Below are 138,388 nucleotides of genomic sequence, written 5' to 3' on the forward strand. Positions count from 1 at the left end.
ACAACTCGGTTTGAAAGGTAAGTCATAGATATACAGACAAGTACCCGGGATTGGAATCATCCGGTTTTTCGTGCCGAATCATTGTTACCGGAAGTAGCAATATCTTCGAATTTATAACACAGAAGACTACTTCTACTCTTGTGAGTACTTCCTAAAACATTAATACTTAGTTGCCGTGCGCTATAAGTCTGGTTCCCTGGATAATGGTGGCTACGCATCGAGGGACACACCTACAAACCAGGCCCTACCGCTAATTAACCACCCCCTTTCGTGAGGAAGGCTTACCATCGACTAAAGAAACACTCTCACATATTGACATTTTAAAGAAACGTATTGTGAATGGCGTATTTCACTATCCCGCCTTTTTCGAAGGGGGTAACAATGATCTGGCAAACACGTTTGTATTGAAGTTATTGGCTCACGTGAGATGATTCCAATCCTGGGTACTTGTCTATATCTATGGGTAAGTGAACGAAATAGTGGTTGTCTTGTGCGCTAAGAAACACAGTTATGTACGGCGGCTTATTTAAATAATACTTCTAGGTCCAGATGTTGACTTAAAACTACAAAAAATCCCATGTGTTACACATGGGATTGATTTAAGTAAGTGTTCCCATGTGTTACACATGGGATTGTTTTAAGTAAACCATACCATGTGTAATACATGGGATTGATTTAAGTCAAATGCTTTACACTTAAAAGACACCTTATATATTAGATAGTTACTATAATTATATGGGAGCATTTTAAGTCAAATACAAGATTTATATTTTCTGAATTATATATCAATATTTCTAATTAGGAGTGTGTGATAATGAAAAAAACCACAAATACTGTCATAGAGTACTTTCATAATCATGGTTTTGTGTAATTTTAAGGATAGTGTCTCTTGGAAAATTCATTAGCTTTATCATTTGTTACAGCCATTGGCTAGCTACAACACGGTGAATATTTAAAACTGGAATTTCTCAACACTTGTCTATGGGTGATAAGGCTGGTTGTCATAGAGCCAGTCACATATCATACAGTAGTAACAGTACAGTAATACTGTGTATTAGAGGTTATGTATATAGCAAGAAAATATTCCAGCCTCATAATACTTTTAGTTAGGTGGAATCAAGCCCAAAATATCTTTAGAGCAGCCCTGTATGCTTCAGAAAAGTTGTTACACAATTTTAACAAAAAATCATTCTACTAACTGACTGAGTGATGCCTTCAAACAAGCATAATTCAATGCTACAGGCTTGATTTTTCACCGCTACATGTCATTTTAGCTGGACTGGTGCCTTTTGGCATTCTGCAGTGCGTATAATGCACACATCATGAACTTACCTTTGTCCTCCTTCCTGTCTCATTTCTTCTTGTTAGCAGTTATAGGTATCAATAAGTGGAAGCACACAAAGTGGCTTCCCAGTGAATTGTCCACATTTTCTGTATTGACTATATTTTCCGTATTGACTGGCAGAGGTGCCTCTCACACTACTCTTTACATTGTATGGTATGTAACGTGCTGAGCATAGCTGAACACCACCCATCCATTAATCAATTTTGAGTGGTTGGGGGCATGCACTTTAACAAGCATGTTTTCCATAGTAGGGCAGTAATTGTGGTTACAAAAAACACATATTACTAATCTGCAGCCTTGGGCAGGGTTTGTGGTTACCATAAACACATAACTTAGTTGCATGCCAATAACATTGGCCTCTCTCATTATATCCCTTGTCACTGCCCGCATCAGTATTTGTGACCCAGTCTGGGAAAACCAGGCTTATCGCCTATTTTAAAGTATCGAGAAACGACGGTTTTAAGTATTTAGTGTGTTGTAGCTCACCAATGGTTGAAGCTATGTGCACCAAATTTTCACGCGTTTTACACCAATTCCTTACCTTCCAGAGCATCCACTGTGTAAGTAGCCAACAACTAAGTTTCCTGCCATTTTAGATAGTTTTTAAACCGAGATAGTTTTTAAACCGAGGTTGACTGTATCAGGCGAGCTACAAATTGGATGGGAGGCGGGGGCCCTGGAAGGCGGGAAAGATGGTGTTCAAAAATTGAAAAGGAAGGCCAAGGGATGAATTAGGCCAAGTTTGGGGCCATTGAGGTCTCAAAACTGGCTAAAATGAAGGGAAATTTACAGCAGAGGTACTTATTCAATACCACAGAGCTGTATAGCCACATACAGTCATCCCCAGGCTGACCAGAGCTCTATTAAGGTCCCACACCACACGTACAGATCGCCACTGGGCTTGGGAAAAGCAGCCAGCAAAACCAGACCACTCAAGTTTAGCTGATTTTGATTGTGGAATTAGATAGTTTATTCATGTAGCTTTGTGTCCTGGGTGAATAATCGAATCTGCTGACATGGGCGATAAGACCGACTGGGTTACATTTAGGTTGCAACACCAAATTTTAATTACAGATCACATCATAGATCCTTTACACCCCGGGATAGGAATCTCCGCATACTTGTTGTACTTTGTTATCAGACCATCCGCACTATTAATTAATTTTTGACTTTGCGGAGAAAAGGTGAACTACTGTTCTACTGTGAATCTTGTGTTGTTATCTACAGAAATCTTGGGCGTAAAAACGATTGTGGAGGTAAATAATAACAATAAAATTCACCCAAGTGACTTTGGCTACCCGTAAGTCGGTCTCGAATTGTTAATTTTATAAATGTCAAATTCAGTCCATAAGTATAACTTGGGTCAAGCAATTGAACCAACAAATTCATTGGTTCATTTCTCCTTTGACAGTGTGTGCTCGAATCCTACCGCTTGAATGATGTGGCAAACTTTGGCTAGCTCTACCCACCTGAAATATTGTCCCCTAAGCTTGCAATTTGTTGTGTACTTACCAGTCGTTCGTTAATCAAACTGAAGTAAGCTCATCATCCCTACCGTTCACTGAACAGAGAAATAATATGTCAAAGTCGAATTACTAATGCGTTAATTCACAGATGTCTTTGTAAAAAGGTGTTCATGGAGGTGCGGAAGGTGTTGAAAACAGCAGATTCCAATCTTGGATGTGTAAAGGATCTATGAACATGTGAATGCTTTATTTCATTATAGTGGAAGACAGAAAAGACCATGCTGTTAAGTAAACATTAGCTGTTCATATAAACATAGTATTAATAGAGCAGTTTCAAAACCATGGTAACCAAAAATTACGCAATGGACCACACCCAAATCGCCATGTTTTTGTACCAGATTGCTAGGTGTTGCAAGTTGAATTCCTCGCTAAATCCATGCCAAGACTTATTAATACGTGAGTAAAATAGATGCCAGTGATAGAATAAAATGTGCAGGTGAGTTATTAGGCATTAAAAGATACGTACTGCCTCCCAACAGGGCAGTTTCGAAGGAAAGAGAAATGCGTAAAAATGGATTTGGCCAAATTACGACCTATTCACCGCCCAAAGGTGGTTAAAACTAGGGAAAACTTACAGTATACGTCTTTACCCAGCACCACAGCAGCGTACAGCCACATCCAGCTATCCCAGGATTAGCCAGAGCTCCTGAAAGGCACGAGACCGGTAATGGCGTACTACCAAACTGTGATAAAACGCCAGAAAAAGAAGACTCTTAGTGGTGAATTTTGCTACAGTTAAGTTTTATTGTCGAAATCAACCATCAGTTAAACTTTAGCGGTCTTATTTTGCTGTCTGCTTTTTCACACGAAGTGCGAATCCCAGCACATGAGCGATTCTTGCTAACTTGGGGATAGCTCGATGTGGCTGTACGATGTTGTGGTGCTGGATAAAGACCTATACTGCAGGTTTCCCCTAGTTTTAACCACCTTTGGGCGGTGAATAGGTCGCAATTTGGCCAAATCCATCTTTACGCATTTCTCCTTCCTACGAAACTGCCCTGTTGGGAGGCAGTACGGATCTTTTAATGCGTAATAACTCACCTACATACTTTATTCTATCACTGGCATCTCTTTTCCTTACATATTAATAATCTTGGCATGAATTTAGCGAGGAATTCAATTTGCAACATGAAACAGTCTGGTACAAAAACATGGCGATTTGGGTGTGTCCATTGCGTAATTTTTGGTTACCATGGTTTTGAAACTGCCCTATACATTTCTTCCCTACACATAGTAAATCTATAGCATCTAGGACTAATTAATCAGTAATGCATAGCTTGCTAGTGTAATATCCAGCACCAATACTTACATATATTGTCTTGTTCTAAGCTGTGCTCATTGCCACTAACCGGCTTGCCACCACCAATGAATAAGACCGCAAAATACGCTAGAGACAGCATGGACATCATAACTAATACCGCTACAGCATTTTCCACCAATGGGTCTTCTTGGCTAAGTGGGATAATCACCAAATAAGCCAATAACACTGTCACTACACGCCACATTCTCTCCTGGTCAAGCCAACACAAGGTAACACATTTTCGCACGTGATACCTTTACCCTCGCATGTCACGCTATGCGCATGCGCAGAATTTATAAGGTAGGCGGGGGTAACTTCGTGACGGGGGTAACTTCGTGAATTTCGACTGTGATCGGCTGAAACTCTTTAATGGTTTGATCAAACGATTTGATATTTTCTGTGTATATACGCTAGGATATGGTGATTACTTTGAGTCCAAGTATGACACTCTAGCTTCTGTAGTTTTTATGAAATCGTCGTTCAATTGATGATGTGTAACAAAATTTTTGCTAAAAAACTTTCCGGGTACTACAAAACTTGCTCTTAACCACTTAGAGGACCATGTACATTGTTCTATTCGACTCTTTTAACTTGGAGAAGTAGGTAAAGTGTCTAGTGTAACTCTTTTCTGGCAACAATCCATGTTTCAGCCATGGCTATAGGCAGTGAAACAGGAGAATTCGTAAATTCACGAAGTTACCCCATTGCGTGTTTTTTGACACTATCGGCTATTTCCTGCCATATCTCTCTAACCGATTACTCAAATCTATTGTAACTTGGCAAACTTAGACTACATAAACACATGTTGATTGTAGCCAAGTTTCGTATTTATTGGTTTTGTATATCTAAAGTTATAAACAAAAACGCAAACTTTTCACGAAGTTACCCCCATTTACCTTAATTACAAATATATTTAGTTAAATTACAGTTCTGTATTTGACTTAAAAATCGTCCCAGGTATACACTCTCTTACCTTTACTACTAGGGATCGTTTTGTGTCAAACGCGTTTGACTTAAATCCGTCCCATGTATTACACGTGGTAAGGTTTATTTAAAACAATCCCATGTGTTACACGTGGTCACGCTGACTTAAATCAGTCCCAGTGTAACACGTGGGATTTTCTCCCTTTTTAAGTCATTGTCTGTACGACCATACTTCTATATTGCTATAATGGGTAGTACGTTTCGAAGGCAAAAGCGACGAGTTATTACAGCTAGCAGGAACGCTATAAATGCGAGGTGGAGGAAAACAAAGTGTTGCACAAGCGAAGCTCCGGGTAAGACTCTTCCGTTGCGTATCATACAGTCATACTAGAATTTCTTTTAAGTTTCCGAGCTCTTCTTTCGCTTCGATCTTTAGCTGATTCACAATAAAATACGCAGAAACATACACACCATGAAAAGAAAGTCAGTACTAGGATATGGACCCCGTAATGGTTGGCGTGATGGAATAAAGTTGCGCCATTCATCATACTATAAAATCGCTCGCCGTTTGTGATGTGCTACAACCGTGCAGAACAGCCCATTTTCTTAGTGCTTATTTCGGTAGCGAAACTAAATAACTTGGAAATCACAGGATTTGAAATTTAATTTATTGAGTGGGCGTAGACTTGACCGCCACCTTAAAGGCTTTTTTCAGATCGGGTACATTTTAAAGGTGATGTTTGTTGAGTGTTACTATAGGTTTTGATAAAAACTTGGGTGATTTCTATCATGAACAGCTGGTGGTACATGTTAAGGTATATACACTGTTAAAACAGGGGAGTAACAGTAACTATGGGGAGTAATATATTTTACTCTGAAAGGGGAGTTCAGATTACTAGGAGAGTAACAGTAACCCACTAAGGGTAAAGAGAACTCCAAGTGAGTGAAGGCACCAAACTGAAGAGTTCCCATTACCAGCTAGCTAGTAGCTAAGGTGAACTCATTGAGCCAGTATACCTACTCAGGGGCGGATCTAGGATTTATAAAAGGGGGGGGCTAACTCAAGGTACTAATCTCTTGGGTAGAGGTGTGCGAAGAACTAGGGGGGTCTGGGGGCATGCCCCCCAGGAAATTTTTGAAAAATAAATGCTAAAACACTGCAATTTGGAGACATTTCCACATAAAATTCATAATATTTTCTGCCTGTAGATATTTTTATATACTACCTTTAGATTATAGGTATGGCTCTCTGAAGCATTTGCTAATGGAAAAGTTTGGGTAGGTACAGACAACCAAGTACATGATGCACCCCTCTCACAATTGCACAACACTGAATAGATACGTACATGTTAGAATAATAATGTTGAAGATTTTGAAATTTGAACAATACAAGATTGAATCTGAGAGCATATTCAATGGAATTGTGAACCTGAATTAAGCATTGCCATACATATTAACTACACAAGTAGATGTATGAAGCCATTTAAACAGATCAATAATATTCACTTCATTGTATGTATAGGTGCAGGAAGATTTGGAAAAATTTCATAACAGAACCAACTACATGCTTCCAGTGAATGTTCTATTAGAGTAGTTAGCTGACTGCTCTATTAGAGTATCTCGATCTTGTAAACCTCCAATGCTGATCCGGATCAAACTTTAGCGTAAATCCACTGATAATACCTTGGAAAGACGTTTATAAGGTGGTTTTATGAGTATTTGTATTATTAGTGATCATATAATTATGTTAAGACAAAATTTCATTATAATACTCAGCATATTGATCAACTAATGCCTAAGGCTTCAGCCCCCAAATCCCCCCCCCCTGGATCCACCCCTGCTACTCAGTGAGCCTATACAACTGAATGAGCCACATGCAAGTTATAGCTTTCTCACTATGATATTTTCTCCATTAATTAGCCAGTTTAATTCTAGCCACTCAATGTAAAAAGGAAAGTAATTATTTAGGCTTCCTTTTCAATGGCAGCCATTTACTCATGTTTTATTTTTGCAGACATATCAAAACATATGTATGGGATTTGTCAAATCAAGCATTTTCAGGTGGTCAACATTGAAAGTTTTCAAACACTGGGTTAAATTTTTAAAAATTAAGAATTCTGCATTAAATAAATCTAATATCTGTTTAACATCTTTTTTGAAACCTCAACTTGGTAAAACAGGCTGATAATAAAATCTCATCATCCTTGTCATTTGTTGTCCAATACAAAATACATGTATTTTACACTACACACAAAAACACTAATTTACAACCTTTAACTCACAAAATTTCTACAGCACACCATACAATAAAAGAAAGCCCTTGAATTTCTCTATCCAATTCCGACCGTACAAAAGGGAAAATGTCGCCATAGCGACAGTTATTTACTGCTAATGATGACATAATACGCGCTCCATACATTAACCTATTGGAAAATTTAATTATCTCGGCGGGAAAATCCCAATTTACAAGTTGTTATCCTCAACGAAATTCGCTAAATTTGGTATCATTCTACGCAGCGAAGGATACTTAATAAGACTCCGACCGTACAAATTGTTAAACAGATTAGTTTATAGAAATATGTTTAAAAACACGTGTTTTTACGGGCATTCTGAACACGTACATTTCGCAGTACAAGGCTCCTTTTTAGCTTCCCCTTCGTTACTACACAAAGAACTTACACATGAATCGAATCGCCTTTCATCAAGGAATCTGATAAACCAAACTTCGTGTCTGTCAACCAAAGTACGCGGAAGTTATGGCGCCTTGTTTAGAGGACGGTGTAATTTTATACGAAACAGGCGTAACCCATTCGGAAATCCGGAGTATCTTACACAAGTTTTGATATGACTAACCAAGACATAGTGAAGGAAACAGACAGTACGAAAGCAGGAGGACGAATTGTTACTCAAGAATCAAGAATATTTTGAAATACGTATGTATAATTATTAAATACCATTTCTCACTACAAGCGCATTATTTAGAATGAAGAGTATTACCATAGAAACGGCTTCTTTAACATCAGAGCCGTGTTGAGTAGTTGAAAGCGGTTTGTTTCTCTGAGGAATTGTAGTGCTTAAAAAGTGATACTAAAGTGTTTACTTGTTCGTGAATAATTACTGGACGTTCACTATCTCGTTCATTGTTTCTTCAGGCACGTTTGAGCTCATATCTGAGTCGTCTCATGTGACACGCCGGGTTTATTAAACTGGCTCCAATGGAAGTCACCACTGCTCGTGAGGGTTTAGGTGCCTTATCGTGACACGGCAGAAATAGTTCAAGACTCGGGGAAAGAGAATAAAATTCGGCGGACTCAGCCGGTCGTATCACTGCTAGTCTCGCGGCGCCCGACCCTAAAAAGAGGGTCTGGTGAAACTGTGTACAAAAAGTTTGGCGCTGCTTGAATGTTGGAAGCTCCAATCAGATCGCTCCATTTCAAATTGATTATGTAATGCGTACATTTCAAAAGATTCGCGGCTTACGGTTAATTACATCCGGTGACTTTGCCGCTTAAAATCGTTGAGAAAACGGCCATACAATTCTGTTGGGTTGTTATAATGTTGAATAAATAAAGTAGCACCATTAGTTTGGTAATGCCATAGATATACAGACAAGTACCCGGGATTGGAATCACCTCACGTGAGCCCATTAACTTCAATACAAACGCGTTCGCCGGATCATTGTTACCCCTTCGAAAAAGGCGGGATAGTGAAATACGCCATTTACAATACGTTTCTGTAAAATTTCAATATGTGAGAGTGTTTATTTAGTTGTTGGAAAGCTTTCCTCGCGAAAGGGGGTGGTTAATTAGCGGTAGGGCCTGGTTTGTAGGTGTGTCTCTCAATGCGGCTAGTCGATGCGTAGCCACCATTATCGAGGGAACCAGACTTACAGCGCACAGAAACTAATTATTAATGTTTTAAGTAGTCACAAGAGTAGAACTGGTCTTCTGTGTGATAGATATTGCTACTTCCGGTAACAATGATCCGGCACGAAAAACCGGATGATTCCAATCCCGGGTACTTGTCTGTATATCTATGGTAATGCTGTTAGCAGATCTGGTAGAATGGATGTTGTGACGTAAACAGTACACTTACGTAACACTTAAACGTCATCCAATAAACATTCCAGAGCTCAAATTTTTTGTACACCGTTTCACCAGACCCTCTTTTTAGGGTCGGGCGCCGCGAGACTATATCACTGCCGGACTAGCAAGTACTCAGCCCATCCAAGCTCACCGCTAGCTACTAGTATTCAGTGTGTAAGAAGTTGAAGACTTGAGAGAGGAGAGGAAAGCCACCTAGCTTAAACATGGCGTACATATCATGTCCGTCTGCTTTCAGCCTTTACGCTAGAAGCCGGGCACAATGACATTGCCTGGTAAGGTCAGTAGCCTGTATCATTGTCAGTGTCTTTACATAATTACATGCAGATTCACTGGAATTAACTAGTAAGATGCATATGTATCGTCTGCAGTTAACAAGAATCTCTTTATGATACAATGTACATTGTGTGTCTTCGACTTCATCAACTTTCCAAGTTAATCTTGACCTGTAAGGAGATAATGTTTATAGTTACGTAAGCACATATTTACTTTTTTAGCACGGATACCTCAATGTCACTGAGAACATAGAATTTAAACAACATCCAGTAAGTGTGTTAACATACAGTGACTGTACATCAATTTGTAAACATATATTATAGGTGCCACAAGAAATCAGTGAACAAATAGACAAACAAAATGATGAACTCCATGCAGGTAGCAAATAAGTGCTGTTTTACGTGATAGCAACTGTGCTTATTTTAGTTTACACTACCAATGCTGCTGGTCTAGTAGAATTGTTTTTACAACTTTGTTGGCAACTGCGTGTGACATACCTTCAGCTATACAAGTAACAAGTATGTGATTGTCGAATATTTCTTTACTATACTGCTATTTACTACAGCTGATAACATGTCATGTGGCAGGTAGTGACTCCAGTGAAATGTCAGTGAAGCGTCGTTTGCTGATGATGAAGCCTTGCTACTGATCTCTTTTTTCAGTGACTTTCCAATATTATAAAGCTGGATATTGTAAACATTTTGTTACAGTTTTGCTATATGTCTTTAACATCATTTGAGATTTTATACGGAGTTATTTGCAGAATTTCATGGAGTAAAGGAAACACCTTGCATGCTTATGTGAACTCTCCTAGAGTAACTAAAACTCCCTATATACAATAGATTTTTCAAAGGGTTCCTGTTACTCCTTTGCAGGGTGTTAGTTACTCTCCACAAAAATATAGGGGTGTTAAATCCTCCCTACACTGGGAACTCCCCTAGGGGAGTAATGGTTACTTCTTATTTTTAACAGTGCAAGTATATACACAGGTCGAAGTTTTTCTTTGCAGTGTACATGTCTTGCTGTCAAGCATTATTGCCATCGCCCAACCTTATTAATATTATTTTTTTTTGTCATTATGATTATTATTATTATGTAAAACAGGACCTGAATCAAGAACCATGATCAACTATGTTAGGATAACATAATTATGGTACAATAGCTATATGAAATACTATATGGTCCTTATTTGGTTATTGAAGCATAATAAATGTCTAATTACATCATTTGGTGGACAGTAATAAATGCTGTGAAGGTATTTATAGTTTCACCAAAAGACTAGTACAGTATTTCTTCTACTATACAGTTATATAGTCACTGCTGGTGTATACAAGGTAAGTCAGGTGTCATAGTGCAACTGTTCATTCTGCTCAAGTATATGTATACATAAGTTTGAAAACGGAAGTTTGATGCTTGTACTTTGCTCAACCTTATCTATTGAAACAGGAAAAGAACCATAATCTCAAATAAAAACTATGTAAGGTACAATGGCTATTATGAAATAGTATATTATGCATGGTTCTTATTTTGTTTATGAAGTAAGAAAAGTATAGCTACTTACATTAGAAGGTATCACTGTATATATAGTTTCACCAAGTTAGCTAAGGAATGTGAACTGGAATAATGTGAACAGTGTATAACTACACCATGATACAATTGGTAAATAGGTATCAATCATGCAGGTGTCACAGCTATAGCTGTATACAGTACACAAAGTCTATTATGGTTGTGTCACTTGTGTGCGTCATCAAAAACACTAATACCACCTAATGAATAGTATAGATATTTTAACTTGGGAGGTCTCTCAACTATCCAAACAGTGCTCGAGCATGCATGCATGCAATAAGCTTGGAAGTCGTGTACAGTCTAGACGTAGAAGTGTTTGTTGATCCTTATGACGAATGTAGATTGGTGATGCCATTTAATTGACTGCTAAAATGTTAAATTCTTCTAGCCAATGAAACTTAATCTGTAATCATACTATTGTCCAACTATTCTACTGATGTATGCTACAATAAAGCAAAAAGAGTCACAGTATGGAAGTGGTATTTCTTTTTCAAATAATTATCTCAGTAGAGTATGTCATTTCTATATAGCTGTTATCAGCTATATAAACCGAATCATGAGATCTGGATTGACTATAAGTTTATGTGATTAATCCAGCTCATCAAGGAAACCCTATTACACTCTCATAAGTTCCAGCTATTCAATGAGCAGGTGAACCTACAATACCAAAAATTAGTGGGTGCAACACACACTTATCAATAGGTTGATAACGAAGGTCATTGTACAGAGAGATGGTTTTGTATATTTAAAAGATATAATATTGGTTCCTTTTAACTTCATTATATATTCACTTGTGAACCTATGCATCACCATTTAACTTTCTGTGAGATTAAGAATGTTGGTTTTATGGTAAGTGGTATAAGCATTCTATTAGGATTTTGACAACAGCACTTAAGTACTATGTAATTACAATTACCACACAAAATGGTTGGTAAAGTGACAAGAACTGTATTTAAATTGTACTGATGGAATACTAATGTTCTCTACCAGCAGTCCAGTACTTAACTAGCTACCTTACTTACCACCAGCAATCACTGAACTTAAAGTTACTTATTATAGTCATTATGCTAAATAAAAATAGTTGATGGGTTCTTAACTAGTAACGATCAAGATTCAAGACTAGAAGTTTGTGAAGGAGTGCTGGATCAATACAGGAACTAGCAGCTGCAAAGATAATGAAGTTTATGAGAGTCAGTGGAATGCTATCATGTTCATGCATGATATTGTTCTATAGTCCAGACTCCAGTAGTTTACATAGCTATGATCAATACCTACAAAAGAAGATAATGAAATATTAAATAGAAAAGAAATAAAATTTTGTCCTAAATAAATACAATGCATGCATGTATGCACTATATTAAATTTTATGACTGTGTAGGATCTGAGGTAGGATCTTGAGCTGTGCATGATATGTAACTATACACATAGCTAACTAGCTACTTGGTAAGGGATATGATAGAAGTGCATGCTTACAGGATTAAGCAATGAATTTTGTAGAAGTCCCAGAAAAAGCTGATATATATGAGTAAACTTGATTGTGTTTCAAAATGATGTACATGTGGTATAACATTCCTACATGACAGTAAGCATGAATGTACAGAACCAAGCATATATAGTCCAGACGCGTTTATAATAATTATTCAGCTAGGAGGTTACTGATTCAGCCTGATTGTTTAATATGGGCATATATGTATATTATAGCTAACAGCTATAGTGAAGCATGCATGCAGCTATAGATGTTGCATGAATTATTATTATGTGCATGTATGGGATCCATGCAGGTCAGCCTGATGGTGCACATGCAACTACAGATGGCTATAGAGACTCCTATGGTTACCTGTCCACACTCACATGTACGATGATGTACCTACAATAAGTATAGTAAAACTTATAAGGTGCTGTTTATTTATAGCTGCATGTATTTATAAAAAAACCGGGATAGTATAATTCATAGCCGCTGTAGAACTACACATGTGGGTGGTACTATGGGGTTTCTAGTCATATATCTATATTTGGTATCATGGGTAGCTATATATAGTTGCCAACAGAGTCCGCCCATCCAGAATCAGCAAATATTCTGAACTGCAAGATGTTGGCTCTTTTAGTGATTGTTTCATGTGTTGCCTTTTCAGCAGCTCAGCGGCCAAGCACAGCCTGTATCAATGCTTTTAACGCGACCTTCCGAACTGTGTCAACCTGCTCGTTGGCTGTTAACAGGCTAGTGGTGGAAGGAGGCATGGACGAAAATGACAGGATGATGGTGTGTGAAGAAGGCCAGTCCTGCAACCAAATGATAAGGAACGTGATTAATGTCTGTGGTAATATATACGGTACGTTGTTAACGAACTTGAAATTGGAATCGTAGGTAACTAAGGCATTAATTACTGCATGATTGAGTAGGATTGAAACTAGCTTAGTACATCGCAACCGCGTGTAAGATTCCGAATCTCACCATTTTTTTTGCAATGATCGAGGCAATGATTCCAGATCGAGTCCATCCAAAGATTCCAGATTTCAAATTTGGAAATTTGCATAGCTAGCAACACACAGATTAACACTTTTTGCGCATTCAGCTGGCTTCCAGGCTAATTGGATCATTGGCGAGGCCTGTACAAATGTGTTGAGACATGTGCACCGTGCTCACAAGACTAAGCTGATTGCAACACAGGACACGAGATAATATACAGTATAATTTACTAGAAATGTACGGAAATAATCGAACTTATAGAACATACATTTGTTGAGATTCCAGATTCCAAACTCTTGCCCAATTTCCAGATTCCATTGCGGGATTCCAAGTGATTTGTGTCGGACCCCCGATTACAACTAGGTATATTACGCTCCAAATTGATTTCTCACCTTGCTATTATTCCCAAAATTATGCTCACAATTAGCTATACTGCAAATTAGATAGTTCACAATCACTGCATATATTGCATGTTGTATTGCACAATACTCATCATACGTACGTCCAAGTCATTGGTTTACTTTGTGTGTTTCGTTGTTAAATTTGTCACTGTCATCACTCTCACTATATATATATTATGTTCATCAGAATGAAGAATGTCGTTCAAGATATTTATTAATTATTAAGGCTCTTTACAGCACAAGTGCTGAAGGTCTGTAGGACGCCTAGTCCTACAGCCTGTTTAAATTTGTTACATAATTGTGTTTGATGTGATCATAAGCCACTGTTTTGGATATTTGCCGTGTATGTTGGTTATATAGGAACTTATAAATGTTCCTGGGATTTTGTGAATAAGCACACATGAAATTTGCTTTATTTTTGAATGTTTCTATGAAAATGAATTTTCCAGCTATAGGATATCTTTGGTATATCAAATACACATGGACAAAGACCTGTTGAGATAGGCCATGAATATTAACTAAATAGCTTTAGTCAATCAATTGTTGTGATGTGTTATGGTCAAGTAGAAATATTTCAATCTAGAGAAACCATCCATCACAAAGTGGTAAGTGGTGATTGATTGTGCCAAAGGCCAGATTTTAGGTTTGGTTTATATGTTATTTACCACTAGGACAGTGAAAATGTTCTGTAAATAAGTTGATAAAAGCTTGTTAACATATTTGGTAATGCTATAATGGTTGTATGGCATGTTGACTTCTGTGAAACTTAATTGAATGATGTCACTAATGATTTGTGGTTTCTTAGGCATTTCACTGCAATGTGCTATTACTTCACGACACGTACAGTTTTCTAAAGTGTACTAATAAATATGTAGGCTAGGTATTGTGGCTTAGAACAGTTCAGTAGAAATGGGCTCAGGCAGATGCCAAAAAGTGCCCCTAGATTGTGTTGTCCTGGTGATACTGGATGAAAATCAAATAACTTTTTGTATACTGCAACCATTTATAGCAATATGATGTACAGTAATGTTTTGACCCTCCACAAACCATGCTATAATGTTTGTATGATAAACACTAGCAGCTTCAAATCTCCAAACGCATTGGCTAGGCTGTACACTATAAGAGGAAAGCAAGTGTACTTATTGGCAAAGGTGAGTTATCTTCAAAAGTACAGTATGTGGTATTTTTAACATTTCTGTTTGAGTATGTAAGATTCATTTTGACGTTTTTCTCTGTTTCTTCATTATTGCTAGAGCAATAACATTATTGCTAGAGCAATAACATTATTGCAGACTGATAGGTAGTTGTTACTGACTAGTAAACTGATGTTGAGCGTCAGTTGTTGATGATGCCCATTGGAAAATTTAACATTAAATTTTTATCTATACTGAACAAATTTTTGAGGGGAATGGATTTGTAGTTGCTCAGCTGTCCACAAACTTTTACGTTGAAAATCTATATATGTGACCCAGTCTGGGAAAACCGGGATTATCGCCTATTTAAAAGTATCGAGAAATGCAGGTTTTAAGTATTAAGTGTGTTGTAGCTTGCCAATGGTTGAAGCGATCTAGTGCAGGCAAATCCTCCTGGGGGTAACTCTAGTAAGGCTGTACCGTGTCTCAGTGAAGTGAATGCATGGGTTTTGAAGTCCCATCTGTGCTTTGCCCATTTTGTGAAGTATAGACAGCTAACATCAGGTACCCTCAACTTTACAGCTAGGCAGACTGGAACAGTGTGAGTAAAGATTCTAGTTCAACAGTAACTGGACATCACACCATGTAGCTACAATCATGCACTGATTTGCTACCACATTGTATGAGCCAATATGTGCTTAGTTTTTTTTATATTTCACCCTTACTATCACGAAATCATGAACTCTTGATACTACTTTGTCTATAATAGCCTATTTTTAGGTCTGGTATAGCAACTAGTGATATGGAATTTCAGAAGCTTCTAGGACTTTGCTCTATTAAATAGTCCTTGTGAATAGTGGAGCCCAACAATGCTGATGGGTATAGCGATATTGATGACCTATAATAACATCATCTTTTGTGTAAGTTGTCTTGTGAAGCTAAAAACAGCTAAAGGATAGCTCTTTTGTGAGGTAGGCACATAGAAGCTTTTAAAATGATATCTGGCTCTGTACTCTCCGGAGGGGGGTAGCAAATGCCCCACCGCAAAAGCTTCTGCTGGAATACTGTCACTTCCTGTGTTGCTGCTGCATTTATTTATTGTATGAACTACCAACATGGACTATTTTAAAGAACAGTCTTAGAAGTATATAAAGTTTCACTGATACAGCACTGACTATGGAAAACATATGGCTTCTTAATAAGGAGGCTTAATTGCATAACTTTGTTGTTTACTGGAAAATGGACCTGTGAACTTTTATCTTTTACATGAACCTTGTCTGATACCATACATGTGTAACTCGATTAGCTTGTGAAGATTCATGTGTAATGCATACTATCATACCTCCACATAATGAACTTTGTTTGATACCATGTAAGTGTAACTCATTAGCAGCTAGGGTGTAAAATATTGACTGTGGACTATGGACTATGGACTGGACCATGGACTGAATAGCTAATAAAAATGTTCGAGTTAGCATGCTGATGAAAGCTGAAACTTGTGCCAAATCTTACTGTATGGTGCAGCTAAGGGATAGCCAAGTTAGGAACTGGACTGAGTGACAAATCATCTGAACAACGTCTGCTATATTTCAATGCACTAAAATGCAACTGCTAATTGTGTGGATTGGAAATGGCCTGAACGTTACATTTGTTAGCCTGGAGCCCATAAGTCTAGAATCTGGTGTATCTTCACTGGAATCTGCAATTATTTCAGTAAACATATCTAGAAAAACAGGGTTTTTTAAAGGACAAAGTCTTTTAGGAGCTGTAGAGTCTGGCAGGGGTTGCATGTCAACTGTTACAGAGGCCATTTTCTCAAGTAATTTTTCTTTAGTTGCTGCTTTAATTATATTTCCACCAAAAAAATGTCTTTGAATCGAGGGTCCAACATTGTTGCTAGAGGTAGCTGTTCCTTTTCCTCAATGCCAGCAAAACAGGACTTTAGGGCGTGTCCTTTCATAGTGTGTACTCCACTATCATCTTTGTTCTTTTCCTAGTCAAAACACAGATGTAAGGAATAACAATTGAAATACTGGCGAATTTTACAAAGATGGAACGAGTCACTTCCTCAATAGGACTTAGTATATCCACACACTTTTTAACTAAACCAATTGATGTGCTGAAAGTTGTTGAATGCTGCCATTCTCTGCAGAATATGCGGCTAAAGCCATTTTTTGCTCTAATACATGTATAATATTGAATTTCACCGAGTGGCTACCTCCTGTTTTAATTTGTGCTGAGGAGTACCAAGACTCAGTTGAATTCTAGTAAGGTTGTGTGAAGCAATTGATGAATGATGGAAGTGGCCAACAATGCTCTTGCAAACTGCAGTTATATCACTAATAGCCCTCTGTGATAACAAGCCATCTTTTACAACAAGTTGTAATGAATGGGTAAAACAGTCGAAGTGGGGTAAGGATGCATCCTGCATCGCCTTAACCATATTACTTGCATTATCGCTGAAGACGAATTGTACATGATTATGAGAAATATCCCACTTATCCAGTATTGTGCTAATACAGCTAGCAATGTACTCACCAGCATGAGCCATCTCAAGGGATTGAGTGTGTAGAACTGCAGATTGCTTCTCGAATGAATTGTTTATCCAATGGGCTGCTGGGCTATCAGACTCAACAGCGATGTGTCATTGACAGATCAACTCCATATGTCTGTAGTGAAGCTAATACTCCCTTCTTCGCTATTAATGAGCTTGCCAATTTCATCCTTCATCCCACTAAATATCTTGAGAATAACGGTGTCAGTGTAATGCTTACGACTGGGGCAAGTTTATCGTGGTTCTAGTGTGTTGAGAATGCGTCTGAAACCTACGTCTTCTATGACAGATAAAGGGTGGAAATCAATAGCTACCGTTTCGCCAACCTTCCTTGTAATCCTCTGTGCCTTTGGGTCGTTGATGTCCCACAGCTTAGTGTGCACCTCTGTTGCTTCTAGTGAAAGTTGTTGTAACGAGTATTTTCGCGTTTCTTTGGGAGCTGGAGCAACTTTACTTGACTTCTTTTCCAAGTATTCTGTATGTAGCTCCACGTGCTTCGATGAAGGTGATGAACCAGGTTAGTCGGGGTATATCCTTTCATTGAAGAACTGCCCCTCGAGACCTTTGTACCACAATCATTATAAACGGCTAACTTAGTGTCTTCATCCTCGGTGAAATACTCCCAGATAACAAATCTTTTCTTCGCCATGTTGTGTGTGACTTGAAACTAATTAAGATCACGTGTTCATATTGGTATCGGTTAATAATATTACATATGATTCGATACCGTTACCGATAGAGTAAAAACTCACCGATATATGGTATAAGTGATAGCCGATCCGATTATCGGTGCAACACTAATAGTACACAATTATTTCATGCAGTGCTGAGCAGTTTGTTCAGGGTGCCTCGAAATGTTGCCCAGATTCTTTATGTTGTGCTGTATTCCTGTTACCTGGGTGGTTGATGTGATCCATCTGATTTGTTCACTGAAAAATAAATCTGTTGGTCCGGTTGGTATTGTATGGTAGGCACCAAACAAGATGACATTGTAGCTGAACTAATTTTTTCACAGCTGGATGGCTTGTTTAGAATACTTGCTTTGGTTATCCTTGCGTGGAGCACGCGTGCATGAAAAATGAAAGCACATTACATTTACTTTACTATCTAATTTGGATCGCTTGATACGCAGTTGGCTAAACAATAGTTTACATCTTATAATAACTTGTTTAGGAAACTTTGATAATTATCTTCATGTACAGGTTAAAACCAGGCTAGTTAGCTAGCACAACTTTTAAGCCATACATATTGTACTTTGCGTGGGAATATCAAAGCGATGCTGCGTACTGTATTTTCCATGCAGTACTAAATAGCTGCATACTGTAAGTGTACTGTATGAGTCATACAGAACAGTTGTGCAGTTAATTGGGCAAATACAGTAGACTTGGGAAAATGCAGTACAGAATTTATTTAAGGAATGCTACAAAAACAACCCCACATGTGTGACACTGTAAATCATTAAAATCAGCTACCACTTCGTTTTACGGCTAGAAGTAGATTGTATAAACACTTAATGATTGTCTGATCATGAAGCTATTTAAACACGGCCACTAAGACAGCACGATTGATCATGTGTGTGACATTGTAAACTGCTAAAACTAGCCAAACTAATCCTATTAGTTTGCTCTATGACTAGAAACAGATTATACAATCACTTACTGATATCCTGATCACCAAAATTCGCAGATATTTGAGTACTAGAGAAAATCGCTCTGAGCCAAACAACCAGGATGTACGTACATTATACTAGTTAAAGCACCACCTATGCTTGTGTCTACAAAAAAAATACAGCACTCAGGAAGTGTCTTGAGGCAAATACAGCACTCGGCTTCTCCTCGTGCTGTATTAGTTTCTCATCACACCCCTCGCACTGTATTTTCCGTACACATGCACAGTGGTGCTTTAGCTATAACTTACATGAAACTATGTATTCTTTCTTGCCATTATAGTGTATTTTTTAGCATTCTATAGCTAGGAGAAAAGAAATTCTACATAGAGAAATGTATGGTTAAAATATGTAGTATATACGGTAATATACAGTAGCTTTTGATAGAGAATAAGGTCCTCATGGTGTTTGTGATTAATGTTCTGTTCCTGAAAATTTTCTTGAGAGTTGCTAAAATAATAGCTACCTAAACAGTGCACTCTTACAGGTTGTTAGTATCAGTAATTTTGTGAAAAATAATATAAATTTGACTGCTCTATTAGAGTACAAGTGTACTATCAGAATTATTAAAACGTGTACTTTCTGTATGTCACACTTATGATAATTACACTTATGCAAAACTTCAAAGGAAATTTAAGTTAATTTCTACTTTAGCAAACACTTAATGGTCTACACATGTGGGCCTGTACAACTAACTGCTGGTCCAAAAAGCAGTAGTTTTTTACCTATATACAGTAGACTGCAGAAAAAAGTTAACGTTTCGTAATTTTAATTACGCTGTAGTAGCGTAATTACAAAGCGTAATTACGAATTATGTTCTATTGGTAACTATGAGTATATTGTATATATGGCTGGTGAAAAACTACTTTTTTGCATAATTACAGATTACGGTCAAAACGTAATTACAGTACAAACATGGTAATTACTTAGTAATCACACCGTAATTACAATTACGAAACGTTAACTTTATTTTGCAACCTACTGTATATAGTGCATACATTTGTAAAACATGTATTACACATACAGTAATATATGTCACATAGAATAGATGATATGTTTTATAATGTGATAGAAAGGGGACATGCTAATCCCTGTGTGTATGTATGACAGAGCCCTGTAGTTAAACAAGTACACAAAAATTGGAATTTTCAACTAGAGTAGGGACCGTAGCACATCGATAAAAAGTAATGAAACAAGCTGGAGTAGTGCACGATATTAAATCACAGTAAAACAATAAGAAGCATTATATCTCTACTGTGCTCCAAGATATCATAGCAGAAATGTACAGTATAGGAATATACTACTTGTTTTACTCTGATTTAATATCATGCACTACTCCAACTTGTTTCAGTACTTGTGTTATGGTCCCTACTCTAGTTGAAAATTCCTATTTTTTTGCATAATATTGTTGAATAATTATTATGACTGGTGAACCCACGCATACTGCATCTGAAATGGTGCTGTACGCCGTAGCTATAATTAATACTATTGTCTGAAAAGTAGAGTATCCATTGTCAGCAATGTTCAACCCATTACACAGCATTTTAAATCAAGAACTGTTCGAAAATCACCTCTGCAATCCACGCATACTGAAAGAAATGGTGCTGTGTGCCCCAGTTATATCAATTATTGTCTGAAAAGTGAAGTATCAATTATGCTTCATTGTTGGCTATGTTCAACCTGTTACACACCTATGCAAATCAAGAGCTGTTTGAAAGCACCTCTGCAATCACAATAGCCGCTATGAAAATATGGACGATTTCCATTACAAAGGGAAGCCATAACCTGCTACCACCAAATTGCACTTTAACTGTCAGCAAAGATGAATGGAACACAAAGGAGGACACTGGTAAGTCTATGAATAATGCATTGTACATACTGCGGTATGCAAAAAGGTACCTCTTGGGCCAAAGTGACGTTGAACAGTGAAAAAATCAAGCCCATAGCCTTTGCCATTGTAGAGTTACGCTTGTCTGAAGGTATCAGTTTCTCAGTCAGTCAATAGAAAATTCCATAAAATATATTTTTTAAATTCCGTAGCAACTTTTTGAAAGCATTTCTGGTTGATTTGAAGGCTTGTTTGGGCTTAGTTCTGCCTAACCAATATGGTCTCATTGTCTGTCGTCAAGGAAATTTGAGGCTGGTTTTTGGGTGATGTTATTTTGTGGGCCATGCCTACTCCTTTGTGGTCCCTACTATACAGTACTATTGTACTGTATGATTACTTGCACCGTCTATTGTTGAATAACAGTTATCATTTGCTTTATTTTTGTAGATTGATGCTCCTACCTCTACCATTCTGGAATTGACATGTAACTTTGTACCTAATGGAAGCTCCTGCTTAAGCATTTTTAATGACGATGATGATTTTGATGATGTAAGTTGTATATCATGTGCATTTGCATAATATATCAATGTGCAACGTCTCCACATTACAATTGAGACCAGATTTTACAAAACCGATCCAAATTGCACATCAGGCAAAATCAAACTAACACTTCTAGTGGATAGCTACACTATTGTACTAGTAGTTTTGACACTCAGTACCACTCAAATTACTTGAGGCTGGTTTCAACAGACATCTTTTCTTGGTGGTGTGTAGAGTTCGAGTGGCGGTTTTAGGCCTTGTGAAGGACCTGGCTTGGTAAGAACCAGTGGTTTACTGGTGGACAGCCCAATAATGTTGGCCAGACATTTTCTGTGGATTTTGGTACATATCAGCCACTAAGGAGCCAGCACAGCCCTGTAATCTCATCTCTGGACTCCAATCGTGGTCTGCCTCCATCTTGAGGTCTAACCCTTGCTCACCCCCACCCTCCACCCCTTTGTGAGCACTCGTGATACTACTTTGCTCGTCAAACTGCTCAGATTTTCTATCTTATTTGGTGGGAAACTCTACAAGCAGCTACAAGTGTCCTGAAAGGTAATAGATTGATGCATCTTTTGTGTAAATTTCATATGCGTGCTTGCTATCCTTGGAGAGTTATGCTGGCTTGAATTCTTTAAAACCATTTACCTCAAAACTTCTAATGTGCGATTTGGATCATTTTTCCAAAATCCAGTCACAATTATGAGTGTCATGTACAGCACAGAAATACAAATTTTGTGCCAGACTTTATGTTTATTTCACTAATTAAAATCTGCACCAGTACCACAAAAATACTACCATAGGTCAGCGGCGGAGCAAGTAGTTGATATGAGGGGGGGCTGGGCTGACCCAGACTTATTTCTATAGTTTGGTAAGGTGAGACCAAAAAAAAAAAAAAAAAAAAAGGTCACAACTAACTGACAAGAGCTTTCCACCTCACCAGCCACCATTATTAGCTGATAAACTACATAAAAATCCTTACATAGCTCGCTACACACTGACTACTTTATTAGAGTGACTGCTCTATTAGAGTATCTCGATCTTTATCACGGTTTTCAGCCCCACTCCAAGAAAGATAATTTTGGTGTGATATCATTCTGGGGGGTGGGGGGGGGCTAAGCCCCCTAGCCCCCCCCCCCTTTTCCGCCTATGCCATAGGTTACATGTATGGCACTAGGAACAAAAAATGCTTTTTCCCTTGTTGAAAATTTCCTGTTATTTGATAGGTTAACTTTCCATAGACCACCTTCCATACAGTAGATCTAAAACTGGTATCTATACCTTCCTCTCTCTCTCTCTCTCTCTCTCTTTCTCTCTCTTTCCTTTTTTTCTCTCTCTCTCTCTCTCTCACACACACACACACACACATACATACACACATACACACACATGCAGTTTGCATAAATGGTTTAGCCAGACAATAAATCACACTATTGGCGACTGCTTTATTAGAGTACCTTGATCGCATGACACTTATGTTTAATATAATAGCCTATTTGATTTGACTATTGCTAATATTAGTACTCTGATATATAGAGCGCACATTTATTCTGAGTACTTCTAATACAGTGTACATGGAATTTTCTAAAATTTCCATTCATAGATCTATGAAAATGAAAATATAAAACTTAACCATTCTGGTGTAGTAAGCTATGTAGAACTTTCATTTATAAGGTAAACATTGAGTGAGATAAACAGCTCACGGCTGTAGCAGAGTGGTACAGGTATTGTGTGTATAAGTGTGGAGGTTCCTGGTTCAAACCCTGAACATTTTTTGTTAATGTTTTTTGTGCACGTTGTTTTTTACTTCTCAGTGACTGTTCTGCTAGAGTATCTCAATCGTGCTTGTTTCACATGTTTGGCTTTTGCTTTGTATCTCCTTAGCTAACCCTTAAATCATAAAAGGTTTGCACTATGATAGTCAGCCTATATGCATAACAATTTTTAAGTTGTTTCTGTCAGTAGTTTACCCTGCAATCATGAAAAAATATTGCACTTGTAATTTTTGAAAATCACTCTCATAACTTTGAACCAGTTCATTACACACAAATTGGAAGATAAATGTGCTATTATACCCTCCAAATTTGAAAATAATCCAGTAATGTGTGATATTTTTTTGTAAGTTGTGCAAAAAGAAAAATTAATGGAGTTTAACTAGTTAAACTAGGTTAATGTTGCAGTCGAGCATGCGTGAGTGTAACATGATAGTGACTAACCGGAAGCTCCACCATGACTGGTGGGAAGATTGGGCAGGCGCACACATGAGATGGGTTGGCAATAATTGAAGAATAACATTGTGCATGCGTTACAAGAAAAAGGCGCGTGGGGAGGTGTTAGAACACATGGTGCTGCATGGCATTTTGTTCCACCCACACCACTCCCCTATACCAATTTTCTCATTTTAGTATTTTAGAAGACAATAATCACAAAGGGATTGTTGGGTGGGGTTGAATGTAATATATTGCCCAAAAAATAATAACGGGTGTATGGGGAGGTGAAGCACGCACCATGGACAGTCCCAGCAAGGAAGTTTAGTAAATCCCCCATTTTTTCCCTTGTCTTTTCCATCTTGAGGCTAGCTCAGGGTGTGACAGTGCAGGGTTTCTATTAGGAACATTGTGGCATGCGGAAATTCTTGTGGCTTCAGAGAATGTTAGACTCCCCCAAGCATTCCTTCCTCCAAGCCTTTGTAGTAAAACATGCTGTATACATCATGTAAAATTGTTGAAAAGGGGCCTATTGGAGAATTAATAGGAGTATCCATGTAACCCTGCACACCTACCAAAACAACCACCATCTGTTGACAGTGGAAACCCGCTCACAACAGGGTAAGCCCTGCTGACCGAGTTAAACTGACAAGCAACATTAAACAGAAGATAAAGAAATATACAAAGAAAATAAGACCATTTTGAAGGCATATATACAGTGTATCTCAAAGATGGCTGGACCAATTTAGCTCAAATTTGGAATGGAAGATGTCCCAACCAAGGGATGTGTCATGGTTTACACTGTTACTGAGGTACGAATGTGTGAAAATTGCATTTTCTTGGCTCCTATAAAATATGCACTTATCTGTCATGCACCCAAATGCAATGGCTTTCCTTGACCACACAACACATTATCACGTGTCCTGATGTACAGGTGTATGCGTACACACATGTATATATAATGTGTCAGACAATTCATATTGTTTATTGATGTTTAAATTGTCTTGAAGTGAGTGAGATAAGGTTGTTTCGTAATTAGGTGACTAATGAAAATTGTATTACAAGTTACTTGACTGGACAATGTGATTCAGAATGCAATGAAGTACGTATGTGTGTATGTATAACTAATGTGTATAATGTATTGGTATAGCACTGGTGCATTTTATGATTGCTGTGTTAATGGCTTCTATCCAAGTGAAAGACTTGCGAGAACTTATATGTAGGGTTGGGTAATATTTCAATATTATTACCTGTATGCAATATTATGATGCACAATACTGAGTACCATAGCTTTTTTGAAAATACTGCAATACCGTTAAGCAATATTATTTGCATTTTTAGCGCAATTGCTAAGAGAGAAATTGTGTTGTTAGTGCTTTGCAGTGACTACAGGACTTATACAAACATTAGAGAGCTGTACCTAGAAGCACTGAAGGTCTCACAGCAACTTGTGCTGCAATTACAGATCAGAGTTGTACTGTAGGCCCACAATAATGTCCTATTTATGACACATAGTATCTTATAGTGGACATGACAGCACTCGCAATTATCGCATGATCACCTCAGTGTAATAATCGCAAGTAGAAAATACCAGTACCGCCCAACCCTACTCATATGCATACAACTGAGTACAAGGCTTGTACATAAGCACATAATACTGGCACTACATTTTGGTTAGTGTGTTGATAATTTTTATGGCTTCAGATTTACTTTTCATAGTTAATTTGTTAATTTAATAATCATGAGGATAACTGATTTTGATTTGTTTGTTGTATGAATATAATCTTAGCCTCACATCTGAATCACAATCACTATCATAATCATACTGCAATATTTGCTACATTCATCATAATCATGTGTTTTGTACATGTTCTATAGACTGTGGTAGAAACAGGTACCACATATGGGTACTGCTTTGTTTTAGCATTTCAACTTGCATTTGAGCAAGGGTGAGTTAAGTGTAATAGAAAAGTGTGACATTGTCTATATTTATAAAGAATAGGTAGGGAGGGGAATAGATAGGAATTAATACTTTGAGTATATGTAAGGATCATAAGAAGCAATGAAAACAAGGGAAGTCACCAGGCACATTGTAGTGTACATCATTCTGTTATTCTTCGTTTCCTGTCACCACCTAAATATATTCTGTATAATCTTCATGAATGCATGAGGCAAGGGTGAGTTACAAGCCAAAGAAAGCTGTGGTGCATTTGTATGTTATTCGTTGCTTAGTACGTAATATTGCTTTGCAGCTGGAAGAAACTGGGCCATTAAACGCCAGCTGCTCATTGGCTTGTACCGCAGAGTTAACCCAATCAACTTGGCTATTAATATAAGTGACTCACTCAGTGTAGCATTTCAATTACAGTCGAAAAAAGTTTCATTTTCTCCATTGATTTTAGCCTATAAAACAGGGTGTCTTACTAACTTAAAATGACGTAGACGGATAACCTCTATAAGTACATGTGCAGATGGTACAGTAGGCTTTAGCATGCTACAAGCCACACTATTGTAGACGTGCTCTAGAAATATAATGTAGAGTTATATGAATTGTAATCATGTAGTCAGAATGCCCCAGCTCAGTCTCACAGGCCATTATGTGATAACTGTCAGTACAAGGCATAGACACTTAGTAGGGATCTGCAATAGATATTGCTATGGAAATATATCAATATACAGCAAATAAGTATCATGATACGATTCTGTACTTAGAAAATATCGATATATCAAAGTTTTCTAGTAGAAGAGTCAGTGATTGCTCCATTGCTGTAACAGTGATCTAGATACTCAAATAAAATCCAATCTATTTACCTGTGCTATATGCATTATGAGAAGCCATACAAATGCACATGCATAAGTGCTGCTGTTGTGGCTAAAATATTCTCACCCGGGTCTTCTAAAAACAGTAGCTGTTACACTTTTGTTTAAGTATAAAGAATTGCACCACTAAGCAGTAAACAATCTGCTGTGTATACTAGCCATCTTGACAACTCATTAAATGCGCAGTAATCTGGACAACCTTTGTGGGAGAGTCAGTGTATTAAAATATTTGTGGTAGCTAATTGTCAAGGAGGTATTATAGAGTCAGGTATCCAGGTAGAGATGTGCTTTTTTAACAGCAATTCTGTTTTCCATACTAAAAATCATATCAGAACACACTAGCTACACCAGTATTTGTTACATTATTATAGTAAGCTAATACTGTAGTTTATTAGCATTCACTGAATAAAGGAATTTTTATATACAGTGAATGTAGATTCAGTGTCAACTCCTTAAGGTACTGGATATTGTTAGCTAATATGCCAGTCATAACTAGCCATCACCACTTCAGTATCAAGACACACGATAGTGTGTCGTGCGGCCCAAGAAGCCGGCGCGCCACACCGTGAGTATATTAGGCCCCTATTCGGTGATTATTAGTTTCTCATCCACCGCCCGCATCCTTCTTAAGCTACCGCATGATAAGCCATTATTACACTGTGCATGCTCAGAAAAACATGTGATGCCAAACTCTAATAATTTTTTGTTGATGAACGCTACAATGCGCTATATATCGCCAGGAGAACTGTTGTTTTCCTTAGCAAATTGCTGCAGTGCCAGTTGCAATCGTGTTCTATCGACTTCGCTTTCAGTTGACTGTCGAAAAACAGTTGGCGATTACGAAAAGTAGAATCAGCTGGTGAAGGAAATGTTTGTAGTAAGAAGGAAAGACAATTTGAACAAGGTCTGTACATCAGTGTGAAAATAATGGCATAATGGTAATACCCTCCCGCCCACATTATAATAATTAGAAAGGCTGGATGAGAAACTAATAATCACCAAATAGGGGCCTTAACAGGAAGAAAGAAAACGCAATTTTCACACCTATGTAGCTCTGTGATTCCTTATCCGATTGGAACCAAATTTGCTAGAGACGTGCCACCCAGTTAGGGGAGTCTACATACCAAATTTGAAGAAAATCGCTCCAGCCATTTCCGAGATACGATCGAACAAAATTTCGTTTTAATTCCTTCGTTTTTTTCTTCTTCATCTTTATTTCGCACACTTCGCAAAATTCGCCATAAAACACGAATGCGTGCTAGGATTGGGCTGAAATTTGGCGGCTCATTAAGGTGGATCTCCGTACCAACTTTGGTAGGAATCCCATGAACATTCACTGAGTTACGACCGATTATTTGCGTAAAATAAGGTCGAAGGTCTGTCACGCCTACAGGGTAAACCCCTTGGAGGAATCAGTTGAAAAGTGATATGTAGATGGAGCAACCATCGTAGGAGTGCCTTTTTGTGGTTTGAAAGGAATCGGGATAAAGACCATGGAGATATGACACAAAACCCAACCTGTGTCAAAATTACGCGATCGATTTTTATGAATAAAAAAACTATTAGTTTTCGTGTCTACCAGGCAAACCGCTTAGTGCAACGAGCTGAAAATCAGTATGTAGCTGGAATAATCATCATAGAAAATTCTTGCAGTAGTACAAAAGAATCGCATTACAAATCACTGAGTTATGATTCGAAAGGCAACTACGTGCAGCAAATGCGAGATCGAGATACTCTAATAGAACAGTCACCCTAATAAAGCATTCAGCTGCATGTATAATTTACTCAGATATATTACATTGCAAGTTATTCTGTAGGGAATCAGCTACAAACAAGTCACCCTATAGTCAGATCAGCTAGAAGAAGGTACCTAATAGAGAGTTCAGCTACAAAGAAGCCATCATGTAGAGAGTTCAGCTCAAATAAATCACCCTGTAGAGAATTCAGCTACAAACAAATTGCCCTGTAGAGAGATCAGCTAGAAGAAGTTACCTTGTAGAGAGTTCAGTTACAAAGAAACAATCATGCAAAGAGTTTAGCTGCAAACAAATCACCCAGTAGAAGTTCCACTATGAACAGATCACACTGTAGAGAGTCCAGTTAGAAACAAGTCATCCAGTAGAGAGATCAGCTAGAAGAAGTTACCTTGTAGAGAGTTCAGTTACGAAGAAACAATCATGCAAAGAGTTTAGCTGCAAACAAATCACCCAGTAGAAAGTTCCGCTATGAACAGATCACACTGTAGAGAGTTCAGTTAGAAACAAGTCATCCTGTAGATAGTTCAGCTAGAAGAAGTTACATTGTAGAGAGTTCAGTTACAAAGAAACTAGCATGTAGAGAGTTCAGCTGCAAACAAATCGCCCTGTAGAGAATTCAGCTACAAACAAATCAGCCTGTAGAAAGATCAGCTAGAAGAAGTTACCTTGTAGAGAGTTCAGCTACAAACAAATCACCCTGTAGAGAGTTCAGCTAGAAACAAGTCACCCTGTAGAGAGATCAGCTAGAAACAAGTCACCCGTAGAGAGTTCAGCTAGAAGAAGTTACATTGTAGAGAGTTCAGCTACAAAGAAACTACCATGTAGAGAGTTCAGCAGCAAACAAATTGCCCTGTAGAGAATTCAGCTACAGACAAATCACCTTGTAGAAAGATCAGCTAGAAGAAGTTACCTTGTAGAGAGTTTAGCAACAAACAAATCACCCTGTAGAGAGTTCAGCTAGAAGAAGTTACATTGTAGAGAGTTCAGTTACAAAGAGTTCAGCTGCAAACAAATCGCCCTATAGAGAATTCAGCTACAAACAAATCACCCTGTAGAAAGATCAGCTAGAAGAAGTTACCTTGTAGAGAGTTCAGCTACAAACAAATCACCCTGTAGAGAGTTCAGCTAGAAACAAATCACCCTGTAGAGAAATCAGCTAGAAGAGGTCACCTTGTAGAGAGTTCAGCTACAAAGAAACCATCCTGTATATAGTTCAGCTATATTTTAAGTCACCCAGTAGAGAGATCAGCTGCTAAAAAATATCCTGTGGGGAATAATGGGTATGTAATAACTATATGTATATAATTTGTATAATTACTAATAAAATCAAAAATAATTGAAGTATTAAAAATCTTCTATAAGTTCTTTTCTTCTTCCTGTGGTAAATAAAAAAACACATGGGTTAAAAAAAGCCCCAAAGCCAGCCATAGGCCGGCTTTGCAGTATACAAATACAAAAAGAAGTGATATCTAATCAAAAACAGCCAAGCTGTAAAAAAGGTGCGGCCCCCAAAAAGGCCATGGTGAAAAAAGATGTGAAATCCAAGGTGGTGGCCAAGAAATGGCTGTGATGGTAGGTTAATGGTAAAAATTTTAATAACGACAATTCAGGTGAATTTTGTGCCACTTGGTCTTGGCACCAAATTCACCTGAATTGTCGTTATTAAAATTTTTATCATTAACCTACCATCACAGCCATTTCTTGGCCGCCGCCACCTTGGATTTCGCATCTTTTTTCACCATGGCCTTTTTGGGGGCCGCACCTTTTTTACAGCTTGGCTGTTTTTGATTAGATGATTATTCCAGCTACACACCGATTTTCAGCTCACTGCTCTAAGCGGTTTGCCTGGTAGGCGTGAAAACTGATAGTTTTTATTCATAAAATCGATCGCGTAATTGTGACACAGGTTGGGTTTTGTGTCATATCTTGATGGCCTTTAACTGGATTCCTTTCAAACTACAAAAAGGCACTCCTACGATAGTTGCACCATCTACATAGCAATTTTCAGCTCATTCCTTCAAGCGGTTTACCCTGTGGACGTGACAGACCTTCGACCTTATTTACCCAAATAATTGGTCATAACTCTGTGAATGTTCATCGGATTGCGACCAAACGTGGTACTGAGATTTGCCTTAATGAGTCCATTAAGTGTACCAAATGTCAGCCCGATTGGAGCACGCATTCGCATTTTATCGCGGATTGTGCAAAGTGTACGAAAAGAAGAAATAGAAGAAAAAAAAAACAAAGAAAAAAAACCCAAACTTTGGCCGCTCATATCTCGGAAATGGCTTTAGCGATTTTCTTCAAATTTGGAATGTGGACTTCCCTACCTAGCTGGCACTTCTGTAGCAACTTTGGTTTCAATCGGATGAGGAATCACGGAGCTACAAAGGTGTGAAAGTCGCGTTTACTTTCTTCCTGTAAATATACTCACGGTGTGGTGCGCCGGCTTCTTGGGCCGCACGACACACTACCGTGTGTCTTGATTATATTAAGATAACATCTGGAAATAGAAGTTAGCATACACAACGTGGGACATGAAAATTAACTGGTACATAATGTGTTTTGAAAATGTCAGTGTTTGCATCCATGTTTGCGTCCGGCCACTTCCACCTTTTCCAACTACGCAAAACAATTAAGCCCCTATGATGGTTGCAATTGTAAAAAGAAGTAATATCTATGCCAAAACAGCTGAGCTATAAAGTAGGAGCAAAAGGTGCCAAGAAATGGCTGCAATGATGTTAATGTTAATGACAGCCTTGTTGCATGTGTGTTGTACATACGTACATGTTTGTATGCTTGTTCATATGGTTCCATTGAAATTCAGTGTTAGCTGAGTAGATTCCCTGTATAGAAATTTGCAATTACGATTGCAATAATTAATGACTTCACATTTGCTGTGTTGACTGTGTGTGGCTAAACAATATTACTAAATTTCTTCATTTTCATGTTGTCCTTTTTTTATTTATAGAGAAATCAGTTATGACCACTTTCTTCTTTTTACAAGTTCCATTCCTAGTTTATGTGGAGTTTCATCTACTTTCTGTAATGTAAGTTACAGCATCCATTGCAATGTAATACAATGGAACCTCTGTTCTGCACCAGTGGTACTACAAAAGTGTTGAATGTTCATTTAACCCATTAACTTAATTAATTTAAGAGTGCATGGAGCTCATTAAAATTGTTCTAATAGAGTTTTGACTTACAGTTGTTACATTTATACACACTGAATAATCGAAAACTGGTGCTTATTGTAAAAATTTGTGGTTTCAGTAATTGTATTAGGATTTGTGATCGTAGTCTTATTGCTTCACACAGTACCTTAGACATGGGTTTGTATACTCCTATTTTAATTGCAATGTACATATGTAATGTAATAATGTCTTGTTTAGGGCACTGCTCTTCCCTTGTCGTCATGTGATACAGCCTTAGAAGCATTGTATGGTCCAAATGATGACTGTAGTAATATTGTGAGGAGAATACTGACTGGAAATGCTGACAATATCTCAGGACTGTATGAGGGTAATTGCTTTAACCGCTTTCAAGCATTTGCAACTGGATGCAGTGGTGTATTGGGAAACTTTGTAAGCCTCACCCTATTTAACTATGTGTAAACTACATTTTTACACTTGCTGCTGTAAGTTTGCTTCAGTATGTTTTTGTGCTTCACTTTTATAATTCTTTTCATTTTAAATGTTTGATTGGATCGTTCCCTATGACTGAAACTTTTTGGTATATATATAATACAAGGATCAGAGTTAATGCATGAAGGTTGCTTCATTATATGATTAGACTCCCATGATTGAATTTGAGAGATACGTACTATTGCGGTGCATGTTCAAGTGTGTGGTTAACCTACATAGGCATCAGTTTTTTCATCGATGGTTGTTGTGTGCTTAGTTTTCTGTACTTCAATATAGTGTGAGTTTCCTGTTAATTTTGGTGTTGATGTCCTAAAATTCAAGAGGGAGGTGGTGGGGACAAGAGAGATTTTGGGGGTGAACCCGCCTATGATCTGGCATGTATAATAATGTTGCTAGCAGTAACAAAAAAGTCTAAAGAATGAAAAAAATCTAAAGAGCTATATATTCACTCCACACTTGCAGTTTATAAAAATAATTAATGGAAATTCATTGTTGATAATATTATTGTTGCATGCAGCTTAAGTCAACGATAAATTTCAGTCAACAGTTGGCAGTGTATGCACAATTGGCAGTATAATTATGCTACTGTATTTAATACATGTGATGGTGTTTTTGATGCCATTGTGACCGGATCTGCGAAAACCCGACATAATGGCCCAAGCCTAAATTTTCAGTATAAGCCATTGATTTGCAATGGGTAAAATATTTTGCGTCATCGAAAAAGAAACTTCGTAAAATTTTTAAACGCTTTGTTCTTTGTGAAGGTAGGGTCCTATGATACAAACCTGGATATCATCTTATTCGCCTACTCAAGAGGAGTCCAAAAATCGTTGTTTCTTCAATGCAGTAGACTAGAGGATACGTAAGTTATGGGCGTTTGTTTACGTCACGTCGAAACAACCGTACGCGATCGATTTTTCTTCACTAATTTCGTCTCTGTATGCAGTGAAGAACAGTAATAGAAGAAACAACTTACCCAGTAATGGACTCCCATATTCATGGCGAACACAATGGAGCAAGTTGCAACTCTGTACTGCATTGTATTTGTAAGTTACAGTCATTTTTGTAAGCGCATGTAATTTATTTTTCCAATACTTGCTGTACAAATCGATCTTTCTTGTTGTTGCTACTTTGTAGGGCTGTAACTCCAAAAGTTGTTGCCATATGAGGCTGAAACTTGGCCAGAGCATACACTTGGCTAAGTAGATTATAAATATTCAACAATACAGAATTTAAAAAATGCGCCATTATGTCGGGTTTTCGCAGATCCAGGTGATGCAATGTCTATATACTGATCAAGATTTCCTTTTTGGTTTAAATTAGTTGGTGAATTTAGCAACTGGTTTGATGTCATTTGGTCAAGCACAAGATAGCAGCGGACGTAGTTGTTCTGAACGTGTGGGAATAGTGGCAAGCTATTTTGATGATAATGATGATGAGGTATAGATTATGTACATACAACATCATGTCTATGGATGGTATATTGCTGTTCATTAAAGGAGCGTATATACAGCAGCTGTATGATGTATACTGTATTGTTTAGAGTGATATGGTTGCATGTTTATTTGATTAGGAACATTGCCTTTACAATGATTTAGCAGCATTGTTTGGGTACAACCAAGTCAAAGTATGCCTGCAGCCAATCTGAAATACTTCTAATAAGCTACTATAAAATAAAATAGATATTTTAAATAGAATTTCCTACTGACTGATTGACTGGTAATTAAACATTTCTTTAAAGCAAGTGGAGTTCAACAATATGGCACCATGTGCTGTTTGGGCATAATTGTAAATAGAGTTAAATGTATGCACTATTTCGTCTTTCTTTGTGTTGCATTTCCATGAAAGTGTCAATTCATAGATATGGTATAACAATATAGAATTACACTCATCAAATATTACTGTGCGTAGGAGTGATGAAAAAAATGAATGATTTTTTAGCACTGAGATAATTTTATTCTAGATATTGGCTGTTAGACTAATGCAACATTCATCCACTGTAATAGAGAATTGGGAGTTTAATTGAATTGTGGACAATTAATTAAGTATACTATTGTCTCAGGTCAGATGTTTTCTAAGTCAACTTTAAGTAGCTAATTATATATGAATATGCTATAACATTATACAAAGCATAATAATTAACATACGTACTAAAGTGTATGGCCCATTGAATTTGATGACATTATGAATAACTAACTGTGCAGTCATTTCCTGTGTAATTTACACATATGTAATGCTCTATACCATGTACAATTTTATTGAATGCTACAAACACTTTCTCCAAGTATATTAGTTACATGTGACCATCCCTCAACAGTTGCACATTTCTGAGTGGACAATAGCTAATGACTCTTTTGCCTGTGAGCATTTGTTAGACATTGTTACTGTTGGAAAATTAATATGCTCTAAGAAAGCAGTCATGTCAAATGTCTACCCCCTGAATGTTCTATTAGAGTTACTGACTGTTTTGTTAAAAGTACTGCATGACCATTTTCACAAGTAAGGACTTACGGAACTGGATAATTATAACTAGTATTATACTAAAGTGTCCATTGTACTAAAAAAGAATTAGTGGGTATCTAATAAATGATATATATGTTTCTTTTTCTTTTTACAGTTTGAGTGCATTGAGGACTACTTCTACAAACGGTGCTCAGATAAGTGCAGAACGGTAAACTGTCTATTATTGTTTGCACTGAACAATCTTTATTCTTGACATAATAAGCTGTATACCTGCATGTGCACTGTAGTAGTAGTAGTAGTAGTAGTCAGATCACCACAACCACAACATACATACATACATACATACATACATACAGTACATTACTGCATATGCTGACTACCTTTTTATAATACCATGCTCACCTTAAAATTGAAGCACTTCTTGTTTTCTATCTCAATTTTCAGTGTTTACTCATTATAAAAACCTCACCAAAACTTGAGCTGATGCCATATTCTATTACAGGCACTAATGAATGCAACTGAGGAAACTGGATGCTGCTTCAATGCTTTTGTTGCTGCCACAACTGGTTATAGGTGAGCATTAGTGATTATTATATGTGTGTTTATATATTATACCTAAACCAGTGAAGATGTCCGAGATCAAATTGAATATGCAATTCTCACAAGAGAGATATACCCTCTTTGTAATGTGGATTCAGCAGGATTCTGTGAGGGTGTAAGTGTATACGTATATGATCCGTGTGAAAACAGCCATACTGTGGAAAAGGGTGTGGCCTTCAATAACATGGGTAAAAAAAAGTTGTGAATTTAATGGATCAAGGTGATGACCAAGAAATGGCTGTAATGATATTCAGTTAATAAATTTTAATGCAATTATTAAATTTATTAGCATTAATATCATTACAGCCATTTCTTGGGCACCACCTGCACATGTAATCATCCTCTTGCAAGTAAACATTCTATTTAGAATTAATTGTTTACGTAATTTAATCATTCTATTTAATTTTTATTTATAAAAGTAGAAATTAAGCGAGGTGAACAGCCGTGATAGCTGTGGTTCAATGATTGGGGTTAAGGATTTGGGTATTCAGTATTGAGGTTCCTGGTTCTACACATTTTACATGTAATAGTTGTAAAACAGGAATGAGGGCTTTGCCTGATATGTATGTCTGACTGCCCGAGGACAGAGGGCATACATATCAGGCAAAGCCCGAAAGCCCCGTGTTACACCTAATATGTAACATTTATCAGGCTGATAGCTTGTACAGGGCAATCAATCACCCAAACCAGTACGAGTGCAGCCACTGGATGTATTATATATGCATAGCTAAATTTTTTATTATGGGTCAGCAGCTAGTACGTTCTGGTTATATGTTTGGTTGAGATGAACGGACATATCCTAATGATATTGTGGAGAATTTCAGTTAGGCGAGTTTAATGTTGTTATCAGTGCTATTGAATCGTTTATGGAAAAATTATGAAGTTCACTAAAGGCATAGATAGGTAAGCTTGCTTGTAGAGTGGTTACTCTGTGCAGAATGGTAGCTTCATGATGGGGGCATGTCCATATTCAAAAACATGCAGAAACAATTGGTGAATAAGCTATAGCACTGATTCTCACATTAGCCCAACATTTTCAACTCGTAGGATGGCTAGGATAACAAAAATTTCTCCGCCTGAGTGGTTTTCATGGCGAAATCCAAGTTGTGCATCCTAATCATGTGACTATTAATCGATTCCCACAATTGATTTCGTCCTCAATGTCTATAATAATCACTGCCCAGTTGTAGCGCAGGCTACATTTCGTAAGTAGGCCGGCTAGCTGGGCTACATATGAAATGTAGCCCGGGTGGCTCCTTTGATCTGAGGTGTGAAAATGTTATGCGTGCCTTTTAACCACAGTGACTGTTCTAATAGAGTATCTCGACCCCATGATTTATAACTCTGTAGCTATTATGTTACTTCTTTGTTTTTTTTCTAACTGTCAGTAGGCTCTGCTACAATGCCAAATTTCAAGTTTTCCCATTGGCGATTTACCCTGTAGCTGTGACAAAAGTTTGATTTTTTTACACGACTAAGTGTTCATAGCACCATGTACACTATCAGATTCCTTTCAATGTGAATTCACCTTTATGCACTCTATATGTACCAAATTTCAAGGAAATTTATGTATTTGTGTTTTATAACATTTTTGTAAAGTATGTGCTGCATATCAAACAGTAGGGTAGGTAGGGATCGCACCGAAAGTTTCGTGTGTTGTCCAAAATTCCGCCTTTGAAAATCATCCTGGAGACATCTTATGAGAAAATTACCTTTACGGAATAGTACTAGTCTATATACAGTGTAATATGTAGTGCAGCATTAAATATAACGAAACACTTATGGGTGGCCAGATATAGAGTGTTAAAAAATTGCCAAAACTCGAATTTTAGTCTCACTGCCTGTCTACCTGACCACAGTCGCATGGCTAGAGGCCAAATGAAGCAGCACATGGCCACCATTTTATGTCACAATAACAAACTTACCAGTGGGATGTGCCTTTTGGGGTTCCAACGTGTGTAGGCTTTCTACACCTTGTCTTTTATTTTATTTTCAATCTAGCTGCATGTCTTCTTCTTCATCCAATGAAACCATATAGAGGCATTAATTTTCTGTATCAACACTTTCTTTCAGCAGCATTAGATGCCACAGAATTATTTTAGAACTGGATTTCAGAAGCACTTCAGTCCTGGTGCTACTATTCTGGAACTTAACGATTGGGATCCCGTTCGTGATCACGCCCATCAATTAAAGATCTAGGTGGACTAATAGAGATAGAGTATGGAGACCACACCTCTTAACAATCTAGCTATTTACTTAACAGAAAGGCCAACATTTGTTAATACCTTATTTCCTGTCATGTGACCTGACCGCATCCAGTTTTGTCACCCGCATTGGTAATTATTATTGTAATTGGCATTTATAAATAATTATAAATATGGAAATTATTTGTAATTTGTGTACCTCCATGAAGTTAGCATATCTCAGCACACAATATGATTGTTTATAGGAATTTCACAAGTAAAGCCAATCGTTTTGCAGGTTGTTTGACCCTACAGGTGGTTCATTTATCTTCATTGAGGCAGCCAGCTGACTATGTGATGCTTGTTTTTGCAGTGTTTTGATGATTTTTGAAAATATTAAATTTTAGTTGTTAATAGTAATAACCACCCACCCACATTAGTTTGGGGACAGGAAAAAGGAATTAATAAATGCTGGCCTAAACAAGATGACCTCACCCTCATTGGTCTACACCACCCCTTGGTTGACTTGAGATATACTCTAATACAACAGTTACTCTAATACAACTGTCATGTATGATGTTCTATAGAACAGTCACAAGGTACTTGAGCTGTGCTACAACAAAAGCTAAAAAAAACTAATATTTAAAAGCTGTTAATTTAAAAATGAAGTAAGGATCTATATGCAATAAAAGTAGTGAAACAAGAGATGAATGATGGTATTACAGCATAGCTCAGTGGGAAAGTCCCTACTTTGGTACATTAGCTATAACAATTATTTTGTTCAATGCCAAAGTAGGGACTTTCCCATTGAGCTATGCTGTAATACCATCATTCATTTCTTGTTTCGCTACTTTTTATTGCATATAGATCCCTACTTCATTTTTAAATTAACAATTTTTAAAATACCAGTACCCTTTAAGAAGAAAAATCAAAACTGTGGCTGCCAATATCTCACGAATACTTTTAGTGAATTTAATCAAATTTGCTGTGTGGCCTACTTTACCTGGTGGACAGCTAAATGCAAAAATGGTGTGTTTTGAAGAAGGGACAATGGAGATATATGAGGGCATGAAAATTATACTTTCTTTCTATCAATATATACACAATGTGACACAGTGCATGGCTTTTTTGGCCACACGACACACTACTGTGTGTCTTGATATGGAAAAGCAGTCATGCTAAGGATTATGTTCTTTGTGTAGGTGCTTGGCCCACAAGTTACTAGTGATGCCGAGAGATGTGTTACAACTTCCAATAACTTCTTTGCTAATAATGATACCTGTTTAAGCAATTTCCTCACATTGGGTGAACCTTCTTCAGCTAGTGAAATATCAGATACAGCCTTTGATATCTGCACAAGTTGTCGAAGTCGCCTGAGTGGATATGTTAATTATTTACTGCAATGCCGAGTGTATGACGATGATGATGATGATGATGATGATGATGATGATGATGATGTATGTTGATTGTGTAGAATTTAATGCTAATATAGTGGCAGATCTAGGAATTTTCAGAAGGGGTTTCAGGTTCAGGAAATTTTCAATAATTGTGACCCCACTTAGCTATAAATCCAGCTGGGGTTGTTAACTCAGTCTTATAGCTCAGTAGCCTATAGCTACATAGATCTATAGTGAATCATAAAAGTCACTCCAAAACATTGTTTCATAGTTGGTCCAGGCCTTTGCAGAAAGTTTTGAAGCAAAACAGCACTAAATCGATAATTATTTTTAGAACACATCAACACCGTAATGCCATGTTTAGTGATTTCAAAGGTAAAAGTATGAAGTTTGGCCAGTAGAAAAGGTCCCAATGTGATACACTATGCATAACTGTTGGTGATTTTATCACTCACACGAATCGTAAATAAATTAGGGGCGCACACACTTTTCAGAGGGGGTTTCAGTTGAAACCATTGCAACTCCCCTGTATCCGCCACTGTAACAGAAACATTGGCAGTACGTTTATAAATATTACCCTCCTTGATCCATACAGCTTTGTTCAGTGGTGGTTTTATTATTTTTATCACAATCATCACACAGCCAAAATGCCGCACAAGTGTTTAAAATATATATAACAGCTTGTCATTGGTGCCCAGATGTATAGATTTTGTGCAACCTGTTATGTATATATGTGTATGGTGTACACTGTTTGTTCAGTACATTTGTAAGCAAGTATCAAATGTTTTAATAGGATGATGATGATGATGACGACGATGATGATTACATGGACGTACCGAATTTAATTACTGGCACACTATGTAGACTAGATACTACAAACACAAGTTGCTATTCTCGTATTCTGTTTAATCCCCAATATTTCTCTGTGGCTGCAGCATTTGTAAGTGTTAGATTATTGGCATACATGATATGTAACCGGATCTGCAAAAAGGAGTCTTATAGCCTTTCCAATTGCATGTACTTGGCAATTTATAATTTGACTTGTGCATGGTATCAGCCTGAAATTTGGTCACTGTGTACTCCTAACATAGCACTATCCCTGAATGTAATTTTAAGACAAATGGTTAAACACACGGTGAGTTATGACTCATCAAACTTGGAAATTTGAAAAGGCTATAAGGCCCCTTTTTGCAGATCCGGTCACATATTACTGAGATTGTGAAAATAATTGCAGAAATACAATATGTGACCAATAGGCCTGTGTCAATATGCCAACATAATAATTATAAAGCATAACAGGCTGGAGTACTATGCCAGCATACTGCTATCATAATAGGTAGATATTTCACACTATGGAACTTAATTTTATAAAAAATAGATCAATACTCACCAATAGAGCAATCAGTAGAAACTGCAGACTGCAACAGAGCACTTAAAGTGTGTTGTACATATAACTCCTTAGATCGATCCTCTCTAATAAAACAGTCACTTTGTAGTGAAATACTCTAATAGAGTATTCACTGATTAAGATATTCAAAGATAATTACAAGAAATAGGAGCATAATGCAAGTGTAATGGGAATACTGCAGAGCATATAGGTGAAAATTGTGGGATATTCCTGAAAGTATTTTGGGAAAAATTTTGAGCATACTTGACTCAGGCCTACTGACGAAACCAGAATCAACATAACTTAACTCATAACTTGTTTTGTGAATAAGGTAGCTCCTTAAAACTTGGTCAGTGGTCAACCTAAAGTTGTTGCATATAATTATAACACAATAATGTGGTCAAGTTTCAAGTAGATTTATTAAAGGGAAGCTATGAGCTAATATTAAGTTTTTTTTTGTCAAATTAGGTCACACATGTAGTTTTGCAGTATTGTAAAGCAGGAAAGTTTGGCGGAAGGAAAATTTGGTGAATTTCCCACGATAGGATTTTGGCAAGAGAAAGTAGGCAGGTAATACAGATTTGTGTTGGATGAAAGATTTGGCAGATTTTGTTTGGCAAAACACTATACTTCAGTTGCCAAATTCACCAAACTTTACTCCCGCTAAACTTTCCTGCTTCATGCCATGGTAAACCTCGCTATGGGTTAATAATTTGTATTGCACAGCAGCCTATATATTTGGTCATTTTTATTGTTACAGTACATATTTACACCTCTCCTTATGTATACTGTAGCTAATGTTCAATTATTGCATTTATATATGTGCACAGCAGTTAATAGCATATGTAATTATTATTGTTCATAGGACGATGATGGTGAGTGTGAATCTGTGGAGGATGAGGAATGTTCTACTGAATGCCAGCAGGTAAGGCAAAATAACTGAAGTTATGTTTCTGAACCATATCTCACAGTCACAAAGGAGATTATCATTCCTGACTTCACCATATGATGTAGATTATTCTATTGTTTTATTGCTATACAAGCTATTATCATTCCTAAATTTACCATATAATGTTGATTTAGGGATTATTCTATTGGTATACAAGCTGTTAAGGTTTGTGGGTAACCTATATGGTTACAAGAATGCATGGGGTTGGTCTGAAGTCTATGGATAATGGGGTGGTGGGAAAGGTTTATCAGTTATTATGAGTATTAGCAAGATCAGTGGAACAGAACTGCTATTTACGTATCCAAATTTTAGCATTTATTTAACTAATAGGCACTGTATTAATCTATTTTTATACTTGTAGCTCCTTCAAACCAATTTAAATACCCTTGGCTGCTGTCTAGCAGAGTTTGGAAGATCTCTGCTGTAAGTTTATTTGTTGTACCTATTAACCTGTTTTCCATGTGACTAAATTCATATCCTCCACTCTTTTGCATTACCCTGCTTACCTAATTTCTTGGGAGTATTTTCTGCTGAAGCATTCTTTATGCTAAAAGTATATGACAGATAAACTGCCATTACTATTTACCTAGTGTCGAGGGTAACGCATTGCTTATGTAACGAGTTACTACCTTTGTAGTAACTAAGTAATATAACAAAATATGCTATAAAAGCTAGTAATATAACTCAAGTTACTTTACTTACAAATGTAACATGTTACCTAAGTAATGAAGTTACTGTAACAACTCGAATATTAAGTAATTTTATTACTACAAGTAATGAAATTTGCTGATCCACTGAATAATGCCTAACCACAATGAAGTAACAAAGCCCACCTTGAATTAATGAATGAAACTGACCAGGTACTTTCTCTTAAATACAATTATAACCAAGATTTATGCATTGTCCAACAATGTGGTTATGTCATGTGATAAGGTGATAGTTGCACACATGACAGCTTAAGGCTGTGGACACAAAGTAAAATAATAATGTAATCATGAAGGCTGTAGCGGTTTATAGTAGAGATCGCCTATGTTTTTTCCAAAATCCTGATAGAATACTCACCACCTTAGAAATCTCTTCCAACCTATAAGAAGCCTTAGAAGTTAATTTGGAAGAAGTTTAGGTCTACTAGCAAAGATGAAGTCAAAAGACCTGACAAAAGTACTTCTTTAAAGAATGAAATCTGTCATTTTGAGCCATTTTGTTCATCCTCTTTTTTTTCCACAGGACTAGACAAAATGTGAGTACTTTTGGGAATAAAAACTACATAACTTTCCTTCCTATGTCTTTCTTCATGTCTATGCATGACCTATTTTTAAAAGCATATTGCAATGCTAACATCCACTTCAAGCAAACTTGCTTCTTGTAGGTTCACTTTGCCATATCTTAAGAGAAGTGAAACCAATGTGTTAGTATGTGTTAACCCTTAAACCCGCATAATCCAAGAAACTGGATTTGATAAAAATGAATTGAAAACGTACAATACTTTTGCCAATTTACATAGGTGGTTACAAACAGGCATATCTCATGAAGCATTTGTCTATGATCGCTTAGAAAAACAGGTTATGTAAATTGGCAAAGAGTAAGCTATCTATCTGTGTATAAACTTTCAACATACAACAAGAAACTAACCCACTACGACGTGCTGAATCACTTTGTGTCCTTTCGTCTTTGTAACATCATTGTGCTTGTTTGACAATGTCTTAATCACGTGATATCTACATATCAACTGAATCGCCATCACGTGAGGAGCAATGTGATACCAAGAGCAATTAGATATGATGAAGTACGGCCGAGTTATGGCCATTTGTACATTGTTGTGTGAAGAAGGAATACGGAGAGATTGTTCTTTTGTTCTTTCAAAATGAAGCGGGAAGCTCTGGGTTGGATGATTGTGACGGAGTATGGGACCATTTAAACCAAAATTCAGTTAACAGTGAGTAAGTTGGTGTTTATTGGTTTTAGATAGCTTTACTGGTTTCTGTGTTATGGAGTTTAGTTTTACAAGGCATGCATGCGATCCAGTTTACTGGATTATGTATTTTCAGTGCTTGCATTTTACAAAACAGCTGCAAGTTTAAGGGTTGATAAGTATCCAATCTATTCAAATTAACATGTTCAATATACCTATATTTTAACCACAGTATAATTAAATTCATACCAGAGCATTGTGTACCACTGGGTACTTGATTTATTGTGATCACCTAGCTGAAGCCATACTACTGCTGACCACATCATGCTATCAAATGGTATGGTCGTACCGTTTAAGTAGGGATCGTGGTGAATGTTTCGCGCGCCACCCAAAATTCTGCCTTTAAAAATCATCCTACAGACATTTTACGTGGCAAAAATCACTTTTATGGAATAGTATTAGTCCATATAATACATAAAATAGCATTAAATACGACGAAACACTTACAGGTGGCCGTATATAAATTTTTTTAAATCGCCAAAAACTCCAATCTTAGCCTCACTCATTGCCTGACCACAGTCGCAAGCCTAGAGCCCAAATGAAGCAGTGCACGGTCACCATTTTACACCACAACAACAAACTCACCGGTGGGATGTGCCTTTTGGGTTCCGATGAGTGTATGCCCTGTACGCCTTGTATTTCCTTTTATCTTCAATCAGGTTGGTCGTCTTCTTCTTCAAGCATCGAAATCATACCGAGGCGTTAATTTTCCATATCAACACTTTTCTGTAGACACCACAAAATTATTTCAGAAAGTGCTTATGCTGCTGAAAAAGTAGGGCACTTATAATTTCAAGTGTTGTACGTAAAACATTAGTTGTCACTTCGACTTTTTCCAAAGCCTGAACTGCAATTGACGAAGAGACTTGAGACAGACTGATACTCGATGGCTTGTTCCTCTGAGCACACTGACTCAGCCACTTAGTGCCGGATGGCGAGATCAGCGAGTGACTCATGTGATTGGATAGTACTTTGTATTATACTTCATCCTGTTAGTCGAGACTAAACTCCAGACAACTGAAAGGGCCTGTTCATTTGAACAACTTCCGGCCGGGGTGAATAGAATGTGGAGTGACGGTTAATACGAAGGATTAACCGAGGTTAATACGCAACGGTGTATACTATCTCACGTGATGATTAGTTACGGTCTGGTGCTGGCGTCGGGTATGATAGTATACGGGGAGCTGCTTCTGTACATGCGCATCAGTTACCTCATGGTTTTAGGCGGGATTTTCACTGGCGTTTTGTGTGATCCCTCCCACCCACCTCGGTTATGCTATAGTAATGTGTGGTGCGTGGCTGGTATTGCTACTACCGAGTTTCGCGTCCAGCATGTACTCTATACAGTAAGAGCATGCTGTGACAGGTGCTGGTCTGGGCTTGGCATCACCCAAGCCAACAAGGATATAGCTAGTACTATAGAACGGTACATCAGTACGTGACACGGGGTACGGATATTGCATGCCAGATATATCAACTAGTACGCGTCATCGTGACGTATTTACTTCCGGCGCCGGACCAGCACCAGAAGCCAATCCTGTTTATATGTGGAGTTGGGACCCCCTCCTTTGGCGCGGAGGAGCAGCATTAACCATCGCACTGAGAATGCAGGTCAAAGATCTGAACGCCACTCAGTGCTACTACGATCAAAGCGTAGGTAAGCTATGCATGCTACTATGGACCTATATGCTTCCAATTTGGCACAGGACATACTTTAATAAGCTGTAACTAGCTAGCTGTGCTACAACAAAAGATTAAACAAACTAATATTTAAAAAAAATGTTAATGTAAAAATGAAGTGGGGATATATGCAATAAAATGTAGTGAAACAAGAGATGGATGATGGTATTACAGTATAGCTCGATGGGAAAGTCCCTACTTTGGCACATTAGCTATAATTTGCTCAATGCCAAAGTAGGGACTTTCCCATCTAGCTATGCTGTAATACCATCGTTCATCTCTTGTTTCACTACTTTTCATTGCATAGACCCCTACTTCATTTTTTAATTAACAATTTCTAAAATTATATGCTTATAGTTGGATATATCAAGTACAAAGTACACTCAATATTAATACATTGGCGTTTGTTAACATTAGCTAACTACTTAACATCTGTTGTACATGATGACTGACTTCTTTTTGTATTTTTATACTTCAAAGCCGGCCTATGGTCAGCTTTGGAGCTTCTCTTACTTGTCTTTTTTCTTTACTGTAGAAAGAAGTAAGAGATAAAGAATTGGTTTTTTTGTGTTTTGCTTATGTATTATAATGATGCATTTTTGAAAAAAAAAACTGTATTATTACATCTACAGGTTAGCTGGCCTGTACCAGAAATCCCTACAACTACAAGGTAACTCTTTTGTAGCTGAACTGTCTTACAGAGTGACTACCATTGTATAGACTCTCTATAGGGTGATTTGTTATAGCTGGACTCTGGTTACAAGATAACTTGTTTGTAACTTGATTCTCCTCTGGGTGACTTGTCGTAGCTGAACTCTCTACTCAGTGATTTGTTTGTGGCACAAGGTGATTTTTTGTTGCTGAATTCTCTGCAGGGTGATTCGTTTGTAACTGAACTCTCTACAGTGTGATTTGTTTGTAGCGGAACTCTCTACTGGGTGACTTGTTTATTATTTTTAAATTTATTTATTGAGGCTTTACAGCACAAGTGCTGAAGACCTGGTCCTACATCCTGTTTGAAGATGTTACATAAAGTGTGTTTGAAAAGTGGAGAAAGGAGAAAAAAACCCATGACTGGACCTGGGCAGCCTCAAACTTGCGGCCATCTGATTAACGGGTACAGGTGTCTGCCAGGCGGTCAGATGTTTTCTCCTTGCAATTTCATGTATATGTACCCATGGGAGCTATAGGAAATTTGTAGGCTCCACTACATACCAGGTCACCTGAACTCTCTACAGGATTACTTGTTTATAGTGTGACTTGGTTGTAGCTCGGTGACTTTTTGTAGCTGAACTCTCTACTGGATGATTATTTGTATAGCTGAACTCTCCACAGAGTGATTTATTTGTAGCTGAATTCTCTACAGGGTGACCTGTTTGTAGGTAAACCCAACAGGTGGATTCTTCCTCACTGATTTCTCTACAGGGTGGGTTGTTTGGAGCTGAACTCTCCCCAGGTTGATTTGTTTGTAGCTGAGCTTTGACATTTTATAGCTGAACTGTCTACAGGATGTCTTGTTTGTAGCTGAACTCTCCACAAGGTGATTTGTTTGTAGCTGAATTCTCTATTAGGCCTAGCTTTTAGCTGAACTCTCTACTGTGCTACATGTTTGTAGCTGAATTCTCCACAGGGTGATTTGCCTGTAGCTGAACTCTCTACTGGGAGACCTGTTTGTAGCTGAACTATCTACAGGTGGCTAGCATCTAGCTGATCTCTCTATATGGTGGCTTTTGGTAGCTGAACTCTCCAAAGGGGATCCTGTTTGTAGTTGAACTCCCTACAGGTGACGTGTTTCTAGCTAATCATTCTATAGGGTGGCTTTTTGTAGCTGAATACTCCACAGGTGATTTGTGTGTAGCTGGTCTCTCTACAGGGTGGCTTGTTTGTAGCTGAACTCTCCACAGGTTGATTTGTTTGTAGTGCTCTCTACAGGGTGACTTTTGTAGCTGAACTGTCAATACTAGGTGACGTGTTTGTAGTTGAACTCTCCACAGGGTGATTTGTTTGTAGCTGAATTCTCTATTGGATCAAGCTTGTAACTGAACTCTATACAGAGCTGCTTGTTTGTAGCTGAACTCTCCACAGGGTGAATTGTTTGTAGCTGAATTCTCTACTGTGTGACTTGTATATAGTTGAACTCACCACTGCACGACCTATTTGAACCCTCTACAGGTGCTAGCTGATTTCTCTATAGGGTGGCTGTTTGTAGCTGAATGCTCCACAGGGTGATTTGTTTGCAGTTGATCTCTTTACAGGTGGCTTTTTGTAGCTGAATACTCTACAGGGTGATTTGTTTGTAGCTGAGCTCTCTACAGGGTGACTGTTTTGTAGCTGAACTCTCTACTTGGTAATTTGTTTTAGTTGAATTCTCTACTGGATGACTTGTTGCGTAGCTGAACTCTATACACGGTGACTTGTTGTGTAAGTCATAACTCTGTGAATGTTCAATGGATTTCTTACCAAACTCAAACTTGATACTGAGATTCGCTTTAATGAGCCTTTAAGTGTGCCAAAGCTCAGCTTGATCGGAGTATGCATTTGTAATTTTGTATGTTATGGCAGATTTTGCAAAGTGTGTGAAAAGAAGAAGAGGAAGAAGTAGAAGAAAAACGAAGAACCCCCCCCCCCCCCCAACACTTTGGCCACTCATATCTCGGAAATGGCTGAGGAAATTTTCTTTAAAATTTGTAGGTAGATTCCCCTACCTGACGGGCACTTCTGTAGCAAATTTGGTTTCAATCAGATAAGAGGTCATAGAGTTATGTACAAATGTGTGAAAATCATGTTTTCTTTCATATCAAAACTACCTAGTTATTGAGATTAGTAAAATGAAAGGTCAACAACAAAAATTTACACAACACTGAATTTTATCATCAATTCTTAGGAATTACACCTTATAACAACCTAAAATATAATAAAATACAGTTTATGACTCTTAAATTGATATTGCAGGCTCACTGAAAAACTTCATCAACAGCCATTTTCAAATACATGTATTTTACACCAATGATACAAAATGCAAAATATCAAGCACTAGCTAGCACTCAAAATCTCTACAGCATACTATACAACTGCTCTATACAATTCCAACCATACCTATGTTGTAATGTTATCATAGCGACAGTTATTCACTGTTGATTATAGCACAAAATGCACTCCATGAAAAAACTCCATAGAAAAAAAGTCACTTGAGTGGGCAAACGTCGAAATTTCAACTTGTTAACCTCAACCAAATTGGTTAAATATCATTTGACTTAATAAAGCCTACTGATTAAGAATCCACCCGTACCTAGTGGTTAACTAGTTGGGTTACAAAGATACTTTTCAAAACGTGTGAAAAAAGGGTTTTTACTACAAATCTTAACACATAATTTTGCCGTACAAGGTTCCCCCTGCCCTGTTGTTTTGTCCCAGCACCAATTCTTATTTACCAGCTGTTCAATACAGATTACAGTGAGCCATATTTCACCTCCGTAAACCATAGTATGTGGAAGTTATGGCGCCGTGTTTGAAAGATGATGTTATTATTGTTACAACCGCAACCATGCTAGAATGCGTAAAAACGTAATGTATGGTAAATTTTACAAACCTTTTAATATGTCTACCTGTCAATATACTCATTGTGTTGCATGCCGGGGTCCTGGACCAAACAACACACTACTGTGTATCTTGATGTATTATCAACCACCACCAGCAATAATGAGCAATACTTACTATCATGTTAGCTATCCATAAATGGATTTATAAAAAAAGTAAACAAACTAGTGTAATGATAATTTAAAAAATTTAAACATGGGAATAGAGATCACTAAAGAAGTAAAGAAACAAGAGTCAAACAAGCCAGCATGATAAACACACAGAGATCTTTATTTGGACTTAATGGATATGGTAGAGATTAATTAGCAAAAAAGTAGTTTCTCCATAAGTCAGGGGAAGATAAGTACTGAGAATGCTACTATATAAATGTTTATTTGAGTCCAAATAGAAATCTCTCTGTGTTTTAACATGCTGGCTTGTTTGACTCTTGTTTCTTTTTTTTTTTCAGCAATCTCTATTCCCATGTTTTAATTTTTAAAATTATTTTTGCATATTATTATGGTTAGTGGTAATATATAAAATAGTTGTAGTTGCAAGTAATTTTTTGTCTCAATTAATATATTCTCTATACACTCTATGAGAAACGATCTAGCACAGTCATGTTACAGTATAGTAGCTTCAATGTCAAGAATTACTTCAAAAAGTAACTACCCCGACACTGTTATATCAAGACACACGGTAGTGTGTCGTGTAGCCAAGAAAGCCGGCGTTCCACACCGTGAGTATATTTACAGGAAGAAACAAAATATGGTTTTCACGCATATGTAGCTCCGTGCTCCCTTCTTGAATTGGAAACATTTTTATACTGCAAACGCCCTCTACCTTCAGGACCCCACATACCCAATTTGAGCAAGATTGCTTAATGCAATCATGAAATTTAGGTGTTCAAAATTCAGTTCGTTTTTTTTCTTCGTATAGATTCTTCTTTTTGCACACTTTACAAAAACCATTATAGAACGCAAATGTGTAGCATAGTTGTCTTGAGTTTTGGTGTGTGGCACAATCATGTACCAAGTTTGGTGCAAATCTGATTAATATTCATAAAGCTATGGGTGATTATTTGCATTAAAAAAGGGCGACTTGTTGTCAAGCCTACAGCATAAACCACTCATGGGAATAACTTAACAATTGGTATACATATAGGTTAACCATCATAACTCAAACTTTTTGTGGTTTGAAAGAAATCACATTGACAGTTACAGAGTTACAAGGGTAAAACCAAACAACTGTAAATCATGGGGTCAAAGTACTCTACTAGAACAGTCACCGTGGGGTAAAAAAAAGTGCATAAAAATGTTGAAAAAAATAATTACTGACCAGCTTTCGAACCAGGGACCTCCATACTTAGCACCCAAATCCTTAACGACTGAGCCTCTGCTATCATGGCTGATCACCTCACTTTATTTCTACTCTATAAATGAAAATTCTAACTACAATCTACTCAATAGTCAAGTTCATAACTTCATAGATCAAATCTACAAGAATTATGAAAGTAGCTGTGTCATGCGGCCAAGTACAGCCAGTGTGGGTGGGCGACATACTCATTTTACGGAACTAGAAAACGCTGTTTTCATACATCCTTTACAGATGAGACCCGGCCTTCGATATGCAACAGCTAATAATGAGGATGGAGCTTGTGTAAATGTTTATGCTTCAGGATTCTGGGGAGGTAAGCAAACATCTGAAGGCGTTTTTTTTTAAAATGTCAAAGTTAAGGCTATTGCACCTTCGTATCATGGTGCCCAAGTATCCTCACCGTAGTTTATCAACATTTGAATGTGAGAAACAAGGGAAGTATGAACAACGAAATTCATGGGTTCTTTTACCCCACTTATATTTTCAACATTAAGGGGTGGTATGGATCATGCTGCTCAGTGCTGTATTTTACAGAAGACTTGCTCTCTTTGTCTCTCTTCAGGAGGAGTAGTGTCAAGTATAGTTCTGTGATGTCAGGGTGGTGACAAAGGGTGCTTGTTAATCCTGGGAATAATATAATAATAATAATAATAATAATAATAATGTAACATTGTGGCCATTTCTAGGGGACGTCTTGTCCAGTCTGATGGCATTGTTTTGTCTTCTGGTGAACTAATTCAATACTTGTCCCCAGCTGGAGTTTATAAATATTTGGGAGTTATCGAAGTAGACTCTATCAAGCACCAGCAAATGAAGTGTATGTTATTAAAAGAATACAAGCGTCGTGTACGAAAACTTCTTCGTACAAGGTTATACAGCAGAAACCTGTCTCTGCAATTAACACATGTGCTGTATCGCTGTTAAGGTATTCTGGAGGAATAATAAAATGGTCCCAGGTTGAAATACAGAAGTTGGACGTTGCCACCAGAAAGTTGCTTAGTATGCATGGTGGATTTTGTATGAACAGTGATGTTGATTGTCTTTATGTTCCAAGAAATAATGGTGGTAGGGGTCTTATATCTGTTACATTTGCTATCGAAAGTGAGAAAAGAAACTTATCACATTATGTACACCATTCAGAAGACCCATTTGTAAAATTGGCTGCAGAAACTTCTCAACTTTTTGGGTTGGTTGGCAAAGATTATAAGCACTTTATTGTGCACCAACATTTACAATCCTGGAATGAAAAACCTCTTCATGAGCAATTTTTGCGGGATATTTCTTCCCAAATTTGTCATAAATCTCAATGGCTTTGGCTTCGGTTTAGTAACTTTTCTAAAGAGATGGAAGGCATCATATTTGCAGCACAAGAGCAGGCATTATCTACAAATGCAATCAAGGCTCATATTTACAAGTTGCCCTGCTCTCCTAGGTGTCGATTGTGTGGCACATCGGATGAAACCATTGATCATTTGATAAGTTGTTGCGCCTTCCTGGCTTAGAGAGAATACAAAAGCAGACATGATCGTATTGCTTCATTGGTCCATTATACACTTGCTAAGCAGGCAGGCTTTACAGTGCCAGATCTTTGGTGGAGGTATTCACCTCCTAGGGTTTGTGAAAATAGTGTTTGCAAGCTACTTTAGGACTTCTCAATTGTGTCTGATGTTCCACTCCAGCATAACCGTCCGGATATCACTCATATCCTTAAAAAACAATAATGAAGTATTTTTAATCAACATCGCTATCCCTGGTGACTCACGTCTATCACACAAGTTTGCTGAAAAACATTCTAAATATATTGACTTGAAAGTTGAAGTTACACGAGTTTGGAAGGCTAAGCGAGTATCAACCATTCCTATAATTGTTGGGACATTTGGATCCATTCCCACTGACTTGTCAGCCAGTTTACAGAAACTTGATTTACCATCTCATCTAATACGAACATTTCAAAAGACAGTTTTGTATAGCACCACCTCAATAATCAGGCGATTTATGAGTATTTGACTTTTTGTTGTACTTGTTTAATTGTTGTAATGTAGCTAGCTTTTTGTTTGTCTTTGTACCTACGCTCTTGGTTAGAGCCAGGTTTTTATTACCAGTATTTGTGTACACTGTGCGTCATTTACTGTGAAATCCATGAAATAATAATAAGTTTTCATGTATCTGTAGCTGCTTGAACAGTATAATTAACCATTTCTGCAGTGGAAGCTTCCTCAGGGTAGGGCATCTCCCATTCCTAGTTTGAGCTGAATCTGCCCAGCTATCTTTGGGGTATACGCACCTTCAAAATTCATCTTTTTAAGGAGAAGAGTCCTTTTTTGCATAGCTTGTGACTTATTTTGGTATAATTATGTAGATTGTGCTTTTGAGCCATTGTGAAAGCTGAAGCTCATTACACTCAAATTATGGAGTTATAAGATTATTGTAATACAAGATTATGTTGAGGCTTAAAGGCTGATTGTTAAATGGTATTAGAATTTCCTGACTGCTGTATTGGAGTAAATGACTGCTCTATTAGGGTATCTCAATCTTAATTTCGCAAAGTGTAATAATCAGTTGTAACTGCTAATTCTTTAATTGCATTTTAGTAATGCATGCATGATGCATTTATTATGTTCTTTCTTTGGGTACATGGAGTGCTCATTTTAATTATAGTCATAATTCGTATCCTGGGCTGTAATGCTTGTTGTTTAATTCTCAGCATATATTTAGCACAACCCTAACATTAAAGTATTGGAATGCAGTTTAAATTATTTACATATAATTTGCACACGTATGTGGTGTTTTAATGTAGCTGGCTTAAATTTGTGCATATAATTATGAATAATACATTTTCAGGGGCACACAAGAGTTGAGCAAGGTTTCATCATTATGCAATGTTCCACTCAGTTCCACTAGATGTGAAGTAAGTAATTGCAACATCCTCCTACTGTATAGACCAGTTAGGCAGTTACATTATAAATCAATGTTAAAGCAGCCACCTGAGAAGCTAGTTGTAGCCTTTGGGGCTTTAATACAAATCAGAGGTGGGAGCCATGAAATTGTTTCAATGCAGTACTAGATTTTTAAAGCCTCGCTTTATGTACTGTATGTATTATGTGACTGGGTAATGATGAAATAGTTCATTATGTATAATATATTTTGTTGTTTTCACTCTAGCAAATTGGTGGTGGTGGAGCTGATATGGTGAAGGGACTTGGACTACTAGCTCTGCTGTTGTTTGCAGTAATGGCAATGCTCATCTAACATTTTATGCTTGCAAACAACTGTGTTATAGATGCTAGGTTTTGTACATGCATGTTTTGTTATTTAGGAACATAATACAAGCAACAACTTTAGTGTTTAGTATATTTTTGTAATGTTACACACTGAATTTTGTTTTTTGTTAGCTGATGCACCACAGATTGGCTAAACATGGATTGTTTAGATTTCAATACAGTTATTGTTGTACTGTATTACCATAGTCAGCTCAAGTGGCAGATCTAGGTTTTTGAAAAGGTAGTTTTTAGAAATTGTAACCGGTACCTGAATGAGTAATTAATGTGTTTACAAAGTGGGGAGTCTGGGAGTATGTTCTGCAGGAGATTTTAAGATGTACGTTAGGGGTGCAACAATATATCGATATATTGCAATATTTTAATAGAATATGTGTGATGAAGCATATCGATATATTGCTGTGTTACAATATGTGAGTCAATGTGACCGAATTTTGGAAAATCACCCTTATGGTCGCACCTGAAATAATTAGAATTTCTGAAACTAGCCTAGTGCTGTTAATAGCAGAAAACACTTTTCAAATATTTCAAAATCTTTTCTTGTAATTCAATGTATCTATAGTTTATTCTATGCTTAAATGGGTCGGACTTTAACTTATAATGCTGTGTTTCAAAACTAAATGTTTAATGTGTCAAATGCGCCCATAAGGGTGATTTAAAATTCGGTCACATATATTGTGTAATATTGCAGGGTTGTAATGGGCTGTGGCTTGTGGATAATTAGCCTATTCAGCTGCCACCCTCCTGGAGGGCGAGCATCAAAGCCACCAGAATGTTATTGTTGATGTTTTAGAAGCTACATATCCTAAACAAACAGTACTGGTTGTAGTATTGCCTACTTGTACTGTAATGCCTATTTAATAACTGTTGGCCATTATAAGCAGCTTTTGACTGGTGGGTGTACACCACATGACACTAATGCTATTTGCTGTATCTTATGAAGCTTAAATCCATGTGATATTACACAAGTATAGCACTTCAACATAACCAAAGGCCTTAATCCAAATAATTATTGCAATACAGCAATATATTGAAATATTTTTAAGGCAATATGCAATATGGTATTTACCTGTATTGTTGCATCCCTAATGTATGTATTGATTTTGGAAGTATGAGATGGCATCATATAATTCATAAATGGCTTAGGCCACGAAGTGGTCGCAAGCTATTTAGAATTGTATGAAGAGGATGAGGTCGAGCATAGCTGTTTGAGAATGAAAACTGGCCATACACCATTGATATGCGAGACTGAGCCTTCTGAAATATTAGACTATCTAAGTGTATCTAAAAATTTGGACACCCCCTTTTCAGATCCTTTACATATACTGTAGAGAATACCAGAGAATACTGAACATGGTATGTTATGAATACAAGCTAAACCAAAAATTAATTATGATGTACATGTACAGCCACAATGTATAACTCAATTCCATAGATACTCATAGTTGTGTATAATCTTGTGTGTGTGTGTGTGTGCATGTAAAGGGTTGAATAATAATGTGAAATCATGCTATTGCAATTAAAAGTACAGCAATTATGAACACATTGCTAGTCATTGATTATCATCCTCTCCATAAAGGTTATCGTCATCAAGAGTACGAATAAGTGCTTCTGATATATTCGAAAGGTCATAGTCATTCTAAAAAGTCAAAAGAAAATTGTACAGTATTGATCCATGTTGTAAAACTTATCTTGTGGGACCATTTATATGTAGTTGTTGTACACTAATAAACAAATTGACCTCTGTAAACTCAGGACTGAAACAAAGGTGCCCTTTGGGAATTTTATGAGCTTTTCATATAAAGTTGCTAATAGGGACCCGCCGGTTATGCTCATTATTTTACCCATTATGCTATGCTGCACTGCTCAAAATTTTGCCTATTATACTTAAATTAATGCTCAATATTTACCTATTATGCTCAGATTATGCTCAATATTTATAGCTAAGTTCCTAGTAAATTTGCACTTTATGGGAAAACAGTAAGTTGCTGAGTACAGACTCTAAATCCTTGCTTGTCAAAGTGCATGTCACAGAAAAGATCGATATACTCTAATAGAACAGTCAGCTCTCTGACTGTTCTATTAGAGTATATCGATCTTTTTCTGTGATATGTTTTTGATAAGAAAGAATTATGGTAATGCACAAGTGTTCTGCCTATTATGCTAGCATTATGCTCAATGCTTTCAGGCACCTATTATGCTTATTATTATGCCGGCATAATCGGCGGGTCCCTAGTTGCTAAAGCTTATCTAAATTTGTGATCCTAAATCCTAATTGAGGTTATTGGTAGGGACCAGTTAATTTTGCTTTTTTTCCCACCTATTTTTCTTTCCAGCAATTCTTTTAATTTTCACCTATTATGCTCCATATTTTGCACAAGAATTATAAATTTTGCTCAGCACTGATCTTTGTTAATTCCAAGTGCAAAGCTACAGTTTTGCCTTAAAGTGACTGTTCTATTAGAGTATCTCAATCAGAATAATAGGCCAGTTTCATGTAAGGGAAAATATTTTAATTGATCTTTTAATTGTGGTTGTGCAACTGCTGGATGCTGTGGTTAGCCATCAAAATGTACAGAAGCCATTGGGAAATGGACAACCACGGACACAAAATCTATTGTCGCATGGAATCTAATGGAAATATCCTAGTTTTTAAAGCAGCACTGTAGACTACATTGATTTCTATGCCCTGTGGTGTTTGTCTGCTGTAAATACGCTAAGCCATTAGCGAGTTAAGCCATTAGCGAGTTATGAGCCAATAAAGGTTAGAATGCATGATAAAAATGTTTTCTGGAGACAAAACACACAAGCAGCTGCTTGTTATCCTTGTTTACCAGATGTACAATACAAGAGCAAGCCTTACTATCACCTGGATGATGTATCTGGGCTCCCTGAACATGCTGTTAACTTATTAGATCTCATGCCAATTCAGCGCTTTCCTGCAAAGCAATTCGCAACAAAGGCTATTGTTAAGACTTGTTGAAGTTCCTGTGTTATTTTCTGACTTCAAACTTACAAATATCAGCTGTGGAAAGCCTTGTCTGGTGACATTTCTAACTTCACCACCCTACTAACTCGGACATCTTTCGTCCTATTCACAGTGGACAACCACGAAACAAAAGAGAAATCAATGTAGTTTCTTTCCATGTACAGAAAATTAGGACATACCGTATACTTTGTAAGTTACCAAAATTTTACTGCCGGTTATCATCGTTTTCCCAATGGCTTCAATTTTTATGGGCATCCACAGCATTCAGTGGTTATGCAATAGACAATTAACACTGATTGCATTCTTAAGGCCTTATGTGAAACTGGCCTATTACTTCTAACATGTAAAGCAAGAAGCTAGCTAATATTGCTTAACATGTGTGACGGTTTTATTAGGGTATCTCGATTGTCACTTGTTGTTCCTGTAACAATTAGCTATGCATTGTCGATATTTTGGCACGTCTGACTGTTCTATTAGAGTATCTCGATCTTTTGTGCAATTTTTATGTCCACTTCACAAAAATTGCACTTATTATGCCAGCATTTTGCTCATTGCTTTTACCAACCCATTATGCCAAAAATTTTTGCTGGCAAAATCGACGGGTCTCTAGTTATTGGGAATTAAATAATCAGGGGATTGCAATGGTTTCATCTGAAATCCCCTCTGAAAATAGTGTGTGCACCCCCAATTTATTTACAATTCGTGCGGGTGATAAAATCACTAGGAGTTATACATAGTGTATTATATTGGGATCTTTTCTACTGGCTAAACCTTTGAAATCACTGAAAATGTCATTGCTTCTAAAATAATTATTGTTTTAATGAGTACAAGTGCTGTTTTGTTTCTGCAGTTCTGCGAAAGCCTGGATTGGTAAGATTGAACTGTGAAACAATGTTGTGGAGTAATTTTTACTGGTTCATTAGTAGCTAGTGATCTATGTAGCTATATAGGCCACTGAGCTAAGTTAACAGCTGTTCAGTCTGGGATCACAGTTATTGAAAACTTCCTGAACCTGAAACCATCTCTGAGATCCGCCACTGATAACCCATTATAATCATGAGAGTCTGAAATTTCTAGAGAATTCCCTGAATTGTAAACCTACAACTCTTTGTGTTTCGAATTTCAGCCCTAAATGATTATGTATATAGAAGAATTTTGAATATTAGCTTGTGTGAATATATTATATGCCTATCAGAGTGTACTCTACTGAGAGTAGCTACTGTAATTTGCTTTTTTTCGTTGTAAAATAATTTTTGTATGCAAAACTTGTACGAAAATTTCTTACGCAAAATTTTTTAGAAAACATCGAACTACTCTAATAGAGCAGTCATTCACGTAAATCATACGAAAATATTTTTACACAAATATTTTTATCACAAATTGTTTTTTTGCACAAAAATAAAGTGAATTACGGTACTTAGCACTTAGCAAAACAAATAATATGAATATGCCATAAATCAGAAAATTTTCAACAACATTTCTTAGTTGTTTTGTTAAATCACAAAAAATTATTTTGTGACTTTAAAGCATAGTGTAGTTAGCAGAAGTCAAATGATATCCAATCGTTGTGTTTGTTTTCAAAGAAATACAAGGTGCTAGTTAACTAAAAAAAAAAAAACACGAGCAACCCAGTTGGATCTGAGACTTAACATCAGTGTAAAGCAATACAGTGGAACCCCTCTTATTGGACACCCTTGAATTCCAGACAACCCCTTGATAAAACACACACACATAGGTCCCAAATAACAGTATTAGTGGGTTGTCCACTCCTTAACTAAGGACATTTCTTTACAAAGGACTGAAATAAATTCCCTATATAATGGTGTCCATCTTAGAGAGGTTCCACTCTACTCTAAGCTGGAGCTCTTTGATTGCAATGGAATTAACCATAACATTAAGCCACAACCAAACTCCCTTGTTGGTGGCACCAAAAATATATTATTGGATTACTATTAGTTCACTTTAATTTGTTGATCTGCAATCACCAAAAAAATTGATGGTAAAATTTTCCTGATTGACAGCATAATTATATACTGTATAAATTATATTACCTGTGTAGGTTTTTCAACTTGCAATTTCAAATTCCTCAGGTATTTTTTTGCAACTTTAACCAGCCTCCAAACAAGGTACGATGCAATACAACATAATGGTAGCAAGCATAAAGCAATCTGAAATCCAATTAGAACATGTTCATCTTTTTGTGAATTGATCATATATTGCTCAATCATCAGGATAGCTAACATCAGTGTGTAGATTATTGTATACAAAGCATTATCCCAGCGGTTTTTGAAAGGCATTACTAAACTTTGAACTAGAGTGATCACAATAAAATAACCAACAAGGAATAGCAGTGAGTCATCAATATTAGGTGTTGTTACTACTACTAAAATGAAGAAAACTGTACGATAAAAGAATATCTGCAAACCAGCAAAAAACTGTAAGTGGTCCTCGTATTTTCCTTGGAAGCAATCAATAACAGGTTTTAGTTTGTGTATCATTAAACACTTGTTAATTAGCAATACAGGTTTGGTCTCTCCCCAGTTGAAATATATTACAATTTGCATTATTAGAGGGTGCACCAGCAAAATCAGAGTCGGAACTGCGATAACCATTACGATGAATAAGATTGATCCAACTGTATAGAGAATATGTCTTCCATTGAAGTAGTCTAGATCTCCTTGTAGATAAACTAACTTCTCATATGAATCATCTGTTTCAAGGTGAGATATTTCTGCTGGAATAAGTATAGTAAATGCTTGTAAGTTCACTTTAGTAAAGCAGAGAATGAGGAAAGCACATATTCCATGTGTAATAGACTTGTTTGTAAAGGTAAATTTTTTAAAACACCATAGTCGTTGGAAAATGTAGGAGTATCTTTGGAATAAGGCATATGCTGCAATTAGCAAAATTGGATAGAGAGAAAGCAACAACTCAAAGGCAACCATGTCTATGGTTCCTGCACCTTGAAATATGCAATATTTAAAAATATCGTAGTTCAAAAAGTCAAGATTTGAAATGCTGTAAATACCAAGTATTGCATTGAAAGTCTTCAAAACTTGAGGATGATTTGCATTGATGGTGTAAATCAATATGTAATGATATTCACTAGAAATAAGTTGCGCGAAGAAAACAAAAGAACCAAGCAATCCGGTGGTTACCTTAATGTCATAAGTCATGATGATGTAGAATAAAATACTGACTGGGAGTATGTATGAAAGAAACAAATAGAGAAATCCTAATTTGTATTCATTATTACATTTTTCACATGTAAATATGGGTGAGTTTAATGTAACACTATAGCCATCTATGCAACTTCCACAGAGACGTCCTGTTCTGCTGCTGTTTCCACACACAAACCTGTCTAGCTCTGTCACATTACCAACTGATGGAAGGAGTTTTGTATCAAACACATAAGACCCTTGATAGCAGTACTGATAGGGGCATGGACCATAAACTAAATCATTTGTGTTGTTTGATCTATAGCCTATCCAGTACAGTGAATTGAAATAAGCTTGAAATTTTGTTTGTTCACAGCCTAGGATGGCAGGATTCTGCGACAGCTGGTCAGTCAAGCATACACACACATCACTGTTTTGAACAAACCCTGGAGGACAATTTAATAATTCCACAGACCACATACCAGATATTTGAAAATCTGCAATAGTTTGTAGTTGCAACTGGCAGACTGATCCAGGAGGTCCTGCCAACTGTATTGATCCATTGGTAGTACGATAAGCTGGTAGTACACGAGGCTTGGATGAGAAGGACCGTGAAGAGGCATAATTGGGATCAGGACAAGTGTCAGTACATGTGTTTGCACAAGTTGCTACAAACTGGGCATCTGTAACTTGATTGCCCAGTTCATCAGCTATACAAACATTTAAGTCATGTACCTTTCCTGGAATAAGGTAAAGCTTTTCTGTGGAAACATTACAGAATTCAACAGCAGCAGTAGACAGCTGATCATGAGTGTCATTTAAACAGTGCTCTCTATTGTGCAATAGGCTACTGCCTGATTTGTTAGGATTTGAAGAAAAGCAAAATGGACTCTTATCAAGAAAATCTATAGAATAAGTATTCATACATGGATGAAGAGTAGTAGCAAATATAGAATTACTCCGGTTGTCAGCAGCCTTGTTGTCTATGAAAATAAAATGTGCACCTTGTCCATTATCATCTCCATTCGGGACGGCTATGGGGTATCTGATAAAACAAGCAAACAATATAAGGTAGTCAAAAAGGGTAGCAAATTGTACGTAAATGGCTCCACCCTTGACCACAGCAGTATTTCTCACAAACATCAAGGTACTATTAAAATGGGCAGTTATTTTTGAACTACTCATTAATAAAATGGCACCACCAAGGAAACCACTGTTGTTCTGAAACACTGTCACAGAATTATTATGAAACCCTAGTTCTGAACTATCTCCTACCAATGCTGTGGAATTATTGGCAATGAAGTATGAGCTTCCACTAAATTGCAAGTTTACTTTTGATGCACTAACAGCACCTACACCACTGGGTGCTGACGTTAACAGAACATTAGCACTGTTTGATGTAAAATTACAACTGTCAATCATCAAGTTTAAAAAGGTACCATTATCTATGATATCAAAATATTCCTTGTTGATTTGAATGGCAAAACCATATTGAGCTTTATTACTAACAAATGAAGACCTTTTAACAGCAAAGAAGTTAGTTTGTGATGTTCCAAGTAGCTCAGTACCACCATGCCATGATAGCCCGCCACCTACACCAACAGCTTGGTTGCTTTGAAAAGTGCAATTGTCCAAAATAATTGTGTTGTGCAAAATGCCTTCTTCTGAATTGAATATAACAAAGCCAACTAAAATGCCTCCTCCACCAAAGAATGTAGCAGAATTATTAAGAAATTTACATCCTGATACAGTTACATTAATATGTGTGGTATTGTAATTGCCATATATTGCTAAGCCACCTCCGTTGTTAGCTTCATTATGTGAAAAAATGGATGAAGTCACAATGGCATGTACGAAGACATCTGTGGCATAACCGTTGAATTGTAGTGACAGACCACCACCAACACCAAACCCGATAAATGTTCTATCATCAAGATTGGCTCCAACATTTTCACTGACATTATACAAGGCACTATTGTATTCAAATATACAGTTGTCCACTATGACAATGGAATTGTTAACTAGTTGATAATTGGAAGAGTTGCAACCTAGTATTCCTGGGGAACACTCAGTAAACTCAATTACCACTCCTCCACCACCACTAAGGACAGAATTTGATTTTGATGCCTTGTTGTTTCTGAAAACTGAACTCAGTATACTGACCATTTCATTTGTGTCAACAATCACTAATCCAGTACCATTGCTATTAGAAATATTAACATTGCGTACTGATAGATTTGTACTGTTCTGGACATACAGTGCACTAAGAAATGTAATGAACTGTCCACCTTTTGATATGCTAGTACTAACATGCTTCATCCCACAACCCACAATAATCAAATGTTCAATGGTTAAATTTGTGATGTTAACAAATGCAATTCCTGGGTTAGCATCAGCAGAGTAATTTTCTCTGGCACAGTTAATAGTGGATGGTATACCAGGTTGGCTTACAGTTAAGCAAATATTTTGTAAGTTAGTAATGGTATGATCTTCTGTCAACATGTGTACTCTTCCACTTGCAAACATGACTTCAATGGTATCGTAACAAGTCGAATTGCAACAAACTTGGTGACTAGAGGGATCACAATTTGCAGAGGCATTGTTAGTACCATCACACTGACTATCACTCGGCTTAAAACATGTACCCATGAAGTCAAATACATTTTTCAGACTTGTACTGTCATCAACTTCCAAGTAAAGCTTTTCTCTGTTAAATTCAGTCATTGTAGGCACAATGAACAAACAGAAAAGAATCCACTTAAAATACAGGTGCAGCATAGTTAATCAACAAGCTGGTTTGTCTGCACAATTATAAACAAGCATTGGTTATATAATCTAAGACATGCAATGTTAGATAACCAACCCTCAGAAAGATGAAATACCATATTTCCTTGGTTAAACACTGCTCTTTCAATTGTATTCGCACTTGAGTGATGCCACAATTGATTTCAACAGTAGAGGCAAAAAATAGAGGCAGCTTAAACATTGTTTTGGAGCATCAAGTGGTGGCTAATTTTGAATAGTCACCATATTGATTTTTGGAACTAAGGTAATAAATGCCACAGCGTCTAACAAAGTAAATACGGTAATTATTTATCCCATTTTTGGTCAACAATATAGATGATAAAGTTTGGAGGATATTAGCTTGACAAAAAGGTTGTCAAATTACTAAACCTTCCCACTAAACTTTTCTGATACACTGTAGCTTTAGCTTGAACTTGAGTACAGACATTGACAGCTGTGAGGCCTCTACTCTTTGGAGCATAAAGCCATAAAGAATGAATCACAACCAAAGGCAAAGGTGTACCTTCTAATTAACATTCATTAACAACAATGCAACACTCTGATGTGCATTACTTCAAGAAAACTGAAACAGCTAGTGCCCAAAACATCTAGGCCTAAATGAAATTTAATTTGCTAGGGGAAATTATCACATTCAGTATAAACATCTAGGCCTAAATGAAATTTAATTTGCTAGGGGAAATTATCACATTCAGTATACATACCGATGTGATGATATGGTCACATATCACATAACTGCTATAAAGGATTTTGGTTGGGGTATTTTATGTGCATGGATAATACCCTTGTTTGTTAGTATACTGATGGCTTCTTACCACCGTAATGTCTCTGTGTTTTCTCTATAGCTTCAATTTCTAACCTGACTGTATTTATTATGACACAAGCGCTTTTGTATGAAATACAAAAAGCATAGTGTTCTAAAAAAATGTTAATTTAAAAATGAAGCAGGGATCTATGTAATAAAAAGTAGTAAAACAAGAGATGAATGATGGTATTACAGTATAGCTCAGTGGGAAGTCTTTACTTTGGCATTGAACAAAATAATATTGTTAAGCTAATGTGCCAAAGTAAGGACTTTCCCACTGAACTATGCTGTGATACGATTCTTTCACTTGCTTGTATCCCTATACTTCATTTTTAAATTATTATACTAGCACAGTTCAAATGTAATACTAGCATATTTCAAATATACATTTAATTGTGCTGCTTTATGTGCTGGATGGAACTTTTACCAGTTGTTTTATTCCAGGACAAGAACTATTTTACCTAAACTAACATACTGTAGTTTCTATTTCTGGGAACTCAAATTTGAAACACGTTAAATTTCTGTACACAACTGATTGAACAATTTTAAATCACTTCACTGATTTCTGTACTGACTGTATGTGTTACTGTACTGTGTAATCATTGCATTGCAGGGCACTCCCATATCATGCATTAATTTTGAAATTAGGTATATTGACTATTATAGCTATTTTTATTTTTTATTAATTAAATGCTATCCCACTAGGGACCTGTGAGAAGGCTATAAAAGCCGGTGAATACAGAGAGTCTGAAACATGTAACTAAAACATTGAAGAATGCAGAAAAAAATCCCAGACCCAGTGGTGACTTGCTCCCCTGCAACGTGCAGTCTAGGTACGCGCCGGAGGAGCCACAGCAGCCGGGGTCTGTGATCTTCTCTGCATTCAACCTCTTATATATTTACTAATGCTTTACAGCACAAGTGCTGAAGGTCTGTAGGACACCTGGTCCTACAGCCTGCTCAAAGACTTTAGCTACAGAAGGTATGTTTGAAAATTTGGTTTTACTGATACACTGTATGTAACAATCAATCATAATTTCATCATAAGTATCTTTAGTTTTGCTTAATCAGGTCAACAAATAACACTTTCTAGAATTGCAAGCAATAAGCTACAACCTTTGTAGCTAACTCCACATACCTACTATGGAGACTTTTGGCTACACATAATTACATTTTCCACATGGGGGGACTACACCATGTAATAATTTTTAAAAACTTTTTATCTTTACCACAAAGCTGATGTTCAGTAGGACACCTGATCCTACAACCTGTTTAAAGATGTTACAATAATTAGTATGTAACAGAAAATTCCATGACTCAAACATCTGATATATGTGACCTATAGCCTGCAAAAATAGGATATGTGGACACATAAAATTTGCCTACTTCTTCAAATTGTAATGGTGTGTAACTTTTTATGTGATTAAGGAATGGCCATGTACCTTTTACAAATTATTCAAAATTTAGTTTGCAAGTTATAGAATGTAAATATGTAGTCCCATGCAGTGCCAAGTTAAAACCTGTTATGTGATTTTGGGTTGCAGTTTGTGCCCACATGCCCTATTTTTGCAGGCCTGGTCACAAATAACATTAAAACATTTGGTTAGGGTATTTTATGATCTAATGATTTCAATTTGTTGTAATGGCTTCATAACATAATTATGTCTCTACTACTACTACACAATAACAAGACAATTACAATGCATGCATCCATGGTAATTGTCTAAAAAATAACATGCATGCTAATTATCTACATGACACAACCATGTAGCTACAGCTTAGCTCTACTGAGGCTGTCTTTGCTTTTAGACTTTGTATTCTAGCTATAACCAATTATACAAAACCACAACACATGCATGCATAAAAGAGCTGGTAAACACTATACAGACAGATGTGCAAGAAAGTCAATTATAATGTTAGCCATAACTATCATATCTCGTGTTAGCAAGTGTTGGCAGTAAGCCATTTCATACTTAGCATTATTTTTTGAAACCATCAAATGAGATGAAATGTTAAAATAATGTGTATACAATTCCTCAGTCACATGCGACCATATAAAGGCCAGAGTCAAAGTAGGCAATTAAGGCAAGGATGGATACAAAACAAACAGAAATAACAAAAATAATTAAAACACGATAGTGAAGTTAATTAGCTATAGTCCAAGTCGGGTTGCTGCGAGAAGAATATTCTCTGGGACGCGGTGATAGCAATTGCTGATGCATTGTCAGGTGTTGTTTTGGAATGGGAGAAGCTTTGATTTGAAATGTTTTTCGTTGCCGTAATGGCCTCATTAAGGTAGCTAATGGCCAAAGCAGCCAATTTCAACAGTATAGTACTACCGGACTCACGAAGCTCAAGCGATGAAGCTCAGAAACTATTTGTTGGTACTCAGGCCTTCCTTCTTTACACTGACATGCAGCAGTAAGATCAGTAGGTTATAATTAATTTTTCAAATATTTTGTTAGCATTCTATAGAGATGTGTGGGAGGAAGGGAGTGCCATTAGGGCCGGAGGAAAAAAAAAAAAAAAAAAAAAGCAGTAAGATCAGTGAGAATTGGCAAGCGAGTTCCAGAAATTTAGAAACGCATCAAGACAGCCCACGGTGAGTGTGGGTACTGTTTTCCCTTAAGTGTCAGCGACTCTGAGTGAGTGTGGGTACTAACTGTTCCCTTAACTTGAGTATCAATGTTTCGCCGGTGCACAATTGTGCGACTCCAAGCACATGCACGTAGTCACTCTGGCGGCAGTTCCTAAGGAGAAGAAACCCTCCAGTCTGGAATATAGCTACAAACTGAGTTAGCTATATAGACTAGCTAATTCGGGATGCTGCGCTACTAGCACTTACATACTCGCTTGCGAGGTTTTGCAATTATCATAATAATAATAATAATAATAGAATGCTAGCTCCTCACTCACGGGTCTGATCTAGTGTATAGTGAAGTTGATCTATACTGCCGGCTATACTGCCACAAATTGACCAGCTCTATGCCTGCCAGCGATCGTCAGTCTGACTGAGGCAGCTAGCTAGCTATCAGTGTAAGCTTATAGGCAGCAACTGAGCTATCTAGCTAACCTATAAAATCCCGGGCTAGATGTACTGCCCTTGCCTACCACCCCCAGCACCAAGGAGCTGGACAACTGAAAAGGGGGACAACTAAAAGTCCCTAGGGCCAGCAATATGGTTCATCTCCGGGGAAGCATTGTTGGAACGATGAAGGATGGATCGCGTTCCCCGGATGCACATTGTAGCAGAACGAAGCAACGAAAGGACAATGTGCAGCGAATCCACGCCAGAGTGCCACTATAAGAATGATTACACACTGCTATATCACCTACTTCGGTACTGCACAATGAACTATAATAATAATATGAAGATACTGCTTACCGGCCGCTTAATTTGTACTGAAGAGACACCCTGAAGTAAAAGCCTTGAACGTCAGTCGGTACTGAGTAGCTAGACCATGTAGCTATATGTATTGTCGATTCTTGGACCAATCTACGTACGTAGCACACAGATGAAGAATCCCACTTGGAGACAGTTAGCTAGTCAAACTTCTCGACACGTTCACACGCCGACGCGACTGCGGAAATGAAAGGCAGCGGACATAGCTACGTATATAGTTAAACTGAACCGGAAGTTGATGAGGTGTCTAGTAAAATTTTGCGGACAGTGATAAGTCACTGATAACTAAGTGTGACAGGCTCCATTGCCAACACACTGATGGTGGCATCGCAACTGTTAGTCGTACATCAGTCAAAGACACTTCAAAATACTTTTAGACCTTTAAACTTTCGTTTTGAAGGTCCCTGGCATGTCTATCAAGTACTTGTTTACGTCGCCACACTTCAGATTCACTGAGATTTTCCGCCTGAGCACTGTTCCGACTCACTACAACGTTGCATCAGCACGAAAACCTTCATCAACAATATGTAGCTTCAAACAATGATAATCAAATAATGTTTCCTTGCTTCATGATCTATCTCTCGTACGTAATCACTCATTTCTTTTTGTACATGAGCAGGGCTCACAGTCTTATGCCTTTTTTCCCCTGTAATCATATCATCATATCATATCATTTCCATCACTACTTTTGTCCTACAAAAATCGCGTTCACGTGATCATTTCGTAAAATAAAAGTGCCACGCCCTAAAAAGTCAAGAGGTCCATTTAGTCTGGTTTGTTAAGTCAAAAATTTGCCAAAATCGTGACATAGTGGACCAAAGCACCAAACTTGGCACAGAGACTCCTATAAGGATGTATAAAGTGATTTCAGAAGCGGTGCCACCATAAACTCACCCCGCGGCTGCACCCCTTTGTAAGACAACTAATTTTGCAATCCTAAATCCCATCATAATTATTTACTATATTAAATACTTTATTTTTTCCTTAACAGATTGCAAAGGTGAATAGCTTATATTTGTGAGTGAGCAGCCCATGACACCCCATAAAAGTTTCATTGAAATAAAAATATAATCGATAAATTTTAAACACAGCCATTCATAAAGATTTTTCACAATATTAGCTTATTATGTATCAAAAGCAATCTCCATGTTTCCACTAGCTACACTGGCTAAGTACACTGGCTAAGTACTGTACACAAAACACCTGTTTACTTCACTTAGCTATCAATAAATGAATACATGTATTAACTCACATCTTTAAACAATCATTAGAGTCTGGTACTGTTCCATCGGAATGGAAACATGCCTATGTTACTCCAATATTTAAAAAAGGCACAAAATCTGACCCAAGAAACTATCGTCCTATTTCACTCACATCTGTAGTCTGCAAAACAATGGAACATATTTTAGTAAGTCAAATTATGAAGCATTTAGAAGACCAAAACATCCTATCAGAAAACCAGTTTGGTTTCAGATCCAAACACTCCTGTGAGTCTCAACTATTCATTACCATTGATGATATTACTAAACACATGGACAACAACCACCAAGTTGATGCTGCAATATTAGACTTCTCCAAAGCATTCGATAAAGTAGCACATTCAAGACTCCTATACAAATTAGAATATTATGGAATTAGAGGAAACATGTTACATTGGCTGAAATCATTTCTCCACGGTCGAACACAACAAGTTGTAGTGGAAGGCTCCAAATCATCTATTTGTGAAGTGACATCTGGTGTCCCTCAGGGGTCTGTACTTGGCCCTGTACTGTTCTTAATTTATATCAATGACATTGCTATGAACATCAAAAGTGAAATACGACTGTTTGCAGATGATATATTACTCTACAAAGTTATAGCAACACCAAATGACCATCACATTCTGCAGAATGATCTAAATTCTTTAACCAAATGGGCAAGCGACTGGCTGATGGAGTTCAATATTCCTAAATGTAACATTTTACAAATAACATTACATCACAACAAAAGTAACTTTACATACAAAATGTCCAACATTCCACTCAATACAGTATTGGAACATAACTATCTAGGTATCCGTCTTCATCACAGATTATCCTGGAACCCCCATATCAACTATATTTGCAGCAAGGCTAACCAACTTCTTGGCTTCCTAAAAAGGACCCTGCACACTGCACCACTAGAAATTAAAGACCACCTATACAAACAACTACTACTACCATCCATTGAGTATTGTTCAGCCATCTGGGATCCCTACAACAATACAAGTATACACAAACTTGAAATGATCCAGCATCGGGCTGCTCGTTTTGTTCTAAACAAACCGTGGTTCAGATCTAGTGAGCAACAACACGACAGTATAACAGATATGCTGACATACCTTGAATGGCCTAGTCTCCAAGACAGAAGGACAATGACTCGACTTACTTTGCTATTTAAAATTTTGAGAAGGTTAATAGTCATACCTGATCGTTGTATACCTCTATCAGTTCCAGTATCATACACTCGTTCCAACCACCCCCTCAAGCTATTTCACTTACCAACAAGAATCGATGTTTACAAATACTCTTTCTTACCACGAACAATTATTCAATGGAACCAACTACCTATCTCTGATATTGACAAGATTGATATTGACACTTTTAAGAACAATCTGATTGGTATTGTATGTAAAAATTGTAATGAACATTAGCGTCTTGCCCCTGGTGGGCTTTGCTAATTAATAATAATAATAATAATAATAACATGCAAATTATATTGTTTTACTGTTTTAATGCTTTATGATTATGATTATGATTATATACTGGGTCGAGACAGCACAGCTGATAATTGACCCAGGTAATTACAGACAAAAAAAACATTTAACATATACATGCATACATAAAATTATTCATTGTGTGATGACAAGGTGGTTGGTAAAAAATTTGCTTTAGCACAGGCAAGGCCTGCATTAAAGGTTGGCAACATGTTCCCACAACCTACAGTCACATGAACTTACAAATATTAAAATTTTATAGTTATGTTCGTAGTCAAGACAGTTGGTCAGGATGTGGGATGTTCATTGCAGGAGAAGAAGTCTGGTGGGATGTTACTTTGTTCATTACATATGACCCATTAGAAACAATTACCTATTAGCAAGTCTTCTTTGCTATGTAGCTAGCTACATTGAGAAAACGTAATTATGTAGATTTATAATGGTTGCTATAATTATACTCAAATTTGAAATCATTCACTAGTTTGTATCAAGACACACGATAGTGTGTCGTGCGGCCAAGAAGCCGGCGCGCCACACCGTGAGTATATTGACAGGAAGAAAGAAAACGTCATTTTCACACTTTTGTATCTCGGTGATGGCTTATCCGATTGAAATCAAATTTGCTGCAGAGTTTCCCGCCAGCTAGGGGAGTCTACATTCCAAATTTGAAGGAAATCACTCATGCCATTTCCGAGATATGAGCGGCCAAAGTTTCGTTTTTTTTCTTCGTTTTTTTTTTCTTCTTCTTCTTCGTCTTTTCGCACACTTGCAAAAAGTGCTATAAAACGCAAACGCGTACTCCGATCGCCTTGAAATTTGGCACACAGAAAGGGAGTCCAAAGGCGCATCCTAGTATCAAATTTGGTGCAAATCCAATGAATGGTTCAGGCGTTATGACCGATTATTCGCGTAAAACAAGATCGATTTGTTGTCACGCCTACAGGGTAAACCGCTTCATGGAATGAGCTGAAAATTGCTATGTAGATGGAGTAACCATCGTAGGAGTGCCTTTTGGTAGTTTGAAAGGAATCGAGATTAAAACCACGGAGATATGACACAAAACCCAACCTGTGTCACAATTACACGATCGATTTTTAGTAATATAAAAGTATTAGTTTTTACGCCTACTAGGCAAACCGCTAAGAGCAATGAGCTGAAAATCGGTGTATAGCTGGAATAATCTTCATAGAAAGTCCTTGCAGTAGTATAGAAGAATTGGATTACAAACCACTGAGTTATGATTCGAAAGCCAACTCTGTGTAGCAAATGCGAGATCGAGATACTCTAATAGAACAGTCACCCTAATAGAGCATTCAGCTAATTTATTTACTCCATTATAGAATTCTATCACATTACAAGTTATTCTGTAGGGACTTCAGCTGCAAACAGTTAATCTTATAGACAGTTAAGCAAGAAACAAGTCACCCTGTGGAGAATTAAGCTACAATTATATCACTGTAGAGATTCAGAACATTATACAAGTCACACTAAAGAGAGTTCAGCTATAAACAAGTCATGCACCCTGTAGAGAGTTCACCTACAATTAAATCACTCTCTAGAGAATTCAGCTACACACAAATCACTGTGCAGGGAGTTCAGTTACAAACAAATTATCCTGTAGAGAGATCAGCTACAAACAAAACACTTTGCAGAGAGTTCAGCTACAAACAAATCAACTTGTAGAGAGATCAAATCAACCTGCAGAGAGATCAGCTACAAACAAATCAGCTGGTAGAGAGATCAGTTACACACAAATCAACCTGTAGAGAGATAAGCTAGAAAAAAATCACCCTGTAGAGAGTTCAGCTAAAACAAATCAACCTGCAGAGAGATCAGCTACAAACAGATCACCTTATAGACAGTTCAGCTACAAACAAATTACCCTGTAGAGAGATCAACTACAAACAAATCAACTTGCAGAGAGATCAGCTACACACAGATCAACTTGTAGAGAGATAAGCTAGAAACAAATCACCCTGTAGAGAGTTCAGCTAAAACAAATCACCCTTTAGAGAGTTCAGCTACAAACAAATCAACCTGCAGAGAGATCAAATCACCTTATAGAGAGTTCAGCTACAAACAAATTGCCCTGTAGAGAGATCAGTTACAAACAAATCAACCTGCAGAGAGATCAGCTACACACAAATCAACTTGTAGAGAGATCAGCTACAAACAAATCTCACTGTGGAGATCAGCTAGAAACTAGACACAATGTAAGAAGTTCAGCTACAAGCAAATCACCCTGTAGAGATTTCAGCTGCAAACAAATCACCCTGTAGAGAGATCAGGTAGAAACTAGACACCATGTAAAGAGTTCAGCTATAGAAGAGGTCACCTTATTGAGAGTTCAGCTACAAAGAAACCATCATGTAGAGAGTTCAGCTGCAAACAAATTACCGTGTAGAGAATTCAACAACAAGCAAATCGCCCTGTAGAGGGATCAGCTAGAAGAAGTTCCCTTGTAGAGAGTTCAGCTACAAAGAAACCTTCATGTAGAGAGTTCAGCTACAAAGAAAGCACCATGTAGAGAGTTTAGCTGCAAACAAATCATCTGTAGAGAGTTCAGCTAGAAACAAATCACGCTGTAGAGAGATCAGCTAGAAGAGGTCACCTTGGAGAGAGTTCAGCTACAAAGAAATCACCACCTAAAGAGTTCAGCTACAAAGAAATCACCCTGTAGAGAGTTTAGCTAGAAGAAGTCACCTTGTAGAGAGTTCAGCTACAAAGAAACCATCATGTAGAGAGTTCAGCTACAAAGAAATCACCCTGTAGAGAGTTCAGCTAGAAGAAGTCACCTTGTAGAGAGTTCAGCTACAAAGAAACCATCATGTAGAGAGTTCAGTTACAAAGAAACCACCATGGATGTAGAGAGTTTAGTTGCAAACAAATAATTATAACCTGTAGAGAGTTCAGCTAGAAACAAATCACCCTGTAGAGAAATCAGCTAGAAGAGGTAACCTTGTAGAGAGTTCAGCTACAAAGAAACCGTTATGTAGAGAGTTCAGCTACAAAGAAAGCACCATGTAGAGAGTTTAGCTACAAACAAATCACCTGTAGAGAGTTCAGCTAGAAGAAGTCACCTTGTAGAGAGTTCAGCTACAAAGAAACCGTCATGTAGAGAGTTCAGCTACAAAGAAACCATCATGTAGAGAGTTCAGTTACAAAGAAAGCACCATGTAGAGAGTTTAACTGCAAACAAATCACCTGTAAGAAAAAAAAATAAAAAAATAAAAAATAAAAATAAAAAAAAATAAAAAAATTATTAAACCTGTAGAGAGTTCAGCTAGAAGAAGTCACCTTGTAGAGAGTTCAGCTACAAAGAAACCATCATGTAGAGAGTTCAGCTACAAAGAAAGCACCATGTAGAGAGTTTAACTGCAAACAAATCACCTGTAGAGAGTTCAGCTACAAAGGAAACCGTCATGTGGAGAGTTCAGCTACTAAGAAAGCACCATGTAGAGAGTTTAGCTGCAAACAAATCACCTGCAGAGAGTTCAGCTAGAAACAAATCACCCTGTAGAGAGATCAGCTAGAAGAGGTCACCTTGTAGAGAGTTCAGCTACAAAGAAACCATCAGGTGGAGAGTTCAGCTACAAAGAAATCACCCTGTAGAGAGTTCAGCTAGAAGAAGTCACCTTGTAGAGAGTTCAGCTACAAAGAAACCATCATGTAGAGAGTTCAGCTACAAAGAAACCACATGGACGTAGAGAGTTTAGCTGCAAACAAATCACCTGTAGAGAGTTCAGCTAGAAGAAGTCACTTTGTAGAGAGTTCAGCTACAAAGAAACCATCATGTAGAGAGTTCAGCTACAAAGAAAGCACCATGTAGGGAGTTTAGCTGCAAACAAATCACCTGTAGAGAGTTCAGCTAGAAACAAATCACCCTGTAGAGAGATCAGCTAGAAGAGGTTACCTTGTAGAGAGTTCAGCTACAAAGAAACCATCAGGTGGAGAGTTCAGCTACAAAGAAATCACCCTGTAGAGAGTTCAGCTAGAAGAAGTCACCTTGTAGAGAGTTCAACTACAAAGAAACCATCATGTAGAGAGTTCAGCTACAAAGAAACCACATGGATGTAGAGAGTTTAGCTGCAAACAAATCACCTGTAGAGAGTTCAGCTAGAAGAAGTCACTTTGTAGAGAGTTCAGCTACAAAGAAACCATCATGTAGAGAGTTCAGCTACAAAGAAAGCACCACGTAGGGAGTTTAGCTGCAAACAAATCACCTGTAGAGAGTTCAGCTAGAAACAAATCACCCTGTAGAGAGATCAGTTAGAAGAGGTCACCTTGTAGAGAGTTCAGCTACAAAGAAATCACCACCTAAAGAGTTCAGCTGCAAACATATCACCCTGTAGGGATCAGCTAAAAGAAGTCACTTTGTAGAGAGTTCAGCTACAAAGAAACCATCATGTGGAGAGTTCAGCTACAAAGAAATCACCCTGTAGAGAGTTCAGCTAGAAGAAGTCACCTTGTAGAGAATTCAGCTACAAAGAAACCATCATGTAGAGAGTTCAGCTACAAAGAAGCCACCATGGATGTAGAAAGTTTAGCTGCAAACAAATCACCTGTAGAGAGTTCAGCTAGAAGAATTTATCTTGTAGAGAGTTCAGCTACAAAGAAACCATCCTGTATATAGTTCAGCTATATTTTAAGTCACCCAGTAGAGAGATCAGCTGCTAAAAAATATACTGTGGGGAATAATGGGCATGTAATAAATATATGCATATAATTTGTATAATCACTAATAAAATCAAAAATAATTGAAATATTAAAAATCTTCTATAAGTTCTTTTCTTCTTCCTGTGGTAAATAACAAAACACATGGGTTAAAAAAGCCCCAAAGCCAGCCTATGGCTGGCTTTGCAGTATACAAATACAAAAAGAAGTGATATCTAATCAAAAATAGCCAAGCTGTAAAAAAAGGTGCGGCCCCCAAAAAGACCATGGTGAAAAAAGATGTGAAATCCAAGGTGGCGGCCAAGAAATGGCTGTAATGGTAGGTTAATGGTAAAAATTTTAATAACGACAATTCAGGTGAATTTTGTGCCACTTGGTCTTAGCATCAAATTCACCTGAATTGTCGTTATTAAAATTTTTACCATTAACCTACCATCACAGCCATTTCTTGGCCGCCACCTTGGATTTCACATCTTTTTTCACCATGGTCTTTTTGGGGGCCACACTTTTTTACAGCTTGGCTGTTTTTGATTAGATATATATATATCCCATCCAAAAACAGCTTATAGCTGTAAAAAAAGTGCGCGTCCAAGTAAAGCAGAGTTAACTGCGACAAAAAGTAATGATATCATAATGCGGCCATGTGCGAGGTGTGCAAGTTGTAAAATTAATATTAGCTAATCAGATAATACAATGTTATTGTTAAAGTGTTAATGAGAACTATGTGATGCTGCTATTTTTAAGTGTGTGAGCATCTTCATAAATGCCACACAAATTTAATTCTCAATAAAGCAATGTGTATAGATTCTCTGATAGCAATAAATAGTTTGAGTTTGGCCGCCTTTCCTTTGTTCGTAGCATTGCCGTATACAGGAAAGACGGCCAAACTCAAACTATTTATTGCTATCAGAGAATCTATACACATTGCTTTATTGAGAATTAAATTTGTGTGGCATTTATGAAGATGCTCACACACTTAAAAATAGCAGCATCACATAGTTCTCATTAACACTTTAACAATAACATTGTATTATCTGATTAGCTAATATTAATTTTACAACTTGCACACCTCGCACATGGCCGCATTATGATATCATTACTTTTTGTCGCAGTTAACTCTGCTTTACTTGGACGCGCACTTTTTTTACAGCTATAAGCTGTTTTTGGATGGGATTTCAATACTTTTTGTTAGAATAAGCAATGCACTGTTGATAACAGTAAGTGAGTTTCCATGGTTTTGACAGAAACCCCAGATTACAATGACAGAATATTAAAATATAACTGTAATTTTAGTGGCCAGGGCCGCCCACATGGGGGATGGGGGGGTAACTGGGGTATTTTTCCCCCTGCCCCAGCCCGAAAGGGGCCCCTTGAATACCTGTTTAAAGAAAGATCGATATACTCTAATAGAGCAGTCAGGATCTAGACTCTTCCTTGCCCCTGGGCCCCTCTTTAACTCTTTTCCCTGGGCTCTCTATTTCTCTGGACGGCCCTGTTAGTGGCATGCAACTGCAGTCAACTACCACCCATTTTAACTAGTAAACCCTTAATAACACTTTGCCTTTCATCTTGTACTGCATTAAAACGATCAAGATACTCTATTAGAGCAGTCACAAAACAGCTGTAACACAGCAATCAATATTTAGCATAGTTACAACTTCTGCTTAGCATCGGATTGTATAGTTTAAATTACTAGCTACTTACAGACTTTACAATATAAAAATATGGCACTTGTAGAAATGTGACTGTTCTATTAGAGTATCTCGATCTACTTCAAGCATTGACTAATTCAAGTGAAGAAGCTACGCCCCTGCCAAGAGATCTTGTGAAATGAAATGAGAATAGTAAAGAAAGGCAAGTATGTACAGAGACAATAGAAGGGCGAGTAATTATGTCCTGTTGTAAATAAACGCCTTTAAAATTTATATTACTACTAAATAAGCGCACAAGAATAGGCTTGTGAGGCTGTTGTCTCCAAGGTTGTCTCCAAGGTTGTCTCATTACTTGTCTTTTCGTGTTGAAGGGATTTAGTCACAATTGGTGAGTTTAACTATACATGTATTTCTGTTGTAAAACTTAATTGTAAAAAGGCGATTAGTACATATCATGATAAACATGTATTTGTCACAGTAGAGTCTCTCACAATTATTACGAGACATTGGACCAGGGTAAAAAATTTACTGCTATATTTAGAGGTTGTAGCGTTTGTATATCTTAGTATCTTAATAAATAATCCTTCATGATCACTAATCACTAATAGTACAGTGAAAACTGGTCATTATTCAGGCCGTAGGGACAAAAAATGTCTGACCTAGCTTTTTAAAGAGGTGGCTGCATTTTGCGGCCTTAAAAAAGGTAAGAAGCATGCTGTTCTAACTGGCTATAGAGATGGATTTAGTGTGTGACAGCGTATGAGACAGTGAGTGCTGGCAGCAAGGGGGCAGCCAATCTGTTAGAGCACCAAAGGCACTGCTTAAGACTTAGGCAGTTGGCTGTCAGCCCAAAGTGTAAAAGTTTCACTATTGGTCCCAAATATAGCTAAGCAGTACTTTATGACCTCCTTAATAAGGCCACCTTGTTATTCAGGCCAAATTTTTTGGTTCCACAGCTGGCCATATTAATGAGGCTTCATTGTACTTATGTGAATTTTTATTTTTGATAACTTTTCTTCAGGTTTACTGATGGGCACTATAAAGCATTGTTGACTGGTCCGTACATAATTTGGTGACTTGAATTGCTAAAACAGTACGTAGCATGTCTTGTATGTACATGTCATGTGTTGTAATGTGTCCACACATCCACACATCTTAGAAATAATTATAATTGTATTCTCTATACTCAGTTCCATTGTGCCACTGGGTCATAAGTGGGTTGAGTATGGATCATCCAGGACATTTGAGTCACATTTTGTCCTGGCCAAGTGGATCTCATCCACTGACAGAATATACAGGATCACATCACGTGTATAAGTTACGGTGGAACTTGTTTATTGCCACCTTCACTCATTAAACAGGTAACAGTGTATAAATTCTCAATTGGAATTGGCTTTTCAAGAGAGGTTGTCTTTCTATACTGGTGGCCATTAAGACAGGTTGTACTGATAGAGTGTACATACTAGAGATGCAACAATATCCTCCACTTAGTGTCGTTTGATAGTGATGCAATGGAGACTATGTATTGTTGCATTTAAATACTATACTATTATATTGCAACTCTAGCACGTATTTATAACAGGAATGTTTGTTAACTGTTTAGACATACTGGAGCAACACCCACTCATCTGGATTCTACAAATGGAGTCATATCAACTTGTCATCATACTTACTTGTTACTCCCATTGTGTTTGGATGAATATACATGCCGTCATGTGAGACTTGCTACCATGGCGGGCCACTGGAAAACATTTTCATAGCAGTTATATTACAGTCATTATTGTACAATTCTTACATTATTGTTGTGAAAAGTGTTTGGTATTCATGTGTCCTCTGTATGTTGTAATTACATGTGTAATTTTTGTGTGAGGGTGCTGTAAAATGCAATAATGCATGGTGACAATTGGCTAGCTACATGTGCTAATTACTCGCAGCTTGTGTCAACAACTGGTAACCACAGTTGTACTCTGTGTCATTCTTTAAGCCGCGCCCTTAGAGGACAAATTACGTCACGGTGGGGGCGACTAAATTCAAATTTAAAAACGAACGATGGTATGTAGCACCATAGATCATATCTGTGGACTATAATCTATGGCAGCACACTTCTTTGTGGCTATATGCACTGATTAACTACATAGAGCGCCAGTTCATCAATACCCAGTGACCGCAGTTGTGCTTTGCGTCATTCTTTAAATTCCGAGTAAAATTCTTAGAGAGCAAATTACGTGGGGGCGACTAAATTCAAATTTCAAACTAGCCATTCTCGAAAACATAGGTTTCAATCTGAACGAAACTTTTAGAACAGTTTAAAGATACATTGCCCTACATGCCAAGCGAGTATTGCGGAAAACAACAATCTGGGATTTGTATTTGGCCTCTAGGTCGACTGAGGACGACTGAAACTTCGTTTGGTGCTGAAGTTAAGACTGTAGGGTAATCATGTATGGTGAAATCGATGATGTGAATCTTGAGGCGATTGAGTGAATACTGAAGCGATAGCAGGGCAATCAATGTTCGGAATGCACAAAGGAACGCAAGGCATACACATGCGGTTGCGTCTAACCGCATGCGATAAAAAAAAATTTTAAAAATGAAACTTCCCCTTTGATGTCGGCAATCTCGATCACGAAACAATCGGCATGGATTTGCTTCACTGCTTGTGTGGTAGTTACTAGTGACACGATGAGTTCAACCCTAGAGTTTCAGAGGGATAGCGTAAGTGGCGGGTTAGTTACAGGAAGGCCGAATTTGACAACGTTCGTTCCTGTAAAATCCTCACGTAGTGGTCGCGTCATTTATTGTCTGCGGCGCGCGTTTCTGCTTTACTGGCCGCGCGACTCACTACCTTGAGTCTTGATACTGTGTAGCAGTGCTTGAAATAGTGTCAAAATATTGTGCTGTCAAAATGTCTGGACAGTTACCAACGACCAGGGTCTTCCAAAATAGGTAGTAAGTCTTGTAAACAAATGAACCTTGTCAAAAAGAGAATCAGCAAAATTATTAAAGAATTTGGGACTGCCGAAAATAGGGGATCCCAACAGCTCAACATTATCTGAAATTTGCAGTGGACGGCCTACCTCCTTCGGAAATGTAGGAAAAGATGGATCTCCACTTGGCCAAAAGACTTCACACATTTTCAGGTTGATGGTGAGTCCAAAGGATGGCCCTTGTGTTGCTAAGAGGTTCAATAAATCTGCTACAGCAGACCGTGATTCCACAACAGTTCCATCATCGAGATACCATGATTGAAAAGGAATGTCAAAAGGAACTTCAATAGACTCCATCAAATCTAACAAAATCAGGGAGAACATTAAGGGGCCTCGAGGATATCCTTGTTGTACACTTCTGCTGTATTGAAAAGCCAGGGGACCCAACTGCAGATTAGAAGGATGCTGATAATACCCAGGTGCAGTATCTGAGTTGTTGTAAAAATGTTCATATCCTTCACACAGTGCCTCCATATTTGCTGAGTCACCTTTCAGATTTTGACAACTAACCTTGTTCTAGCATTTCTCATGTTGTTCACCATTCACTTTTAGGTCTCATTTGGTAACAAGCTACTCTTCCTATGAGAATGGGTGGTTTGGGAATTCGTCAAGTCTCTGACATGGTTTGTGCAGCTTACCTTGGCAGCTGTTCAGATTTCAAGGAGTTAGTTTGTCAGGTATTGGGCATCCAGAGAGATACCGATTTCATGTTGGTGGGAGAAGTTACTGTATAGCACAGCAAAATTTGATTTTGGTCTACTTTCATCTTTCAGCTTCTCCCCTGCTTCACAAACAGATCTGCAGTTACATCGTGATGAGCATTTTTACTCTGAAGCTTTGCTTAAACAGAGACATGATAGGGCTCGTTTACTAGCTTTATCAGATTCCTCTGGTTTGGCTTGTGCTTGGCTTCAAGTGACAGCTTACCCTCAACTTGAGTTAGCAATTCCACCTGCTGAGTTTGTTGTTGCTCTTCGGCTTTGGCTGGGTATTCCAGTTTTCTCTGATGCAGATTCACCATTGTGTGTTTGTGGATCATTTTGGAGATCACCTGATAGGATGTGGACATGGTCCACTTCACATAAGACGACATAATGCTTTATGTGACGGTATTTATTATGCACTATTGGAGAATAATTCAGATGTCCGGAAGGAGCAGAAGGTGTCTGGGGAAATCTGCCGCTAGACCTTGTGATATTTTTCATCCGGATTTTTGCAATAGACATCCAACCTACTTTGATGTTTCTGTTTGAAGTGCCCTCCATTTTGGGCTTCTGTCACATTCAGCCATCACTCCTATGTTCACAGCTCTCAGAGGAGAGATGGAGAAAGATGCTCAGCACAAGATGTTGGTAGAAGCAACAGGAGGTGTATTTTTACCCTTAGTAGTGGATAACCTTGATATTTGGACACCTTCAAGTGTGGAGATTCTTTGCTCATTTGCTCAGATTTCCAACATACAGAATGAGCTGTCCACAGACAAGGGTTTTTGCCACCTTGTCGGCTGAATGTTCAATTATAGCGTCACAATGCCAAAATAATTTTATTCTTTTGGGCACCCACCCCCACTCCAACAAGATGTTTAGTTGCAGGGTTGTTCAGTTGAGGATGATAGCTGCTTAGAGGATTTGCCCCAGGATGTTGTTGAGGGAGATGACAGTCAGCCCTGTGCTGATATGGGTGAACAAAGTTGGATAGAAGTATCATCTGGCTTCTGCAGGGACAACACAGTGTCTAATAGTAACTTTCCTTCTGAGGTTTCTGTCACCAATAAGTTTTCGTCACTCTCTGTTAAACATGCTTCTTTGGACCCTGAAGATGCAGATCCTAGGATATATACTATAGTAATAAATTTCCTATGGAATCATTTTGAGCAAACTTTTGATCCTACCAATGCAATACATGTGTTTCTTCATGTCTTTGTCCTTGTAACATATGTAATAAGCACCCCAAAACCTCCTATTTTGATAAACTGTAATGTCTATAGCTAGTTATAGTCTTTATATAACGTAACTAATTTACTTAATGTATGTTACTTAATATTATTTAATTAATTTACTTACTGCTTTACTCCTCTTATATTAGTACCAGGACTGAAGCGCTTCTGAAATTCAGCTACCCCTGAAATAATTCTGTGGCATCTAAATATACTGCTAAAAGAAAGTGTTGATGGATTTACAGAAAATTAACGTCTCGATATAGTTTCGTTGGACCATAGAAACTATATAATCCAACGAAACTCAAGCTATGTGTTGTTATCATTACTTGCCAATGGCTGAAGTTCTAGTCACCAAATTTCGAGTGGAGCCATAATCAATGGCATCTGTCAGTTGTAGGTTCAATGTCACCCGAAAACATACTAACAGAAATGCCACAAAATTTTCATTATATGGTTATTTCCACCAGATGGATTTTCAAATATTCACAATAATTTCATTATTGTAATAGTGGGTTTATTTTAGTGTTTTTTTCAAGGTTTTAGCTATAATGAATAATGAATAATGACCCACCTGCGAGATATTTTGAAAATCTTGAAACGGGAAACTAACAATCAACTTTGCCTTGCCTTAATTGAAATGACTGACAAGAAATTATTTCTAGATAACATTTGTAATCATTTGTAAATAGCTAATTGTACATATGTTCCCCCTTGTAAATGCCCCCTTGTAATCCCCTCCCCCCCTTGGTTATAGTCAGTAAACTCTGTCTGCCCAATAATAGTAATCCCCCCCCCAAAACACCTTTGCTGTAAAAAAGACGCGTCCATGAAACTACTAGTATCTGTAACCAAATGTAAAACAGATAAGCTGTAGAAAAACACTCCATGAAATTAATGGGTAACTGAAAGAGCTGATAATCTAGAGCGGTAAAAAATCAATAATGTTACTACAACTGACTATGATTACCAAAGAATACCTTGGCTGTAGAACAGGTAAATAAAAGTAACTGGCAACCAAAACATGTACAGCTGATATCTGAAGCAGCCAAGAATAAAAGTAATCATTCAATGTTGCAAATTTATAATTGTAGTAAGTTGTATCAACTTAACTTAAGTTGTATCAACTTAACTTTTATTCTTGGCTGCTTCAGATATCAGCTGTTTTGGTTGCCAGTTACTTTTATTTACCCGTTCTACAGCCAAGGTATTCTTTGGTAATCATAGTCAGTTGTAGTAACATTATTGATTCTTGGCCACTCTAGATATCAGCTCTTTCAGCTACCCATTAATTTCATGGAGTGTTTTTCTACAGATTATCTTTGGGTTACAGATACTTGTAGTTTCATGGACGCGCCTTTTTTTTACAACAAAGGTGTTTATGGGGGGGATATCACTAATTTTTGTCTGTTATATTAATTTACAGACCCAATGTTAATTTACAGACCCAATGTTCAAGCCATGGGGGGTGTATGATGACTTCTGCCTTGTAGAGGTGTAGCAACCAAACAGAAATCTGCTGATAGGCGGTGAGCATACATTCCTCTAGTAGCTATTAATTTTTTCTTAGGACAAGGGCCAGTGGAAATTACTGGTCATGCCAAGCAATAATGGCTACAGTCAGGGTAACCAAAGATGTGTGTAAAGCACTTATTTGCAAAGCATGCTTTTCTAGGTGATCTTGGGGAATGCCACCATCTTGAAATAGCAACTCTGAGATTGCATCTGGGATCTGGGAGTGTTTTCAGACAGAGATGTAAATATTCAGCTATATTGTTCAATGACTGTTCTATTAGAGTATTTTATTGCCTGACTGTTTTATTAGAGTATTTATTGCTTGACTGTTCTATTGGAGTATATCAATCATTCTGTACTTGTCAATGAATAAAACCTGCTATAACCACTACCATAGTGCTGTGAGGATGACCTATCAACTTGGTTTGCCACTCGTAGAGTTAGATGCTTTGCTAAGCGTTATGAAAGAGATCACAAACATCGTACTATTATTTTTATTTCACTACTTACAAACACACGCTTACATCATATACAAGCACAAGACACACACAAAATGTGCAAACACTATACACACATGTTCACAAACATACACCACACATTGGTTGTACTCAAGTTAATATCACATCTCTTGTGAAATGCTCTTGTAGGAGAGATGGTAGTGCCTATACTTGATGCTAAAAAGTTCTTGCAGAAAAGAAAATTGTGTTGTAGATACTGTTTAGTGCCGGTTTATTACACATGTCACTCCATAGTTAAGCCATGAGGATATCCAAGCAAGTGTCTTTGGTGTTGCGACTGATGTTCCAAGTTTGTTGTATGTGTGTTTAATTTAAAATTAAGTTCACTGTTAAAAATGAAGTGCTATGATAGCACCTAAAAATGCTATGGTAGCACCTAAAAGTGCTAAATTTTGACTGCTCCAGTCAAAAAATATCACCTAGAGGTGCTGCCATAGCACTTCATTTTTAACAGTGTTCAGTGCCTGCTTGTTCTTTTAAAGGTCTCACTTAACCTTGTGTCGTAATGAAGACATCTGAATATTGTGCAAGCTCTGTGGAACAACCCCAACTCATATACATAATCATAAACAACCACGAACCACATGCATATGTACATTCAAGCAATCTGTTACAAAAGTTGAAAGCCACAACACAAGCTCATACCAGCAAACCACGAACCACATTCCAGCAATTTGTTACAAACTTTGTTGTACCATGGTATGTGCATAATGATTAATTAATGAAAGCCACAACACAAGCTCCATGGTGCATTAATGGAAATAAATAAGTTCCACCTGACTGACAATTATCACGTGACCTATTTAGGGGATATCCCTTGGAAAGACCCTGCACAGTGACACTTCAAAGGAAAAGTGAATGACACTTGATACGCAATTTATACATTATTGATGGCAGTCCATGTCTTGAAGGAGAAGTATCTATGATATTATTAAACACTAAAATACACTTAAAGTACGAGTACCGCATTGTAGACTAGCCATAACCAAGAACAAGTTCCACTTGACTGACAATGATCACGTGGCCTATTTAGGGGAAATCTCTTGGAAAGTCCCTGTAACACCTCAAGTGAATACACGTGATATGCGGAGTTTACATTACTGAGGATTTTCTGTCCGTTCGAACATTGTGTATTGCGTATCGCGTACAGCTGTATTGCGTACTGCATTATTATCCATGTGAAGTAATTCAAGCACGCAGTACGCAATGTTCGAACGGACAGAAAATCCTCAGTAATTATTGATGGGAGTCCATGTCTTGAAAGGACTGAATACGACTAGCTAAATATTTGTTATATTGTAACTGATTTGGAGCAGCGAAGCGTACTTTTTAAAAAAAAAAATTTATTTATTTATGATAATACTGGGCAGTCAGCACTGCTGGTGTGCCCAGGAAAAAAAAGGGAATCACAGTATTAGGTACAATTATATACTAACTAATGTGGTGTTGATTGTTTGTAAAGTGTGATATCAAGTTACTTAACTGATTTGAAACTAAGATACGTAGTAGTCTCGTCCTCGCAGACCCATTCTCCGGGGTGGCACTTATCGATTAGAGATTATTCAGGGGGCGCTTATAATCTCTAATCGATAAGCGCCACCCCGGAGAATGGGTCTGAGAGGACGAGACTAGATACGTAGAGTCTACACCGTATGAAGAAGAACGTCGAGTCGATATTAAAGAGTCGCTGGCGAGAATACTGATGTCCTCGGATGGTTCTGCAATACATTCCGATACTGAAATGGCTACTCACTTTAACGAATACTTTTCTAGTGTATTTACCTGTGAGGACACCACAAGTATTCCAACAGTTGATTCAACTAGTTCCCCTCTCCTTGATGACTCCATTGAAATCACTCCTGAAACTGTTTTCAGCAAGCTAATAGCTCTACAAAGTAATAAATCCTCTGGACCAGACGGATGGCCTATAACTATTATCAAATCTGTAAGTGAATTTATTTCTGTACCATTATCTATCCTGTTTAATAAATCGCTAAATAGTGGCACTTTACCTTCAGATTGGAAGTGTGCCAATGTAACACCTATTCACAAAAAAGGTGCACGGAATCTGGCCTGCAATTATAGACCAGTCAGCCTCACTTCTATTTTCAGCAAGTTAATGGAATCCATTGTCAAAGATCATATACTGAACCACCTATCCACAAACAACTTACTGTCTCCCTATCAATTTGGCTTCATACCAGGAAGATCGTGTTCCACTCAATTGCTTCTGATGCTGGATTATTTAACTCATCATCTTGATGAGGGCTATTCTATTGACGTAATCTACTTAGATTTCCAAAAAGCCTTCGATACTGTTCCACACCGACGTTTATTGCAAAAGTTAACATCGTTTGGTATTCATGGAAATGTGCTAAAATGGATTGAAAGTTTTTTATCTAACAGAGTGCAACAAGTTGTACTTAATGGCCATAAATCTTCCACCATTCCAGTTACTAGTGGTGTCCCCCAGGGTTCTGTGCTGGGTCCCCTACTATTCACGATGTTTGTAAATGAGATACCATCAATTGTATCAAGTCCGGTGCTATTGTTTGCTGATGATACAAAAATCTTTCGAGTCATTAGAAATAGAGAAGACTATACTGCGTTACAGAGTGACTTAAACTTACTTCAAAGATGGTCACAACAGTGGCTTTTGAATTTTAATATTTCCAAGTGCAAACACCTTCACTTCGGCCCAGCCCACCACTATGGTCCTTACTGTCTCAACGGAATATTTATTGACATCAATGCAACGCACAGCGACCTCGGTATTGTTTTTGACGATCAGCTTAAATTCCACCATCACACCACTCAAGTTACTACCAAAGCTAACCGAGTACTTGGTTTGATTAAGAAATCATTTGAATACCTTGACTCTACCATGCTAACTTGTCTGTTCAATACATTAGTTCGACCTATCTTGGAATACAATAATCCTATTTGGGGGCCTCATTATATTCTAGACAACAGAAAGGTAGAGAAGATACAACGAAGGGCTACTCGTCTCATCCCACAACTTCAAGACAAATCTTACTCAGAGAGATTGACACAACTAGATTTGCCATCTTTTCATTATAGACGTTTGAGAGGTGATCTAATATTTCTTTTCAAAATTCTTAACAATTATTTCACCACCGATTTTACTGATATATATACGTACTCAAGATCTATTACCAGGGGGCATCAATTCAAATTGTTTAAGGAACGCTCAAGACTATTATGTAGATCTAATTACTTTATCAATAGAATCACCAACAATTGGAATAGTTTGCCTAATTATGTTGTAAATAGTTCTTCGATTAACACTTTTAAATCATTATTAGATAGTCATTTAATTGATTCAAGATTTATTTTTGTATAAGTTATTTAATTGATTCAAGAGTTATTTTTGTATAATTACTGCATTGATCGGGTATGCAGGCTGTGCCTTTACCCGTATTTAATCATAATCATAATCATAATCAGTCCTCAGCTCTTCGTGGAGGTTCAGTAACGAAACGAGGAGTGGAGGTTCAGTAACGAAAGGAGTTATGGTATTTCAAATTCATAGAATTGGATGTGTGTGAAAGACCCCTTTTCGCAAATCTGGTCACATATAGTGTATGGTTTTGCTAATTTTTATCTCATGCACTACAGCAGTCCCATCAATGACTCCACAAGTTCAATGCACCTACTCACCTTGAAACTGGCGTTGGTAAGTATATTTACAACATGGAAGTATGAACATTAATGTTAACTATTTGCAGATGAAGAAATGATGTGATTGTTCTCAGTATGAAGAAAGCAAGGATTGGGTAGCTAGTGTTGTGGGTTCTTGTTACACAGCTCTGCACCAACCGTGGCATTGTTTAAGAAGCTAGAATCTTGATGATTTATGGAGAACAACAAGATATGGGCACTCTCAAAGGCCTGCGGCCTAGCTTGACAGTCTTGTACTGCCAAGCAATTTTTGTCCATTAATAATAATAATAATAATAATAAGCTCAGTGATGATCAGGCAGAACAGTTATAACTGAAAATTCATTGACTATCAGGTTGTTTTACCCTTTTTTTTCAGTTTCATTATTGTACAGCTGTACTTTGTTTTGGCTCACGTTAAATAGCAACAAAAATCAAAAGCGACGTCATTAATCAAAAGGGTATTTCGGAAGGGATATGGGCCGTCTTGAGCTAGGGCAAGGTGTGGGTCTAGCAGAAGCGTATACAGCCGTACAGAGGATAGTATGCAACCCTATTGAGGTGTGTGTGACTGTGTGGGTCTATAATACGATTATATACCACTTTGACACCTCAGATCAAAGGAAATCACAGGGTTATATATCACATATTTCCCTGACCACAGGGCAATATCTAGATATTGCCCTGTGGTTAGGGCAATATCATGATATAGCCCTGACCACAACTGCCTTTGATGCTGAGGCAGCTACAAAGCATCAGTTCCCTTTGATTATTTATATAGAGATGCTTAAAGTTTTGCATTGTGGGTTTGAATTAAACATGTTGATTTAGTCAGGGGCATTGTTGTGAAGTAAAAAGAAATGAGTGATTCAGCATTGCATAGTTCAGTTACTAAGCATCACTAAATAATCATTTTTGCAATGTGGATTGTTTTTCAACAGAGTACATTTCAACTGTACGAAAAGATGCTTCAAACATTCACAACCTATATGTCTAAGTGTTTATTTTAGCACCTTAGGTAACTTTATTCATCCACAAAGTGATTATTTGGTTTAAAATGGTATCACTACAACCAGTGAAACCCACAATCATTTCTTTTTTGTGCCCACAATTTAAACCCACAATCGATTTTTGCAAACCTCTGTATAAAAGTAATGTGGTGAATGCAGGTTTGTCTTCCTTCACCTATTAGGTGAGCATGCCAGAGTGGTATATATTACTTATACCATGGCCACTCTGGATTTGCCTGATATATATATGCCCGCGCCCTTGGGCCTGCGGCCCTCGGGCTTGGGCATATATATCAGGCAAATCCCTCTTGGCCATGGTATAACTATTAAATATTCGTGACATATACAGAGGTGCCGTCTAAGTTAAGAGTCCAGGTTCGGGACAGACTGATCTATACGTTTGGGTTGACGCTACACGTATGTAATCAGTATTACGTGTTGTAGACGCTGCTACACTGATCAGTCTATGCCTCTCGTCAAGGGGGTGTCACTCAGGCTCTTGCTGTAGGTAGATTTGCGACCGCGGTCAAACTCTAAGTCAATGGTCAAGGTCACTAAATAGCTCCTACAGTGGGTCAAGGGTCAAGACAATATGGAAGGTTCGAAACCCACAATCGAAAACTATACGTAGCTATTATTAAGTTTACGGGATTATACGTAACTCACAAGAAAGTAAGGATCTCTAAGAAGATGTTTTAAAGCTCCAACAGGCATTTTGCCGTAATTATAACGATTTTTTCTCTCCTAGCTGCTGGTAGCACGCACTAAGAAAATATTATACTAGGTTACAAGCGCAGGTGCGTATAGGAAAATAGAGAAAAAAGTGTAGGTCAAAAGTTCGACAAGAAATGCTCAAGTCACAGGTCAAAGACGATAAACTCTGCAAGTCAAGGGTCGAGGTGAAATTTTCCCCGGTCAACACTTTGACCGAGGTCGTAGATCTACCTAAAGCGTGAGCCGACGTGACACCCCCTTGCTCTCGTTGCGCTATGCCTATAAATATTCAAGAGGTCACGTATGCCAAAATACAACATACAATACACACAAGACAAGACAAGGTATAGTGCTTTAGGCTGTTCCAAAGGGTAATGTGGTACTGATAATAAAATTTAACTTGCTTGTAAGACTTCTGAACTTTGGAACAGGTGCTCTATTTCCTGTTCAGAAGAACAAAGTTAATTTGAAGTGACCAACTCTATGAATTTTTTGTGAGGGTATCCACCGAAACAGTTCTATTTTATTGGTGTTGTACATCTGTTTTATGACAAACACCAGTTGTCAGTCTTTGTGATGCCAATAGGCTAGCAGGCTAACTTAGTCTCAACACACATGTGGATAGCATATCTGTTATTTTTGTGTGTATCCCAGTTCTGTAGCATTATTGATGTGCATGCAAACTTGGTAGTTTTTTGCTTACATAATTAAATTACAGGTTTTTGCGATTGAATTCGGCGACTTTGCAATTGAATTCGTCTTGTTTGCAATTGAGTTCGTCGCTTTTACAATTGAATTCGTCCTGTTTGCAATTGAATTCGTCGGTTTTGCAATTGAATTCGTCCCGTTTGCATTGAATTCGTCGCTTTTGCAATTGAATTCGTCCTGTTTGCAATTGAATTCGTCGCTTTTGCAATTGAATTCGTCCTGTTTGCAATTGAATTCGTCGGTTTTGCAATTGAATTCGTCCCGTTTGCATTGAATTCGTCGCTTTTGCAATTGAATTCGTCCTGTTTGCAATTGAATTCGTCGCTTTTGCAATTGAATTCGTCCTGTTTGCAATTGAATTCGTCCCGTTTGCAATTGAATTCGTCGGTTTTGCAATTGAATTCGTCCCGTTTGCAATTGAATTCGTCGCTTTTGCAATTGAATTCGTCGCTTTTGCAGTTAAATTAGTCCGTTACAAGAATGGCAGCTGGAGGAAACACGAAAACATGATGTAGCAGCTGCTACAAGAACCTGTTCAAGTACAACAGTAGTAAACAACTCTTTATAAGGCAATAATTCTTCCTCTACAGCCTATCCAGCAACATTCCAAACTCTACACCATTCGCGATGGGTGTGGTCACTCGCTAGCAAGTTAATTAACTTGTCAGACAGCTATCAACTTCGCGTACTACCATGCAGCTTCAATTACTTTCTAGTGTCTCAAGTGTAACTCTCCAAGGCATAAATAGTTCATCTCTTAATGAACGGGTTGGTTTCTTGGAGCCGTTTTGTTTATGACGAATTGTAATGCAAACGCGACGAATTCTATTGCAAAACCGACTAATTCAACTGCAAAACCGACGAATTCAATTGCAAACGGGGCGAATTCAATTGCAATCGGGACGAATTCAATTGCAATACCGACGAATTCAATTACAAACTGGACGAATTCAATCGCAAAGGCGACAAATTCAATTGCAAAAACCTGTAATAACTGCATCAAAAAGTACTATTAACTATATCTATATACAGCCATCTCACAAACATACAATACCACAATTTGTATGAAAATCATAAGTATGTACAGCATTCCACGCAATATGCATGCATGGGGCAGGTTTGTTTTACTTTGTTGAAATTAACTTACAAGCTGTATAACCAATAGATACTTGCAGGTATATAATATAGCTGCTCTCTTCACTCCATTCCATTCAACATCTAAGCAATAGGACTTTAGGTGTGGTGGGAGAGAAACCATATAACTGAAACTTGAATATAATGTACATATATATACAGTATCCGTAACATAGTAATCACATACAATTTTTTGCAGCATTTGTCTAAAATATCTATCCAGCTACAGAAAGGACTTCATGCAGTGTTGATAGACATAAGTGTATACTAGTGCTTGGCTACCAATCTCAGGAGATATCTGAAAGAAAGAAGAAACTTAAGTGATACAATTAAATATGCTATGTGTTAGGTTTGAATGCAATAACACAAATGCATAACATTTCACAGTACATAGCTATGCATGGTATTTTGCTTCCAGTTCAGATTTAGTTGTACAAAGCATTTTTTATAATAAGGCCACCATCATTATATTGCTTGTTTCCCATCACCCAGAACAAAAACTGATGCTGGCGAGAGGTCATTATTGATTATTAATTATACACTTGACTCTTGTTATTTAGGCTTTATGGTGTAAAAGCACCAAAGGTATGTTGGTAGCAACCAACAGCCATAAAATACGTACACTTAATGCTAACTACTTAAGTAATTACATAGTTAAGATTATAAGTGGTTAAAATTGGTTGTTGGAGGATTAGTTTGGTGACTTCTGGAGCATGGACACAAGTAATGTAGAGTGCAGTTGTTATTCTCATCAAAGTTACTCAGGAAATGGCCCCACAGATGATTTCAGTTTAGATTTTCAGCAAACAAACTGACATGCTACAAACTGACAATTCAGTCTCTGACTGCTCTATTAGAGTATCTCGATCTTGAAGGCTGCCAGGAATGTACTCGCACACACCCTGTTGAACAAGAGTTGTGGGACTTCCACCGTTTATATGCAGAGCTAATGCATTTACCTTACAATTTTGGTCACTCTGTGGTCATGAAATAGTGCATTCACGTGATCTATAATCAAAATTATAGTTAAAATTTGGTACGAGTAGCCGGGTACCTAAAAAATTAATGCGGCGGTGATGGGAAAGAAGGAAATTAATAATCAGTGTTGGGCAAGTTACTTTGTAAAAGTAACTAGTTACATATTACATATTACTTGCAACTGAACTATTTAGTTACAGTTACATATTATCCATAAAATAAAGTAACTATAATAATATTACATATTATATTACTTTGTGTCCAGCGTTGAAACCGGGTCACTACTGCTGACCCGGATGACCCACTGACCCGGATAGCAATCCGGGTCAGACCCGGATGTGACCCGGATTGAATTAAGCCGAGGCGCGCGATAAGAGCTATGTTTCGGTATTCTCGAGCGAGCGAGACTACGTTTTGAGCGTTCGATTCGTGTTGAGTAAACGAGTAGTTATGTGATAACTAAGCCGGTAAGTTTATAATTTAAAATCAGTCAGTGGGTTTGGTTCCACGTAACTACTGTGAGTTTACAGACAGCAATTGGGTGTGGCTTCATACATACTTAGTATTGCAATTTCCCAATATATTAAAATGGGTGTGGCTCACAAAAGTACTTAACATCCTGCTGCAAGACTAGACCTAGACTATATACAACTCATACATTAATCGATTAGTAGGCGTGGCTCCACGTAAGCTTGCAGACAGAAACGGACACAGCTTCATGCTACAGACTGCACTTACTAATAAATGGGCATGGCTGAGCGTATGTTTATAACGCGATAAGTGGGCGTGGCTCATGAAAGAGCTACGCGACTAGCGTTTATAGGTTCCACGTCGTCAAACGATCAATTTCGTTTCTCACATGATCCAATCCGGGTCAGACCCGGATAATTTGTAAACCGGGTCAGACCCGGATGACCCGGAGAAAATGTGACCCGGTTGACCCGGATGACCCGACCCGGTTTCAACGCTGTTTGTGTCCACAGCCTAGGCCTGAGCCTATTATGCTCAAAATTTTACCTAATATTCTTTCCAGAATTTCCCAAAAATTCTCCTATTATTCTCTTGCATCCAGCCTATTATTCCATAAATATTCTCATTCAGTATATATCTGTGGCTAGTTGCTTAGTTTTCAAGATGCTGCTATAAGTAGTTTTGTCTGAATTATTAATAGCCATATATGAAGCATTCCACCTTACACATCATTTTTCTATCCATAATAGTTACAGCAGAGTTAGAATAGCTATCTACAGTAATAATGCAAGTGTATTTAATTATTAGTGTATTATAATACTATGCTGTAACTACTGTATAGCTACTAAGTTAGGTAGATAATAATGCTCAAAGGCTTGAAGGAGATACACTGGTATAAGATGTACAAATTTCAGAATTGCAGATAATCATGCAGTTAAATCCCTGATGCTGGCTGCAGATTGTTAACATGAAACGATCTGACTGCTCTATTAGAGCATTTGAGCGTTCTATTAGAGTATATCGATCTTTTAGAGGCTTTTCAGCTCCTTTCAGCCAGCACTCCTGTCAGCTTTATATCATTTGTGGTAGCTTAACTCTTTCTTCTAGATAATCAAGAAGAGTCACGCCCCTAATTCCACCGATTATTCCCGTGGTCGTCCGATTATTCTAAAATTATGCCTGTAACCATCCTATTATTCCGGAATTATTCTCAAGATTATGCCGGCATAATAGGCGCAGGCCTACCACAGCCTTAAGCTGTCACGTGTGAAACTACCACTTTATCACGTGACATGATTGCGTTGTTGGACAATGTGCAAATCTTGGTTATAAATAAGAAGCTGGTGAATAAGCTTCATTCAGTAGGCTTCGTTACTTCGTTGTGGCTAGGCGTTACTCAGAGGATAACTAACGAGATTAGTAACTTTGTTACTTGTAGCAAGAGTTCATAATATATATACTAAGGAGAGTATCCTACTCTCATATACCCCTGTAGAAAGGCGTATCGTGAAGTTATGACGTGACGACAAGATGTTGTGGTTTGTGACGTACAGGAAGCCGTAGAAGTGCAAGAATCGTTAGCACCGTTTCACACTTGCGACGCTCAGGATAGCCTTATTCGCGAATGGCCTAGTAAGAAACGCCTACGAAGCGGTCTTAACCCATGAAGCAACGATTGTAGTTGGGTGAGAAACGCTTAGAGCTGGAGTTAATTTGGTTGCTAGCGACGTTGGTAGGCACGCGTTCAATCGATACCATGTTCAACTAATGACACTCACTTATTTTATGAACCATCTTTTGTCCGGCAAGGCCCCTTCTTGCTTAGCCCCATGGATTTGTGGTGCCCCATTAACTGCTTTACTTAAGAAGAGTGGTGGTGTTCGCCCTATTGCTGTCGGTGAAGTTCTGCGTCGTTTAGCCAGTCGTCTTTGTTGCCTTGCGGTTCGTCCTTCCCTTCCCCATATTTTTCTACCCTATGGTCAGGTTGGTGTTGGCATCCCTGGAGGTCTGGAAAGTGCTATCCACATCACGCGTCATTTTATTTCTCTCCATGGTCATGATGATTCATTAGCTTTGTTAAAGGTAGACATGAAAAATGCCTTTAATGAATGTGATCGGTCAACCTTTTTTGCTCGTGTTTCTGAAGATTTTCCAGAGATATCTGCTTGGGTAAAGTGGTGCTACTCTCAACCAGCCGAGCTACGTTTTGGTAATGGGAATCAATTTATTCACCCAACCTGATGTCAGCACGTGAGATAATTGTTGTTTTACACGCGCTTATTAGCCTAGACTCTATCACTTCGTCAAATTTACCACTGGAGGGTTAACATCATACAGAAGGAAGTTTGCAGACGTTTGCTGGTTCTATCAGTACAGGCGGGGAAGACGTTCATGGTATAATTCGCCTGGTCTGGTATGCCATGAAGCTCGTGGTGGACTCCGGTGGAGCAATGTTGCCTTATTCACAGTAAATCCGAGTCCGTATATCGGATATATGATCTCGTATATATTATGATGGACTCAATTGGAAGTGGCAGTCCATGGCCAGTAGTCACTAGCTTAGCTATATTCCCTGGTGAGATACTAACTGTGTCTATAGTTTGTCCTGTGCCATCATTAAGTATACCATCCGGGCCTACCAGGCTGGAGCCTACCTGATAGCATTGACATATTGAGTCTGACTCTGTTTCCCACTGTGTGAGCTGTCACTGATGCTACAGTTGTACCCCCATAATCTGTCCCCCCAGACTAGTACAACAGCTGCATTTAGCTATATTATATGGTGTGAGTATGGAGAGTTTCCTGTGTTATTATGATCTTGTTAGTGATTTTTTGTAGCAGTCAACACCTAAATGTTAATATTCTAGTCCAATTTTTTTTTGTCTATTTGTGTATGCCCATCTATGTCACTGTGAATGCTTGTATCACTAGTCACGCTTGAGTTCAAATGCTGGTATAATCTTAAATTATTTCATGTAAGCAATGCACATGTACATGGAGGCCTAAATTTCATTGTTAGCCACTTTCCTCCTTGAAATAATTTTATAATAAGCTAATAATATGCTGAGCTGTCTGGTCTACTTGGCATTCACGGCATTGGCATACTTGGCATTAAAACCAGATTTTGAAGGTTGCAAAGCCTTATAGGTTACAAAGCTTCCGAACCCTCATTCCAGTTCTATTAGAGAGCTCTTTATCATTATACCTTATAATTACTGCACAAACACATGCACACCTTCAACTATACTGTACACAGCTGTATATCCAGAACAGAATTGTCTATACCATCATGAGAAATAATATAATGTAATAAAGTTGTCATCAGCACAAGATGTCTTATTCAGGTACAGTATTTACACACTACGTGTTGTGCATGCAGCACGTACAATTAATCTAAGCTAAGGAAATCTTCAGTTTTACTAAGCAGGGGTCTGTCAAGCATGTATACTCCTCCATCTTCAGAAGCAATAACATCATAATGACAGCCATGCACATTAAGGAGTTCAAAGTGATCTATGTGATGTAGCCGTGAAGGAGGAGGCTCTTTTGGGTAGATCAGCTTAGCATTCTCCAGGGGCTTGTAGCACAGCCAGTGATAAGTGTCTTTGTAAGGAACTAATGTATACACGGGTATATCAAAAAGTGAGGCTGCTGCTAACAGCTCCACAGCTGTTCCCCACACCCTCGTTAGCCACACTCTCGCTATGTATTCAACCATGTCTCCATCAATGTATGGTTGAAAATGAGTCCGGTTCCTAGATATAAAATCAGCCAGCAACTCCCTGATCTTTCCATGTAACATTTCATCACCGTAAACAATTTGAGCCACTGAGCGGTAGAAGCAGTTCCCATCGCCTATGATAAGTTTAACAAGACGATTCATCTCATTCAGTACTACCATTTCATTGTTCGGAGTAGCCTACGTTCAACAGAGAGGTTATATATTGTCTATCAACCAAATTATGGTGATTACCTTTGGGGTATCTTCCATATTTGTGATGACAATGCTTTTTTCAGGTGGCAGCTCCTCTATAGAAACCAATCAATCAACTACATACAGTCATGCATACTGATTGCACTATAATAGCCTCTCACTACAATAATTGTATAAACCAGTAAACTAATTGTAAATTAACAGTGCATCCATCCTCATACAAGTATTATTTTAACTTCATTTGATTTATCATGTGAAGTTATCACATGAAGTGTCAACAATTATTGTAATGTAATCGTATCAGTGGTTAGTGTGTGTGTGTGTTTTTTCCCTTGTTTATATACAACATACCTTCAACATTTAATACTGTTGAATCCTCTAACTGGTCTAGGGAAGTGCATGATACCTAAAAATAAATATCCATTAGTTGCCAGATCATATATTTTCAGCCCTATATATTCAGATAGTTTTATTTAATAGAAAGTTAATTTACAACAACAAATAAGCTGGTATCAGCATTACTATATGCAAGGAAATTTTGACATCAAAACATTGATGGATTTGACAAATCACAGCAATTTGTCAAAATGCTTACTAATTAAGTGCCTCTCCACTTTGTGCTAAGCAAAAGCATGTAAAAGGCAGCCATATTATGTAAGCGCTTAGCAAGTCCAAGTGATTCGTCACCTTTTTTCATCAAATCCTTACAAGCCAGAATTCATCAATTTTTTTGACGTCAAAGTAAATTTTCTTGCGTATGGTATTACATACAGTATGCTTGCTTCTAACAAATCACTTAAAATAATAGTTTGCATAATACATAAACAACACTTCCTACTATTATGGTAAATGATTTCTTAATTAATCAAGTGGCTATCAAGTAATACACATTAAATAAATACTTCTGTTTTCTTGGCTGGTTGTACTCCAGGCATGACTACAGCTGGTAACTTTTGATGTGATGTCCTGCCTATAAATTCATACAGTGATGACACATGTACATGGATTTAACCATTGGATAAGTACCAGTGTTTAAACATTGACGATGCTTGCATCTCTTCTTTTTCTTTCCTGGGCCACCAAACCGTTTCATATCCTTGCAGTTACAACAGTCACCGCAATCATCTTGTACACATCCAGAACATTTACACCAAGATCTCTTCTTGCCTAAATTGTACATGTGTAGTACTAATATTAAATATCATTGGATACAATAATCAGACCTGCTCTTTCCACTCTCTGTACAGTTGCTGCTGTTGATGATATAGCGTTGTCAACACCAGATGTTGAAGGTTCAGTGATATCAATTCCGCAATCCTGAATAAAAGGATATTAAAGTGTAAAATACATAGCGAATTACACAACAATAGCTATATAATCTTTACAGTAGGTCAAATTTACTTTTATACATAGGTAGCATAGATCTATTGAAACTGCCAACCCACAAAATGTGTGTTGGTTATAATGCCCGTTAATTATTTTGTTTTGAACAATATGGCCACATTAAACTGACGCACAATGACTGATATCATGGGTAGTACTTGTATCATTAAGATATCTCTGATACTATAATAGCTACGAATTGAACAGGTGATGTCATATTAGAGGTTTGTCTTCCCCCCAAGCATGTATTAACACATTAAGAGTAAATATAAAAATTAAATGCTTACTTTTCCATTGGGGCCACTGCAACTGTTATCTTCTAACAATGCCTGTGTATAATATCCATTATCTATTATACTCTCAAGCAATAAGGTATATATACCTTTCTCAATTTGGCTGCCTTCACACCAACTCTGTTTCTAATTCTCCAATCTTGCCTCTTTCTACCTCTTTTACAATGAATAGTAGTCAATGACGAAAATCTAGACTTAAACTTAAGCTTTGCTCTGCGTGCAGTTAGTGTACTGGATAAGCTAGGCCTTAAGATAAGGCCATCAGTTGAGGGTGCCAAATCTCTGGCCAATACTTCCAGCTCATCACATTTGCCTTTTAAAACCTTAAGCTTATCCTTATCTATGATATTAAAAGACAATGTTTCAACTTTCTTTAAAACAATTCTTATTTGTTGTTGTGTCCGCTTCCCTTCTTGAGGTTTCTGCAGTTAACAAAGATATTAATATAGCATTGCTCTAACTAGAAAATGTAAATAATGCATGGTATGTGCAATACATTAAATTACAAATCTGTTGCATACCCGTTTCTTCAAATCGGAAAATTCTAATTCTTGTGACTTAACTTCAGTGTTAATTGTAGGTGTAGCATCATTTGAGCTGCAGGCCATCGCATCATTCGGGATGCCTTCAAGACTACTCTTTGTGATCGTGTGTGGCAGTAACCCGGCACCAGTTTCTTCCTTAGGTGGAATCCCTATTTCCACACAGAAATCATCCGCATCTAGATCTGTCTGACTCTCCAGCATAGGCACTGCATCAGGCATAATACCTTTCACCATTGTTGCTTCTGTCAGTGCGTGAGTATCAGTACACATATATGCACTATTCAAATATGCTTCTGGCAGTGAATCCCACCTCCAACCAGACTGGTACAAAAAAACCGCAAAAAAGTGCTTACAAGGATAGTGAGTTTTAGACCAGTCACCACACGTACAAGAAGGCTGACCATCAGATAATCCAAAATCAATGTGATGGGTGCTTGTTTCACCAGCAAGACTAAACTTTCCTTTCTGAATGTCACAGCTTAGAAAAGATTCTTTAGTAAATTTTCTCTTTGCTTTATCTAGTCGATTTAAGTAGTGTTTGATCAAAGCTGGCGGCCGCCCATGCAGATACTTTGGAACATCATCACTGTATGACCGGTAAGTGGAGCTCATTTTGTAATTCTGAAATATGTATTTCTCATGAGAATCTGGAAGAAAACTGTCAATCAGTATCTCAACTAGACATGAAAGTGTAATGTTTCTTCTGTGTGGCAAATAACTATATTTCAAAACTTTGTTTTGAGCTTCTATACCATTATTAGTTTCAACAGCTGCGTGAAAAGAAGTTTGACGATAGACTCTTGCCCACCTCTGTAACAAAAGCAGATAACACCAATTAATTAACAAAGAATATCAGGCGTTATACAGACTACTACTATTGTAGACTGAAATTGCATTAAAAGTACATGTACTATATACATGACATTGTATAGAGCGTAAACAAGTCAATTGTTATTTTCAATAAATTACCCTAACAACAAGGGCATGTTCAAAACTTACCTCAGGAATTCCCAGCCATGTTCCAATGAGCCACTCTTGTAAAGCAGTATGATCTTTCCATACACGTGACTCCTTTAGACGTTTCACTGCACACTGGTAATAGTAGTCTATCGGTACTTCTTCATCTTGACTTGGCACTGGTGCATGTGCACACTCACGTAGCAGGTCAAGAACCTTCTCCCTTTCTTCATTGGAAAGATCATGTTTATGGTCCTTTGTCCATCTCTCCCACGCTTGCTCCCTGTGAAAGTCACAAATATATACTGGGGTAGATGGAAAGACATTTTTGACTGCAAGATACTCTGCATCTGAGAAATCACTCATGAAATATGCTGGATTCCATTTAGGATTCCACTTCTTCAAAATAGAAATTGCTTCTCCAATCTCTTCAGCTGATTCTGAGGAAACAACAAATTCAGCTACCACCACATAGCCTACATTAGTTTTTACAGATAGAAAAAACAAAGCTACTTCATATTTTGTTGTTTTGTAAGTGGCATCAATCAACGTTATGATATTGCCATATTTGACTAGGAGATCTCGTTGCCACTTTTCTTGGTGTACCCACAAAAATGTTTGGGAGCAATCATCAAGGTCATCATCATAACTTGTGCTGGACTGGATGTTATCATTACCTGTTGATTCATCTTGATCAACCTGCCCACCAGACTTTTTAATGTAAGGCCTGAAAAAATGGTTGGAAGAAGGAGAAGACTTTTTCCATTCTTCAATTCTTAATTTCAGATTTTCTTGGTCCAGTATTGACAACTGCAGGGTTCTTTTAGCTTTGGATACGTGGTTTCGAATGTCACATACCATCGGATAAAATGATCTATCCGTATGACAGGGTGTTATGTTTAGTTGGGCAGAAACTGTGTGTTTCACATAATTCCTTAGCATCTTTCTTATTTCCTGTATATCTGTGATTCCATCAGCAACTAACTCTGCTATCTTTGTTATTAGAATGGGGTGGACTCTCTGGCTATAACCAGATACTTCTGTGAAACTGTGATCAGTATGAGCTTTTAATGTAGGAAGAGAAACATAACAGTACTCTTCGCCTTTGACTTTTCCAGCGACTATTTGACCTCTAAGGTCCTTCAATGCTTTCTCCTTTTTATTTCGCAGCTGTCTAGAATTCATCATAGAAGTAACAGTGTCACACAGTTGAAATTCCTTATATACTGTGTAATACCGCAATTTAATATGAGCACAACATCCCTTTTTTCTTGAGCTTTGCAAGCGTAGCTGCTTATTCTTTTTCTCCTTCTCCTTCCAATATTGTGGTCCATACTGACAATCCAGCAGAACTTCTCTATCTACCGTAAATGGTGAATTATCAAAGCACACATCCTTGCTTCCTTCATTTTTTCTCCAGTACAATTTTCTCACATTCTATTGTATAGCAGATTGATAGTAAGCATACAGTTTATGTACCAAAAAAACTGAAAGCAAACAATGCTGGTGTAATAATATCTGCATAGTAAACGGGGGTGTATTTCGGGGAGTTTCCTGGGGTTCTGAAAACCCCTCTGAAATTTTAACTTAGCTATGAACTGAAATTGCAGCAGGAAATAGTTAGTGTATCTTATGCAATACGTGACCTTGGCAGCATAAATAATAATTATATATTTAAAATGTACAGACCTCCATATGGAGTATTGTTGTACATATCAAATACCATACACTCAATTCAACCAGCAGTCAATAGAAAATTAGCTAACATTTACAAGTCATATAGATGCTCAAGAGTTTATCTATGGCCGGACTGCTGCTTGAAGTGCAAAAATGACTAACTGATGATTGATGATTTTCTTTCTCCCCAGCTGACGCTTCACTAGTTAAACAAGCAGATGAAACTCCAATTGTTCTAGATCGTCTGGTACCATAAGTAGTAACTGTCTCAGTGCTATGCTTGGCCAACAAATCATCAACATTCTTCATCTTCACGAATCCTTCGTAATATTCTCCAACTCTTTTCAATCCTTCTTGCCACGTTGAAGTGGACAGCTCCATAGTTCTATCTTCGAGCACAACAACTTGAAATAAATACCTCGAGGCCAGTGCCATGCATAGAAACAGGATTTGGCGCCTTTATGCTAAGCGCCTATACAATATAAATAATCACGTGCTGACATCAAGTTGGGTGAATAAATTGATTCCCTTTTGGTAATAGGCGGCTACTAGCTTCATCAGGAGTGCAACAAGGCGACCCTTTGGGTCCCTTATTATTTTCACTTGTAATTCTCCAGTTCATTGACTCTATCCACCTTCGTGATCTGGTACAATTAAACCTCTGGTACCTTGATGACGGAACTTTAATAGGCAAACGTTCTTCTTTATTATCTCTACTGTCTCACTTTACCTCTCGCGGACCAGATCATGGACTTCATTTGAACCTTTCCAAGTGTGAGCTGTTTTGGCCTTCTGGGGACTCCTTTCCTGAATTCCCCTCTGACATTAAGCGAGTTTCTGGCTTGGAACTATTGGGTTCTCCACTTTGGGGTGATGACAGTTTCTTTAAGGACTTCCTTTCTTCTCGCATGGATAAAGTGGCTTTAACTCAGGACAAACTTTCAATTTTGGATGATCCTCAGGTTGAACTTCACCTGTTACGTAGCTGTTTGAGTAGTTGTAAAATTATTCATTTACTTCGCACTGTACCTTTCCTCATACTGAAACCTTTTCTTCATCAATTTGACCTCAATCTTCGTAGTTCTCTTGGTCGTATTTTGCAAGGTAGCCTCTCTGACTCAGCATGGTGCCAAGCTTCCTTACCCTTTAGTTTTGGTGGTTTAGGTTTACGTGAATCTGTTCAATCTGCACCAGCTGCCTTTTTAGGTTCATGTAACAGTGTACGAGGCTTAGCTTCCTCCCTTCTTTCTGTTGATGTCAACCAGCTCATTTTTCCTGATGAGGAGGCTGCTGTCACACTTTTTTCTAGAATTTCTGGTAATCCTTCAATCCTCCCATCTTCTCAGCAAGACCTACAGGCTATAATTGACCAAAGCATCTTTGATAACCTGTATGCTACTCTCAGTATTAGGGATCAGGCACGTTTAACTGCTCTAGCACATCCTTCTGGTACAAGCAGTGGCTGGCTTAAAGCTATCTCTAAAGCCTGTCTTGGTTTGGCCATCCCTGGTCCAGAATTTGTTATAGGTTTACGTTTGTGGCTTGGTGTAACCTTGTTTCCTCTTTCTCCATTGTGCACTTGCCTCTCTTCTATAGACAGCTTTGGCGACCATCTGTTAGGTTGCTCTCATGGTCCTATGAGAATCCGTCGTCATGATACCCTTGTTAACATCATTTATAATGCCCTTTCTCAAGACAATCCTGGTGTCCTTAAGGAACAGAGGGCTTCATATGATGATGGCCTGCGGCCTGGTAATATCTTTCATCCTGATTTTCAACACGGACGTTCTGCTTACTTCGACGTCTCTGTACGCAGCACTATTCAGCCTGCTTTCATTTCCTCTTCTGCTGCATGTGCTGGGGTAGCTGCTGCAGCTGGAGAGTTGGCCAAGGATGAGAAGCATTTGGCAGCTGTGGAGAAGGCTGGTTCTGAGTTTGTTCCTTTGGTAGTGGAGTGCTTTGGAGTGTGGACCCCTTTTGCCCTGAGAATGTTAAGAATTATTGCTGACCGTACCACCCCTAGAAGCGGTGTTCCTACCAAGCTTGCAAGAAAGAATTTATTACAACAACTTTCTGTTGCACTGTGGCAAAGCAATGCTAAAATGATTTTAAGATATTGGGCTGTTCAGGACAATGATGATGATAACAACCCCCTTTTTCCTTGATTGATTGTATTCCTAGCAGTAGTATATAGTAGCAGTACTAGTAGTAGCAGTAGTAGTTTGGCTGTGTAGTTGTATGTGTAGTTGTAACTAAATATTCTTTTGTATCTTATAAAAAAACTAATGACATCATTAATTATACAAAGAAAAACAGGCGAACTCAGAAGTGTTACGTCATAACTTCACGATACGCCTTTCTACAGAGGTATATGAGAGTAGGATACTCTCCTTAGTATATATATTATGAACTCTTGCTTGTAGTAATAATATTACGTAATATTAGACTCGTTACAGTAACTATATTACTTAGGTAACACGTTATTGTAACATTTGTAAGTAAAATAACTTGCATTATATTACCTGTTTTTATAGCGTATTTCCGTTATATTACTTAGTTACCACAAAAGTAATAATATTACATAACGAGTTACTTATGTAATGCGTTACTCCCAACACTGTTAATAATAATGGCCTAATATTATTTTGAGGGTATGTGCAAAAGGCGCAGCAATCTGGTTAAGGAGTGATGGAATAGGTCGGGTATTTTTAATACTACTATTTATTATTACGAATTCACCCAAAACCAGTCAAACTAGCTGTGAAATTGTCACCCAGCACCTTCGCGCGTAGTAAAGCGCCTCTAAAAATATTTATCGTATAGCCTTGTAAACGACTTTTATGACTTTACAACCATCTTCAAAGGCATGAAGAAGTTTGCTACATGGCACGGACACTATTTTGCTTAATCACGGAACACTGTAATTTTCACAAACTAACCTGCAGAACTAATTCACAGTGCTTTTGTTTCATTGTAACACTAATGTAGTGACGGTTAATGGCTGTCAAGACATCGAAAGAGCTGAGCCGCGTTCCTTTCTAAATATCCGCCATAGAAAAAGTAACTAAAGTGAATTTCAACCTTAAAATGACGACTGAGCTTAAATTTCCTTCTGCTATAGCTCATCTTAATCGCTATTCACTGACTGCTCTTTCCAAATCTGGTTCAGAATCTGAGGTAGCTATCTAGCTATCATGTGTCGCGGGTTATTGCGCCTTATGCTTTTATTGCATGCCCCCGAAACGCCCGTTTTGACGAGCCAAAATTTCCGTGAATTGGATTTCTTTTGGCATCATTCGAGGCATCATTGTACTCGCAGAGAGTTACTCTACACGTATCAAATTCGGAAAGTTACTAAACAGACTCGAGGTAGGCGGTACACGATAATTAGCTACTGGTATTTTTGCCATGAACAAAAGTATAGCAAATGTCCGCAAACTATTTGATTTAATTTAATTTGTTTAATGCACATACCTCATAATTGAGTGTTGTGTGCATGTGAAAAGATGTGAACTTAAAATAACTGTTCTCTATAAAGATGAAGTGCGTGACAAAATGTGATTAAGTCAGGTGCAGTAGTTAAGTTAGTAGGTAGTGAGTTCCAAAGTCGAATTGAATGTGGGAGAAATGAATGATAATATGAGTTAACTCTAGCAGGTAAACTGATGAATCTTTTAAGATAGCCACGGGTAGATGACAATACTGGTTGGAGATCTTGTGAGAAGTCAATACAAATAAGGTTGTTGATAACTTTGTAAAACATGGTGATGATGGCATTAGTTCTTCTTACTTCAAGTGATTGCCAGTTTAATTGAGACAACATAGAGGTCACACTGGAGTATGCCGAGAATTTGTTGAAGACAAAACGAGCAGCCTTACGTTGGACCATTTCTAGTCTTGCAATATCAGTTCTGACATAAGGGGACCATACAGTAGAGGCATACTCCAAAATTGGTCGTACGTAAGTGAGGTAAGCAAGTGATTTAATAGTAGGAGAGCATTGCCTGAGATTTCTTTGCAAAAATGCACGTGTAGAGTTTGCTTTATTACAAATGGCAACAACGTGATCATGCCAAGACAAGTTGTGAGTAAAGGTGACTCCTAAGTATTTGGCAGAATTGACCTTAGAGAGGAAATGACTGTTGATATTGTACGTTGAATTTATAGGGTTTTTCTTATTTGTTATAGTGAGGTGTTCACACTTCATCAAATTGAGTTTCATTAGCCACGTGTGGGCCCACTGAGCAATGATGTCCAAGTCTTTCTGTAGTCTAATAATATCTTCTGCACTATGAATCTCTCTATACAAAATTACATCATCGGCGTAGAGTCTGATTTTAGAGGTAACATTACTAGGGAGATCATTTATATAAAGAAGGAAGAGCAAAGGACCTAATACTGAACCTTGCGGCACCCCTGATAAAACATTACAAAACTGGCTTCTGTCGTTATGTAATAATACTTGTTGCACTCTATCTTTTAAAAAGTCACTTATCCAATTGAGTAAAGGACCTGTAATTCCATAGTAGGACAGTTTGTGCAGTAAATGTGGATGAGACACTTTATCAAAAGCTTTCGAGAAGTCTAATAAAAGAAGATCAATTTGATTGCTTGAGTTTAGAGATGCAGATAAGTCATTAACAGTTTCGAGTAGTTGAGTCTCACATGAGTGATTTTTACGAAAGCCATGTTGTTCGTTACAAATTATGTTGTGATTGCTAGCATGCTGAGAAATTGAGGATACTATTATATGTTCAAATATTTTGCAGCAGATGCAGGTTAAAGATATAGGCCTATAATTAGAGGGATCTGTGCGTAAACCCTTCTTGAAAACTGGCACCACAAAGGCTTTTTTCCAATCTGTTGGAAGCTTTCCCTGTTGAATAGAAGCATTAAATATTAAAGTTAATGCTGGAGCAATATGATTGGAGGTTTCCTTAAGAAATCTTGCTGGTATGCCATCTGGACCCTGTGCTTTATGGGAGTCAAGATTTTGTAAAAGAAGTCTGACACCATTTTCCTCTATTAGAAGGGGAGTAATATCAGGATGATGATTATTCTCAAGTGAAGGGATTTGATCTGATGGAATATTGGATTTTGTGAAAACTGATGAAAAATAATCATTTAATAAGTTAGCTTTGTCGGCATTCTGAGTATAAATCTGATTATTTTTCTCAAGTGAGGGAATCTCACACTGGTCATTTCTCTTAGACTTAATATAGGACCAGAAACGCTTGTTACTGGATGAGCCATTGTTGTCAATTAATTTGGATACATAGGCATTGCGAGCTTTACGACATTCTCTCTGAACTTGTTTTTTCAAGTCTCTATAAGCTTTCCAATCTGATTCAAGGAAGGAAATACGAGCCTTATTATACAAACGTTTCTTTTTGTTGGAAAGGCGCTTTATTTGGTTATTGATCCAGGGATGTCTTGGAGATTTAGAGAGTTTTCTTTGAGGTATCAGTTCCAAGCAGCTGTGACATTCCTGCTTAAAAGCGTTCCATAAATCTTGGATTGGGGTGACAGTAGAAAAAGTGGATACAAAGTTATTTGAGAAGTGGGAAAGATTTTCACTAAGTGCTTGCCAGTTAGCTTGATGCCATAAGTACACCGTGCGAGGTTGAGATTCAATTAAGGTTGCAACGAGAGAGGACTCAATAACAATTAGTTCGTGGTCACTAATACCAGGAGAAACCTTAACTTCCTGGATCAATCCGGGTCTGTTTGTAACAAATAAATCAAGTATATGTGACTGTCTCTGGGAAAACCGGTCTTATCGCCCATTTAAAAGTATCGAGAAACGTCGGTTTTAAATATTCTGTGTGTTGTAGCTGGCCAATGGTGGCAGCTATGCATACCAAATTTTCACACGTTTCACAACAATTTCTTACCTTCCTGATCATCCACTGAAGAAGTAGTCAACAGCTAAGTTTCCCGCCATTTTAGATAGTTTTTAAACCGAGGTTGTCTGTATCAGGCGAGCTCCAGAAGGGGTGGGAGGCGGGGGCCCTGGAAGGAGGGCGAGCTCCAGAAGGGGTGGGAGGCGGGGGCCCTGGAAGGAGGGCAAGATGGTGTTCAAAAATTGAAAAGAGACGTGCTAGGATGAATTAGGCCAAGTTATAGGCCATTCAGGGCTCAGAACTGGCTAAAATGAAAGGAAATTTACAGCACAGGTCATTGTCCAACACCACAGAGCTGTACAGCCACACACAGCCATCTCCTGATCGGCCAAGGCTCCATCAAGACCCCAGACCACTCGTACGGCTCGCCACTGTGCTCTAGAAAAGCAGCCAGCAAAAGCAGACCACTTTACTCTGGCCGACTGTGGCAGTGAAACTTGATAGTGCATTCATTAAGCTTTGTGTTTGTGTGAAAAAATCAAACTTCCTGTCTTGGGCGATAAGAACGGTTTTCGTAGATCCAGTCACATATTGTTTCCCCTTGTAGGTGAGTCAACCAGCTGTGTAAACCCAAAGGTACTAAAAGTGTCAAGTAACATATTGCATAACTCTAATGGATAGGCATTAGATACGACAGAATTAAGGTCCCAATTGATATTGGGAAAATTGAAATCACCTGTAATCCACATTACAGCATTCTCATACTCACAGCACAAGCGTTCAATTAGATTACAAACGTTTTGCATATACTGTATATCTCTATTTGAAGGTCTGTATAATATAACTAACACTATTACCTTGCGACTGTCTGATAACTTAATTTTACAGGCTACAGCTTCACAATCTGTTATGGTTTGGATTTGGGTACAGTTTACAGTGTTGTGACAAGCGAAAAATACTCCTCCTCCATACCCGTCTTCTCGATCTGCACGAAATACTTGATAATTTGAGGGGAAAATTTCACTGGTGTATACAGTAGAGTTCAACCAGGTTTCAGTACCTGCTATAAAGTGTGGCGTTTCTGCATTAATCATATATATAAAAGACTCTTGTTTGGAACGCAAACCTCTTAAGTTAGTTGAAATCATCTTAAAAGATTTATGATCATTAAAGTAATGTTCACAATTAGTAGTTGAATCATCGTTATTAGGATTACAGATAGAAGAGTTCTTAATTAAGTGGGAGGGAGGTCCCCCTCCCTCCTTACAATTTGACCGTTTTTTATACGGTAGGATCTTGGGACTGTTTTATTAAGCTCTGCAAGTTTCTCTCTTAAAACCTTGTTTTCTGCTTGTTCCTTGGGTGTAAGGTCAGGTGTAATAAATATTTTCTTGACCCAGTCAGGGTTAGAATCATCTCTTAGCTTTGAACTGTTACGCAAGACCTGCTTCTTCAACTTTTCCGATGGAACATCAACCTTCAGCAGTCTTGTCTTTTCAGAATCCTTTTTGCCTATACGGGCAACTGTGTCCACCTGGACGTCGATTTTAAGGTAGTCTTGATTAAATTTGCTGCTTCAAAAATGCAGCAACTAACAAGAGAATCCGACCACTTACAACTTAGCCTGCATGTTTGTGCCCCTCACCGCCAGCTCCTGGATCCGCCCCTGCAGCGACTTCTAAGCATAACTGAATGCTGGTTTCTATGTTGCATCATTCTAGCTAACACCTAGCTATATGCCTCGAAGACGGGTCCCATAGGGGTACAACCTACAGAAAACTGCAAAACATCGTAACTTCCGGTATATGGCCCATAAATAGCCTGTCACACCCTTGAGGAACATAATGTATCAAGGACAGTGAATTGGCTGCGTGTGTACAGCTATAGCTACGTAGCTATATACAGGAGAGATTGTTATTGACTTAAGCTGCACATGCAGTAGCTGGTTTTTTTCAACTGTCAAAAAACAGATCAGTTACTATAGACATTGAAACATTTGACTGTGGAGGTTAGTCACAGTACTATAATCTCATTGAACTGTACAGCCTATAGTCATGTGTGTAGCTACTGTATATAGTAAACCGTTTATTCTGTGCCCCGGTCATTAAGCTGACATGATACGATTAGAGTTTGCAAAAAAATGTACGTAGTCTATACTATAATGCACATGTCTTGATTTAGTGCAGACTCTGCATGTGCAGTATAGCTAATGGGAAACTAAAATTGACTCAAAATATAGCATTATCAGCAGTACATTTCTAGGAAACATGCCCCATGCACATGCTGCATGCTGAGTGTGCTACTTTGTCTATTTATTAGCTATAATTAAGAAATAAGAAAAAGCCGGTTAAGATTTTAGGTTTAATTTATAGGGGTCATGAAATAAAAAGTAACAAGGAGGTCGCCTATAGCTACACCTGAAGATATAACCTACTAGTGGACATTCAGTCACGTCTGTAGGCGACCTCCTTGTTTCACTTCTATGATTCTTAAAATCCCTTAATAATGTTTTCCTTATAGCTACTTGTAGTTTTTAAAAGATTATTATAACTGCTGAACCCACACATACCGCATTAGTGGAAAGAACGGCGCCAGGCTTATTAAATCACATCAAAAAAGAAAGAATGGCACCAGGTTTATCGTTTTCGTCTGAACGCACGCCCCAACCATCAATTACCGAAATAGTGAAGTGACCATTACGCTTCGTTTTCAGCAATGTTCAGCCCGTCACACAGCATTAAAAATGAAAAACACTAGGAGAAGGACCTCTACAGGTTATTACTTCAAAACTTGTCATCGGCAACAAACGCCCACACTAGCACGGCCATTTTGTTTTGAACGTCAGAAAACGTCATTGCGGATATCATCCAGTAAAACGAAAGATATATTTATATCATAAGGCTAATTTAGACGAAATAAAGGTAAGGATACAAAGTTTTCATAATGTTTTTCTAAGCGATGATCCCTTTGAACGACCTGTTGAAGAAAATTGGATCCTACTCAAACAATGTATATTAGACACAATTGATGAACTAAACATATAAAAAATCATCAAAACCTTCCTTGGGTAAACAAAGACATTAGGCATAAAATTAAAGAGGAAGAAGTTGTATGATCATGCTAAATCAACTGGAAATCCTAATCATGGGCTCAATACAAACGGACCAAGAACAAAATCAATGCTAAACTGAGATCAGCACATGATGCTTACTGCAGTCATCTGTTTGATTCAAGTGACCATAAGAGATTCTGGTCATGCATCAAAAAAATTTGGCGTAACCATGTCCATGATAAAATTTTAACTTCATCAAGTGATAAAGCAAATGCACTTAACCTACAGTTTTTATCTGTTTTTACTCAGGAAAATTCTGACATTCCTACCCTACCCAGAGGCGGATCCCTGGGGGCTTTGGGGGCTGAAGCCCCCCCTTCATATTTAGGCTTTAGTTGATCAATATGCTGAGTATTATAATGACATTTTGTCTTAACATAATTTTATGATCACTAATAATACAAATACTCATAAAACCACCTTATAAACATCTTTCCAAGGTATTATCAGTGGATTTATGCTAAAGTTTATGCAACAAGGACCCGGATCAGCATTGGAGGTTTACAAGATCGAGATACTCTAATAGAGCAGTCAGCTAACTACTCTAATAGAACATTCACTAGAAGCATGTAATTGGTTCTGTTATGGAATTTTTCCAAATCTGCCTGCACCTATACATACAATGAAGTGAATTGGTCTATTTAAAGGGCTTCATACATCTACTTGTGTAGTTAATATGTATGGTAATGCTTAATTCAGGTTCACAATTCCCTTGAAAATGCTCTCAGATTCAATCTTGTATTGTTCAAATTTCAAAATATTCAACATTATTATTCTAACATGTACCTATTCAGTGTTGTGCAATTGTGAGAGGGGTGCATCATGTACTTGGTTGTCTGTACCTACCCAAACTTTTCCATTAGCAAAATGCTTCAGAGAGCCATACCTATAATCTAAAGGCAGTATATAAAATATCTACAGGCAGAAAATATTATGAATTTTATGTGGAAAGGTCTCCAAATTGCAGTGTTTTAGCATCTATTTTTCAAAAATTTCCTGGGGGGCATGCCCCCAGACCCCCCTAGTTCCAGCATGCTTCACATGCTGGGAAGTGTGCTTCACACACCTCTACCCAAGAGATTAGTACCTTGAGTTAGCCCCCCCCTTTTATAAATCCTAGATCCGCCCCTGCTACCATCAAATCAATATCCCGATACAGACAACATCAATTTTACTAGCAATGGTATCAAATGTATTTTAGAAAACTTGGATTCAAGCAAATCAGCTGGTCCTGACAGTATTCCCACCCGTATTTTGAAATTATGTGCTACTGAAATTTCCCCTATACTTCAAATTATATTTTCTCTAGCATTTAGGGAAGGAATACTCCCTAGCGACTGGCTCCAGGGCAATATTCATAAGAAGGGCGACCCAAGTGTACCAGCTAATTACCAGTGTTGGGAGTAACGCATTACATAAGTAACTCGTTATGTAATATTATTACTTTTGTGGTAACTAAGTAATATAACGAAATACGCTATAAAACAGGTAATATAACGCAAGTTATTTTACTTATAAATGTTACAATAACGTGTTACCTAAGTAATATAGATACTGTAACGAGTCTAATATTACGTAATATTCTTACTACAAGTAACAAAGTTACTAATCTCGTTAGTTATACTCTGAGTAACGCCTAGCCACAACGAAGTAACGAAGCCTACTGAATGAAGCTTATTCACCAGCTTCTTATTTATAACCAAGATTTGCACATTGTCCAACAACGCAATCATGTTACGTGATAAAGTGGTAGTTTCACACGTGACAGTATACGGCTGTGGACACAAAGTAATATAATATGTACTGGAACAAAGTAAGAAAGGGGATCCAAACTATCCCAAGAACTTTTCTTATAGTTTCACACGCTTACTCTATAAGAAAGGGGATCCAAACTATCCCAAGAACTTTCGTCCTGTCACATTGACCTCAGTTTTTGGCAAGCTATTTCATCGATTACTGTCTCTCCGTTTGGAGAAGTTCGCTTTGAACAACAAATTGTTAGACCCCTCACTCCAGAAAGGTTTTCTCTATGGAGTGAACGGCACTATGGAACATATATTCAGTATTGAATCACTATTGGAGAATGCCAGAGCTACTAAGAATCCTATTTTTATGTCATTTCTTGACCTGAGGAATGCCATTGGGTAAGTATGTCATCAATACTTCTTTGATATCTTATATTACATCAAGGTGCCTTCTCCTGTTATTTCGTACATTACTAGCTGTTATTCAAAATTGTCAGCATAATTATGTGTCTACCAAGAACTGGAACACTTCAGTATTTTCTATTCAACGAGGAGTTTTCCAGGGTGATACTTTATCACCTTTGTTATTCAACTTAGCCATTAATCCGTAATTAGCTTATCTCTCCACATCAGAGTATTGTGGCTACTCTGCTCAACTACAGGCTGTCAACTCTTTTGGGCTGCCTCCTGTTGAGACTGCAATCTATGTGTTATGGTCTGATTCCTCGGATGATTCACCATCTGGTTGGTACAGAGCAATCGTGACCTCTTATCATTGTGATGGCTCCTGTGATCTAGTTTATGATAATGCTGATAGTGAGCAGTCTGTGGATCTTCACACTGTGGAATGGTGCTATGCAGGCAGATATCGCAAAGTTTATCGTTCTGATAAACCTAATACACAACCATCAACCTCTACTAGTGCAGCTGCTGCTCTACCTAAAATTTGTTATTCATCAATGCATAGAGCAAAGGGTTTTGCTGATGACTTGACTGTCATCTCCAAAGATGTCAAGTCTCATCAGCAGGCTTTATCATCACTTGTCCTAAAGGCAATAGACATATGTTTTGAATTTCAACCTCCAAAGTGTATTTCCCTTTACTTTAATGGTCATCATATGGTTTCCTCTATTGTATTTTCAATGGCGGCTGGGAATACCATTAATATCTGTAATGTAGATTGCACTAAGTTTCTGGGTCGCACTATTGGTGTTTCTCCAACTATTGCTTGATCGGTAGCTTCTGCTAACATGAAGCAACAAATTTTAAAATTTTTACAATTTATTGATAAGTGTTCTGTTCAGGGAGAATATAAGATATGGATCTTAAAAAACTTTGTGTCTTCTGTTCTACATTTTCATTTAGCTGTTAAGAGGCTTACCGTGTCTTCTATTATTTCAGCACAGTCATCAGTATTGAAATTTGTGAAAAATTGGTTGAACCTCCCCAGAAATTGTACTCCTGGAACTGTTTTCCACCCAGATGTGTTGGATCTCCCCTTTTTACCATACCTGAAGCAATCAGCCAAGCTTTCATACATTCTGGCTACTGAACGGTCAGTTGATCCACTGATTATAGAGCTGCGACATTCTATTTTAGCTAACAGATCTGATATCTCTTCTACTGTCCTTGACTGTTTATCTGCTGCTAAGGCTTCAGTTGCCAACATTCACTCTGCAACGTTCAAGAACCATGCTCGCCACAACTTACGTTCTGCTCACATTGAATATTGGAAATCAAAACTGGAACCATTAACTGTTCAAAATAAATTTTTAGATATTGTAACTCTGGAGCAAGCTTGCCCTCTGTGGAAGAGATTGATGTATGGCCTCCCTGAAAAACAGCTGTCCTTCCTGCTACATGCTGGTTGTGACACTCTACCAACCCTTATGAACCTGGCCAGATGGAACATCATTACTGATCCTAGATGTGCTCTTTGTCAAGCTCCTCAACCCACAACAAATTAAACCATATTTTGATTGGCTGTCCTGCTGCTCTAGATCAAGGCAGGTATACCTGGAGACATGATTCAGTTTTACAGGTCCTTGTTCATGGGCTCCAACAGCATTTACCTGAAACATTCAAAATTTACGCTGACCTTCCAGGTTATCTAGCTAGTTCCAGCCCCCCTAGTACCATCCCAACCAATCTTTCCTCCACCCTCAGCAGGCCTGACTTGGTATTGGTTTCTAATGATTCCATTTGTTTGTTCGAATTGACAGTACCAACTAATACCCAGCAACATCTTCTTGCTGCTAGAGCTAGAAAGGAAGATCGATATAGCTCCTTGCAATATGACCTCCAACTTTCTGGGTTAACCGTCAATCTTGTTCCCATTGAAATTGGTTGTTTAGGCCACTTTTTGTCAGAAACAATTGCTCAAATGGCTACTGCTTGTGAAGTGCCAAAGAAAACCATAAGATCCTTGTTTGAGCAGGCAGCTCGCATTGCTGTGTCCTGTTCTTACAGAATTTTTAATTCTAGAACCTCCCCGGGCTGGGATCTTTTAGACCACCTTAGGTAAACTTTAAGTATTACATATATGTAGATATAGATTTTTTTTTTTTGGTGTATTGCAATTTAATTTACTTTTAGTTAATGTAAGTCTTGCCAGGGCTCCTGTACTGATCCATCAGCACATGGTACCCCTGTGTCTAGGCCCCTGTATGCTTGTAATGCATATTTTGTCTTAATCATTAAGACATTTATTCCCTTCATAGTTACTTTATTTTATGGGTAATATGTAACTGTAACTAAATAGTTCAGTTACAAGTAATATGTAATATGTAACTAGTTACTTTTACAAAGTAACTTGCCCAACACTGCTAATTACAGACCCATTTCACTTACATCAGTGTGTTGTAAGGTTATGGAACACGTAATTTATCATTCTAATATATCTCACTTAGAACAGAACAACATACTTAACCCTCTCCAACATGGATTCAGATCTGGTCACTCATGCATTACCCAATTACTTACCGTGACTGAAGAACTAGCTAAGAGTCTAGATGATTGTAAACAAGTTGATGTGTTATTTTTGGATTTTGCTAAGGCTTTCGACACCGTGCCCCACCAACGTCTGCTTTTAAAGTTACAATCTTATGGTATTACTGGTAGAACTCACCACTGGGTATCTCAGTGGCTAACAAAACGAACTCAAAGAGTAGTGATTAATGGAACTGAATCTGACTATGTTCGTGTTATATCAGGAGTCCCCCAAGGAACCATACTAGGTCCCCTAATGTTTTTGTTATATATAAATGACATCAGTGAAAACATCTCATCATCCATTCGTCTATTTGCAGATGACTGTATTATATACCGTTCAATCAGTAACAATGACAATACCACCTTATTGCAGAAAGATCTTGATAAAATTTCAAACTGGGCACATGTATGGCAGATGAAATTCAATGTTAGCAAGTGTGTGTTACTAGGAGTTACAAGGAATCATTCACCGTTTACTAGTACATATATTTTAAACAATGAAACAATTCAGCTAAGTGACACATATAAGTACCTCGGAGTTCTACTCAACAGTACACTTTCATGGAACGCTCACACAACAAATATCACCAACCGAGCCACTAGAATGCTAAATTTCATCAAAAGAAACCTAGGACAACAAGGTTAAATCCAAAGTGTATACATCACTTGTCCGTCCAATCCTGGAATATGCCACCCAAGTTTGGGATCCATACCAGAAATCCTTACTTTACAAAATTGAAATGATACAGAGACGAGCAGCAAGGTGGGTTTTTTCCAACTATGATTTCCATAGTAGTGTTTCATCGATGTTGAAAGATCTTAATTGGTCTACACTTGAAGAAAGACGGAAAGCCAGCAGATTGACACTCTTATCTAGAATTGTTCATATCAAGAGCCAGCCATACAAATGCCACAATACTTTTTGCCACAGGCCTCCACCACCAGACAATTCCACCAACTACATTTTATATTACCACCATCACACACTCAACATTATCAAAAATGCTTTTTTTACAGAACTGTTAAAGAATGGAATGGGCTGCCACCATCTAGTTATGACAAACTCCTCGACCAACATTTATAAGTCTATTAATTTTAGTGTTGCACCGATATGCATTTTTCACATTTACCGATACCGATTATTTGCCTATTTCTGTAACCGATATGCCGATATTTACCGATATTCTTCAATTCTTCAGAACAGGAGAGGAGGAGCAGAAAATCACCTAGAGTTTATGTTTATAAACTGCATTTGTAATATCAATGTAATTAATTGCGAGGGCGGCAGACTTTTACCATTTTTCTACAGTTTTGCAATTAACTCCTTTCATGGAAAAGGAAGCCAAGTAGTTATAAAACAACTAAGACAGCTTATCAAACAGTGTTTTTAGTGGGACTCCAGACCCTTTGTGAAGAGTGATCAACTAATTGAGTGGGCGGCCGATAAATATACACAGCCTACTATATAGCCTTGCAACCATACTTGTGCAAACAAACAAGCCAAAACAGTTACAACTACTTACTGCTACATTCACCACCTTCTTTCTTTACTTTCACCTGTTCATTGCCGTCATTAACGATTGATTGTGGGTTTCGGTTAATCGGCAAATTATTTCCGCTTCGCAGCTGATACCGATACTTGTAAAATTAGCTAATATCGGCTGTTACCGATAATTCAACCGATTATCGGTGCAACTCTAATTAATTTTATATTATTGGATGTATATCAGCACATTGCTGTCTTTCCAATATAATATAATCATAATCATAATCATAATCTACAATCAATCCAGTCACTATTAACGGAAAACCTAGTGACTTGATTGAAAGTAACACTCTACCCCTCTGTTTAAATTCAAGCTGCAAGCAATAATTAACTTGACTCATGATTGATTTTTTATAGCAAATATCACTGTAGATATATGATTGTAATATATTTTTTTGGGCTGGTCCCCTGGACACATCAGACACTGCCTGTCCAGTAAATTAAAATCTAAACCAAAACTGCCAAGCTATAAAAAAAAGAGTGCAGCCCCCAAGGTGAAAAAAGATGTGAAATCCAAGGTGGCGGCCAAGAAATGGCTGTGATGGTAGGTTAATGGCAAAAAATTTAATTACGACAATTCAGGTGAATTTGGTGCCTCCACGACAATTCAGGTGAATTTGTGTTGCCTCCTCCACTGGGATTCGGCACCAAATTCACCTGAATTGTCGTAATTAAAATTTTTGCCATTAACCTACCATCACAGCCATTTCTTGGCCGCCACCTTGGATTTCACATCTTTTTCACCTTGGGGGCTGCACTCTTTTTTTACAGCTTGGCTATTTTGGTTTAGATATCACTTCTTTTTGTATTGCAAGCCACAAAGCTGGACAAATGGCTTTGATTCTTCTTTTTAACTTGTAAGGAATTGTGGAAGAAAGGAGGTAATTGTGTGTATAGATTTTGTCTGATGATGAATGATGATTATCACATACTGTAGTTAATAAGGTGACTTCTTACATAACTGAACTGTAGCTGAAACTCTCATTGTTTCTAGCTGAACTCTTTTTAGGGTGATTTGTTTCTAGCTGAACTCTCTACAGGATGATTTGTTTCTAGCTGAAATCTATACAGGGTGATTTGTTTGCAGCTGAACTCTGTACATGGTGATTCCTTTGTAGCTGAACTCTCTACAAGGTGACGTGTTCAAGCTGAACTCTCTACAGTGTGGCTGAATTCTCTACAGGGTGATTTGTTTGCAACTGGACTCTCTACAAGATGATTTGTTTCTAGCTGATCTCTCTATAGTGTAACTTGATTGTAGCTTAACTCTCTACAAGATGGTTTCTTTGTAGCTGATCTCTCTACAGGGTGACTTGTTTCTAGCTGATCTCTGGATGACTTGTTTCTAGCTGATCTCTCTACATGGTGACTTGTTTCTACTTGAACTCTCTATAGGATTATCTGTTTGTAATTGAACTCTCTACAGGATGGTTTCTTTGTAGCTTGTTTCTAGCTGATCTCTCTACAGGATGACTTGTTTCTAGCTGATCTCTGGATGACTTGTTTCTAGCTGATCTCTTTACACGGTGACTTGTTTCTAGCTAAACTCTCTATAGGGTTTTCTGTTTGCAATTGAACTCTCTACAAGATGGTTTCTTTGTAGCTGATCTCTCTACAGGGTGACTTGTTTCTAGCTGATCTCTCTACAGGAGACTTGTTTCTAGCTGATCTCTGGATGACTTGTTTCTAGCTGATCTCTTTACACGGTGACTTGTTTCTAGTTGAACTCTCTATAGGATTATCTGTTTGTAATTGAACTCTCTACAGGATGGTTTCTTTGTAACTGATCCCTCTACAGGGTGACTTGTTTCTAGCTGATCTTTCTACAGGATGACTTGTTTCTAGCTGATCTCTGGATGACTTGTTTCTAGCTGATCTCTTTACACGGTGACTTGTTTCTAGCTAAACTCTCTGTAGGGTTTTCTGTTTGCAATTGAACTCTCTACAGGATGGTTTCTTTGTAGCTGATCTCTCTACAGGGTGACTTGTTTCTAGCTGATCTCTCTACAGGGTGACTTGTTTCTAGCTGATCTCTGGATGACGTGCTTCTAGCTGATTTCTCTACATGGTGACTTGTTTCTAGCTGAACTCTTTATAGGGTTATCTGTTTGTAATTGAACTCTCTACAGGATGGTTTCTTTGTAGCTGCTCTCTCTACGGGGTGACTTGTTTCTAGCTGATCTCTTTACAGGGTGAACTTGTTTCTGGCTGAACTCTCTACAGATGATTTGTTTGCAGCTGAACTCTCTGCATGGTGGTTTCTTTGTAGCTGAACTCTCTACAAGGTGACTTCGTCTAGCCGATCTCTCTACATGATGATCTGTTCATAGCTGAACTTTCTACAAAGTGATTTGTTTGCAGCTGGACTCTTTATATGATGGTTTCTTTGTAGCTGAACTCTCTTCAAGGTAACTTCTTCTAGCTGATCTCTTTATAGGGTGACTTGTTTGTAGCTGAATTATCTGCAGGGTGATTTGTTTGTAGTTGAACTCTCTACAAGGTGATCCTTCTAGCTGATCTCTCTACAGGATGATCTGTTCATAGCTGCACTCTCCACAGGGTGATATGTTTGCAGAAGAACTCTCTACATGGTGGTTTCTTTGTAACAAAACTCTCTATAAGGTGATGTCTTGTAGCTGATCTCTCTACTGGATCACTAATTGTTTCTAGCTGATCTCTCTATAGAGTTATAACTTGTTTGTATAGCTGAACTCTTTACAGAGTGGTTTTTGGTTGGTTACTGAACTCTCCAGCTACGCGGTGACTTGCTTGTACTACAGAGTGACTTGTTTGTAGCTGAACTCTCTACAGAGTGACTTACTTGTAGCTGAACATTGTATAAAGTATATAACTTGTTTGTAGCTGACCTAGATGAAATCTCTACTGGGTAGCTTTTTTTGTAGGTGAACCCTTTACGCAGTGACTTGTTTGTAGCTGAATTCTCTACAGAGAGACTTGTTGTAGCTGAACTCTCTACAAGGTGATTTGTTTATAGCTGAATTCTCTTCAGTGTGACTTATAATGTTCTGAATCTCTACAGCAACATATTTGTCGCTGAACTCTCTACAGGGTGACCTGCTTGTAGCTGAATTGTCTATAAGATTAACTGTTTGTAGCTGAACTCCCTACAGAATAACTTACAATGTCATATAATTCTATAATGGAGTAAGTTATAAACGTAGCTGAATGCTCTATTAGGGTGACTGTTCTATTAGAGTATCTCGATCTCGCATATGCTACACGTAGTTGGCTTTGGAATAATAACTCAGTGGTTTGTAATCCGATTCTTCTGTATTACTGCAAGGACTTTCTATGATAATTATTCCAGCCACACACCGATTTTCAGCTCACTGCTCTATTAAAGCGGTTTGCCTGGTAGGCGTGAAAACTTATAGTTTTTTAATTCATAAAAAACGATCGCGTAATTGTGACACAGGTTGGGTTTGTGTCATATCTCGATGGCCTTTAACTGGATTCCTTTCAAACCACTAAAAGGCACTCCTACGATAGTTACTCCATCTACATAGCAATTTTCAGCTCATTCCTTCAAGCGCTTTACCCTGTGGGCGTGACAGACCTTCAACCTTATTTTACACAAATAATCGGTCATAACTCCGTGACTGTCCATCGGATTCCTACCAAACTCGGTACTGAGATTCGCCTTAATGAGCCCTTTAAGTGTGTCAAATTTCAGCCCAATTGGAATACGCATTCGTGTTTTATTTCGGATTTTGCAAAGTGTGCGAAAAGAAGTAGAAGAAAAAACGAAGAATAAAAACCCCAAACTTTGGCCGCTCGTATCTCGGAAATGGCTGGAGTGATTTTCTTCAAAGTTGAAATGTAGACTCCCCTACCTAGCCGGAAATTCTGTAGCAAGTTTGGTTTCAATCGGATAAGGGATCACAGAGTTACAAAGGTGTGAAAATCGCGTTTTCTTTCTTCCTATTAATATACTCAAAGTGTGGCGCGCCAGCTTCTTGGGCCGCACGACACACTAACCATGTGTCTTGATACTGCGGTTCTAAGAGACCTTGCGCGACAACAAAACGTCACGTGCGATAATTATAGTTTGAACTTCAAAAATGAATTGATCTGATTGGACGAAATCTTGTGCACGTGATTTTCGTTTGTTTTGTTGTCGCGCAAGGTCTCTTAGAACCGCAGTACTAGAAACACGGCTGACCACAACAGCTATGTGCGGTGATCACGTGATTAACCAGTTTCCTGTATTGCATAACTTTGTGGTTAAGCAAGTTTGCACATAACGAGATTGATAAAAATTAGTGTGCGGCTGCCGGACGAATAGACATTGCGGAAAATTTTGTAAGTGGTTCAAGAGCCCTCCTTGACTTTCCGAATTCCTATTCTAAAAGTTTCATGAGGAATAAATCACCACAAGCCGAGTTGTAGCCTCCTGATGGAGTTCCGTAATTGAGCCCCGTGGAAGTTGTGGTTACTGGTAATTTGACGTCTATAGCGGAAGTATAAGGGTGTAGCTATTTGACTCACTTTCTGAAAAGTACACAACGCCCTTTGAAGTGAATAACGGGAAAAGAAAGATGTTGTCTGCTTTGTTGATCGCTTCATGGTTTGCCCTCTCCTTGGGCCAGACGACCAACTGTATAAACGCTTACAACGCAACTTTGGGTGACTCATCAACCGATAATGGAGCATGCAGATTGACGTTGTTTTCATTCATTATCGGCTCACCCGGCCCGGACTCTGCAGAAACGATTGCCGTATGTCAGCAAGGCCAGGATTGTAACAGCAGGCTTGAGAACATAGCTTCTATCTGTGGAGACACGGTAAGCGCTCTATAATAAGCTATCTAGTTATAGCTATCTATATAGCTACTGTAGCAGCTAGCTACATGTTTCATTTCACTGATTTCCTTCGAGCTTGTGTAGCTAATTGCTATTAAAAGCGACCAAAAAGTACGTAGCGATATCCGCTATATAATTACTTATTTTATCATCATTACTGTACAAACTCAAAATTGAGTATAATTGTACAAAAAGAATGAGGGAAAAGGTAGTTAAGTAATTAAGGTAGCTAGTTACATGTTCAACTTACTTTTAAAAGTTTCAAGGCTATTTGATGTTACTGCATTAGTGCATTAGTGGGCAAGCTGTTCCAGAGTCTAATAGCACGAGGATAAAATTTCAGTAGTTGTCTAGCTATGTGGTTCTGTAGGGCTATTTTGTTTACTGATGTGTTGAAAGTGATGTGATGATGAAATGCTTAGACCCAGCCGACTGCATCAATCACCCCTGACATTGCTATGTTCGTTGTTTAGTAGTTTGCTAAGTGATCAGGTTACAGCTCCAGCAGTGAATATATGTTCAGAAAATAAGGTCAAATCCAACATGCTGCTCTAAGCATGACTAAGGCCACAGATTCATTATTCATCATAGCTGTTGCTATCATAGTTAAGATTCTAAATTCTAAATAAGGTTTGTGTGAAACTATGGAGTGGCCTAATGATTATCACAAAAGCCCTTACACCTCGTTTGGAGTTAGTATTAAAAGGGATCAAAAAACAGTCAGTAAAGTATCACTTCCCGCATGTTCGTCTCCTAATTACCTTGGACATAATGCAATCCATTTGCTCAGTTTTGGGGGCAGCACCAGAAGCACACAACAATATATTGATGTGGGCAGCATGTTGTTTGGCATTTTTTTGGTTTTTTAAGATCCATCGAATTCACTGTGCCACGGCAGTCAGAATATGATTCTGCTGTACACCTCTCTGTCACAGATATCACAGTATATAGATAGCATTGAGATGCCAACAATGGTGCATGTACAAATAAAAGAATCAAAAACAGATCCCTTCCGTAAAGGGGCTACAATATGCCTAGTCAAGATGGACAACGAACTTTGTCCAGTATTAGCCTTGCTCCCATACTTAGTTCTGCATGGTGCTCATCCAGGACCCTTGTTTATCATGCAAGATCATACTTTCTTGACCAGGGCCAAGTTTACAGACAGGCTGCGAGAGATACTTAAAGCGGCTAGTATTCAGTCACAGTTTTCGAAGCAATGCAGCAACTACTGCAGCTGAAGCCAACATCCCAGACGTGCATATTAAGATGTTGGGTAGGTGGGCAAGTGAAGCATATCAAGTTTATGTCAAGTCTGCACCAGAAATTTGGCCAAGGTGTCCAAGCAATTATCGACATCTATTAAAAAGCAAAGCAGCAAATCATCTAAAGGCAACTGACTCATCATGTAGATCATAGTACTTATAATTAGTTTTAACTATAGCTACAATAATATAATTATACCATTTTTTGATATGGGTAATCATTCCAAAAAAAATTGTTACAGGCATATAGAGGGCTAATTACACTCATAAGATGGAATGTTGTTGCTGTTGTTGTTGTTTCTTAATTTGGTCCTTCTTGGAGGGAAAAGGTTGCACCTTTTCTGTAGTATGTTAATTACATTTATTGCAATTAATTCCCTCCAAGATGTGGTGATTAGTAAGCTAAAACTGGTAAATGAACTGAATTATTAAGAGAATTTGGTAAATAAGAATAATAAAGGAGGGAGAAGGCCTGTACACCTACCAAAACTCCCATTTTTCTAAAGGGATCTTGGGGCAATAGGTTAAATCTTTGATCACATTAACAGCCATTATAAAGCAAGTTCTGTATACCGGAAGTAGTTCCAAATCCTAATAAAGTATATTGCAGTTCTAGCACACAAACCCTGCATGTTATGTAGTGAAATTTGGTTGTAATTGAAACAGCAAGATATCTGCTATAAATAAGATAGGCAAGCTCTTTATTATATTTTGTTGATTTATAGCTACCACCAGTTACAAGTGCCTTCAAAGTAACTATTTGGTGTCAACTTGTAATAAAGAGAGTGTTTATGCATTAAGCCACTATTGCAACTCTGGACTTTAGTAGTTATGTACTAGTACCACAAAAGACTAGATAGCAATTAACATAATGGGGCTATTATTATAGATCATATAGTTTTCTTGTTATCCACCTACCATGAAGTTAACATTGCCTGTAAGTACTATTTGCTATACAGCAAAGAAACTGTTTCTTTAAATTAGGAATGGGCAATTATTCGCTTACCATGATAATTGTGATTATTTTGTTGGCAATAATTGACATTGTCTAATTTTCATTAACTAGTGATAATCAAACTTGGCAATTATCATGTAATAACCGTAGAATTTTTAAAAGAATAATCATTCATACAGTGGTTAAGTGGACAATGATCATGAAAACACTTAACAATGGTAGATGACAATAATCGTATGGCAGAAATATCAATACCGCCCATCCCTACTTCACACAAGTACACAAAAAATTGGAATTTATAACTAGAGTAGGGTGTGTACTTGTTTGTTAACTTTTTTGTAGAAAAAACTGGTGAACCCATGCATACCGCAACAAAAAAGAAATGGCACCACGTGCCCCAGCTGTCAATTATTGTCTGAAAAGTGAAGTATCCATTATGTTTCATTATCAGTTGCAGTGTTCAACTTGTTACACAGCACTATGAATCTAGAGTTCGAAAAGCACCTCTGCAATCGAAGTAGCTACTATGAAAAATATGGACGATTTTTCATTATGAAGAGAAGCCATCATGTGCTACCACCACATCAACACTTTTTGATGTCAGCAAAGATGAATGGGACACGAAGGAGGACACTGGTAAGTCTGTGAAAATTCATTGTTCATACTGCGGTATACCAAAAGGCACCTCTGGGCCAAAGCAATGTCGAACAGTGAAAAATCAAGCCCGTGGCCTTAGCTGTTATTGAGTTACACTTATCTGAAGACATCAGTCAGATACTCATTCAGAAATTCGTTTTATAAACCTTTTAAAAATTTCATAACAATTTGTTGGAAACGTTTCTGGTCGATCTGAAGGCTTGTTTTGGGCTTAGTTTTACCTAACCAAAACTGCCTCATTGTCATCAGGGAAAAGCAAGGCTGGTTTTTGGGTGATGCTTTTTCATGGGCCACGTCCACACCTTTGTGGTTCCTACTGTCGCACTGTATGATGACTGGTCACTATGCCTATTATTACACGCCAAAATTATAGAGGTGTTACTCACTACTGTGCAAGAGAAAACTGATGCAGAAGTGCTGCACTAACTCAATTCATTGCAAAAAATGTAAAACGGTTACTGTATACAGGAAACTCATTAATAGTATAGAGTATAAAAAACCATAATGTTTCTACAAGAATTCACCTTTTTGTATCATGAGATTATATTTACAAAAACAATACGATTTACAATATGATCACCGTTTTTGCTAGAGACCACAATGCATGCTGCAGTATGTGGCTTGTGTAGTAAGAAGAAACCTGTAATTGTGAAGACAGTGATAGCTAAGTGGCAAAGAATGTGTCATATGAAATGCATGAAATTTTTGTGGCAATGATAATTAATTTTGTGGTTTATTGTGGTATCTGAAATGGTAATTATGGGATGGTTCTGTTATGAGCAGTTGATGAAGTAGGCTACTCAGCATGACAGTGCAAATTGCCATATTTGTGGCTAATCAGCAACAAAACATTTCCTGTTTTCAGACAACTCCTGGCTTATTTTCCCTCCTCCATATTTGTGGTTTATCCTCCTTTTGTCCGTGGTTATGACCTTTTCCATATATATATACATAGTTCAGACCATATATGTATCTGTGGTCTTGTTGACCTCAGTCTCAGTTCTGGTTGCTTTGTCATGGCCTCTGGGGTGTATCTCTGAACATGCATATCATATAGTGGGTATATATGGCGAGACATTAATTGCGCATTTTGGGTTATTCACTAATAATTAATTCATGAGTATTTTGGCACCATGATAATAATGATATCACCTAAGGTCATTATGCTGCTGAAAGCTTCACCACTAAGCACTCTGAAGGTACTTTTTCCCAGTCAGAACTGTGTCTGGTAACTATGTGAGTTGAAGTAAAAGGTACAGATTAGAAAATGCGCACATGATTTGAGCTAACAAACCATTCTTGAAACAAAATTATTTCAATAATACATACAGAAAACAAACAAAAATGATACTATTATTCTCGTCCTGATGGCACTCCTATCCACCATGCTAAACTCTATGGTAAGAGGTTATAACTAAAGCCTACAGATCTACCTAGCTTTCATGAACAAGGGGACAGTTCTGGCTTGATACGAACTGGACTTGCCTGACATGAATAACACTGTGGAATTTGTCAGGATTTTGTCTTGGTCTTGATTGTTGTACTTCCAAAGCAATAACAGTCCACAATAGTCCCAGGATAAGTAATGATACCTAAACTACTTAATACTGATGAGAATGAATCACAAGTCCTTTGGAAATGAACAGGTCTGATAATTAATAGGACATTCTTCAATTCCACACACCACAATATTGAACCTGCAATCAGTGAGTGGATTCACACTAGAAGCAGGAAGCTGGTCACTAGCCACAGATACCCTGAGGCTGTTGCTGATGTTTGCTGATTTATCACTGGAACTATACTAAGATTTTTAATGATAGTATTTATTTCTGCTAGATCCTTATCAAGTTTTGCATTGCGAGTAGCAAGGTCGTCAACTTACGAAGAAAGCTTGATAGTTCCATCAAGGACTGATTTTGGAAACCAGCAGCTGTTTAAAACATAGCTACATTAAATTTGCAAAGGTAGATGATGTTTTCACTGTTAACTAACAGAATGTTGTTTAGAGACTTAAAATGGTTTCTAGGAATGCCTTCACAAGCTGCATGTATTTATGAGAGACATATGTGGACTTGCTAAGGGCCTGAGCCTGCAGAGTGCCAGGAGAAATGTCATATTTTGGCTTCTTTCACTTCAGACTGTTTCTGTCTGTAGCCAAAGCATTCTTGCTCATGTTGACCTTGACCTCTTCAGACTTAACGTAGCAACTTAAGTGGTTATGCTTGGTTGTATATTAGTATTGCTGTGCAGACCTCTATAGAGTAGGAGGCACAGATCACAGCATTCATAATGTACAAATTAAAGCCAAGCTATATAGTTTTTTGCTTGAACTATTCAATATCCTTAGAAATCATGTGGTGGGGTAGAGCATTCCAGATATTGATTGCCCAGGGAAACAAGTTGAATCAAGACACACGGTAGTGTGTCGTGCGGCCCAAGAAGCCGGCGTGCCACACCTTTAGTATATTTACAGGAAGAAAGAAAACGCGATTTTCACACCTTGTAGCTAGCTCCATGATCCTTTATCTGATTGGAACTAGTTTCACTACAGAGCCTCAGAGGTGCCCGCTAGGTAGGCCACACTACATAACCAAATTTGAAGGAAATCGCCGTAGCCGTTTCTGAGATATGAGTGGCCAAAGTTTCGTTTTAGTCTCTTTAGTCGTTTTTTTCTTCATCATAGGGGGGGCTACGGGGGCTTCGATTTCTTTTCCCACACTTCGCAAAAAATTGCTATAAAACACAAACTTGCAACTCCATTGTATCAATATTTTGCACAAGTAAAGAGCGTATAAAGGTACATTCGCGTACCAAGTTTGCTATGAATCTGATAAATATCCAAGGAGCTCGAGTTATGAGCGTTTATTTATGTAAAAAAAGATGAAACTTTTGTCATGGCTACGGGATAAACCGAGTAGAGGAATAACTTGATAATTCGTGTGTACATAGGCTGATCATTGTAGGAGTGCTTTTTGGTGGTTAGAACAGCAACAAACTTACAGCTACAAAGTTACAAAGCAAAAACCAAGCAAGTGTAAAATTGCGGGATCGAGATAGTCTAATAGAGCAGTCACTGGGGGGCAAAAAAGGTGCATAAAAAATGTCGAAAAAAATGAACTGATCATGACCAGAGTGTGAACCAAGGACTTCCATACCTAACGCTTGCATCCTTAACTACTGAACCACTGCTATCTCAGCTGATCACTTCACTTAATTTCTACCTTATAAATGAAAACTCTAGCTTAATACAGTAAGTAAAACTGATCTACCAATAGAAAATCTAGAACATTCTATCTGTGTTCTAGCTATTAGATGATTTCAGCGAAAGCAAAAATGTGCGCTCTACATGTATTAGAGCATTAGCACCATACTATTGTTGCAACACTTTGAGGCTCAATCTAGTAGCTATTTCATCAAATCAGAGTGTATCTATCAGTGGTATATTTGTAGTATTAACTTAGTTTCGCCCCCAGATGGTCTGCGAGCAGACTAGTATACCAATCATCACCATCATAATCATCGTAATTAATGATTGGAACAATCTTACGAGTGATATTGTAGGAAATTCTTTATTAAATAATTTTAAATCAGCTATAGATAATTACTTTTATGACTATAGATTTATGTTAATGTAATAATTATATTCATAGTTAATTTTTGTTCATTGCATCTAATTTATGTATGTATATGTATGTAATTGAATGGGTGTACAGGCTTCTAAGCCTCAACCCAAATCACATCATAATCATAATCATAATAATAAGCGCTATGCTAGCAAAACCTGTGATACAACAGCCTGGAAATCATATCCCAGTAAAAAGGTGCAAGATTTGGTTTTTGCAAATACAAAAAGAAGTGAAATCCACTCAAAAACAGCCAAGCTGTAAAAAAAGAGTGCGGCCCTCAAAATCCTGGGTGAAAAAAGTTGTAAAATCAAAGGTGGTGGCTATGAAATGGCTGCAATGATGTTAATGCTAAAAAAATTTAATAATGGCTGTGCTTTGTTAAAATTTATTAGCATTAACATCATTGCAGCCATTTCTTGGCTGCCACCTTTGATTTCACAACTTTTTTCACCCAGGCTTTTGAGGGCCGCACTCTTTTTTTTTACAGCTTGGCTGTTTTGAGTGGATTTATGCTACTTCTAAAAACCAGGTGCCCATGCGGTTAATGCTATCCTATTCTAGGTTAATAGGCAGTTAATCAACCATTGGCTTATATTAATGCTACATATGCTATTATTAATTCTAATTTAATGCATTTTGTAATTCGTTATTCATTTTGTAATTCGTGAATTATTTTGAATTCAGTAATTATGTTACTTTGCACTGTTAAGAAAGCATAACCCTAACAAACCACTTAAACTGTGAATTGTACACAGAAGTATCTACTCAACTGTTTTATAGTGAGTCTATTGTGTTTTTTGATGTGAATTGCTTAGAGAAAGCCTCAGGGCTGCCCTTCATTTTCATTCAGATAAGTATGGAACATGCCCCGTTTCTCTATAAGGAATTTTGGCCATGCCAGGCACTGGGTGGGCACGTTGTTCAGCCATGCAATACACATAGACATGCCCATCTTCATATTGACATCAATATAGCTTTTAAAAATGTATTGTGCATCACCATGCGTATGTGCTGTACCTACTGTACACTAACTGTATGCAGGGGTAACTAACACAATTATGAATGCTAGCTAGCTATTCTCTTCTAAAAATACATGCAACAATGCAATAGAGTCTTAATACCAGACTTGAATTAATCAAAAATTCTAGAATTAAAAGATGAGGCACTTATAATAGTATTACTCCATCATGTGATGACTTTAAATTGGAAAGGAATTTATCAGCCTACAAGCAAAAAAGATAACAAATGCTGATTAAATAAATACTCTATACCGCATCCATGCAGTTAAACGGGTGCTCTTATCTCAAGGCTGCCTCGCCTCAATTCAAGACCACACCATTGTCTGCTACACTGACAGTATACATTCAATGTGAATTTTCTGCCTTCAGTCTTCGTCATGATGCTGCCCGCAATTTATTTATGGTCATGTGATTTCACTACTATATATTGCCTCCTATTAGTAGGAAAATCCATCTCTGATTGCCACTGGTGATTATTAAGCATTGGCAAACTGTCAACGTCGAGCTGTGCTTGGATGTTTTAAGCGACTCTTCATATTGTTCGTCAGTGCATTCAGCCCACACATTTAATTATTCTGGTTAGTTGATGGTAGGGCAAATTAAGTGGCTTGATGCCCAGGCAATACCCTGGCTTGCAATTGCCTGGATCTGGCTATACAACTGAGCCTGTTGTGAAAGGCATTCATCATAAAGCCTTCAGGAACTCGCTTCACCTGTTTTTGAAGCTGGCACGTGCAAATTGTCTCAAAGTGAAATAGTGAGAGTTTACCTACCGAAAAATTTTAATTTTATACAGGTTCTGTATATACAGCCTTAATTTTTCACACATACAAGCTGCTTTTACACTGTGAAAAATGAGGGATATAAGATGGTATTTCCGGTGGCTTATTGAATACAAAAAAGCCTGTAGTATACTAACAATCCCATGTAAGGCTTTAGTTAATGTGTAAAACATACTGAAATCACATATGTGATGGTATAGTGTGGGCATCATATTAGATATAAGCTATTTCAGGTAATGTGGTAAATAAACTGAAACCATATATGCAATAGTATAGTACGGATTATGCTAAAGTATAAGATGAGTATAATACAGGATTTATATTAAGGCTTATTCGTATTCAATAAGCCACTGGAAATACTGTACCATATTATATCCGACCTTTTTCACAGTGTTAGTATAAGCTGTTTTGCTCACATGCGTACAGAAAGACAAGCAAATATTATGCTTTTTAGAAAATAATTTTAGTAAACCAGGAACACGCCCACATTTGGCCTGCTGTGGGCATGCGCCTGTTTTTGAAGGAGTACATATAATCTGGTCTTGGCACTAAATTCACCTGAATTGTCGTTATTAAAATTTTACTATTAACCTACCATCACTTGGCCGCCACCTTGGATTTCACATCTTTTTTCTCCATAGCCTTTCTCAGGGCCACACTCTTTTTTTACAGCTTGGCTGTTTTGGATTAGATTTCACTTCTTTTTGAATTTGTATAACCTATCTTTTTTTTCTTTATCACTGGAAAAAGAAAAGATGAAGCAGATGTTAAATACTTTAAATATTTCTGATTTTATCAGTAAATGTACAAATTATACATATATAATACATGTATTTATTACAGAACCCTCTACATGGTTGTTTCTTTGTAACTGAACACTGTACAAGGTGACTTCTTCTAGCTGATCTTTCTACAGGGTGAATTGTTTGTAGCTGAACTATCTACAAGGTAACTTCTTCTAGCTGATCTCTCTATTTGTTTGTAGCTGAACTATCTACAAGGTAACTTCTTCTAGCTGATCTCTCTACAGGGTGATTTGTTTGCAGCTGAACTCTTTAGATGATAGTTTCTTTGTACATGTAGCTGAACTCTCTACAAGGTGACTTCTTCTGGCTGAACTCTCTACAGGGTGATTTCTTTGTAGCTGAACTCTCTACATGATGGTTTCTTTGTAGCTGTACTTTCTACAAGGTGACTTCGTCTAGTTGATCTCTCTACAAGGCGATTTGTTTGTAACTGAACTCTCTACAAGTGATTTATTTGCAGCTGAACACTTTATGTGGTGGCTTCTTTGTAGCTGAACTCTCTACAAGGTGATCTCTTCTAGCTGATCCCTCTACAGGGTGATTTGTTTGTAACTTAATTCTCTACAAGTGATTTATTTGCAGCTGAACTCTTTATGTGGTGGCTTCTTTGTAGCTGAACTCTCTACAAGGTGACCTCTTCTAACTGATCGCTCTACTGGGTGATTTGTTTCTAGCTGAACTCTCTACAGGTGATTTGTTTGCAGCTAAACTCTCTACATGGTGGTTTCTTTGTAGCTGAACTCTCTACATGATGGTTTCTTTGTAGCTGAACTCTCTACAAGGTGACTTCTTCTAGCTGAACTCTCTACAGGGAGATTTCTTTGTAGCTGGACTCTCTACAAGGTGACTTCTTCTAGCCGATCCCTCTACAGGGTGATTTGTTTCTAGCTGAACTCTCTACAAGTGATTTATTTGCAGCTGAATTCTTTACGTGGTGGTTTCTTAGTAGCTGAACTCTCTACAAGGTGACCTCTTCTAGCTGATCTCTCTACAGGGTGATTGTTTCTAGCTGCATGAACTCTCTACAGGTGATTTGTTTGCAGCTGAACTCTCTACATGGTGGTTTATTTGTAGCTGAACTCTCTATATGATGGTTTCTTTGTACCTGAAATCTCTACAAGGTAACTTCTTCTAGCTGATTCAGTGGCGGATCTAAATGGGTTTTTGGGGTTTCAATAGAAACCCCCTTTAAATTTTAGCTTAGTGGCAGTTTCAATGCATAAACATTGCTGTATAGACAATTTGTCATAGCAAACAACTATATACCAGTGGCATGCATGCAGTTGCACTTAACTAACACCATTTATAGCTATTAAACCCTCAGCAACACTTCCCTTTTTATCTCCCACTGCATTAAAAACGATCGAAATACTCTAATAGAGCAGTCAAGTAACTACTCTAATAGAGCAATCAAAGCTACAGCTTGTAGTCACCATATTTGCCCTATATATAGTTAGCTATTGTATTTATTAACTATTTACAGTTTATAGCATTGAATTTATTGTAATTGCTAACTAAAAATAGCTTAAAATCCGATCTCAGAACTTCTAAAATCTCAAAATTTTCCGAAGAATTGTCATCAGATGCCTTATTTAACTATACCAATTTTCAGAAACTCTCGTTTAAAAATCCTAGATCCGCCACTGTGATCCCTCTACAGGGCGATTTGTTTGTAGCTGAATTCTCTACATGGTGATTTGTTTGCAGCTGAACTCTCTACATGGTGGTTTCTTTGTAGCTGAACTCTCTACAAGGTGACTTCATCAAGCTGTACTCTCTACAGGGTGATCTTTTCGTAGCTGAACTCTCTACAGGGTGATATATTTGCAGCTGAACTCTCTACATGATGGTTTCTTTGTAGCCGAACTCTCTGCAGGGTGATTTGTTTGTAGCTGAACTCTCTACAGGGTGATTTGTTTGTAGCTGAACTCTCCACAGGATGGTTTCTTTGTAGCTGAACTCTCCACAGGATGGTTTCTTTGTAGCTGAACTCTCTACAGGATGGTTCTTTGTAGCTGAACTCTCTGCAAGATGACTTGCTTGTAGCTGAACTGTCTAAAATATTAACTGGTTGTTGCTGAACTCCCTACAGCATAACTTGCAATGTAATAGAAGTCTATAATGGAGTAAGTCATGAACTACTGTAGCTTAATGCTCTATTAGGGTGACTGTTCTATTAGAGTATCTCGATCTCGCATTTGCTACACGGAGTTGGCTTTGGAATCATAACTCAGTGGTTTGTAAACCGATTGTGCTGTACTACTGCAAGGACTTTCTACGATGACTATTTTAGCTACAAACCAATTTTCAGCTCACTGCTCTAAGTGATTTTCCTGGTAGGCGTGAAAATTATTTGTATTTTATTCACGAATCTCGATAGCGCAATTGTTACACACCTTCGGTTTCATGTCATACTCCATGATCTTAATTTCGATTGATTTCAAACCACCAAAAGGCACTCCTACAATGGTTGATCTATCCACAAACCGACTTTCAATTCATTCCATGTAGCGATTTACCCTGTAGGCGTGACAACAAATCAATCTTGTTTTACGCGAATAATCGATCATAACTCCTGAACCATTCACCAAATTTGCACCACAATTGATACTAGGATTCGTCGTTGGACTCCCTTTATGTGTGCCAAATTTCAAAGCGATCGGAATACGCATTTGTGTTTCATAGCAATTTTTCAAAGTGTGCGAAAAGACGAATAAGAAAAAAAACGAAGAAACAAAAACGAACTTTTGGGCACTCATATCTCGGAAATTGCTATGGCGAGTTTCTTCAAATTTGGTATGTGGGGTGGCCTACCTGGCGGGCACTTCTGCGGAAAAACTGGTTCCAATTGGATGAATGATCACGGAGCTACAAAGGTGTGAAAATTGCGTTTTCTTTCTTCCTGCCAATGTCTACTCACTGTGTAAGGCGCCGGCTTCTTGGGCCGCACGACACACTATCGTGTGTCTTGATGAACAGGTTGCTATGTTGAGTGTATTCTATTTCTCTAATGAGTGCATAAAGGAATGTTCTGAAATTCAGGAGCATTTGAATACGAATTCATAACATTCAGATTCTACGCAGGCGTCCAATGTACATAATTATGTCACTTGCAGCTGAAAATAGTACAGGGTGCAACAGGCGCCATGTGTCAAATTCTTAACATGTGCTTTGTTATTGTTTACACTTATAGTCAGTACACATTCACATGAGCCCCCGCCAAATATAGTAATATCAAAGAGGTGAACATTTGTTCACTCCCCATGGTTTTGTACTGGAACAAGCATGTTTTCATGTTGTAAACATGTTTGCATGCCTGAGTCGTCCATACTAAATGCATGGGATATTTTTTAAAGCCTCAACTCACTTCACTGTTTGAAGGTTTTAGTTTACTAATTTGTTAAGCTGCTTTACTGTAGTTGTACCCAGTTATACTCATAACTTAAGAATGAATTCACCTATTGACTTCAAATAAAAACCAAGTTGTTTCTATCAACAAGATCTTTATTTTGGTACCATGTTTTAACAAGTTAATTAGTGCCTCAGGGAGTTAAAGACAAAAATGATCAATTTTCTGTACAAAATTGGCCATAAAGATCACCATAGGTCGAATCAGCGATGGTACTATATCTAAAAATACATATGCATGTATTGAGGAGTACTACTTATGTGGAAAATTTCATGGCTTTATGAAAAAGTGCATGATTTTTTGGTTGTGCCGCTATACTAAACTACTAAAATAGCAAACAATTAACTGTTCCATATATTGGGGATATACCACTCTAGTGAAGTAAGAAACTTCAAGCAGTGCTTGTTCTTTCCCATATCAAAGCGCTTTTTTATAAACAGTTCCAGCATTTGAAGGGCTTCACAGTGCTACTAAATGTTTGAGTAGCTGGTCCTTGTAACAAGGATTATTAATAAGAAACGAGGGCTCAGGTGAAAGTGGACAGGCTATAGTTAACAGCCTATTGTCTACAGTCAGGTGTATATGAAGCTACACATCATGGCTAGCAAGCCAGGTGTGAGGTTGATTACAAAGAGTATTTCAACAAGTAAATTCTCACAAAAATAAGTCTTGCTCCTTAGACCCATAAATTAAAAATTTTAATTGTGGGTTTTAAATATTAGAAACATTTGAATAATCCACAATTTTTCATTCAAACATTTGAATGCTCAATTCTAGTATTCGTTTATGGACTATCTCTAATAAAATGGCTGTACAAAGCTAATGGCATCATTAAACATACATGGAGTAAAATTTTGCTTTACCGCAATGCATTTTGTATTCTTCATAGCAAGATATGTTACAGCCTGTTTACACTAGCCATCTAGTTCAAACTATCTTGAACCAGAGCGATTTCCAAGGTAGTATTAATGTATACCATATTGAACAGAATTGTGTCGAACTAAGGACCTGCTAGGGATGTGGGTCTGGTTTGATCTAATTTGCTCCACTTACCAATATAATTACCAAATGGCTCAGATAACACAGTGCTTGCATGCTATTTTTGGATTATATGAAGAAGGTGAAATCAAACATATCAATGCTGTTAGGCCTGGTTACAACTAGTTGGTCGATAAATATAACCGGATATGAAGCACACGTAGTTCTGTGCATACACAAAGAATCCATATAAAGTTGTCATGCTTTGACACCTTTGGCCTTTTGTATAGCAAGCAAGGTGCAAGTTCTGGGCATGGGTAGGTGGGACCATTGATACGCTCAACTCCACCTTCTTCATATAGTCACAAATAACATGCAAACACTGCATGATCTGAGCCATTGGTAATCATAGTTCAGAAGGCTCAGTCTCGCATATCAATGATGATGTTTGTAGCTCCAACCCTCATATTTAAAAGAGTGCATTAATATTTGTACATAATACAAAAAACACTTGCATCAATAAAGATTAGGTCTCACCATGCCTGATAGACAGCACAGTTCGGCCATAAGAGGGATTACAACTATGGAAGATTTATTTTTTTAATTTTTTAATTTATTTTTATTTAATCAGGGAAAATAGCATCAGCCAAAAAGGCTGTTTTTCAGCTATGCCCTGAGAACACAAATACAATATGAGTAACTTACAGTACATACATACATACACAAAACGAAGTTACAACATGCAATACAATTTCTTAAATTCTGACACAATTTTAGCACCATAAAGTGCTGATGGTAATCTGTTCCAGATGGCTGTGCCCCTGAAGGCCAATGACCGTTTGCCAAAATTAGTTCGAACACTGGGAACATATAACCTGTGTACGTTTCTACTAGAGCGACCAGTGACATCTACAGCAAACGAAAAAACTCCATGTAAATAAGGAGGAGAAATCCTATTAACAATCTTAAAAACTTGAAGAGCGGTATGAAAAGTATGCCTTTCAGTTAGAGACAATCGCAAATTAAAGTTATCAGAAGATGGTAGTGATGATGTAAATTTAGAATGAAGTCTCTCTAAACGACGAGTACCAGCAGAATTTGATGATGACCACACAGTATCACAGTAATCTAAAATGGGTAGAATATAAGCTTGATACAATAACTGCAGAACATTAGAGGAAGCCGGCTTGACTCGATTTACAGCAAAAAGCTTCCTTCTAACTCTACTAAGAACATAACCCACATGAGCTTTCCAAGTAAGATGTTGATCCAAATATACACCCAGATAGGGTTAGATGGGTAGAGGGTGCTGTGAACAAGGTAACATCAATACCTGACATTTTCAGGGCGTCCTTCAATCATTGTGCATTGGCGTACAACACCACTGGATTATGTGGTTTGACAATGGCTGAGAACAGTTGGGTATGTCCCCTCCTTAGTGGTGCAGTAGCCTGTTTTTTGATACTGACATAGGGTCTTCACTGGGCAAAGCTGTTTGTTATCAGGAAAACTTGTAAAGTAGTACTCTGTCAGGAATTTGCCCTGCCTAGATTGTTTGGCCAGTGAAGAGGGTAGGAAAACCACACCTTCTGGCTTGTACTGGCAGTTAATGACACAAGATCAGCAGACCAATCTATGACATAAGTATGACTAACTTCAATGTCAGCAACTTCAAGGATAGGGTGTTAGTATCATCCCACTGCTGCACAGTATCAATTTGGACATTCCAAGTGACTTAATATCATTATCGAGGAAGGGGGGCCTTGTATAACAGGCCCCGTTCAGAACTCTACCTACTAATGGATGCTTTCCTACCTCCACATTGTCCAATCTGTCATGCACGCTGGAAATTGCTGATCTGCAAGCATTCAATGAGGTTTTCCAATATCCCAGGGAGCTGTACTATCCCTTCGGGGGATTGGCTATGCTTCAACTCCTCAACATCAGTGCAGAATGTTGATAACTATTGCTCCATTCTCTATAATGTGTCTCAAAGCAGAGTGAATCACCTCCAAACGTCACGATGGAGACTTGGATGACATAGATAAATACACAAACAACCAACACTAGCGGGTTAAAAAAAGGCCAAAGGTGGCAATTTGATATGGATTCTTTGTGCATTTGTAGAAGCACATGTGCTTCATATCTAGTTCTATTTAACTAACTGTAACTCTAGGAAACCAGGCCTAACACCTTTGATATGAAAGACTGAGCCTGCTGAAATATAAACAGTTGTGACTCTGCAGTTCGATTTGGCTTTAATAAACAGAAAAAGATATGGAAAACTACAGCTAAAATGGTGATAGTAATGATGAATGGAGTGACAGTAATGTATTTAGGTGATGATATGGAAGGAATAACACAATGGCTCAAAAACAAACAGGTGTCTGTTCAAGTGATTAGTCAACTAACTCCATGGATTTGAGATGCTGTCATCAACAATTAAAACTTTATCATGCCTACTAACCTGACGATAATAGAAAGCAGAAATCCTAACACCATTAACAATCTCTACTTCATCAAAATTATGATTGTGACCTCTGTTTAAAGTTTTTGGTGATTGGAGTGGGCCCAGCCTTTGTAGTATAAACACCACACAATGATTGATCTGGATTGCACTGATGTGATCTTATTCAGAGTGATCTTGTAGTATAAACAGGCTGCTCAACACTCAAACAGACACTTCCATAGGGTCCTGTTTATGGAATAGCGAACTTTTTACAATAGAGCACCTTAATTTTATTATGTAATCATGTAGCTAGCATTGTATCTTGTTAGCTAGAATAGGTGAGTTAAACTGTTGTTGGAGTTGCTTGGATACCAAGATATTGTCATACAGTGATGGAGACAGGTGAAGAGACAGTTGGCTGTTTTATATCAGATGTGGTTTAGTGAACAACTTGTGCAACATTAAAATGAGATTAATACAGATCACACTTAAGATTTATTTCTGAGCAAACAAATAGTTAGAATTTTGTTGTTTGGTCACAGAAATTTGGCCATCAATTGGTTATTAATTCAGCTATAATGTACTTTTACTGTCTTAGTATAAGTTAGATCCTGTAACTGAGATGTGACAATTCTGTCTCCAGGAAGCAGCGATAGGTGAGAGCTTCAATTTCTCTTCAGCTCTTTGACAAAACATGTTTAGTCTAACAATGGGTAGGTAAAAATTTAGCAATCAACAGTGGACCTAGGGACCAGGGACCCATATGGACCCTACCTTAATTTTATGTACTTCATGGCATTTATGTGCACACGTACAAGGGAAAATTTTAAGTGTAAGTTAGAGACCTAGCATGACAATCTACTTGGATTTTAAAAACCAAGGCAAAGCCAAGGTTTTAAAACATGATGATCCTAGGGCATAGTCTCTAACTGACTTTGAAAATGGGAGTGTTTTATATAGATAGAGTCATTGTTGGAATGAATTAGGTGTTGCTTTAAAATTGTCATGCAGTCTTAACAGGAGTGCTGAAGACTAAACATGTTTTGTCGAAGAGCTGATGAGAAATTGAAGCTCTCACCTATCGCTGCTTCCTGAAGATGGATGCTAGTCAAGATAATGATAGTCATGTCGAGAAGGAAACTGATCAGTTGCTGCCATTACACATGCCATGGTGTCACACCAGTGTGAACATTTGGCTTGAGTGATTAAGATGATGACAAGTTGTCACAAGTTGTATATATTTTTGGTATAACAGCAGTATAAAGACCAGGCTTGATTTTGCATATGGATGGACTAAGATGAAACATGCTTATAACACTCTAGAAAATAGATGAACGCTACACAGAAGTTTTTGCAATATTACTGAACTTCTCCATTTATCCTGACAAATGTAGCCACAACATTAAATAGTACTTCCCATAATTGAATTGTTTTATTTAGGCATGCTTGTGAAAGGAATGGATTGGTTAAAATCATGTTGGCTTGTGTGACTTACTCACTGTAAGCAATTAGCCTGTAATATGTTTGGGATAGCAAATCAATGATCAAAAGCAATTAGCTCCCAAAGATCAAAGTGTTTTATGCATACCAGTTTCTAAGGAGTCAAAAGAAATAAAAAGTATAAAAAAGGCAGGTCACCTACACCTAATAGTGGAACCCTACTTCTTATCTTCAGGTGTAGGCAATCTCCCTTCTTTTGCTACTTTTTAATAACTCTTTGATTCCCAATTGAACTTAAACAAGTAGAAAGAAAAATGAAGAATTTTAAGTTGGATTAGGGATCAAAGAAAAAGGGAATAGCTAAAAAGTGGTGAAATAAGGAAGGTTGCCAATACCTTCCTGCAGATCTACTAGTGGACATTAAATTCCTAAACTTCAGTCTATAACTATGGGATTAAATGTCCACTAGTATATTTGCAGGTATAGGCAACCTGTTTCATCACTTTTAGTTATTCCCTTGCTCACTACTTTTTTCTTTGATCCCTAATCCAACGTAAATTCCTAATTTTTCCTTCTACTTGTTTGTTTACTTTTAATAACATAATTATGACATATGCTCCAACATAATAATTATACTGCATTAAAAGAAAGAATGGTGCCAGAAATGCCATAAAAGTAATTTTGCATCAGAACGCATGCCCCAACAGTCAATCACATACTGTAACAGAAAGGGAGGTGGCCATTACGCTTTGTTTTAAGATATGCTCTGCCCATTATATAATGTTACAAATGAAGAACAGCATGAGAAGCATCTCTGTAAATCAATCCAATTGCTACAGAAAATATGAGTGTTAAGAATAATAGCCAACACAGCCTCAGGGAAACTGTATCATGCTATTGGCACCTTGTATTGTCAGCAAAAAGAACTGGAATGCAAAGGAGGATGAAGACAAGTCCCCATGATGCATGTATTGTAAGTACTGTGGTTGGTGAAAAGGCACTTCTCGGGACAAAGCGATGTTGAACAGTGAAGAAATCAAGCTTATCCATTGTCGAGTTTTACTTGAATGGAAGCATCATTTCATTAGTTAATTAGTCAGTCAGTCAGCATAAAATTCTGTTAGTTTTTTTTTAATTCCATAAAAAATTTTTGGAAGGGTCAGGGATTAGTCTGAAGACATTTTTGGGCTTGGCTGTGCCTAACCATTGCTGCGAAGCTATCATGAAGGGAAAATTGAGGTTGGGTGATATTTTTGGCTGGAAAAGCTCAGTTCTTCATGATCTCTAATATACAGTATTGTATGATTCCTAATTTTCTGGATATAGCTTAAAATTAGGTATACATTATGTTTATCCAGATGTGTA

General features: G+C 37.7%; 4 protein-coding genes and 2 long non-coding RNA genes across 8 annotated transcripts in view; 4 read left to right on the forward strand and 2 right to left on the reverse strand.

Annotated features, from left to right (window-relative positions):
* The first annotated feature begins 8,490 nt into the window (after positions 1-8,490).
* Positions 8,491-10,226, forward strand: LOC136266613 (uncharacterized). 2 transcript variants are annotated; one of them, XR_010706192.1, is made up of 6 exons: positions 8,491-9,478; positions 9,526-9,646; positions 9,696-9,743; positions 9,798-9,852; positions 9,901-9,992; positions 10,040-10,226. It is a non-coding gene; the product is annotated as an uncharacterized lncRNA (long non-coding RNA). The 2 variants fall into 2 exon arrangements; XR_010706191.1 differs by having other exon boundaries at positions 9,901-9,985.
* A 2,894-nt stretch (positions 10,227-13,120) lies between these two features.
* LOC136266268 (uncharacterized) lies at positions 13,121-53,137 on the forward strand. Its single transcript, XM_066061276.1, has 16 exons — positions 13,121-13,370; positions 21,537-21,638; positions 24,876-24,938; positions 25,715-25,785; positions 31,385-31,463; positions 31,806-31,997; positions 33,381-33,497; positions 34,675-34,728; positions 35,023-35,093; positions 35,145-35,235; positions 38,506-38,760; positions 39,494-39,640; positions 40,953-41,012; positions 41,398-41,459; positions 52,483-52,549; positions 52,804-53,137. Exons 1-16 carry the CDS (start codon positions 13,350-13,352, stop codon positions 52,888-52,890), a joined length of 1,539 nt encoding a protein of 512 aa, XP_065917348.1. The 5' UTR covers positions 13,121-13,349; the 3' UTR covers positions 52,891-53,137.
* A 1,127-nt stretch (positions 53,138-54,264) lies between these two features.
* On the reverse strand, positions 54,265-66,782 carry LOC136265661 (uncharacterized). 2 transcript variants are annotated; one of them, XM_066060556.1, is made up of 3 exons: positions 66,059-66,782; positions 57,960-61,867; positions 54,265-54,558 (listed from the first exon to the last, which is right to left on the reverse strand). In XM_066060556.1, exons 2-3 carry the CDS (start codon positions 61,842-61,844, stop codon positions 54,472-54,474), a joined length of 3,972 nt encoding a protein of 1,323 aa, XP_065916628.1. In that variant the 5' UTR covers positions 61,845-61,867; positions 66,059-66,782; the 3' UTR covers positions 54,265-54,471. The 2 variants fall into 2 exon arrangements, 1 of the variants encoding a protein (XP_065916628.1); XR_010705670.1 differs by lacking the exon at positions 57,960-61,867.
* An 8,652-nt stretch (positions 66,783-75,434) lies between these two features.
* On the forward strand, positions 75,435-77,961 carry LOC136266316 (uncharacterized). Its single transcript, XR_010706055.1, has 3 exons — positions 75,435-75,524; positions 76,158-76,229; positions 76,327-77,961. It is a non-coding gene; the product is annotated as an uncharacterized lncRNA (long non-coding RNA).
* Positions 77,962-94,002: 16,041 nt separating this feature from the next.
* Positions 94,003-99,958, reverse strand: LOC136267463 (uncharacterized). The gene is made up of 11 exons (XM_066062626.1): positions 99,740-99,958; positions 97,943-99,337; positions 96,920-97,753; positions 96,488-96,820; positions 96,393-96,434; positions 95,946-96,039; positions 95,749-95,889; positions 95,625-95,692; positions 95,074-95,128; positions 94,762-94,817; positions 94,003-94,707 (listed from the first exon to the last, which is right to left on the reverse strand). The coding sequence occupies exons 1-11, from the start codon at positions 99,956-99,958 to the stop codon at positions 94,177-94,179; spliced, it is 3,768 nt and encodes a 1,255-aa protein (XP_065918698.1). The 3' UTR covers positions 94,003-94,176.
* A 19,356-nt stretch (positions 99,959-119,314) lies between these two features.
* Positions 119,315-138,388, forward strand: part of LOC136266056 (uncharacterized) — a 76,528-nt gene continuing 57,454 nt past the window's right edge. Inside the window, exon 1 of the mRNA XM_066061013.1 lies at positions 119,315-119,619. Coding sequence (XP_065917085.1) covers positions 119,374-119,619 — 246 coding nt within the window. The 5' untranslated portion in view covers positions 119,315-119,373. The remainder of the gene's footprint in view (positions 119,620-138,388) is intronic.

Source organism: Dysidea avara, chromosome 9 (genome assembly GCF_963678975.1).
Source record: "Dysidea avara chromosome 9, odDysAvar1.4, whole genome shotgun sequence".
NCBI classification, from domain to species: Eukaryota; Metazoa; Porifera; class Demospongiae; order Dictyoceratida; family Dysideidae; genus Dysidea; species Dysidea avara.

Bases quoted from the DNA above. Each gene is read 5' to 3' on its own strand.
- LOC136267463 (XM_066062626.1), bottom strand. From the start codon at position 99,958: ATGGAGCTGTCCACTTCAACGTGGCAAGAAGGATTGAAAAGAGTTGGA. The intron at 95,890-95,945 runs GTCTGATTATTG...TGTACAATTTAG, and splicing joins ACAGAGAGTGGAAAGAGCAG to GCAAGAAGAGATCTTGGTGT. The intron at 95,129-95,624 runs GTATTTATTTAA...ATTTATTTTTAG, and splicing joins AACCAGCCAAGAAAACAGAA to GTATCATGCACTTCCCTAGA.
- LOC136266268 (XM_066061276.1), top strand. From the start codon at position 13,350: ATGTCTGTGGTAATATATACG. The intron at 21,639-24,875 runs GTAAGTTGTATA...TTTCGTAATTAG, and splicing joins ACGATGATGATTTTGATGAT to GTGACTAATGAAAATTGTAT. The intron at 25,786-31,384 runs GTGAGTTAAGTG...TTTTATTTATAG, and splicing joins CAACTTGCATTTGAGCAAGG to AGAAATCAGTTATGACCACT.
- LOC136265661 (XM_066060556.1), bottom strand. From the start codon at position 61,844: ATGCTGCACCTGTATTTTAAGTGGATTCTTTTCTGTTTGTTCATTGTG. The intron at 54,559-57,959 runs GTAATATAATTT...TTGACTTTTTAG, and splicing joins AAGTTGAAAAACCTACACAG to AATGACTATGACCTTTCGAA.